General features: G+C 37.5%; 1 protein-coding gene across 18 annotated transcripts; it reads right to left on the reverse strand.

The window, feature by feature from the left end:
- Window positions 1–917: 917 nt before the first annotated feature.
- AFDN (afadin, adherens junction formation factor) lies at window positions 918–113,803 on the reverse strand. Of its 18 annotated transcripts, none has more exons than XM_079299291.1 (35): window positions 113,234–113,802; window positions 81,874–82,069; window positions 80,250–80,365; window positions 78,508–78,671; window positions 77,947–78,107; window positions 76,869–77,026; window positions 73,025–73,136; window positions 72,435–72,602; window positions 71,004–71,048; window positions 66,519–66,613; window positions 65,495–65,757; window positions 63,908–63,977; window positions 61,659–61,774; window positions 56,929–56,990; window positions 55,852–56,057; window positions 52,112–52,132; window positions 51,224–51,369; window positions 48,874–48,968; window positions 46,537–46,802; window positions 46,090–46,233; window positions 44,734–44,932; window positions 43,156–43,259; window positions 41,609–41,695; window positions 23,618–23,683; window positions 23,391–23,464; window positions 22,784–22,902; window positions 21,541–21,735; window positions 21,183–21,274; window positions 20,564–20,752; window positions 16,934–17,956; window positions 15,128–15,163; window positions 10,518–10,652; window positions 7,845–8,361; window positions 3,831–3,909; window positions 918–3,085 (listed from the first exon to the last, which is right to left on the reverse strand). In XM_079299291.1, the coding sequence occupies exons 1-35, from the start codon at window positions 113,345–113,347 to the stop codon at window positions 2,941–2,943; spliced, it is 5,778 nt and encodes a 1,925-aa protein (XP_079155417.1). In that variant the 5' UTR covers window positions 113,348–113,802; the 3' UTR covers window positions 918–2,940. The 18 variants fall into 18 exon arrangements, 17 of the variants coding, with proteins under 17 accessions (XP_079155417.1, XP_079155430.1, XP_079155421.1 ...); XM_079299304.1 differs by having other exon boundaries at window positions 8,070–8,361; window positions 113,234–113,800; XM_079299295.1 differs by having other exon boundaries at window positions 8,265–8,361; window positions 113,234–113,797.
- Window positions 113,804–144,179: the final 30,376 nt, after the last annotated feature.

Below are 144,179 nucleotides of genomic sequence, written 5' to 3' on the forward strand. Positions count from 1 at the left end.
TCTCAGTATGATGTGTAACTGATGATAACAGCAGTAAATCTCCTTATGGATCTTCTTTCTATTTCCAAAGCTTAGGAGAGGTTGCTTGATGGGCAGGGAACAAAACAGCCTGTTGGTGAGAACTGGGCAAGAAATAATCATAAAGTCCAGCTATCTTCTAGAAATGCTGCCAAACTGTACTGCAGCACACCCTTCTACACTGATTCTCTGCTTTGAAGAATCTCAAATAAACCATTTTTTGCTTGCACTGGCTCCTTTGTTTGGACTGAGGGACTCACATACAGAAGGGCAATGGATTGTTTCCATTTTCTTCTGGTCTACATTCAAAATTAAAAGCTGAGTTCTTCTGAGGTTACAAGTGGCTCTCAATCCCATCTTCAGCAGATGTACAGCATCTACAGCTGAAGGCATCTACAGCACTTCACTGGGGCCTGGCTCCCTCCCCAAGCAGAGTTTGAACTGCTGACTCCCATTAACCACAGCAATCCCTGTGGGAACTCTGCATACACTATTTACTTTCAAAGAGATGCCGTGTTCTAGGCTCCTCTTTGCTCTTAGAAAAACAACTTTGCACTTGAGGAAGATACAAATACTGTATGACTAGTGTGTAAATGGACACCATTGGTATTTACTATTTCGTAAATTGCTGGTTAAGCTGTAAAAATCACTTCCTTCAAGTCAGCACTATACCAAACATTAGGTTAAGAAATTCTCCTATCTGATTAGTGAAGGTCAGCCTCTGTTGATTCTCCATGTAAAATTAATTTGAGATTTTCATATGAGATACACTGACTTTGCTTGTAAATATATTTTAAGAGGACAGGCAAGGCAAAACACATTAAGAGCCCCTCTGGTTTATGATAATGTTGTTAGCAATACAGAACTAAATAAGAATACAAAAAACATTTAATGCAAAGTTAAATACAATACAAACTTTATTAAAAATAGGTTGCAAGTGAAATACAGTAGAAATGGGAAACTACAGCAGTTTTGATGTTTTTTTTCAAATAATGCACAGACAAATATGAAAAGCACTTTTACACATATTCACACTTGACCCGAATGCCCAATAGCGGCCAAATCCACTCAACTGAAGGTTATAGGTATTTTTTTTGCTAAGCTTTTTTCAGAGTCTAGCAGCAACAGTAATTCAGCCACAGCATAAGTTTTTTTCCTCAAGAAAAATTTGTCACTGTAAGGCTGCTAGTGTTCTCAAGATAAATTGGGAGAGGCTTGCTTTTGCTGATGAACAGACATAGCAAGCATGCAGATCCTTCATTAACACTTTGAACCAGTTTAATCTTCTACTTCATATTTAACAGGTGAAACGGTAAAAGCACACTTTCAAATAAGAAACCTGAATACGTAAAAAATATTTACACTCCAATTCATTAACTTGCATTTATTTATCATACAACTCTTATTAAAAGTGATTTCTTTCCTAAGGCAGTGAAAGTCTACCCCTTTGTATTTGGAAGTGTGCACAAATCCCTAAATATATATTTATAAGAGAACAATATGATACAGGAAAAAAAATCATCTAAAGCCAGTAAAGGGCTTTGTCAAATAGAAAATTTGTTTGGAATCACAATATATGTTGTCTTAACATCACACAATGAGAAAGACTCTGATGAGGTCCTTATTCCCAACATCATCAGCCACATAAGCATAGCTGAGGAAACAGTGGGAGGAAAAAGATTAACAATTTAAAATTAAATAAGGCTATAACAGTGTGTAAAAATAGCTTGAACTGCCAAAAGGCTTTCAGTACAACAGTAATAGGACGTCAGTAAAGCCAGCTAGATGGAAGAGGAGCTCGCTAGCACTGCTTCCTCATGTGAGCAGGGGTGGTGCCTTGCTAGCACATCAGCTCTATTAATGACCTTGTGAACGTTCCCACTTCCAGACTGCAGTATTGTATTTGATGCTTTACACTTCATCTTCTTTTCTAATATGTCAATTCACATCTCCATAGACAACAAAAATCTATTGCTGAACTGGCAATAACAGACTTATCAATACTGTTCCAGGCCCAACTGCCTAACTTCTAATCTGAATTTCTCAGAAAACATACCCATGTATTCTGCTCACCTTCTAACTGGAATCCTCGCCTTTAACACACTACTAACATTTTGGTCCTAGCTGATGAAGGGCCACTAAGTGTAGCCTGCTATCTATTGCTTATGTAGTTTTAAATGAAACAATTATCCAAACGTTGTTATCTTCACATTTGCAAAGTCTGAAGCACATATAGTACGGATGCATGAACAAAGACTTTTCCATAACTACAGATAAAATCTTAGGCATCCATTTTAGACCCAACAAATACATAGGAATAGAAACATTTTTATTCCAAGAGAATCTATCTAGAGAATGTGTGTTATGCCAGTACTAAGTAATGGTAAGATCTGTATTGATATGCTGCTCCTTCCATGAACACCATACAGCATGTCAAACTTGCATATGAAACTTTATTTAAGATGGCCCAGACATTGGCTTCTTGTCGAACAACCTAAAATATTAATTTCTAGTGCACAGCTTAGTTTAGGCAGTTCAAGCTATTCTCACTCTCTCTGCTCAGCAGCTAAAACAAAAGTGTGTCTGTAAAACACCAGGAAACAGAACTTATCTTTGACAAGTGCTACTTGGTCTGGTGCAAAAGAACTTAACCCCCAAAACAGAAAAAAGTTACCTTCACGTGATTCATATCTTTAAAAATTTACAGTGCTTTCATTGTATAAACCACAAGCTCCTGGCAAAGTAATCAGTTTTCTTGCTATTGCAACATCTCTAAGTCTTAATTAACAGTCTTAGATATAGAGGAATCAAAGTCACTCCTTTCAGAAAACATTCATTTTCTGTTCAAACTTAGTAGTGTGCCCCCAATCTCAATCCCTCAATTTGGAGATCATTCATTACATCTGATAAGGTGCTTTAATCTTATTTTGTGTTCAGCTCATTTTCCAGTTCCATTAGTTTCCTAGAAGCTTTTACTTTATTAGATACATCCTGACCCTGTGAAAAAAGTCGCTGGCGTTCCCTGAACGTCAAGTTTTCTGGTGCTCCAGGTAAATCTGCATCTTGACTGCAAAGGAAACAAAAAGTATTTTTTATAATTCTCCTCTACAAGATCCTTAAACATAATCATTCTTGATGACACATAATGACAGCTTCTTTGACTACAGCAAAGGAGTTTCCGTTCTGCATTCTGAAAGGTTTTGTTCCTCACACACTCTGACACTGTGCTATCACTTAAGAGAAATGTATGACTTGACCATTTATTGCATAAATAATGGAAACATAAATGGAAATGCTTGCCAGTTTTCAACATGAATGGCAGGTATAAACTAAGGCTCTGCCTGTATTAGCACAGCATTACTGCTTTGGCTAAACTAGCAAACTTTTCTGTGGTGGCACATTTCTAAGTAAAAGCACTGAAAACAAAGCTTTCATTGTCCTATCTTCAGTATGCTACATGGTAAAGCCTGTATGAGATATATATATACAGCTTATATTATTTATGCTTATTACAAATTTGGTAAGAATCCCACTGGAGAGGTACTGTTCAGACTTATAAAAACACCTAAACCACCCAAAGTTGCTCATTTACAGTGACCATTTTGTTTACTTAGTTGTAGTGACAAAACTCGTTGCTGTTCAGCAGAGCTTCAGATCATCTAAGGACTTGTGGAGAGAACTTAGTTGTGTTTTACAGTAACCCATAATAGAGCCAACAGCAGAATTCTTGAGTAGCCCCCAGAGATACAATGAAAATACTGCAGAAGTTAGCAAAGTCAGTTTATAAAAGTTTATGGACTTCTGTATATCACCTTTTAGATCTTTTGTCTCTTGGATCCCGATAAACTTCCCCAGCAGCTGCTCCTGTAGATCCAGTGTATGAATTTATTCCTTATGGAAAAAGAAGTAAGCGGTAAGTTTAAGGACTGCAGTTATAACACAGAAGTTTTATACTGTATTGCTTCAAAAAGGTGCAGTGCTTTCAAGAAACAATCTCAATGAGAATCATAAATAATAGAGGTCATCTGACCTCTAGAATATTTAATCCCAGTACTAAAAAATTCCAGCCCTCTTAAAATGGCCTAATTTTGAGTCAAAATTCATTTTGTTTGGATTATCCAGCACATGCCAAATCATGGTCTTTATCTTATTATGGCTTATTGTACAACAGACAGCTGCTCAAGGAGATCAACAGCTGCTCAAAGAGAGCAACACTCTTCATTATCCTGTGACAAACTCCACAGGAAATAAGTTAGTTGTAGCTCCTCTCTTTCTGAGGCTAAAAGTAAGCAAAGATTACTATATACCATCTTTGCAATTTGGCAGAATCAGAATTTTATTCTCTGTTAAGTCTTAGTATGCACATAGTATCACTCAGAAGATGGCCCCTTCTTCCCACCCCTGAATTTAAATTTCAGGAACTCTTGCAGCACTGCACCTTTAAGTTAATATAACACACAAGTTTTACGCATTATATTAATTCTTTGTAAAGGCCACAAGACAAAACCTTTTATTTTCAATCAGAAGTTTAATAATTTAGTTGATATTTAAGACCATATTCTCTTAATATCCGTGAGGATAAGAGTAAAAAGAAGTGTCAGCACACTACTCAGATTTGTGTTCAGACAGTTGTGGTCTCAGTATCATACATGTTATGTCTTGTGAACCTTCTTTGGTACAAAAGGAGATGTTTGCTTCTTCCACTGGTACATCTAACTTCCCAGAAATATTCAGAAAAAGTTCTGAATGAGGCTAGAATATACAAGCCAATTTAGCTAATGTGTTGTAGGCCAAATTTTTTCCACCAAAAATTTGCAGCAAACCACATTGTACTAGGTATGTCAGGCATATCAAATTTTTTTCCTCTCAACTGTGAGTCTTACATTCCTGTAAGTACTGCCTTCCCTACTTTGAAAAGCTTGTGGCTGGATCCACAAGCTGTAGTTTATAGTTTCATTAGGATAGTGGTTTTCATTTGGGTGTTGACTTTTTCCTTGGTGAGCTGAAAGACTCAATGGTCTTCAGACACCCAGTGGAAGAAGGCACGAGAGCAAAATTTGCAGAAGCATGGTTTACTAGAGTTAACACTCAGAACAGGAAAGAGCTGTAAAGGACAGGAATGTAACAGAGTCAGCGAGATGGGAGATGGTCAAACTGCACAGTGAATTCTGCATTTTGTGCAAACGGCTTTGTACGTTACGCAGGCAGTCTTCAGAGAAGCTTGAGCAATCAAGTGAAGTTAACCTGTTCTCATAGCTAGTTTAAAAATTATGAAATAAGAGTATTCAGAATTAGTTGTATGGTTTATGAATTAGGCTATTAAAGGCGAAGCATCATACTACAATACTTCTTAATTGTTACCAAAACCCTAACCAAATCTTTGTAAGTTGTCCTTTCAATTGTTTTCCAGGAAAAACAAATGTGCATACACAATACCACTGAACATTTCACTTTCCTGAGATTAATTTTTCAATTAAAATTAACAGAAAGCAGGATTAGAAATGCAATTATATACTAAATGGCATTCTGGATTGTGGGTGATGGGAGGCAGGAGAGTGGTGGTGACAACTAGTGACTGATGGCTCTAGGGTTGCTTAATTCATTACATGTACAGCTTTCAAAGTGCCAAACAGGGAAGGGAAGCAAGGGCTTCTGCAAGCCTATGTGCTGTGATGGAAGGCACATTTTATTACAGTCAGTTTCAAATAGGAATTTCTAGAAAAATAAAGTCCTTGAAAAAAGAATTCATTACAGGCATACACTACTAATGTTTCATGTCAGAAGCTTGCCATTTCAGGATATTCTTAATTCTTTGTGATATCTGGAGTTCAAAAGCTGAAGTCCTTCTGGTACAAAATTGGCTGTGTGTTTATCAGCGGCTTCACATACATGATGGTTAGGTACAATGGTAGTACACAGCAGGTAGTGTCCAGAACGTCTACTTATACTCCAGTCTAATGAAAATACACTTGAAAACCTAAAATCTTCCCTCACCTTCCTTTAAGATTCAGAACCTATTACAGAGCCAGACAGGAGTGACAGATGGGCTTGCAGAAGAGAGGCTATTACCACAGAGACTACTACATCCTGAGATCTCACAGGCAACACCAATGTAAATGACCAGGCTTCTCCTGCCTTTACAGGAGAATCACTGTGGATACTTTTTTATGCAACCTGGATGTTGTGCTGACCACAAACAGTGGAACTACTAATCATCAACTGCACCAGTGGGACAGTATTTGCAACTGAGCCTGTCCTTTCAGCAATATTAAGAACTATGTAATACTGTGCAGAGCTTCTTTTCAGCACTGGAAGCAGTTCAATGTAGCAGAAGCTAATTTGCCCTGCAAAGGAAAAGATGTTAATTTTCCTTGTAGGAAAACGATGACTTGAGCCTCAGCTGACAAGGATGTGGACAAGAAGCTCAGTGGCCTCGTATATATCCTAAATCAGATTCACATACTATAGCAGCTGGACTATAAGTGCTTCTAATAGATGGAACCAATTTGGAAGATTATATCCTCCCTATGCCCAGGGCACACTGCTGAATAAAGCAAGTGAGTGATTTTCCTAATTTGTTAGGTGGCCGAAAAAGTGATGAGAGATATAACATAATATAGGATTCCACCTGCGCCACTGAGACTTGAATCCAGCAAAAAAGTTAACCATTCAGCTAGAAGCCAGCATAAACAACTTTCCCTTGGGATCTCAGGTGACTTTTCATTTTAGAAAGATGAATTGATCACCTAGAGTTGATTGTCAGACACTTGTTAACCTCCAGTGTAAGTAAAAAGAATAAACTAGGAGATTGTCATGGTCTTCGAAAGAATATAAAAGAAAACAAATGCAGAAGTACCAGCAGAGGCTGCTGCTTAAAGACAAAGTATTGTATCAATAAAGTTCAATCTCATCAGAGCGAGACACACTCAAAGAGTCAAGTATAGAAGATTTCTCCGGTACAGCACCAGTTAAAAAAAAAATCCCAAAACTCTGCATTGAATTAGCTTTGAATTCAGGAGTATAGTTCAACTAGTATTCTGCAGGTAAAATATGCTGCTGAAGTTACTGGCAGCTAGAGCTCTAACTGAAATTAAACTTCATTATGGCTGGCCTTGGCATTATACAACAAGATGAGAAGTCAAAGAAACACAGAGGTGTAAAAGGGAAGGGAACGAGTAAAGCAAACAGTACTAAGATGAAATTTAGATTTTTGTCTCTCTGCAAGGACACTGCACTGTACAAACCAGAACTTCAGGAATGGTGCCTAATACATGAAGCTAACTGCAAGACCTGTGTTTCTCTTGGTGCTTGTGTATTTAAGAACTACATCTACAAATGTAATTTTCAAAGCCATTTGCACGCACTATTAAAAGAGAGAGAACCCTGGTACCAATAACAAAGCAGAAGATAAGTTCTGTCCATGAACCCATTAGGTGAGGTTTCCTGTGTTCAAGAAAGGTGCACTTCCAGATGCCCTGAGTAAACAGTGGTCAGTCATACAAAACAAATCACTTAGAGATACAGAGTGAAAGCCAAAACCAACAGTACTTCAAACTGATTGAGTAGCAGTTTAAATCACTTATGATTCATACATGAAAGATGGAATTTTTGCTTTTGAAAAGTTTGGGTAAAGAGCAAGAAAATTTGAGAGATCAAAATAATTAAAAATTGAAGGATTCATATTAAAATCAGAATTTAAGTTAGATCACCAGAGTGAAAAGTGATTAAGGGAGGGGAAAATCACAAAATAAGTGATTGCATCTAGAGCACTGGAGTTGAAAATATGAGGATAGTTTTGTAGAGATGACTAATTTCGTTGTTTCTACCTTTAGAGCTGCTGGCATGGATGAAACTTGGTTTGTTTGATGGGGGCGGGGGCTGGCTTTTTTTGACAGTAGTACTGTTGGCATTGACAGGAGATGACTGGAATGAGTTGGAAAGAAAGATGCCATCTGAAACTGGGCGAGGCTGGCGGGAGGGCTGCTGTGGCTTAAGGGTGGCGGGAGGAAAGTCACCATAAGATTTTCTTGTGCTGGAGTACTTATCCTGACCTGCTAGATTGGAATCCTCCTCCTCCTCATCATCATCATTGTATGCAACAAACTTGGCAGTATAAATCGTGTCAGGGGAGAGGACCTGTGTTTTGAGGTAAGAGGTGTTTCGCTGAGGTGGGGGAGGAGGAGCGTTAGATGAAGGGGTTGGGGATGGGAGTTCATATTCCCGTGGAAGTGGAGGTCTGTACAGACCAGGCTCGTCAGGTTCCAGCAATCTTCGTTCAGCTTCATCGTGCTGCCTGCGCCTTTCAGCCTCTAAGCGACTGTAATACTCCTCTTCCTGGCGCCTCTGAAAGCCCAGAGGAAACAGAAATACAGTGGTCAGACATTTCAACCCATGAGATTTAGGCTTTCCATCACTGAGCTACAAACACCTTCCCTCAATCATTTTTGTCTCCCTTTCTAGCAATTAGCAGGGCACCTATATGGACTCGTACAAAGAATATTTACTACTAAGAGTGAATGATTTTCATGGGTGCACTGGTATTTGGCCAGTGGCCAGACTGTCTCATTTGCAAAACACCAGCAGCCAGCCAATAACACAGTGTAGCTGTTATTTACAGATTTACCACTGCCTGTGGTCACTAAGGGAACTGCCTGTATAAACTAAGGGCATTTCAACATTTATTACTCAAACTGTAACTACAGTTAATAAGGTGCAGATTTACTAAAGCTGTAGAGAATCTGTGGGAGAAGAAAATAACTAAAATTAGCTACCATCTTAAAAAAGGAACTTGGTAATTTTGTTTCATGCTTATACAATGTAAATTAGCCAACAGAGCACTGGAATAGATGACTCGTAACAAACCTTCCAGTATAAACACCAGAAAAAACTACTTTCACACAAAAATCGATTACAAAGAACTTTTCCAAAACAGGCATCAAAAAGATGCTGTTAAAAAGCATTTAAAACAAAAACTAGGCTAATGATATTTATATGAGGTTACTGACCATTTAAAAGGTCATGAAATATCTTCTATGTATTCTTCCTCTTTAAAAGACTGTTCTGTTTTTAAATTACATAGCATTTAATTCTGTTCAGCTCTTGTCTCAGACACATTGTAAATTAATACAAGGCTTTATTCAGTAGTTTCATAACAAATGAGGTGGTATTTGGAAACTGTATGTGTGTTACTAAACTCTTCGGGTATAAGCATAGTATAACTTCTGCTGGGAATATACGACATTTGGAATGACCATAATTTCTGGTTTTAATCCACATATTTTAAAAAATCCACCTTATCTGCTTATCTGTCTAACACTGAGTCAGTCATCCTGAAAAAATAATAAATCGATCTGATCTTGTTCATCTACAGCAAAGATGTGAAACTCATCTCCTTTCACTACGCTCTAAAACCCTTTTACTGATGGTACTGATTTCTGAGTTGGTAGAAGTATCTCAGCCAACATCTGTCAGTGAAAACTCTTTCAAGTGTGATCCAAATGTCATTTGGCTGCATCACTGTCCAAAGTTAAGAAAGCCATAGTTGTTTTCTCTTGGATGCATTTTTTGAAGCTCCCTAGTATATTTTTAAATACTTTTCTCACTCCATATACACTTTCCTCACTTTTGTCTTATTACCACTTCTTGCACTCATCAACCTATATAGTTTATAGGAAACAATTTAACAAAGCTTGAAAAGTAAGGTTTGGGGGCTTTTTAAATGCATTTGTTCAATCTTCCAAGATGAACAACTTGAAAATCTAGCTTTCTTTCTTCTTTATGAAGTAATTGTTACTAACAAATGCTTTCTCTTGGAACAAAAAGGTCTTAAGAAACTTGCTGAGTCAAATAAGTTGCTTTGTCTTTTAGTTTTATCAGTAAAGCTTCTCATAGTAATGTATAATGTTTCAAAGAAACCTACAAGCCTGAATTTTTATAATTTGACTGCACACTTATCTGCTGAAATTATTTACTTGCTTTCCAGAAACCACTTCCCTCCCACAGTGCAAGAATAAAAACCAGTATGGAACATTCATCACTACTCTACTGTATTTCATTCTTCTGTCTGTATCTATATTAAAAATACTATGGAAATATCTAAGTGCCATCTCTGGGACACAGGAAAACCCAACAGCACTAAATGAGCCATGATAATGAAGAAGGTATGCAACTTATGTCAGGAGCTGAAGGCAAACAGGAAGTACCTGATTTTTCCATAATTTTCAGAAAGGCTCTGAAATAAGAGCCTTGCCACTGCTAAAAACCTTCAGGCTCTAAGCCCACAGTACTATTTCTGCAATACCAGTCAACTCCAACCAGCAGGAATGGGCTGTTTGTTTAATCACTTTTTGGTTTGGATTGGACAAACTGAAGCCTTGGGCCATGAGCCTTATCAGCAAGGCTACTGTGTTTAAACCCTGCTGACCCAACACTGAGCTGGTACTGGCCAGGCTGAAGAGGAAAGCCTGCAAGAACCCCTGTGGCACTCAGAAGACCACAACCTTTTCTTCAGCCTCTCTCCTGGACCGCTCCTCCTCTTGCTGTCGGCGCTCTTCTTCCTGCCTGGCCCTGTCTTCTGCTTCTCGTTTCCGCATTTCTTCCAACTGTTGCTGCCGTCTGCGTTCTTCATCCTGTAACTAACAGACACAATTTTAATTGGTCACTCACATGGGCAAGATGGCTAAAAAAGGTAACCAAATACTGGCATCTAAAAATAACTCATTCAGTAGAAAACGTTATGCTACAGATCCATCAATATAATTTCCACCCATTACGAGTATGCTTTGTTACATTGGATTACCTAAAATCCCTAAGGGAAAAAAAAAAACCAAAACAGGTGAACAGAACTACATACATAAAAGCACAAATTACACAGGGAGACATTTTTAGTAGTCATGTATGAACCCCAGCAGAAGACTAAGGTGACTCATGTTCCAAAGAGCTTCAACAACCCTAGTCTCATAGGTATAGTAAAGTGAAATTAAATACTTGGGAGCAACAGTCCACAGCTCCGGCAGTCAACTGTTTTTTTCAATCTGGATTAGAATTTAAGCACCGGAAAATCATGACTCATTAGTCAAAGGGTCAATCCATTTAAAGTAACAGGCTCATTCAGCAAATCTGCAAATAGTCTCAGGAGATAAATAAAGTCTCCCACTGTATCTGCAGCAGATGTGTTTTGGAAAAAGCAGAGAGCGAAGGAAAGAAAACTTTTGACTACTGGGATTAAACAGCTCATAAGAACAACTCATGTCCAAGAGACAATACTAGTTTATATATGCATATGATGCTGCACAGATAAGAAAACTGAGCACAATCCAAACTTTGCATGACTCTTTAGAACTAGTGGTATGTAAGCTCTTGATGGACAGGAATTTCCACTGGCACAATCATACAAATAGAAATTAGCTGGACTACAGGTTGTATTATTTCCTACTGTAGCATATGTTTCAAACTAATTTTTTTTCCTCCATGCAATTTTTTTAATTCTTATTAGTATAAATCAACAAATTATGTGATCTTGCTATAAACTGCATGTAACAGGGATACTTTTCTACTCCTGAATATTATTTTACAATCCAATTTCACTTACAGAAAAAGACCCCTAGGACACAAAGCAGTACAAGACAGAAAGAGATATTAAATCTTAATAGACTTTGTGAGGACAACCTTCATGTAAGTGTCTTCCTCCCCCAATTAATTAATAAAAAAGTCTAAACAGCTTGGCTAATTTCATTTTTGAGCAAGAAAGCTAAAGAACAAAATTAATTTAATTTAGGCATTAATTTAGTGAATGTATTCCAGAGGATGCTATGTCCATGTAAAGTCCCCTTATTAGAGCTAAAACTTTGTCATTCCTAACTGAAAATGACAAATACAAAGATCAAGCTCAGTTTGTATGGTAGAGCAAGGAACAGAGTAGCTAACCAACTCCCTGCTTGGATTAAGACTTCTTGTCTTTGTTATTAGAAAGACATTATTTTAGCAAAGGAGATAATATTGCTGTCAAAAGGAAAGACAGGCAGTAATTCACAAGAGTTTATACTAGAGAAGTCATTTCCTCTGAGTTAAAAAAAAAAAAAAAAAAAAAAAAAAAAAAAAAAAAAAAAAAAAAAAAAAAAAAGAGAAGAAAACACAAGCAAAATCTGCGTGGTGAGAAAATGCTGGAAAATTCCTGTCCCAACTAAATTTAGAAAAATACCTTGAACATGGCAGTTACTGCTCTCAGGTTATGGCATGGATGCCTTATTGCTTAGAAGTAAATATTTCTATTCAAAGCACTTAAACAAGAAAGAATTTTCAACTAAATTAAAGTAGGACTGTTTGTTGTTTTTTTTTTAAATAGTCTTCTGAACATAACTAAAGAAGGAAGGCGAAAGTCACCGAGCTGCCCACCTAGGAACTGCTGTAAACATCTGAGCCATAAGAATTGTGAAGACACCTATATGCAGGTCAGAGGCTATTCTAAATACCTAGAGGAAAATGGCTAAAAATTATATGGAAGGCAGAAGTGAGAATACAGCAACTATTAAGATATGCCATTTCATTTCTTTATGTTCAGTAACTAGTTGCTACTTTGGAGCATTCCCAGAGCGAGGCAGGGAGCAGTGGGATGATGAGGTATGCCAGACCACTCGCAGGCATTTGTGTCTGTTATTCTGTGTGTGCAACACTACCCAGTTCTAACTTCACCCCAAATGTTCAAGATGCAAAGGAAAATCAGCTTTACATCCCACTTCTAATGAGAAGGCTGTAAGATTCCCAGGTTGAGCATTTTGATTGGATGCTTCTGTATCCCAGTCACTTTTTCTCTTGTTTAAAAGACACATTTTCACCTGATTTACTGTACTTCCACATCTCCTCCAAAGCCACGTGTTTATATTTTAACAGGGAAGAACAGCTAATTCATACAGCCAGAGTGATGGAGAAGAGCATTCTCCCAGCTGTAATGGAGCAAAGCAGCTGAGCACAAAGCACCAATTCTTTTCTCCTGCTTTGACCCAGCAAAGTGCCAACCATTTGCTCAGCCACACAACTTTGTCTTCCTATTGCAAAAGAAGTCCATCTTTATTCTGAGCTATTGCTCCTGGTAAAGGGGCCAGTGGGCTGATCATATCAGGAATGTTAAGATATTCACAGGATTGGCAGGCCATTCTCAAATCCAAGAAGTCTCAAATTTCAGACAACATTCATTTCTCCAAGCACTGCTTAGAACACTCTAACAGATGTTCCAGGAGAACTTTAAATTTATACTCATTTATTCAATGGTAGCTAAAAAGCTGGGTCAGATCTCATAGTGGCCTGGGGAACTTAAAAAACAAACACTATCCAAGCTGACAATTCTTGTATTAACTGCTCATCACCTTCCTTCAGCTGTGTTAATTATCAAAACAGCTATCAACAATGCTCACCCTAGACACACAAAAAAAAGCACCAAACACGATAAAGTTTTGTTAGTTTTTTGTTTTGTTTTAAGAAAAAAAGTAGCAATTATGTGGGTATATGAAGTGGCATTGTTTAGATGTATTTATGTCTCAAAAGTCACATGAATGGGATAAAAATAATGAAATTATGAAAAAGTGGTATACACACTGGGTGTAGTGTTCAACTATTTCAGAATTAGCTTGCTGCCTTTTTTAAAGCTAAATTTATGAACATTATATATCATCGACTGATTCAGGCCATGCATCCATCTAGCCCAGTATTCAGCTGTCTCTGACCTTGGCAAGCAGAGCTGCACATGAGCCTGGCCTTTTCTTCTAGCATTCCCCTGGCATTTAGCTCACTGCTAGAGATGTCAGCTGGTACAGCCTCGTGTAATCCTCTAAGTAGCTGTTTGCAGGCATGATGTCTATGCATTTGTCTAATCCATTTTTCAAGCTGGTGATACCATCTGCTTTAACCAACCTCCTGTCGCTGAAAGATCCAGGTATCTGCAGTCTTCTTGGAAAAGTACTTTATCTACCTAGTTGCAGCTCCAGAAATCAAGGTTTGAGCACAAAAATATAGATGTAGTAATAAAAAAAATATTGATAAGATACTAAGTCTGAAAAATCCATTAGTCCTGGCTTAATTCAGAAAGGTGAAATGCTTCACTTGTAAACTGTTTAACATTCACATAACACACAGATACAAAATTGAACTCCTTAGATTTTATAAATTACCTGAAGTATGCATTCTAAAAGATGGTTTTCTTTTTCATACAGCAGTGCTGAATATTCAAATGAATATTTTGAACCAACACATTTACAGTTTTTTCAAGCAGCACAAATTAAACTTTACTAACAGGACTTGCAAGCATCACCTTTCTTCCAAACTGGTACACTAATTATACAGAAATTGACTTTGAGGGTGATGTATTTCGGCTTTGGAAGACTATTAAACTCCTCTTCCGTGTCCCCATGTCCAATGAGTGCAATAAAATACAGAATTAGCTGGAGTCATAGCAATTACTGCTCCAGTTTGAAAGCCTGTCATGTTTTAGATACAAGAGAATAGTATTAACCAATTGAAACTGAAATTGCACTGCAACTTAATGACTGCATGCTTATACAACCAACTTGGAAATATCACTTCAGAAGTACTTCCCAAGTTTACAATCCATTTTTGTGTTAATGCCATAACCAAACACCTGTAGCCCCTGCAAACAACAGGGTGCCAACATGTGCTGAAAAAGTACGCTGTATTATTAGCTCTCAGTACAATTTCCCTTCAAACTGGAAAGGAAGTGTTCTCAGAGCTCTTCTAAAACCTGCATGGGTGGGAAAGGGAAAGGAAGCAATCTTACCTCACAGCCTGTTCATATAAAGTTATTAGTAAGATTTTATAAACAAAATTGCACAGAACAGCAGATAGTTTTATGTTAGAGCACTGCTGCAAGAAACAAATCAAGTCTGCAAGCAGAACACAGCATCTAGGAGGAGGGAAACATAGGGAAAGGAGTTACAACTGGAAACATTCAAATGCATGCTTGCAGTTAACTTACTGTATCATAACGATCTTTGAACACCCAAAGATGCCAAATCATCATCCAAAGCACACGGGGTTGTTATTAACAACAATAAGGAATTGAAATGGGAAAGAGATATTGAAGAGAAAGAAACAAACATACCAAATCTAGAACAGAGATTGCTGGCACAGCAGTCTGCTGCAGGTAGTAAGAAAGGGGAAAAAAAGAAAGATGCACAGTGTAAATAAAGATAGGTTAGATTTGTGCTATTTCAAAAGCATTTTATTTGTTTAGCTGGCTGCTTTAGAATGGACATAAACGTGATATACAGAAATGAAAACAAATAATCCAAATTTTTAATCTGTATTGACTCAATGCACCACCTCAGTAGTTCTGCAGAGATGCTATTTAACTGCATCTCTGAAAGTGGAATGCAACCAAAATGCAAACATGGATTCAATTCAAGACAACTGTTACTTTTTAGCTTAAAAATGTTCCAAAAAGCTGGAAGAACTTCATGCACAAATAATATTTTAAAACCAGCACTTGCAGAGAATATGAATATTGTTATGCAACACAATTGGCTTTTGTTTGTAATGGCACATGTTTTTCTTAGCTTTGCCACAGTAAAATTTTTAAGACACACTTTGTTTAAGTGGCAGTTCTACATGAATTTTTAATAGCCATAGGTAACTGTCTATGTGCCACAAATTGCCTGTTAGTAATGCTGGACTTTAGGGCAACCTGTTTGCCAAATATATATTTAGTTTCCCTTTCTTAGGTTTCCAAGTTTGAGGTATCTATTGTTTTACACAGAAATAAAGTTAGGCACAAGAAAAAAAGGAAGGCAACGCAGACTGCAGCAAACATGAGAAGAGTAAGTTTAGGAAATGAAGCTGCCAAAACAATCCTGAACTCAAATTCTATTCAAGCCACTAGCTATTTCTGAATGTCAAAACAAGCATGTCCAAACATTTCTCAGGAATTAAACATTGCTTATCACAGAATTAAGTCAACTTTTTAAGACAAACACACAGAAGACACTGAACATATTACAGAGCTAGCTTTTAAGCCAGGAAAAGCATAGCTGTTGGTATATAACTTATGAATCCATGCTGTTATTCAGAAAAGAGCAGATTTTCCTATAAAAACCTTTTCTCAATAACAGTAAGTTTAGCAGTCTTGGGAGACAACAGCCACCAGCAAGAGTGGTTAAAATTTTCACTGTATTATTCAGTTGTTTTATCTCATTACCTATATTATGAGCTTTCACAAAACTGAAGCTAAGGTAAGCAAACCTGTGATGCTGACACCATGAAAAAATCCAGGCCTGTAGAAGCTGGAGCTCTAAACAGGGTATATTAGCTATTACACCACCCAAAAGCATGCAGCTCAAGCAATGCTCCCTCCACTGCTGAGGACAGCACTGAGGGGTGGTAAAGGTAGAGGTAGCAGCTGGATCAGGCCAGCAAGTTAAAATGCCTGTTCAGCTTACTATTCCCTGGAAACAGTATGCATTCAGTGTCTGTGTTCATGTCCCAAGACTAAAATAAAAACTTTCAGAGGTAAATACACTAGGAAGGGGAGGGAGAAATCACACGGTTTTTACTCCTGATTCTCCTACAAACTTTTGTTATTTCACATCTTTCTGCAAGCAAATTTCTGTCATTTTACCTTCTAACCATACTCTAGGTACACGGCAAAAACCCTTTATCCAAAGGGACCTTTTCTCTCCCCAAAACCAGAAAAGTAAATTCAATTGCTAAAGTGAATTCTATAAAAGGTAGCTTTGATACTTTTATAATACATTACTCAACTGATGAAACCACTCTAAGTTATTAATTTTAAAATTCAAGCCATCTAAGAAAGTGTCATTCTCCTTTACCCTCTAAGCACATCAAAATACTCAAAGCATGAAAACCCATCAAGCTAGAAATTGACAGTATTTCTTTCTAGAAAGGATTTTACCCTCGCTCTTCTTTCTGCCTCCAGTCGCTGCATGATGAGCATTGTATCCACCTCATCATCCTCCTCTTCGTCGTCATCTTCATCCTTTTGCTTTGATTCTTGCAGTCGCTTTTGGAACTGCCACTCAAGCATGAGTTTGCGGAGGCGGTCGTTTTCTTCCGCTGTACGATCAGGCTTGTTCTGAAGGTCCTGAATCTCTTTACTCAGCATGTCCACAATGTGCATCTGTTGCTGCTTCTCCAGTTTCTCCTTCGCATCCCGTTTCCATGGATCTGGAGACAGGCTATCACCAGAGGACAGTTCTTCCTTGCTGATAGTAATGTATTGCAGATCTCTTCGCTCAATAGTCCGTGGCTGCTGTTGGGGCTGCAGCTCTCGAATAACTGTTTCTTGAGGCCTCTGCAAAGTTGAGGGTTTTTCTGATTTCACTTGCTGAAGGGGGACAGGAGGAACCACAGGCTGAGCAGGAATTAGTGGCTGGGAACGCATTTGGCCCAGTTTTCTCTCCTGCTCACGACGTTTCCTTTCTCGTTCTTCTTCCAAACGTGCCTTTTCCTTTTCATACCACCTCTGATGCTCTTCTCTTTTTTTACGCTCAGCAGCAGCTACCTGGGAGGATGCTTGTGCTCCTATCTGATTTGGAGGAGGAGGGGGAGGCAGAGGCAAATCCATTTGTAGTTCATCAAATTCGGCAGCATAATGCACTGGAGGCGGTGGTGGTGGAGGGGGAAGATCTGTTCTGATGGGCTGGGAAATGGCCACTGGAGTTGGCTGGCTAGCGGCTGGAGTTTTCCAACGGCCAGGTCCACTTTTAGTTAAACAAGAACCAGGTGACACTGGTTTGGAGGAATGGTTCAGGTGCTCCTGGCTAGATGTGCTAGAATCCACAGATGAATTCATCCACTGATCGCTGTCCGACTTCCGATCAATGTACTCCACATCTTTCCGTATAACAACTTCCAAGCGATTCCTCTCTGGCTGGAAAGCTTTGTCTCTGAGCTCTTCCTGGGAACGAGCTACACGCTGAAAAATAATAACAAAGGCAAGTGTGTCACAGTCCATCCACATTAAAACATATTTGAAAATGGCTTACAAAACACATTACTGAAGGTAATTACTTTAAACGAATTTCAGCATTTCCATGCCCAGTAGGTTTTCCAAAACCAATGATAAAATATTAACTCAATCGTAACTCATTCAGGAGATGGAAGACTTAGCAAGCTCCTGGGAACTGCCAAGTAACTGGACTGGGAGGAAGGATGAATGCAAAAGGGAGTTTCAGCTGAAAACCTCCCCAGCTCAAACAGTTTCTCAGGAGTATCCCTGACACTCCCTCCCCCCCCTTGTGAGTACAATAGTCCTGGTAGCTCTGAGCAGTGGCTCAGTCACACCAGCTCTGCTATTCAGGCTTCAACTGGCTTCACTGAACATCTTTCCTATTGGGAAAGCAAAGAGAAAGGCTGCAGAGAGAGGGAAGAGCGCCTCTGCCCCTCCTCCATTAACAGGCAAGATGCCCTGCAGGAAACTCCCATTACTGACACAAGTCAGGCAGGCAGTCTAATTCTACCTGCTCCTGGAACATGAATATAATGGTCTGAGATTTTTGTCACTTAAGTGCATTAAATACCAAGTCTTTTTCTACAGAATCTCTGGGTCCCATTGCACTGAACAGCCACCTGAAAAGGAACACTGGACCATAAACCAGGATTATTAAATCTGTTAATGATTCTCTTCAAGCAAATATTCATACTTCGAATGTTAGGAACTGCTAAGCACTGAACACATAATGCACCAATTATCAACAACTGAGAGAAGACTAACAAAGCAAGCTCCCTTTATTTTCCTCCATCAGTGACCTTAACCATGACCTCTAAAGAATGCCCTCTTTGAGAGGAACAAGTGTATTTTTTATGCTCTATTAGTCCAACAGAGCTGAACACACAGTTATTTGTGTTAGATTTGCTGTAAAGATGCACCTAGCCAAAGTTTGCTAACGCCTTCATAACAGAAACAGGCATTTAGCAGCTTTTTTTTTTTCAAGCTCAGCTCTCTCTACAAAGATTAAAGTGTATTTTTTTATTTTTGTAAAGATTTTTCTTCTGTTTCCTTATAATTTTCAACTTAAAAGAAATATTGTCTGGCAAGGAACAACTATTAATGCTTTCAGTGCCTGTAAGGAGTTAAAGCTTCTATTTTGCTTTAGCAAAATCCTTTTCTGCCCTGCTTTCAGCCTTAAGGCTATAGCTCAAATTCAGTGTCTGTCAACAACTTTAATAGATGGGCTTCATCTTTACCAGTTTTAACCACCTCTTCTAAGCTACTCACTTAAGCTTGTTTTAAGCAGGGGAGAGATGCATGTTCAGGCAGCAATTATCATAGAATTCAGTTAAGACAATTGGGTAGGAACCATTCTCTGGAGACATCCATTTCCCCTTCTCCCATCACTGACTGGGAGTATGTAGATGTTAACCATGCAACTAAGATTAAGTGAGATGAAATCATGAAATGTGGAAGAGTTAAGCATGGAAATTCAATAAAACATTTCCGTATCTATTTGCCACAGTCATTCAACTTGCAGCACTCCCTTTCAAAAGTACCATCTTACTTGGGGAGTAAAACATCCGTTTTTTTTAACAGCCAAAATAATGAGAATTTAGTTTCTATAACTCTATCTCTGTAACTGAAAAAATACTAAAAAAGAGTGAATTTTTCCTGAATTCACTTGCCCCTACATGTGTGAGCAACCAATAAATAATTCTTTCTTTGCTTACTTAGACAGAATCTCAAGATAATTTACATGAAACTTTTTCAAAAGTAGAAGATAAACCTGGTGTAAGGCTCTGCTCTTATCACTAATTAGGAAATGGCAAAAAAGAAAAAAAAAATCTCTCTCTATATTTTAAAGTCTGGTGGATTAGAGAAAGAAGATCATCCATTAACTAGATTTAGTAGATCTAGGTTTAATTTCCTGTATGGATTTGAGTGAAGTTCTCACTAACAGGAGCAGAACAACACTGTGTTTGAATTTCTAGAATTCAATGGGTATAAATTCATTCCATGTCAAGGTGCATGTACACTTTGATAACAGATACAATTTGAAATTATATATTTCTTTTTTAACTAGGAGCAGAGAATGTGCTTGAGTGAACACCTTGGACAGATCTCAAAGTACTGTTTTACTTCAATTTTAATACTTTATCACTTAAATAACACACCCTTCAGGCAAATATTTTTCCATATAAAGATTCTTAGAAGAATGAAGATTTAGTTTGCTTTTCAGAAAACCACAAAACATTTTACAATACAAACCCTACTACCACTTACACCCCATTATCTCTAACAGGGGATTAAAACAACCTAGATAACATGTCTGCAAGAACATGGTAACAAATGGTAACAAATTCTGTGAAAGGAAAGGGGGAAAAAAGACAAAATGAGAAGGAAAAAAACCCCAAAAATCATAGGATTCCTGAACACAAGCCGACCTTGGCAGAAGCATAGTTGCTCCTATCTCGTGGTACAGTTATAGAGAGCTGACTATTCTGAAAAAAGTCTCCAGCAGACCAGGAATGGAAAGCAAGCAGTTTCTTTCTGGTTTGTTGCCTTTTACTGAAAAAAATTACTTCTCACCTGCATGGTAGAATTGATAGAATGATTACTTTCTGCCTGGAGCTGGGGCTTTTCTTCATAATTTGGCCATTGACTCTGAGCTGGACCCATTCGATCCTGGGACTTTGAAGCTGGGAATGTAAAATATTCTCTAGTATAGGTCTGTGTTGGGATGGGATAAGCTTCAGGTCGTGGTGGCAGAATCTGCTCCTGAAAAAGGCAGAAAAAAAATTAGGCAAAATTCACATAGATCTGTACACAAGTTTGCTCTGAACATGCATTTTCCAAATACTTTCTTTTGGCTCCTAAGAGCATTATACATCTGGGACAGGAGATAAAGATGTTGCCTAGTATCAAGTGTAACTGTGGATATGACTCATGTTTTTATGGTCTCAAAGCGAGTATGCAATATTGTACAAACCTAAGAAATCACAAGGACAACTTGATGAACAAAATTTAATGAAATCACTGAAAACTGTCTCAACCTTTCATTAGCTGTAGTAAGCAAAACCCCACCCAGTCACAAGCACCAGCACTATGGTTGAATAGTTCACTAAGACACTGGTTTAACTCAAGCACACTGACACTACTGATAGACAAAGAAAGTTTAATAGCCAGCATTTTGCTTGCCACTTCTGACCTCTGTACAAAGATTTCCAGTAGAGACTGAGGTTATTTTGGTGGTAGTTCCAGATGCGTAAGCATTCTTTCCCCCAGGGCTTGGAGGCTGATCTGTTGGAAAGTTAAAGGAAGCATTTACGTGACTGATAATAATAATTCACAGAACTTAAAAGACTTAATAAAGTAACAGTATTCATAAAATAACTATGATTTTGTCTTTAGGTATTCCTAGCAAAAGGCTTGCTCCAAATGTTACCACTACACTGGTATTTTAAACTCAATCCATTTTTAAAAACAATCACTCCCTTTTGAATACAACAGCCTCTAAAACTACTGGAGGAGGCATCTATCCCCAAAAGAAGGAGAATTTTCCTTACTTGCTACATTGGGACTGGAACGGTGATCGGCTCTGTTCTTCATCAATCTGTCATCCCCTGGCAGCTTCTTTGGTTCACTGTACTCCGTCCACGGCAGCTGAGGACTCTCGGGTGATCCATTTTGTGTGGAGTTGTTATACAGCTCAAAGCCTTCACTCTTTGGTCGGGGTTTACCTGAGCCACGGCGGTCAGAAACTGTAACAGTTGGATATGTAGTTTCTCTTTTCACTTAACTACTGCCTAGCATATTTTTTTTAAAACCAGAGCTACCTTGAGCTTATATATTGTAAAATTAACATCCCAGCAAAGTGAATGCTAGATTTAAAAACCTTTTATTTCCTGAAATATGCAATCCCAAACTTGTATCAAATATACAGAATTCCTTCAATATGTATTCTTCAAAAGAATTTCTGAAAAGGTACCCCAACAATTGGAAAAACTAAGTATGTTATACTGAAAGGTCTCTGGATAACTGAGGCATATGGCATCTGGGATGGTGTTGTGAACTGTGATAATAAGGATTTGTTCTTTTAACCCATTCTTTCCTATACTGTGGTACTATCCTGCATGTAGAAAATGTCTTCATTGACATAATTATTTCCTTTACAGCATTATTTTATATTGGACTTTTATATGTCTTTTTTTAGTACCCTGAAGTAGGATGATACAATAAAACACTGGAGAAGCATCCAAGAACTTTTTATGATCAGACACTGAAACTTAAGGAGATATATTTCAACAATTCTAGTTAAAAAAAGTAAATAAATAAAAATCAATGGCGAAATACATTCCAGGGCTTCTGTTTACATTCATTTCTCTCCTACTAATTACACTGCATTCTGTGGTTACAAGGAAGACATATTCTAAGAGGAGAGAAGCTTTTATGAAAGGAACAAAAAATTCTATTAAGTTTAATGCCCTTTCTATTCATTATATTCTATTTGTTAAAACAAAAATTAATTAAAAACAGAGCTGTGTTTAAATGCATAATCAAGTTTTGAAAGGTACATATGCAAAGGATTGGTTAATTACTAGACCAGGAAAATTTCAAGCAGTATTTAAAAACATACTAATTTCTGCTAAGAAAGGAGATTTCTCTTTCTGTGCCATTATATTTCTTTTCTGGTTTAATATTATTCTAATACTTGGTAAGATACTGTAAATTATTATATTTTGTGCATTCTTATAAATTCAGAAAGCATACTTACAAAACTGTTATCAATATCAATATTAGTATCTTTACCTCTTTGCATCATTGGGGATGGCTGATTAAGCAGGGTTGCCAGACCATGGTAAATTGCTCCTTGCTTTGCTACTTCTAGTGTTACTACAGAACCTGTCCTGGTCATAAGTTCTGCTGCCCTGCAAAAAAAGGCAGAGCAAATAAAAGAAAATTAAATTTGGCACTGTGTTACTTAGTAACTCTTATTGTCAGAAATCTGTTGCTTGACAAAGCACTTTTTTTCAGATTAATACTTAAAATCACTTTGAAAAAAAATACAAGATAATGACAAGAAGATAAGCTTATGCACCCAGACAATACCTACTGGCAAGTATTATTTATTCCCAGTTTCTGCTTCAAAGGTCAAAAGCCATAATACTTAAAATTAGAGCTAAAAAAAAAGACTGCTCAAGACCAAAATCCAAATGTGTATTACAATCTCTTCTATATAGATAACCCACATCATATGAAGAGAAAAATAGTACACAAACAATTGAACTTGTTGCTAAGATTATCCACAGGCAGTTATGAAATGCCAAGACAAAGCCTACAGTAAAATATGAGCTTTGTTACCTTATTAAGCTAACATTTTCTTCACATAAAAAAACCCAAGGAAAGCATTCTGTACCTCTCCTGGGACAGGCCCACCAAACTTCGACCGTCCACACTAAGCAACTGGTCCCCTGCGGCCAGACGACCATCCTAAACACATATCAAGAGAAGAAAATTCATACACCAATGCTAACATGATCTCCATTAAAACAATCAATCATTCACACAAACTAGTAAACAAAGGATTTTAAAGCATTTCCAAAGGCTCTACTTTTGAAATTGATGATTAAGAATATTACTAACCACATCTGCAGCTCCTCCTTTCACTACAGACTTGACATATATTCCAAGTTTGTCTTGACCAGCACCCTACAGAAAAAGAGGCATTAATTTAGTTAATTTATATTTGATCTCTTAAGCACTCAACCAACTTTAATTAAAATTTTATATGGCTAAGTAAACCTCCACTTTCTCATTAGTTTTATATATTTTCAAACTGGAGAAAAAACAATTATACAAAGAAGAGTTACATTCAATTAAAGTCATATAAAAAAATAATATTAGGCCTATTATAACTGCAAGCTTTGTTAGAAGCAAAGAATATTTGGTCTTAACGCATGTTTGAATAAGAAAAAAATACATTAACTAAAACTTATACTTTAGAAGTTTGCTCTAGATCCCTTCCAATAAGAAACACTTATTTGCACTTTTACACGTTATTTATACCTCTTTGTATCATGTTTTTAAAGAGAGCACTGTACCCCAGTGAAACAAGGTAAATTGCAGATTACATAAAAAAGGAATAGAAATGTTTTTTACATTCATTAGGACTGTAAAGGAGCCAGGGTAAAGGAATGAAGAGTGCCTCTAGCTTTACATAAACAAGTAAAGCAGACATAAGTAATTTAGAATTGACAGAGCCAATATTTAAGTCTACTGCAAAACCATGCAATTCTGTTCATAAAATATCTTTCTCAAAAGTGTTCTGCTACATTTTAAAAGGACTGTTAACAGTGAACTTATTGCAAGACAGATACCAACAGATACCAAGATACAAGAATGAAAGCATCTATTCAAGCCATGCTGTTGTGTCATCCACATGCTCCAATGTACAAGACGCCACACAAATCAGTCCAAATGTTAGTATCACAAACCTTTAAATTGTCTCTCAAAATGTAAGACTATTACTTGTCATTTATCTGCTACAGCAAACAGTGCCATTTGACTCTGCAAGTCACTTAGGAGGGTGCTAAGTACGTTTTTAACAGAGCACAGACAATTGTAACATAATTTTTCTAATGTAACCCCCCCCCCCACCAAGTTGCTTTGATATTGAACATACAGCTTCCTTCTTTTTTCCCTCCTCCTTTTCAACTCTTTTCTTTTGGCAGCAAAAGCATGCATTGCTCCCCTTGTTATAATACAGTAAAATAAGAATGAATGTGAAGATTATTTAAACCTAGTGTTACACAGACAGGATTTTCTACACAAGTGAAAGACTTATTTTCAGCAAATCTTAGGTTAATCCCAAATGCTGTAGAAAAATAACTCCAAGTCTTACGATTCCAGATTAACATTCTACGTGTCCATATTTTTAATAATTGCTTAAGCCATATTTATGGATACAAAAAGGAAAAAAAATGCAAAAAATAACTGAAATACAGATACTTTCTTTGTCTAGAAAGAATACAAAGACAATTAAAAGAATATAGTTCCTTTTTGGGTTTTTTTAAGAGCACTAAAGAAACATTGCTGTAACTACAGAATAACTTTAACTTTATACCAGAAAAATTGGCTAAAGTTATGAGAAACACAAGTCAGAAGAAAACTAGATAAATGTAATGAAAAATGAAATCATGCTTCACAAATCTTTTTTTCTCCCCCAAGCAACAAAGACGTACATGAGGAAGGATGATCTAGCTGAACACCTAGACTTCTAAGATGGACATCACAAGATCTTTTAGCAGGAGTTCTTCAAGATTTCAAGGTGACACATAATAAAAAAGAATTTGTCCTTGTGTATTAATAAGAGTTCAATAATGGATCAAAAGTTGTTAGTCTTCATAAGGAAGATTGCAGAGGAGCCCTAAATGAATGTGCTGCTCACCATGCTCATACACATTCCAAAATAAAGGCAAACAATAATGTAACTAAATGTACCAAATAGAAGATTCATCAAATAAGTCAAAACCAAGAGTTGGAGATGGATCACACGATGCTGAATACTGGAGCAGTGATGGAGTGAAGATGTACTTCACTGGTTCAAATGTGAAGTAATGTTTCAACCTTCTAACGTGCTGGTTCCCATCAGGGCACTGTTGGCAGAACCAGTTACCACCTTCCCTCGCTTGGAACTGAAAATTAAATGACAGCATTTATAAGTCCCTTCCTCTGCCTCCAGCCACTAAATATATTTGAAGGGAAGTTCCCTGAATTCCAAAGGGCAAAAGAATCAACAACAACTCACCCACCCACCCTTTCAGTTATAACCTGATGCATCACATCTGTCATTGCAGGAACCAAACAGCAGCTTTTCTTGGGTGACCAAGGATAACCTGCTTCCTATGAAGCCACCTGGAATTGACAGCATTTTTATTCAGTCCTATCATCCAAGGATGCTAGCAGGAATCTCTTCCCCTTAGGTCCAGAAATTCAGATAAAGATCTGTCTCATACAAAGACTAGGCGAAAATCAGCAAGCCTTTGGAAGAGCACTGCCACTTAAAACAGTGTGCACATTAAATATGCGACTTTGGTTGCATTAAGACATGTATTCATGTCTAATCATGTAATCATGTATTGCATTAGACACTATATCCATCTATATACATCACAGATTTCTCATGCTTGATTATGACTCTTAGTGCACATTAAACAAAGTTGAAAACTTCTGTATAAGCCCATGATATGTGACTTATATTGGTTTGCAGATAATGATGAAATAAACATTTTCAATTGCACAAATACCCATAAGAGTGGTTTCTAAACTGACTTTAGCTCCTAAAATTTAGTCACTGTTTTCAGAGACACATCAGCTCAGAAATGTGGAAACCAGCAGAACAGAAAAGAACAAAGCAGAAACACCATGGTCACTAAAAATCTGAAAGGGTCACATTTAGAAAACTTTGGAATTCTGATTACTCCCTTACAAAATGACACTAACAGAACATTAGGTTCAGAGCTAACATTAGGTTCAGGGGATAATAAGAATCATCAGAAACATGGAATACCTTTCTTGAGAAAACCAACTAAGCAAACATATGGGCTCCTCAACTCAGCAACAATCAAGGAACTGATGGCCAACGGGATTATGAGTTGCACTGATAAAATTATTTATCATCTCTCTGATCAGCCAGAAGAAAACATTTTCTTACTTCTCCTATCACATCTAGCATGTTTTAAATAGTAAAACACAAACAAAATGCAACAAACCTCCACCTTGTGTAACATTTTCCATAGGATTTCATAATTAAATTGGGAAACAGCCAGAAACATCACTGCTGAAAGATTCCAAAGTGTAAACACAATCTGAGATTCTCAGTAGGGCTCTTTGATGCTTTAGAGAAAAAACCAACCAACCAAACAGCATAAACCCCACCAAACAGATTTAATGCACTCTGAAATTACAGGAAGCTAGAAACCAGGATCAATCATAGTATAGTTTGGATTGAAAAGAACTTTAAAGACCATCTAGCTCTCTGCACAGACAGGGACACCTTTCATTAGACAGGGTTGCTCAGATCTCCATTCAGCTTGGCCTTGAATACTTCCAGGGATGGGACATCCACCACTTAGCTGAGTAACCAATTCCAATCCCCCACCATCCTCTCACAGTAAAGAACTTCTTTTAACCATCTAATCTAAACTTACTATTTTTCAGTTTAAAGCCATTCCCCCTTGTCCTGCCCTTCTAACAAGTCCCTCTGCAGCTGTCTGGCTGGCTCCCTTTAAGTAGTGGAAGGCCACAGTTAGGTGACTCTGGGGCTTTCTCTTCTGCTGAACAATCCTAATCCTCCCAGCCTTTCCTCACAGGAGAGAAAGATCTTACACTTGGTTTTGTTATGTTCTTTGGCTAAAGGCACCACAGCTGGAAGACACCCTATCAGGCAGATTTTTAACTGCACATATACTCTAACCCTGACAGTAATTCTTCATTATGACTCAAAGGAGATGACATTTTACTCCTCATTGCTTCTTTTCCAATACTTTTATGATGTCTATATTTTGTCAATCTCTTTCCTGTTTTTTTAAAGGAAGTTATTAGGAAATGTGTTAGCTCAAAGTCATCTCACCTAAATACAAAACTAATGCATTCTGAAAGCATAAAAGTTATTTTAAAATAAATCTTGGTTCAGATTACATTTAAAAAAAAAGTCTTTATCAGTTACAACATTTGCTTATATCTTATTAGGATCAGTGAACGTCTCCTCTAATTCACATTATTTAACATGTTTCTAATGGTACACATGTGCTTGCACAAGCTTGGGAAGACTTCTCACTAAATACCCTTAAAATCAACTCATCACCTTCCCTACAACTTTTACTCTAAGCTTTACAATAATTTCAATACAAATTCCTGATTTCTGTTGAAATAGACTTGATTTTGGTTTGGTTCTACTTTCCAGAAGACTGCATTAGAAAGAAATACACAATTATTAGAAACACAAAAATGTTCCTAATATATGTAGTCACCCATACTAAACTCCAAAGTGAATAAAATTCTCATACGTGTCCCATGGGTTTTCCTGTTTTCATTCAGTGACTTTAAAATAAAACAGATTTCTTTGTGAACTACTTATTACACTGCTTTTCATTCAAAGGAATGCGAAAGTCAGCATAATTAAAACTATTTCCCCACAAATAAAACAGAGCAATAAAATGTGTGTATCAATAACAAAAATATGATAAACCTTCCTTTCACTTTGTTTTCTCTGATCCTTAATACCAGAAGCATGTGTATCCATATGGCTTTTAGTCCAAACAGAAGAACACAACTGTAAAGGAGTCAGATGACTGTGGAAAGCAAGAATGCAGTAAGCATAAAGAGACGGCTTATTCCTTTTCCCTGGGATTAATAAACTGAAACCTACAGCATATTTTCTCAAATATACATAAACAATCTTGAAAACATTTATAAGTATTTTTTAAAAAATAATATAAGATATTCTATATTTTAAAAAGTCTCTCTAGAGCTACCAATCTACCTATTTTTTTTTAGTCTTGAAATTTTCTCCTGCAATCCTTGCAGAAAGTAAAAGAAACCCTTTGGAGGAAAAAATTTGGTAAATCCTCCCCTTTAAGTACTAATTTAAGGAAAAAAACCCACTAAACTATTTCTGCTGTTTCAGTTCACCTGGGTGACAATATTCCTGAAGTGAACTCTAACACTATTCTGAAGACCTCTAAATGATATCTACTTTTATAATACGTAGCCAAAACTGAACACTTGGGGGAAAAAAGTTCTATAATGAAGATATTAGCTGAACACAATTCAACAAATAATGGAGACTGAAGAAGGGAACATGGTACTTAAAAAAGCTGATGCCTGTAGTACATCAGACCTAAGCTTCAATACGAGAAACACTTCCATTCTGTGCTTTTACAGTCCAGTTAAGTAATCAGTACACATAAACCTTTATGCACAAATGAAGTGCACAACACAGAGAGAACTAGTTTGGAGGCCAGCAGTAAAGCACTATTCACACATTTCAGGATTTTTAAAATACTCCAGTAGTAAGTTAATTGCAGTGACAGCAGTAGTGCACTTACACAGAGCGTTGGGAAGAAACCCACCTGTCTGCTCCCATGTTGTCTCACTTGGAGCTGTGCAGGCACTACTGTGTTGTGGCAGGTCCCATAACAGACCTGGCTGGAGACTCAGCTGATCCCCGTCTCCAGCTCCTTTCCTCCCAAATACAAGCTTTGTTTTCAACTTAATCAGCTTCCCTAAATTGTTTACAGCACAGCATGACTGTTCATAAAAGTGCAGGAAAGCCTGGATCATTAAGGGAGGTTGATACCATTATTTGTTGAAAAATTTTATTTTCAACCCAACCACCTCAATCACTTGAAATTCTTAAATCCTACTATAGCTCACCTATTGACTTTTCAAGGAGCTATGTGTAATGTCTGCAAAACAACTGCATTCTAGTGGGAGCTGAGCCCCAGAACAATTGCAAAAACAGACACCCACATCCATGCAGGTTCCTGCATAGAGAAGTAAACTACACAGTGGAAAATATCTTCATTTCAAGCTTTTGAATGCCTGCATGGTAACTGCACTGAAAAGACACTTCCCAATTCTGCCAAGTCCCACCCATTCCCCTTCTAAGTGCAAAAAAAAATCCTAACTTTAGCAAGGGATGGAGATGAACGACACATGTAGAACTGATGAAAATGCATCTGGCTAAAAAATACATTGCACTTTTACTTGTGTAGTTGCACAATAGGATAAAAATGTTGTGTTCCTGCCCATCACCCCACCACTCCCTGCCTTTTATTCCAGAAAGCTTTATTAGGTCTCTGAGGAAGAACATGAAAAGATTCTAGAAAATAATCTCCTCCATGCTTGGGCTTATTCATCTTTAGCATGCACAAAGCCAACACATGGGGGAAACTGAGGCAAGCTATTAGATCCAGTACCCAAGATGAAGATTTGCATGAGATGCAATACCTGTATAAAGATCTTCTAATCATCTCGCACTTATCTTAAGAAGTAATTAAATGTTTTAAAACAGCACAAGTTGAAAGATGTTAACACATTGCACTTACAAGTTTGTCATGCACTTGGAGTTTAGTCAGAGTATGAGACTAATTAATTTAAACTTGCTGTGGTTTACAGGTTGGAATGCTATGACAAAGGACAACACTGGAATTTTAATAATTGGAATTTTAAAAGGTTTTCTAACCCTACTTGGGAGGTAAAAATAAACACAGGACGCTTCTGCATACTGAAGTCAGTTTAGAATGGTAACTTGGGTCTTTATTCTAAACCTGAATGAAGAAAAGAATATATGGGAAAATGTTTAAGTGACCAAACTACCTTGTAAAAAACTAAATAAACAAAGAGTTCTCCCTTATTGAGAGCTAGAGTAAAAGGAGCTACAAGGCAAGAGGATAAATGAAAAAATGAGGTATGAAACACTATCAATAAATCCAGAGATTAAAACTTACCAGGAGTTCTACTTTCCTTCTATCTACCTTTATTTCATCTGTGTGGCCCCATTAGGGTTTGACAATATTTAGAGTGCGACTGAAGGAAGATAGGAATGTTTTAGAAAAGAGGAGCAGTTTTATTTTTGACAAGGCAAGCTAGTTTGAAATAGCCCTTATCACAGAACAGAAACACGTTTAGAAAAATCTTACAAAATGGGAGTCTAATGCTACAGCAATGCTGCACAAAGATTTCATACCTGTTGTCAAAAACAATATTTGCCTCTTTGAAGCCCGGTACAATTTTCTGCTTAACTACAAAAATTCTGTCATGTTAAAGAAGCTAAAGGACCAAGCTGGATAATGTAATTTAACCTCAGTTTTTGAGATAGCCTAACAAGAAACAAGTCCTTTTCCATCATATCCACTTAAATTATATCAGTACAAAGTAGCCCATAATTCTTTTATTTAATTCATTTAGCATTATTTTGCAAGCCCTTTCTTGCTCTAAAAATATTATGCCCAAAATATTGCATTTGTTTAAAAAATCGCTATGAAAACTGTAGAAATAAGAGGCAACATTAAAAAAAACCCGATCAAAACAAACCACCACAGCTGCTTCTATAGAGTATTCAGACCAATGAAGAAAAGAACAAGATAAATACAGTGATCTAAAAAAAGAAACTGCTACTCCTACATCAGAGATTTAAAACTGAGGATGTACAAGAGCACCATAGTAACAAATTAATAAACATGACAGATTTTTAATGAGAGTAGTTAAGGAGAACAGATGTTATTGCTAGTGTTGCTCTGTCACAAGATGAGTTTTATAAAACTTCCTTCTCAGTAACAGACACAGGAAACTCTGGCTCACATAAATTCCATCGGCCATAAAATCAGAACACACCATATAGTGCAACTGTGTAGTGTATAAAATCACAGTTTGAGTAACAGGAATATCCAACAGACTTTTTAATGGCACCACTACAGCAATCCATGAGCTGGTGAGTCACCACAGAAGCACTAAAAGCAGGCAGAGAAATTCTGTTTGCTTCTCCTTCCCATTTGGTATTTGCCAGGACAAGCAGCTGTAAAGGCATGGTGAAAACAAGAGCCAGCTCCTTCTAGTGAGAGTCAACATGCAGCTCCATTCCCAGATGAGCCACCCATGCTGTGACATGCTCATGGGGATCTGCCATCTGCAGAAGGGTGGCTTGGAGGTGCTGACACACCACACAGCCCCACCACTACACCAGTGTAACGAATGAGAGGACATAATGGTCCATCTGTTGACCAGGTGCTAACCTCTTAACAGCTGAACTACTCCCCTCCCCACATATCCCACTCAACATAGGTGGAACACAAACCAGCTGCACTTTCTGTGAGGTTAGCAATATTCTTGCAGTTTTAGGAGACCTGAAAAATGACCTGGTTATTGCAATACCTATAAATGAGAACTACAAAAACTATTATAAAAACATTTTTACAGTTGTTAAAAATAACAGTAGAATTGTATTTAGTAATTAAGGAAAAACTATGCATCTGCAGAGCAGATCTGCAGTACAACACCTAACCAAACCTGATCCAGACAATCAACAGCAAGGTCTTGTCGTTACTTGCTCTGAAGCCTCTTTTGCCTACGCCCCTTGAGCTTCATATACCTTGTTTATCACTCCAAAAAAACTGGAGCAATGAACAGCTTCCAGTGAAGACTGACAAAATCATACCTGGTTTAAAAAAAATATCCTTCAAAAACATTTTTTTAAATGCTACATATATTAAAACCTAACTTTCATTTCCATAAAATGTCAGAGTGTCTTCCTAAGAATCTTTCGATATAGAAAAGTATATTTCTGTCATAAACACATATATATGTAAATGGTTTCACCTTTCACATAAATAGTAAAATTAATTAGTCCTGAACTGAAAGTATCTTCACTCTCCAATTATACTTTGAATCTACAGAAGTGTCATACAGTCACCAACCTTTTCAAGAATAATACTCCAATTTAAGTGGCTTCAGATACCAAGACTATAAGTCAAAACATTCCAGTATTTCACACAAACATAGATCAAAACAAGTATCTTGGATTTTTCTTATTTATGCAAACATGAAATAAGATTTCGTGTTAATAATGTAGGTATGACATATATGTGAGCACACATATACAAATGTACCTTACTAAATGTATCTGGGATGTCTCATAATACTTTACAGTCAACAGTTTTCCCAAGTCACTTAAGTTTCAGTGGTATTTTATAAAAAATTAAACAGTTTAATACAGGATGAATCAACTGCAAATAAAATGTGTTTAAAGAAATAGCATAGAAATGTAGTTTATCAAGCCTGACACCAGCCATCAGGCCTCAAATTTTTTATCTGCCTACACCCAGAGCAGATTTGACTGATTTTTATCAGCTAATTCCTGATTGGAGATTCTTAAACTTACACAGAAGATCTTTGCAAGTTGTAATAAACATCCTTGAAAGCAAGTTTATGGAACAGAATCAAGTCTCACTCTGACTGCCCTGGCAAGTAATTAGTCTAGAAGCAATTAAATAACCCAAGCTTGTAAGCATTTTTAAAAATAACAGTTTACTAAACTATGCAGCCAATTTACAAATTCACTCTGTAGGAGGCAAAAGCAAAGGCTTTTGACCACCCAAAACCTCACATTCCATAAAGCTTTGTGCATTCTTTAGGTTGCATCTGGATGAGTATATTTTATCTCTTTTAGGTACCAAACATACTAAGTCTAAGACTCACTGAACTACTTGCTGTGGGCCCAGAGGCAGGAGAAGGGCCAACTTTGTAGCTACTGGTCCCACCTCTAGCAAGGGCAAACTCTTCTGGGCTTGAAAATCAGAAAAATCCCACTTTGTCAGAGAATACTAAGGCCTGTGTTGCCTCAAGACCAATGCAAACACTTTGGAAATCTGTCATCCTTAGAGAAAATACTTTTCAAATATAAATGAGGTGAACCAGCCTACTGTATCTAAAAGTAATGTTAGCTGTGGCTACAGCTGCACTGAGTCATGCTGTACCCTGACTCAAAAAGAATTTTAAAACTGACCCATGCTCTACATATAACATACTTCTGCTTTCCCTTCTCACATATTCCTCCATGTCAGCAGCCAAAACCTAAATGCTTCTGGAGCTAGACAAAGTACAGTCACAAGTGGGCAAAATATTTCCAATTAAACAAAGCAAGCACTATAAATTCAAATTTTGGTGATAATCAAGATTATTCAACAGGTAAAGAAACCAAGCATTTAACTGCTATGACCAATTCCACAGCAGCTTTAAATTGCACTGAGTGGGAAAACCATGAAAAGTCTTATTACTTAGAGAAAAAAAAAATGCAGATTGGCAGCAGTACATCCAACCTCTGAAACATCCAACATCTAGAAACTTTATATCTGGTGTATCCAGATGCTCTATGTACAAGAAATCCCTAAAGGAGTGAAGAGAAAAGTCTGAAGAGTTTTGTTGCTGTTGTTAATGGAATAAGGGTTATGTGTTACTTTTTAATAAAACAATGTTTGCAATCTAGATTGACTTGCACACAAAGCAAGTAACTGAATATACTCTCATCTTCTAAATGTGCTTCTCACAGAACAACCCAGGATGTTCTGAAATGGACCTCATGAAATGGCATGAATAAGTAACACTCTACTGTACTCTTGTGCATATATAGTTGTTTGAGGAATTTAACAGGGTTCAGCATGGATAGCAGGTACACTGACAAAAAGAGCCCTAGCATTTTTTGTGCTAAACAAAAATACATACATTTGTAACAGCGTGATTTCTCTTGCACTCCAGGAGTGCAAGTGGCTTAATATTTAATTCTAAGACTGAAATTAGGTATGCAACAGTTTTTAACTTAATTTACTCTTACTCTCATGAAATGGGAAAAATGGTAAATGCAAAAGGTTTCATATACAACATTTGTAAAAGACTTAGCAAATTTTGTTCATTAGTCTTTCTTAACCTTTCTGAAAAAATAAGCCTTCTTTATTATTATAAATGCTGCAACTTAATGATATTGTACAAATACATTAAAAGACCTCTTAATTAAAAAAAAAAAAAAAGAGGTTAAATACATGAGCATGTTTGGTTCTACTTCTCTTTTGTTTCAAAGGAAAAATTGTTCACTGAGCTTAAGGAAACTATATTGCTTGAGCTCTATTTCACCAGAAAAGGGTTAATTTTTTAATGTACATATGCTATAAATACTCCACGAGCACTGACACACTACGGGCTACTCAGAGTTATGTACAAATCTACAAGTTGTACTGCAGGTTCTGTGACGCTCTTCCTTGGTAAGTTAATTCTGATGTTATGTTTCGCCTTAATTATGTCTGCACTGGGCTTCACAGTCAAGACATACTGGGCAGTTTATTTTGCAAAAAAAACAACCCTGTATCTCTGCACTTGCCTCTATAGCTAAGGATAAATTACAATCTAAAAATCCCACAGCATTAACTTCCACATAATGCAGGGTCTGCAGTTTCAAATGGATACAACATAATCCAGGATCAGTGTGTACACTAACACATACTATTAAGCTCCTAAATTTCTACGCCAACTGAGAGTATTACTCATGGAGTAAAAAAATCACAGATATCAAGTTCCAAAAGTCTTTTTCACTAATAAAAGTAACAAAAAAACAAAAAAAAAAAACCCAAAAAACAAACAAAACCCCAACAACAACAAAAAAGGAGCTGTATCAGTATGTATCTAAACAGAATTTTCGAAGTTATTAGAATGCTAGAATTTAATGAAATCTGTTACAGGAATTCTAGCTACAGTGTATGCACACTGCAATTTTTTTAGCAGGCATGCATACAAGGAGAAAATAGCATGTGAATATTAAAACTCACTTTCTTTCAGAATGCCTAAAATACATGTCTAGGTCACCTATTTGCTTTATCAATCTAAATATGAGCAAATAAATAAGATACAACACACACCACTTGAGCAGAGCTTAGGTCACACAGCTACTGAGAAAAACAATCACACTGTGATGGTGTAACCTTCAGATTTTACACACAAAAACAGTAACAAAATTTTGTACAACATCTACAGGGCACCAAAATTTAAGCAAAAACTGCTGGAAGGTAGGAATCAACAAAAACTGGGCAAATTGCTAACACACAGCTATTTATTTGCTAATGATGAAGACTAAACTGGCAGCCTACATACTATTTTTATTCTGTGAGACTGAGAAATCTGTTCTGGAAATAAGAATTATATACTGTCTTTTCCCCAAGGTCCTTTTCCCTAAGCCTATTAAAGTAACAGCAGTACTTTAGACTACTGAGGTGAATTAGTACTGAACACTGAAAAAAAAAAACCAAAAAAACAAAACCAACAAAAACATCTCCACAAAACAATTTTAAATCTTATTACTGAAGCATTTCAATTAATTCATGCTGGGAGGAAAGGTGAGAAAATTTCCTTAAATACGTAGAAAACACAGTCACAGGAAGACTTCAAATACTGAAGTATCTGAAATCTTAGAACCTGGAACACATGTAAAAAGCTAAAAAAGTTTTTAAAAAAATCCTATTGACTGTCTATATTTGCAAATACAGGTTAGAGAGATGCATATTTGTATATTGTTACCAGTATAATTAACTATAAGCATAATTTTCCATTTTGGGAAAAAATGAATAAAAGCTTAAACCTCTTCCCTCCACATGGCTCTCCTCCAAAATATTTGTAGGAAAAAACCTTAAGAAAAATTTTACATCAAAATTGATATTCCTGTAGTCTCAAACCCTCTTAAATTTAATACCTTGAACCGACTGCTAAATAGAAAATGACCAAGAATGGTTTAGAAATTAAAGCAACTTAGAATCATTTAACTTATCCTTAAGAAGAAACAAGGTTGACAAATAATGCAAATTATTTATGAGTAAGATGCTACATATTTGTTTTTAGAACAGAAAGTCCATTCCCTGGAGTACTTACTGCTGAACTGACATACTCATGTTTAAAATGCTTGTAGTAAAAAAGAAACACCTTATCACCTCTCATACTATTTCAGTAAGCACTACTTAGTCTGACTAGCTGTTAAAAAATCCTAGAAAATACACTCTGATTAACGTGTCAGTGGGGCCATACACATAGCTATTTTAAGGTCCTTGTATATATATTAATGTAACTTTTTCTGTTTATACTACTAAAAGATGACTGGACAAGAAGTAGAAGTGTGCCATACTTTAAAGAACTGAATCACAGTACACTTATGAGTATAACCAGCATGCAAAGATTAATCAACAAAACTTGTTCTATCATTCCTGCAGAACATGGGAATCCTTTCTTTTCTGAAGTAGTAACCTAAACAAAATTTAAATGCCTCTCCTCTGCAAATGTGTTGAATAAGACACCCTAACTGCAACAAATATGCAAGTTCTGGTCTTTTCAGAAGGGTCTAGATAGTATTAAAAATCTTACACTGTTTGGGACATCTATTTTAATCATTCTACTAAGATTTTATAAGAAGAAAACAGACTTTTAGAGGAACCTGGATGAAAGCCAACTAATATGACAAGTAAACAGATCACAGGTCATGCTATTCATGCTCTGGCACAGTAAAACAGTAGTTATTACACCTTAAACTTTAAACATTAATAGTCACTTCCGCAATTTCAGAAGTACATATGAAGAACAAGCTAAAAAATTAGTTTTTTCTTTCTAGATTTTAGGAAGTTAGCTACTAACATCTGACTATATTTAACTGCATGCTGTATTACATAGTTGCTACATGAACAAATAACTACTGGCAGGTTTAAACAGGCAAGAGAGCAGGAAAAAGTACAGGGATAGTAAAACTTCAGAGAAAAACAGTCCCAACAGAAACCTGAACGGACTTACCATGGATTCTGTTCTTCCAACAACAGAAAACCACATTTTGATCTCCGGGACTACAGATCCTTGAAAGAAAAAAAACAATTCTCCACTTCTCTTCCAGCCCTCAACAGCAACCACCAGCTCTAGTCTGCTGGATTTTCCAAGATACCCATCAAGATAACTCGGAGCCCGATGCTATGACACAGTGTAGCATTTATCAACACCAGCTATAACCAATACAATATTCAGACTCTTACGTAATCAGTTATGCTCTGACTTCCATTTACTTTAGAGGCTTTATTAAACTCTAAAAACTGCTAGAAAAAACAAAAAGGGAGCCCTTTTGTACTAAAGACAAAAAAACCTCCAAATTAAACAGGAAGTAATGTGCTGGCCCACAGATGGCTAAGAAGTCACATGCAAAAGCCCCCAAAAAAGTGATATATTTTTAAAGTAAACTGCATGCACACGCAGCTTCCAAATCATCTGGATTTCATAAAAACTTAACCACAATGTGGTTGGGAGTCTGGCAGCTTTTAACATCAAAACATCTTTCAGGGTTAGAGCAACCAAAGTCTGCACACAACCTCAAAAAGCAACACTGCTCCCTGTTCCCTATGCCCGACCACTCCTACCAACTGCATTTCCATATACCTATTACAAAAGCTATTGCTAATAAAGCTACAGAGTATCACTGTAAGAAAATATGCAATATCTACCAAAGGGCAAAACAACAAGTTATTCTTCTGGATCATGTATGAAGCTATACAGTTTAATTTTAAATAAAAATTAAAATTTGTTTAAAGCATTCAGTTTAAGAATTGCTGTTAGGTATTTTCCCAATTTATAAAAATACAAAACAAAACCCAAACAAGCACTACATTGTTTACACTGCTCTGGAAGCTAACAGCTGTTTCATAAGTAAACTTGTTTTCTCTGCTATGCTTGCATGTAGCATATGCACTTACTACATGTTTGCTCAGAGGGGCTGTCCTGCCTCAGATAACACCAAAGTGAGGAGAATTAGGGGATGCACTGAATATCTGCTCTCTCTGGCACTCCTGGCATGCCTTTAAAACTTCTAATTAAACAAAGTATGAGTAGCTGTGATTAGAAAGTGAAAGACGTAATGCACTTAAACATTTTACCTACCCTCCTAGGTGGGAGGAGGATCTAAGACAGGGTGCCCCAGGGACCTAACACTTTCATATACTCCTTGACTCACCTCTTCAGGTTTTGTTTTGGTTTTAATTACATTAAAGTATACATGTTTGCAATCACCTGGGATCCCAAGGTGATACTTCTATGATAAGAATAAGCAAGTGCATAGCATTTCAATGCAATTGCATCCCATCTTTGCTTGTACAATCTTTGCTTCAACTTCAATCCTTGTTTTTTAATTACAGAAGAGACTGCAACAATCACTTGATAATTAGGAACATTTGGTGTTAAGGTATTATATTAAGGTATGATTTCTAATTTTGTTATTAGAAACTCTTAACTGGCATAGAGGTTAAGCTAATGGAACCTCAAAACTAATAAAAACATAAACAGTTATTTGATTACTGACTTTTAGAGGTTTCCTCAGAGATGAACACAGATTTACTAGGAAAGCATGCATTTTTTGCAATGGGTAGAAGGAAGAAAAGCAGTCCATGTATTATTTTTCTTTATGATCCCCTGAGAATCTGCCCATTTTGCCCACCTCTAGAACAGCATCAAGCTGCAGGTTAACAAACTTCATCCAAAGCCTGTGACAAGTATGAGAAGCCCTGTAGCTCATAACAAGAAAGGCAGGTCAGCATTGACATGCAAAGATATTCTCACAACATGTTACTGAAAGCAAGTATTTTGTGCCATCACAGGAAAAGAACTGTTTTCCTAACAAAAGCTAAACATTCAGGGTTGTCCCTTCACTGGTTGGAGCAGGGCCTGTTGACCAGCTGCATTTTCTACTGCTGCAGCCCTTCTGAAGCACTGTAGAAACCAATCATCCAATAAACACAACTGGGTAAGCAATCAAACCAGGCTCCTGTGCAGGGGAGCAGCAATTCTGTGTTTCTGAAAGTATGAGCTTTCACTTCTTCAATTTTATGAGCACTTAATAGCCAACCATTTGCTATTAGAAAGTTTAGAAAATCTGCATCTAGTCTCATACTTGTCTCTCCCTCTCACTTCAGGTATTCCATCCAATTAATGTTTAGAAAATTTTAACAAATAGTCTATAGAAATTCCTCCTACATCTTCAAAGTTAAAATTGAGAATTTTAACTTTTATGCTGCTAAAAGATATACTACAGAGGACATGTAGAAAAAAAACTGCTAGTAAATAATAATATAAGGAATGGAAAGAAAAAATGCACCAACCCTTCCCAGCTTCTCAGTCACACTCACTCAATTCTCTAAGCTGTCCTGCTCTGACCATACTGAGACAATTAACGCTTGTGTATTCTTTGTATTCTTCTTTACTCTTTTTCAAAATGAAGCCTATTACAGGAAAAACATGCTGATATTAACTCACAGTAAGGAACGTGGAACCTCCTGAAAATAATCCTACTTAACTACTACAGCAACTTGTTTCAAACAGTGCATATGATCATTTATATGAAATGAACATTCTGATGACTTCATATTAAGCAGAAGTTTCTATTGTACATACACCAAAACTAAAATAATCTGTTTCTTGCTTGTTTCAGACAAAGATTTAGAACTGTTATTATATCAGAATTCCAATATTAGGGCAGCACACAGTAGTAAGACGAAATATGACTTCCTGAATCAGTGTTTCTGCAATTGTGCAAATGAAAACTCTTCCTTCCATGACTGATCATGATAAAGAAATCATGAAATGCATTAAATGACTTGTAGAAAACTTTTAGATTAAGCTTACAGTAGCACTGTTACATACTACTAATGGAAGCTAAATGTCAGTTGTTAAATCAACATCTAGAAGCCAGCCAGCTCCAATAAGAAAGGAAATCTTTTCCCCCTTCTAACATGCTGTTTCACTCTAGATGAAAACTTTGATTTCACAGAGGAAAGTGAAAAAAAAATTACTTCCATGGCACATTTTGAAACATTCAACAGAAATGCAGATGGCAGTCAAATCTGATATATATTTAATCCAGTGTCAAAATCAAGTATTTGCTTCTCAAATTATTAACCCACTACACTAAAATCAGAGCAGAATATTGAGTTACATTTTTCAGATCCTGAACTGTTTTCCTCTATGATTGTTGATTGTTTAGCACTACACACCTGACACATGTCAGAAATAATTCTTAAAAGCTGATACCACACAAGATCACCATTTCAAGAACAGACTATGAAATGAGAGGTTTTAAAAAAAAAAAAAAAAAAAAGAAAGAAAATAAAAGAAAATAAAAAAACCAGGGCTGTTTAGAAGCAATTAACTATGTGAGGTAACTTAAAACAATCATGTTTTAAGTTCATGCATTCAGTGCCAAGGAGTACCACAGTATTCAGAAGTTTCATGTGCTACACAGTGAAGAGACATTAGGAAAGACTTCTTCCATCTATTGTACACCACATAACCACAACAGAGACTTTTGAGTATCACTGCTGCATAATTTATGACAAGGTTTAAACTCAAAAGATTATGTCTACTACTTGATTCAGTTAATACAGCAAAACCAACCAACTAGTGGAGTCTTCCATCTGGTGGCTGGAGCTGTATGTGCATTCTATACATTACTATGTGGTTCTACTAGCTACAGCATACACCCACAATTTTGGCTATTATGCTGTAGGTCTCTACTGTAAAGAAACAAAACTGAAGCCATTCTTGCACCTCTACACTGTGCAAAAGAAAAAGTGATGTCTTCATGGCAGAAAGTATTCAAACTTTAATGTACATATTTTAATTGCTTTGCTTAGTCATCAATTGACCCACACACACATCCTTTGTGTTTACTTCTTTACTTTCAGCAGAAGCACTAAATACACCTGTTTATTAATTCCATTTAACACTACTGCTGATTTTTGGCTCTGAAAAAATGGAATAAACCTGTAGCAGAGGTCAATTGAAATGTCATAACTACATCCATATTATGTTTCCATGTGTATTGTCTACATATTTTTTATGTATTGTCCACATCTTTTCTGTATTTTACAGAAACATTCTTCAATCAGAATAAAAGCATGATCAACACAATGTGCACAACCAACTTAAGGGAAACAGACTTTTTTCATTAACATCTTCCACAGTATGCTGATAAAACCAGAAGTTTTTTTCAATAATATTTAAACAAACTGACTTCCATACCTTGGCAGCAACAATGCTCAGTCCCATTCCATTTTGTTTTTTTAGTGTTACAGTGATAATTTCAGGTTCTTTTCTCAAAGGCTGAGCCTATCAAACAACAAAGGGTAAAGAATAAAAAATTCAGAAGTTCATATTCACTTCCAGGCTAGGAAAGTAACTAAGCAAAATAGTTCATTACAAACAAAACTACTTTGATAGAGCAGCAGGTCTTACATCCAAACTAATATATCTGGTATCTATTTTACAAGTAGAATATCTAACATTTAATTAAGATGGATCCATATTAAGCACTACACCTGTGTTATACTACACTGCTGAAACTTTGAGGTCTACTCATTGTTTCTCCTCCTTTATTTCAGTAAAGATATTACTAATGAATCACAAATGGAAATTCAACAGGTCTATAAAATTGTAGTAACTTTTAATGAAAACTGAAGTTCAGACTCCATAGGCCTCTATTACAAAGGTGAGGGTGATCTACACAGAGAGCTCAATTTTTAGTGCTGCATCTAGAAGATATTATCTTTGCAGAATTATTAAGAACCCAATTAATTTCAAAGGCAGAGTTAAAGCTTTGAAATAAAGTTCCAAAAAATTTCACTTCTGAATACTCTTGGATACAGATGGAGTCCCTAGATATGTTCAGTAATTGTTGTTTAAATCTTTTAATACTGCCAGTTCCTCAACTCAAAAAGTTTTCATCATAATCTTCATTAGTTGAAGTATGTCAACTGGAGCACATTAGCTTGTATTCATACTGAAACATAACTGCAAGTTCCACAAGGCCCATGGCAAGTAAAAATATAAGCCAAGGAGAGTAAAAAAAATATTAGTACTTTCTGATTGAGTTAAAATATTAGAAATGCAAGTAGTTTTTAAGCTGAAAACACTGATTAAAAATATGACTATTTCTGTTTAGTTGGTCTAAAAATTATTTCACATAAAGCCACCATCTTTCCAAAACCAAGCCATTCTGTAACTTTGATACTCAAACAGACAAGCAGGGAAAACCCACCACAAAACAAACAAATAAACAAACCCTTACAACAAAAAAACAAAAAAAAACCCCTTACCTTGCACTGAACTGAGACCCTTTTTAATAAGCATAATGTAAAAGAAAACTAAAGTGGTTTTTTTTGGGTTTTTTTTAGGAAAAAGCACTAAAATAGAATTTAATACTGAATATTTGGCTGGTAACTGCCAACTTATAAATAAAAGCAGCCTGTAGTTCCATTCATAAGTTATTTATAGATCCCTGTCCATATATATTTTTGTCTGTGTTTAGAAGAAATTTATTCACTGTTTATTCTCAGACTGGGCCAATATGACAAAGTTTGCTTATGTGAAAATTATAACCATGCTACAGCCTAGAAAAATTGTGACTTTAAAAAAATCTCCAAAAAGTTCCTTAAATGCACCAATTCCCTGATGAACTACATATTTAACAATGAAGCCTATTTTTCCTAATAAGGACTAAAACTGATCATGTAAAACTCAATGTATTGCCAAGATTGCAGTTAGTAATTATTCACTGAATTAATACTTACCAGCTCAGCATTCTCATGGGACAGGTGACTTTCATAATCTGCACCTTCAAAGTATATTGTCCACGTGCCTGGTGACCGTGGATGAGGTGTTAGTCTACAAAAACCTAAAAGAAAAAGTACCATTAATAAAGTCATGGTATTTTCCCATGAAATTAATTATAGCATTCACCTTTTTTATAGCCATTAATGTCTCAAATCTTATATCTCATATGCCATTATGGGCTTTGCTGTAATTTTATGCTAGTACCTACAAATCCTATAGTTTTATAGCTGTTGCTTCTGAGAAACACTCTTATTTTAAAAAATACAGCAAGCTCATAGAAAACTCTGGGACTGCAAAACATCGCTTTTACCAACCAGATTCAGAAGAGAAATGAAATACCAGATCATCTTTTAGCATGCAAACTACTTGAAAAATTCCTAGAATTTTGAAAAAGAAGTCACAGCAGTTCAGAAATATCCAACATTTTCTCCTAAATCAGGGATAATGAGAACACACATCACACAGAAATTATTAATCACTCCATCCAAATATATGATATTCTCTTCCTCATAAAAATCATTCTTTAGCAATTCGGTTAACACTGTTTCACTCCAAAAAGTCCCTCAGTATAATTTAGGGGACACCCAAAAAGTAAAATTTTGAACATATGCATTAAAAAAGCCTTACTTATAATGAATATACAGCCACTTATATGGCAACAGAATTATACTGACTAATTAAAGAATTTATTCTGCTAGTCTCCTTTAGTCTTAAAACTACATCCTCTGTTACTCACTGGACTTTCAAGTCAGTTTCCTACTTTTCTTTTAAATGCAAGAATACAGCTTTCCTATAAACTAAGTTAGAAGCAACAATTGCAAAAGTTCACTGCAGTATACAGCGAGTCTGGTTTTTCAACAGCCTCTTTTGCTACAGCCTCTTATTTACCTTGACATTCCTGTACAAGTTTTTTAAGTGCTTTTAAGCAGAAAATTTAGAAATTCTAATAAAAATGAGTAGCACCAAATAAAGATTCTATCTTGTTCATTTACTGTGAATGCTCAGACAGACCCCCTGCTTTACTTTTGCAAGTTTAAGTCAGTTTCATGCAACCACAAGATCTATCATCTAGTTGTCTTCTGAAATTCTGTTGAACTACAAATGCCCAAACCACAAGTTCTTACATGATCGACAGTGAAAGAACTATTTTAAGCTCATGGGATTTTTTTAATGTTACATGGAAGCAGCTGATGAGTAAAAAAAAATAAATTAAAAAAAAAAAATTAACTATTCAATTCACATTAATTTTAAAAATCTAAAGAAGTTTTGGAGCAAAGGCAAAACAATGTTTCACCAGGCCTAGTAACTCAGCACTGCTTATGTAGAACCTTGAAAGTGAAAGAAAAGGACAGGGAAAAAGGGTAAGGATTAAAAAAGCCTTAATGATTTTAATGGCTTGCAAAAGAAAACACTTGAAGAACATAGTATAAAAAGACTGAATCATACACAAAGAAAATGTGGCTTACACTTAATTAAAATATATTTGCATTCTGTGTTTGCTGCACAGATCATTGTAAAACAACAAAAGAATTAACCTCTTTGACAAAGTGGATCTAAAAATTCTTGTAAACCACTTGGAACATTTCTGACAACATCACAGGAATAGCCATCTTCTGGTAAAAGAAAAGGTAGCTGTAAGTCAGGATCCTCTTCCAGCTGGACTTCTCGGCCATCACTGCGAGCAAGTTCATCAGCCGTATTTTCTGCAACAGTTACTACATTCTCTATCAATTCCTGGACAGAAGGCAGAAAGACATTGTTACTACAAAGGGATCATTTCAATAAGTTAAAAAAAACTTACATTAAGAAGATGTTAAAGATTGCAAGAAAAATCAATTTGAAAAATAAACTACCAGATACAAAACTTTGGCTCTGTTATGTACAGTCAGTACACTGCATTGCTTTATTTTATGAAATCCCACATATAATTGTATTAGAAATGACACAGAAGCTCTTATTTTAACTTCATTGTTCTCCAAACTTGTGGTGCATGTTTTTCATATAATGATAGTAATAATAAACCAAGCAGCTATGGAATTCCACCTATGCGTAAAGAAGCAATGTCAGTTATGTTCTTCAGCAAAAGACTTTTAAGTTTGGTAGCCAATCATAAATACATCTCCAAGGTACAAGTCCTTCCATTCCCCCAACACCTTTGGAGGTGTTGTATTAGTGCTTCTGACCTAATAAACAAATGTAGCCAAAGTTAAAAAAAGATGAACTTGGTAGACAATGCATTCAGCCATATATATATATTAGACTGACTACCTTTTTTTTTTGTTTTTTTGGTTTTTTTTGAGTTCAGTGAACTGTCAAGAGTTTGCCCAAAGAGTGTTTTTTACAATTTTGCAAGGAACATGGCTGTCTTTTGAATTCTGCCATGGATAGAACAGTCAGTCATCATAAATATCATAAATATCTCAGAAGCAGCATTATACATATATATACACATATGAATTCCAGATATCAATATGTTAATCAAAGGACAATGTGGCTACAGCTTGTATAAAGGGATCCCTGGATATTTACATCCTACATGTCAAAAAGTATAGTGTTTCTGATCCTTTTCGTTGATTGCTATAGATGATCAAACTCTGGACGTTCTGCTTACAAAGAAGCAGATTTTAGGGGTGCTCTGTTCTCTCTTCTAGTACCTTTCTGTATTACCTTTCTGTATTTCATGACATAGGCTGTAAGATGCAGTGACACCTCTCTGAATATGTGCAACATGGAATGGTACCTTCCTTTCCAAGTCAATGTAAGAGATTTTTGTTTACATCTTGCTTGAGTCAGTGAAGCATATCCACCAAAGATAAGATAGCTACTCATAGTGGGTGGTTTTTTATCTTAGGTATGTTAAAACTGCACAATGAATGATAGAAGAGACTTACTGTTGGGATTAGTGGTTCATCTGGAGCACAGTGATAATTCTGCAACAAAGCTTGTAGCTGCAGAGAATTTAGCTTAAAGCAAGTACTGTTAATATTTGGAACATCTGCATGTGAGTATTTGTCCATGGTGAGCAATGTGGTTGCCTAGAGGGGAGAAAAAAGTCCCAGATGACAAATTCAAACCAGAATAAAACTTAAGCCTTATGTCTAAATGCTCTTAAGAGGAAAAGAGAAAGGAAGAGCACAAGAGAAAGCAGATTTGTAAAAGAAGCAACATAAATAGCACCCCAAACAAACACTAAATGCTTCTCCTGTACCAAAAGATGAATTAATACTAATTCACATGACCTATACTCGTCCACATGCTATTTCCAGGAACACAACAGAGGCAAATATTCTCTTTGAATATATGAACATGTGAGAAGTGTTAATCACAAATACACCCACCTGTACTATTCTGCTCAGGTGGCAATCAGCAGCCAATTCTAAACCTTGTTTTTCTGCCCAGGCTTCAATGTGGCCGAGCTGCTGGCGAACGATAGCTCCCCAGTAATGTGAACATAACCCTGAATCTGGGGCTGTAACTAATCTGTTAAAAAGCCACATGTTGATAAAATGAAACAGCTGGGAGAAGAGCTGTATTGTCAGAGCAGCATTCACTCTACATCGTCGCAACAGGGACATGGCTCCAGTCAAGGTATGCAGCACATCATCTACAAAGATAAAACAGAAAGTCACACATGTTCACAAACTGCAGGGTACACCTGGATTAGGGGAAACAACACAAGGACACTCAAGTCAGGCTATGAAGAACCTACATGTATTTAAGTTACACAATCTTTCCGAAATACATTTACTGCTTCATGATTTTGAAGATAGTGCAACATTAAAATGCTAGGTGGAATGTAACCCTTGAAATAAAAATAAATTATTGGGGAAAATATTTATCATACATAAATAACAGTAAATAACTGGCTGTACCTGACATTTAAATCACATCCTCACTTTAATAAAGTAATTTTTCTATTAGTTTTTATAACAAGTTGCAACCTTCATATTATGCTGTTTCAAATGCATATTCCAACTATTCCACAGCTTCTTCTAAGTATCAAGTTGTACTCAAGAAATTTCAGCAGAAGTTATTTGCATTGTATGACGCATTTAAACTATAGAATGCACCTTCTGTTTACACATCGTATTTTTAAAACATAATTCAAAATATCATTTTCCAATTACTCCCTTGCAGTATTACCTAATAGACAACAGGGACGTCTATCAGCAAAAGCCAACACCCTCATATGATTCCTAGTGGAAGCAACACATTTATCTCCAGGTCTCCTATAAGCAATACTTTTAATCTGAAATCTCTTTTGAAGAGACCATTAGTTTTTTTAGAATTGAAACGCAGGATTGTGTCTGAAAAAAATGTCTGCAGGTTATAAGAAATCTATAAGGCAGCTCAAAAATAACTGAAATAAGAACAGCATCTACTTTGTATTCCAGTATTAGTTTGTTACATTTCCTAGGTTTGTCCCCCCCAGAAGTACTTTCACAATACAGGGCACTACAAACATAGCAGTGCATCTTCAGTCCTCCTTAAAGGTTCAATGTAGGAGAAGAAGCAAGAACAGAAAGCTTAATACCTAAATACCAGAAAGTGTTAAGAAAGTTGTATAAACACTGTTCATAGTTCAACAGAATGCTCTATTTAATTGATCTGCAGATCACTTTTCCTTCAATTATTGAGGCACTAGAAGTCTGAGCACAGTCACTGAGCCAGGATTACAGATGCAGGGTGATAGCACACATTGAGCAGGGTGCTCTGGTGGACAGGAACAGCCCAGAAAGGTTCATTGCTGTGAAGCAAGCATCGTGTTTCAAGTATCATGGCAAGGAGCCCTGGCAGGAATCTACATGGCCAGTCAGCCTGACCTTAGTAGCTGGGAGGTTCCTGCTCAGGCTCTCCCGTAACATCGCTACAGTGAAGCTGCCGAGGTGAGGGCTGGATAAACGGATGGCAAGACACAGAGAGAACTGGTGGGACCATAGGACTTGGTAAATTTGCAGATACAATATCCAGCTGGCAATCATGGATTAGTGGCTTCCCTCATGTTTTAAAGTGAGACTGATACTGTTTAATTAATTAATTACTTTAATTATTGATCTGAGCAATTTGATGGAGCACATTCTCAGCAAGTTCACAGATGATAACAAGAGGGGGCAAAATACTGATACACTAAAGAGTAGCAGTATTTTTCACAAGGGCCTCAGTAGACTAGAGAAATGGGCTGACAGGGACTTCATGCAGCCAAAGGCAACTGCCAAGTTCTGCATGTGGGACATAGTAAGTCTCTGCAACAGCACAGGCATCACCCGGACAGAAACAACCCTGATGAAAATTATGGAGAGATCCTAATAAACATCAAGTTAAATGTAACTGAACAGTGTGTCATTGCTTGAAAGGTATCCAGTTGCACACTAAGCTATTTAGTCAGCAGCAGTGCAGTTAGCTGGAGGGAGAGAGGGAAGCAATCCTTCCTATGCATTCAGCATTGTGAGACTGTGTCTGGAGCACAGCATCCTGCTTCAGAATCCTCAGCACAAGGAGGATACAGATTTAAGGGACTAAACTCAGCAGGGAGCTGAATCATCCGTACAAAATTGATCCAAATAATTCTCAGGGGTTAAGGTAACTTGTAAATGTAGTACCACTAGTAATAAATAGATTTTTTTCTTAACAATTAATGGTATGGTTTGGAAGACACAAAGATCAAGTAGTCTAACCTATTTTAGGCCTCTGAGGATTATTTTCTTCTGGATCATCAAGGAATGCTGGCATGTAGTTATTAAGCTCTGACTGCAGACAATGAACCAGGTACCTGGAAGGAAATGGGGACAAAAGTGAATTTTAAATCCTCTATATGTTCATTACAAAGAGTTCGAAAGAAAAGAGTTCTATCAAATTAAAATTTTCCTGAAATTTATGTCTTATGAATGTGAAACAAATAATACTTTTTAAAAGGCCTGAGAGACCAATTTTCCCAAAAAATTTCCTAGAAATGTTGGACAAAGAAATAGGTTGCCTGGGAACAAGCTAAACAGACATTTACATGCAATATTGCTACCACACTGGTAAGAGACTGTCACATGCAACACGAAGAGATTGCTGTCAGGCCAATTTTGGCTTTCATACATTTGCAAAAATATTTTATTCCAAACAGATATACATTTTTTTTGTTTTAAAATCCAGCAATAGTGATAAAAAATAGTAATAAAATTCATGTTGTGACCCAACACAGAAAAATCCTGAAATGGCCCTAGGGCTTTGTGTGAGAAATTTTTTGATTCTTTTATTTTTCTAATCTTTAACTACCCTGAAATGAAAATCTATTTTAGTATCCTTTCTCTTCAAATTATTAAACATTCTCTTTAACTCCACTTTTGCTAATTCATTTATACATTTTCTGTTAAGAATTGAAACTAAAAAAGAATCAGATTGTAAACACATGTATACAAGAAAATGTTTCATGGCTTTTTAAAACTCCCCCTTCATTTCACTGGAAACATTTTTAATGAAATACCCACAATTGCTAGAAATTAAATCCATGGCAATTTCAACCAGTCTTGGAGGATGCCAATTACTATCAAGTGACATCTTCACAGCAGACTTCTTTCAGTTCATGCTTCAGTTGTGCTTTTTTATTTGCCTTCTAAGTATATATTCCAGGGGGCTCCAGAAGTTTAATACATGCATTTGGAATCTGCCATGTTACACTATACTTAGGGAAAATCCACACAGCTAAAATTCAAGAATAATTTTTCCTCCAGACTGTTCATAATATAGAGAGAAATACAGCACTATTCCTTCCTAGCTGCAGCAATATTCTGTCTTTGTTGACTACCTTGCCAATTAAAGTAGCAGGCCATTATTTTAACCCATTAACTCAAGATACTGAGCTGTGGAAAAAGGCACAGCTTAAGTAACAAGTAGTGATTTAGAGATGCTATAAAAATATAAGACTTTGTCAAAATAGCTATTTGCTATACCCTACTTGCCCAAAATTTACCAACAGAGAAAAAAGAAAGAATCTGTGGGAATCCACTAGGACTCTGGTGCTCCCCTGAAACCTTTCGAAAGTACAGAAAGCAATGACAAGATTTCAGAAACGACACATACTGCTCTTCTGAGAAACAGCCCCTCAAAGCTAAACTGCTCAACCATGGTTAGGTCTTCCAGTCCTGTCACAGTATAAAAAGAGCATGCAATACAGTATTTCATATTATAGAAAAATAAAAATATTACACTTAAACCAGTCATCCAGCAAGTGGGAGTAGGCTGGGTCTAAGTCACCCAAGGTACACTGGGAGTTCTATAAACATTAGTTTCTGATTTGCAAATTTCCTGAGAAATACTTGTTCAGTAGTGGCTCAGAGAGGAGAAAATATTCTGAATATAAACAAAAATCAAGCCTTTCTTTTTGATTAATACTGTGCTCAACCAATATTGTTATCTTTATTCAAGGACATCTTCCTTTGAGGGTTTCCCTTCCCATTAGGATATTTAATTCAATTTTTCCTTTAATCAGTATTGTAATTGGCTGAGCTGACAAGCATAGCTTGATTTTTACTCCAAGCAAAAACCTGCCCTTCCTTTTCTAAGAAAAATCTGTGCAAAAAAACCACCGTGCAAATTGCTATTTATGAGAATTATGAAAGTAGATTATACTTAGAAGCTCTTAAAGAGCATGAGATTCAGTACTTTAAAGACCCAGGAATATTTAAGCCTATGTATCTACAAACTAACAGCAAAACTAACCTTTCTTCACAATTTCACATTTAATTAAGAGAAAGCAATCAACACAAATTTCCCTAAAATTTTCATTGGTAGCCTCAACTATCACAACATCATCTAACAGATGAAACTTGTGCACAACTCAGTGATCCATATTCACAAAACAGGGTGTCTGCCTGTAGAAGTAAGTGTAGGCCATTCTTCTGAGTTTACCTCTCAGATATTTAACAATATACAAAGGACATTACTGCAATATCTAAAATTCAGCAGAAATGTGAAGCTGTTCTATAAATCACAGAAACAGAGAAAATGGTAATTGAGACAGAAGTTTGATAGCCTTACTTGAATGCCATTTGAACCAAGTGCGCCAAAACATCTTGTGCATCCACAGTAATTCGACTAAGATCTCTGTCTTGCTTTATGAAATTGAGTAGTTCAGATGCATTTGCCATCCAAAAGGCAAGGGCCCCAGCAATATTCTTCTGTTTCTGCAAGTGGAAAGAAGCAAGAAATAATACAGGGAAATAATTTTCTGATAAAGCATGGCAGCTTAAAAGGGCTCCAAAAGATAGACCAGTACCTCTTCCCATTTCACCAAACATCTCTCAGATACCAGATATTTGCAAAATGTTTGTACGTAATACAGCAATTTCTGTAACTACTGAGGTCAATTTTAACAAGTTCACTGAACACATGAAATGCTAATAAATTGCCAATAGCCATATCAATGAAAGCCACAGTGTAAGCATCTAATTACACAGTGCTAAGAGCTTAGCAGATGCAGTATCTGGTAATCTGTGCACTTTTAAGCGCATATTCACTACCGCCCACTGCCACGCTGATACTGCGCTCACTGGCTTTGATACCATGTGATTCAGTATCAAGTACTGATCTATCTCACCATCTCCCGACCACAAATGCCAGGCCAGGCAACCTCAGATGAAATCCAAAGAATAGGAACCACAAACAACAAAAAAAGAAAATAAAGGGAAGAAAAAGAACTTTGGTCATTTCATATCCACATTGAAGTGCGTTAAGCAGAAATTATGGAATGCCGTAAAAGTTGCAAAGTCAAAAAAGGATTTTAGTACTGCATGTTCCAGTTGCTGAATGAGTGTTATGAACTGTTCAAGTCCAGTTGTTTGAGTATTGTATTTTGATATGGAAGCAGCATGAGAAACTGAGCTAAGCCAACATAGCTAGGATCAGTTCCCAGCAAATATATCCTACCTGATCAACCTGGTCTACCTCCTGGAGAAAAACGGACGAAGGAAATCGAACAGAATAGAAGAAAGAAACTTGTGAACAATCATGAAAGCTTTAGAAATCAAACACTAAATATGAAGGTACAACACATGTTCACAGTTATACACAGATGCATTAATCAGTAGCTATGAAACAACTGAGCTCCTTCTAAAAAATTAATTATTTTAATAAGACCAGTAGCACAACAGCTACAAACTGAAGTGCCTACATGTCACAATTAATTCAAGAATTAATGCCTTAAAATAGTTGCCATCCCAGACTGGTTATTCCATGCTCAGTGTGCCAGAGAATACACCTGTTTATTGCAGAAATTTTTGCAGGCAATGGGGTAACCAGCCATCTGAACAACAGATCCTGGGAACCATTTGCCCACACTGCTGCAATAGAGACAATATACAAACACACACAAAGAGGGAACAGAAACCCCCCCATACAAAAAGGAAAAAAAAAAAAACAACAACCAAACAACAACATTCAAAAGCAAACAAAATACACAGAACACCAAAGACAGATTTAATACATGACTTTTCAATTAAAGAACAAAAAGATTGTTTGAAACAACAGAAGAGTCAAATGAAATACACCACACTAAGTTTCTTAAATGTTAGTAAATACAAAGCTACGCTGAATTAAAAGAAAAAAAAAACACACCAGGTGTCTGTCTGATTATTTAGAACTGAGCTCTTATTTTTTGCTTTCTGTTCAGATCACTCTCCCCCACCTGCAACACAGTGAGCTTAGATGCAAATATTTGAGGTATTATTATTTTAATTTTAGTTTATGCTCAAAACACCAAATTGCTGCTTTTTTTCCCTCCCACTTTCCAACCCAAGTACTCGTAACTGAATGAAGATGTGTTGGCACAGAACAAAAGGAAATGCTTCTTCTGTAAACAAATGTTAAAATTTAAAAAGAATGAAAAATGCCACAGAATGATTTGGGGAAAAAAAATAAGGATACAAAAAAAAAAGGCTTTTTAATATGAACTAAATTTCTAATCCTTCTTTTTTATTGAAAGCACTGAGCCTTCTCATAGACCTCTCCTACTTCATACCTACCTCATATAAAGTCATCTGTAATATTTCGATACAAATATTACATAAGAAGTCACAGATTAAATTTGTTAGCAAGTATTTCTTGAGTAACTTCACAAAGAGACTTGACAGCTTTCTGATCTAGGCAAGTAAAATTAGGATCTCAGCCACTAACTTACTCCCACAATAAGCACAAGAGTTTGTGCACCTTTGCATTACTTCTGTTTTGGGTGCCTCTCTTCCCTTCCCTGTCATTTTTCTCTGTCTCTCACACCACAGATCCCCTTCAGTGCAGGAATGCTTTCCAATTGACACACACAAAAATCTATTGTGATACAACATATTATGTGGTAATTTGACTGTGATCATAAACATAACCATTTATGTTACACCTTAGATGAAGTAATTTGACTTAGCTTGTACTGTTTCTACTCCACTAAGACAGGTCCAAGCTAAAGACATTTTGCTGGTCATTAGAATTGCTGCATTTCTTTGCCTTCTGTCTATTAATCTTGAAATTCACTGAAATTTTATTCTTTTGTCACAGGTATATTTTCCCCCCTTGTCTGTGGTTCCATCACCATGACATTTTAATGAACCTCCTCCCAATTTTTATGCAACATCTGACTCCTTTCAGTTTATTTCTTGCAACAAGGCAAGATCTTTCACAAACCACAAACACTGCTTCTTTGCTGATGTGTTTCTTAAAATTTAAATTGGAGATTAGATTGCAGTTGAAGTTACAAGGCTGTAAAAAAGGCCTTTCACAAAGGACAGTCCAAACAAACTGTTGGGTTTAACAGTTTTGTAATGGTATTAGCAGGATTATAGAAAATACATTTGCTTACAATCATAAGGCTGCATGTGACTTGGGAAGCCCTTCTTAGTGTGGTTAATGAACATTTTCATAGGATAATCTACTTTATAGCTTTGATTTGTTTTCAAATCAAACTGATGTTTGGAGTCCACCCCCCTAGGATCTTCTAGAAGACACCTCACTAGCCATTCAAGACTAAGAATAGAAAACTTTCTCTGTTTTCCCACAGGACATACCTCTGTCACTACAAGTCTTTTTAGGTCCTTTATAACTAGTATATTTTAGTTATATAAAGTGAGTCACTTTCTTTGATTCAGACCTGAAACTTCCAGTTTAGCCTACCCTTGAAGCCTACCCTCTGCTTACTTTCCATTCCAGCCCCTGAATTGCTTATGTGCAGGCTCTTACCAGTTCATTTTCTCCCCTATATCCACAATCTCCTCTCTTCCACAGCCAGATTTTTAATTTTTTTTTTTAAATAAAAGAGCCTGGATATTAATTTTTTTATACCATTTCAATTTTACCAAATATCCATTGACTACTGACTGTGACATGAAGATTCAAATGACTGACATCAACATTCAAAGCAATACTCTAGTTCTTCACTTCAAAAACAAACTGCTGTTCAGTCTCTGATCAACTTTGGAATATATACAGAAGGCAAATCTTACTTTCTTACTGCAAAGTGTCCTCAACACCAGCATTTCCTCCCCATCCTTCTTATGAAAGGTGGGAGCCTGTTGTATAAGATTACTCAGATGTCTAGAGCTAACATTCTCCTGCTGAAAACTTCACTAAATCTTTCCAAAACCTGAACAGAAGCTGAACAATTTTGGTTTGCTTTGAGTTTCATACCACTCCTATTTATTTTCCTACTCTGCCTTAATCAAGCTGTGTGTAATACTAGTATTGTAAATTGTCTAAAGCAGGACTGACACATTTTTTATGTCTGTATAGCACTCAGTGTAGCAGGGTCCTTGCCACTAGTCTGGCAGAACTATTTGCAACAAATACATCTATTTTAATAAATACAGAAACAAATTTCAATTTTTCTTCTGAGAAAAACCTGCAGACAATGAAGTTTAATTAATTAATTACTGAGGATACATGAACTAGCACTCCTTTTTGAGAAAACAGCCAGTCTGTTTTATCAATGCAAGCTACTGTCTAATATCACAGACAACCCAGTGGATCTTATCCTTCTTTTCTCCACAAAATAGAATTCCCCCTGTGATTCTGTAGAAATCTTACAGATACAGTGGCAAGAGTGTCAGACTACATATAAAATATTGGAATATTTGAGAACTTGTATTTCGCTTTACAAAGCAGTTGTGTCAGCTTGGTTCAAGATGTCCAACCAAGTTTTATGTCCAGTTTTATGTTCAAGATGTCCAACCATTTTCGTGGTTACAAAAGTTGTAAAATAACAGGGTCAAAATTTAAGTCATGATCCTTTATAATATGTACAAGTATCAATCAGTGCAAACAAATGCTACCTCTTCAGTATTCTTTAATAAGCCAATCCAACTTGTTTTACAAGGGTTCACAGCCAGAAACGTTTGCAAAGATCTTACCTTGTAGAAAAGTCACCTCTTGTCAGAGAACAATCTTCAGAGCAACAGCCACTCCCCAACTTCCCTCATTGCTCAGGAGAGAGTTTCTTACCACTGACATTATTCACTGACATAAAAGCAGTGAATGCAGGTAAACCCCTCCATAAGGGCAGTAAAAGCAGGTATTACTGTTTAATCAACTACTGCTAAGGGTCAGACTAAGAAAAAGGCTAAGGAGTTTGCTAGTTTATCAACAAAATGTAGGTAATTCTCTTGACATATTTTGGCAGAGTAACTCACCTGTATTACTCCTTCCATCATGTTCACCATCTTGTTGACTATTGCAATGACTTTGTGAGTACGCTCAGCAGGAGTGATGTCAGGTCTGTATTGGCTGGACAATACATACCGACATGTCATATACAAAACATACGTTGGTGACAGCTTAAAGTGAACTGTTGAGCTATTTGTGTAATTTATAATGGCAGATAAGAAGGCATCTTCAGCTGTAGACAAAAAGGAGAAGAAACAGCATGTTGTAAATCCAAAGACAGAAAGAAAACAAAAGAAAACAATTTCATAACATAAGGCATAAAGGATTTTCTTTGGGAAAAGTAGACGAAGAGGGAGTAACTTACAGGAATTTGAACGCTGAGTTGCCTTTCATATACTACAGTTAGTTAGACACACTAACAAAACACTTTTATATAAAGCCAGAATAGATGATCACTGGGAAACATTTCTGTACTATTTCCTGTGTACTATGTATGAAAATTTATGTCTTCAAGGGAACGGGAAAAAGGATGATTTCTTTTGCACATTCTACAGCAACAAAGCTCTCATACTAATAAAAAATCTTTGCTTGCTCACAAATCTATTTAGTTTCTAATATCTGAAGTATGGACTATCTCTGGTATGTTATTTTTCTACTAGATCGGACGCTTTAAAAACCTGGGGACCAAGGTAATAAAAAATTAAACTCTAAGTAACAATGTAAATCTAATCAGATTTTATAAAAAACTGATTTTGAACATGATGCTATCTATTACACAAGGCATAGAGAACTATATAGAAGACAATGAACCCAAGATACTGTTGAAGAGATGGGATTAAAATTTTTTCATGTTTAATCTGAGTATCTGGAGATAAGGAGTTGAAATGCAATGAGAATTATGATATGCATGAACATGCCTCAATATCTACAGTATCTGTTCATCCTCCCAACAAAACAAGTTATACTACTAGACTGTCTAGCATCTATATAGTCATAGTTTCAATGTTTACTTAAATCACCCTTAAGTTTTTTAACTGACTGAAATATCACAGTATAGAAGAATGGATTAACAGGTTAGTATTGTAACTTCACAATTTACTCACAGCTTTCCCTGAATTCAATACTGGCAGGCAGTATCAGTTCTGGTCCATGATTATCCTGAGATCTAAAGAAAGATGAGAAAAATGGAAACAAAAAATCCACATGTTGTAAAATTACATATTTCTCCAAATACACTGGCTCCAAATATTGACACAACAGCCTTTCAGAGAACAACCCTTTTTTTACCTTTCCTTTAGAATCATTCAAGCTGTATATGCCAGGAATAAAACAGATAAAAATACAGACTTGAACTGTGGAGTCTGTGATATCAGTGAACACTCTCTTGTGCACTGCACAGCAGACTGATAGGATCAGTTTGACATCTGCCATTGACAGGATTCAAATTACAAATTATTCATGGTTACATGAAAGAAATTGAATGAAGTTTTGCCTGAAACATCAGCTTGGTTACAACAAATGTACTTTGCTGCCTTTTATGTCCTCAAAATTTATGAAGACTTAGTCAACCTATTTATTCTTTTTTGTGGTAAAGAGGGAAAGAAGGTCAAACCCAGGCCCTATCCCCACCTAGCTGTTGCTACACTTAAGAAACGGCAATCAGCCCCAGAACTGTCCTCACTGAAACTGACTGCAGAGCTGTTTCTTACCAGAACCCATCAGAGAAATCACAGAGTAGAAAACTGAAGAGAGATTTGACTTTCCTGGTGCCTGCTAAAGGTTACCTATGTATTTCACAGAATCACAGAATACCCTGAGTGGGAAGGGACCCATCAGAATAATTCAGTCCAACTCCTGGCCCTGCACAAGATTCCCCAAGACTCACAGCATATGTGTAAGAGCATTGTACAAATGCTTCTGGAACTCCATCAAGCTGGTGCCATGACCACTTCCCTGGGGAGACTGTTCTAGTGCCCAACCACACACTGGGTGAAAAGAGGTCTTTTCCTGATTTCCAGCCATCATTATTGCCTTAAGCAAAGGCATTACCTGTGCTGTTCTCTGCAGTTGGGCACCTATTTTTAGGAAATGTGTAAAAGCTTAAGATCTTCTGCATGCAATAACCATTTTAACCACATGTAACACAACAAAGAGCTTTCTACTTTGCCTGACAACTTTGATAAAGAAAGGAATGTAATATAATTATATTAACCTCATTCTCCTCAAGATTATTAGTTATGCCACAAGGAAGAGATAAGGGAATAAAGGCTTTCAGTATCTTATCTCCAGTAGTAAAAATCCACAATATAATTTTGATGGCTGATGTCAAAAAATCTAAAACTAAATTTTAGCATATGGAATCCGAACATCTGAGGTATCTTTGTACTTTGGTGGAGGTTTGTTTGGTTGCTTGCTTTTTTACAAACTTGCAAAACCTTAAACCAGCAGAGAACTCAGGTTATGCCACGCAGATAATGCTTTATTATAAGAAGTGCTGAGCAAATCCCATTTCTGGGGAGTTGATAGTTAAGGAACAGCAGGAACAGCATGTCAGTATGTACACAAATTTCTGTCATTTCAGTTACATTTTTAACATGACAGCATGCTGTCTTTATGAAAAGCACACAGCTGGTGTATAAATCGTAATATTTTGTGTCTTTTTATTGCTATAAATTTAAAATCAACTAATTTGTCACTACTTCCACACTGTGAAAAGTGTACCATCTTCACTGATGGAATTACTTTCATAGAAAAATTATTAATACACAGCACTTTAAAACTCAACTACAGAAACTTTTTATCTTTCATTATAGGAATGGTAGTAAGAGAAATCTTTTAGCAAACTGCTTAGTAAACCTGTGACAGATTTCAGCTGATGATTTGTTTTATTTTCCTTAGAACAAAATTATATTGATCAGTTTCATCACAAACAGATGAACTGGATTCCCAGCCAATGAGAGACAATGTGTCATGAATAATGAGACCTGATATTAATGCAAGATTATTACAGATTTCTGAAAATTTGCCATAAGAGACAAATTAAATGAAAATATTCTTTTAAAATTGTTAATTTAATCTGTAAATTAGTTGTTTAGGAACTGATGCAGTAATCAACTATTTAACTACCCTAATAGGAGTTCCCAACAAATCATGGATTCATAGGACAGTCTGGGTTGGAAAGGGCCCTTGAAGATCATCTAGCTCTATCCCCTGAAGAATCTTCCTCTTTCCCCAAAAAACACACAAAAGAAATACTCTCTAATTAAGCTTCGCACATTAGGAATCTAAGCTGAAGTAATTCTCTGTGTTTCTGATATGACAACACATTTTAATGGATACATTTTAAGTGTATATTTTCTTTATGCTATTGCTCTTATAGATAAAACCTCTCTGTGGTTATGAAATTCTTTGAGCTAAACCAGTCTGAAAGTCTAGTTAGGTTTAGAAGGGCCATAAAATATTGATAGGGGTTGCCTCCTTTCTTAGTATAGTGTAAGGTAATATAACACTTTAAAATCTCATTAAAAGCAATAATGCATTCTCCTGATATTTCTGTATTCTCCTAGATTGTCTCTGATAAACTGCATAAAAAAATGGAACACCCTTGTGTGATTGTTTTAGTCAGCATACTAGCTATGTATAAATTTTTAAGGCATGTTAAAGCAAGGAAAGCATCACTTATATATCCTCATAAATTTTTCCAGCCAAATACATCTTGAAGAACTCCTGAAAGGTATCCAAAGGCAAAAAATTATCTTTTCCCTTTTTTATTATATGTTTGCTCATGTTAATTGCAGGCAGTAATTTAAAGAGCACATATGACGAAACAGATTGCAATCAGAACAATCATACCTAGTAAGTAAACTGGAGTTACACTCTCAGATCTCTATTTTTCCTTCTAGAAATAAAAAAAATAAACCATGGCAGCCAAGTTCTAATCTTTGGTCTTCAACCCATTCAGTGAGTTACTGGAAGAAAGTCTTATTTGTCTTATTATTCACTCTTGTAGAGCAGTGATGAACACAGAGTATCCACAAGAACACTTAGTGTGGGCTAGAGGTTGAACAGTAACAACCTGAAACTTGCCAGTGAAGAAATTTTGATTTTTTAAACTAATGAAGAAGTTCACAATTACTGCCCTCAGCATTTACAAAATGAGAACAGGGTATCCCAGAGGAAACTTAACAGAAGGTCCACAAAATACATCCACAAAGGGGAAGAATTCCATGTATTCAGGCAACTCATTGCCCAATTTGTCAAGTCCTAATCTAACATTCTGACTTTGTTAATTTGTTATTCTCACAAACACAGAGAATGTAACTGAGAAAGATTATATGACAGAAGTGCTGTATTTAGATAAATAGGACTCATTACACAACACATACTACAGACATGTAAGACATATACAAAAATAAAATATTGGTGTCAGGCCTGGTGATGAAGATCTCTGAGACTGTACTTATCACAAATTTAAGTGTGATTTAGATGCCTCTAAAAATATTTTCTGTACAAAGGAACCATGGTAAAAAAACCTTTGTAAAAACTAGCAGTGAGTATTCTCTTTAGAAGGAATTTAAGAAGTTAAAAACACCCCAAGAAAATTAAGCCAAGATACAGCTCACAGATGGCTCTGTGTTTTTGAAATACAGAACTACAACACAAGATAATACTCTTCACAGAAATTTAATAAACTTCATACATATAAAGAGGCACAGATCAAAAAATATTAGCAGCAGAAGCCTCGAGAACTTCTGACAGGCTTTATAAAGTTCAGAAAGAAGTTTTGGTCATCTTTTATGAGGAAAATTGTCATTAAAATACTAGTAATTCAAGGAGTTAAATCTTCACAACCTTAATAAAATTCTAAAAAAGGATCTGAAGATTACCAGGCACTGTAACAAAACAGTGCAGAGTAGAACAGTTGTATTCTAGTCTAATTTCACTGAAGTATTTCAAAAATGCCCCTTCTACAGAACACTTGAACATTCAAGTGGAAGCACAATTTTCTGCCCTTTTTGGGCTGTATTTTATTCTCACCACTCACATCTCTGAATTTTCCTTTCTGTCTAGTGAATAATATATCAATTTAAAGATACAAACTTCATACTGCAAACTTTACAACTCAGATCACTTCACATTTTAACCCTGCAGCACATTTACCTTACCTTTCATCCATTTATCACAGCTGTTCACCTAAATTTTTAAGTTGATTTATGTAGACAGCAATGCAATATTGTATTTTTTGAAAGATTAGAAAAAAAAATTCCATTCACATTCTCACTGATTTGCTGAGATATGATAGGAGACTCTAGAGATCATCTGATCCAACTTCACTGCTCAAAACAGGGTCAACAAGAGCAAGTTGATCAGTACCCTGTCCAGTCAGGTTTTAAGTATCTTCAAGGACAGAGACTCCACACCTGCTGACAGCACCACAGCAGACATGCCAATGACCTGGTTATTTCATTCTCCAGAGTAAATCATCTTGCCACTGACAAATGAAAATTTTAAGTAATTGTTCTTTTCATTTCACATAACACGCCTAACCACAAATCACCAATGATGTGACGTGACTATCAGCCTGATTTTACAAAAAGAAAACCACAAATAACAGAATACTGAAGCAAAGGATTCATTTTTTGGGGTTTTTTTAAATAAAGTTTTTTTGATTTGGTTGTTAAACCTGGGGTTTATTTGGAGAGATATCTCAAAGGAAATCTCATTCTCCATACTGAAAACCAGATCATTTACTATAATTTAACGCAGCACATGGTCTACTGGAAAAACAAATCCATTTTTTCAATTCTGAGAAGCAATGGATGAGGTTTCCTACCTGCTGTCCTGTCTGCGGTAATCCTGCTGGTCTATTCTGATCATCGGCTTCACCATTCCGCGCTCGGCTGTGCTGGATGCAGATGATGCCCTGTCACCATCCAGCCTGCTGGTGCTCTAATTCAAAACAACAGGACAGGTGCTTAGCATGCAAGCACTGCATGAACCAGTATTTGTGCTAGCACCACTAACATTAAGCTGAGGGCTGAGGCTTGAAGAGAGATGGGGAAACAGAAAAAGGGAGTATGGCACAGAGAGTGACAGCTCAGCAGGTGTTTTCACCACAGTGAAGCACTGCAGAGCCTGCTTCCAATTCAACAGACAACAATGGCCAGCTAGGAGCAGCTCTGTTAATGCACTGCTAGAATTTATAATGCAGCTTTCAAACATCTTTAATCAAAAGTTGCATAGCTACAACACAAAATCATAATGAGTAGGGAATCAAAACTTTAGGTAAGAGACAAAGCTAAATATATTTACAAATTTAAAACTGGCCATGCTCCCCCATTCTGATTCTGCAATTGTTCCAAGTGTTTGCACGACTGATCTATCTAAACATAATTTATCCCAATTTTAAGAAAAGTCTGATCTGGAAGGCAGTACAAAATTTCCAAGACAAGAAGGAGCAATTCAAATTGTGTTTTGTTTTTTTTTTAATGTACCATTTCATTTGTTTTCTTTTGGTGTCTCATGCTTCTTAATAATTTATGTTTTCTAATTCAAGCAACCCTATCAGGAGTGGGACAAATACACTACTTTAAGCAGCAAAACAAGTAGCACTTTTTCCAGCATAAAGAATACAAAACAAGACATCAGTAAACTAGAAAGCATTTCAACTTTTCATAATAAATTTTTAGGACTAAATAATTTATTTCAACATAGAAAAACCTGCCAACAAGTGCATCTCAAAGCAGGAATTTGAACTAAATCACTTTTCACCACCACGTCTCAAGAGAACTTTCATTAAACTTACTGTTACCCCTTTTCCAAACAGAAAAGCAAACTTAGAAGAGAGTAAATGTTAGAAAATGAATGATTTTCTAGTGCTTTTTAAAACAGTGCTTTAACAAGATGTCATACACAGTCTCAAACAGTACAACTAAAAAGGAAACTAAACTTTCCCATCAATCCTTAAGTCCACTAGAACTATTTTTCTAGTGACTGAATAGCATATGAAGCATGCTGTATCATAAAGCCAAATATTCTTATTCTGAAAAATTTTAATGCATTTTATTAGTTTACAAAGTTTCTGTTCTTCCTTCTAAAATATCACTAAAATTCCTATTAGAAGTAGGTAAAGAGTATGTGTAAGATAAAAGAAAGCACTATCCAATGCTACAATCAAAGTAGAGAAACTAAATCAAAAGACTGTGGTAAGAAAACAAGTATGACTAAAAAGATATTCAAAAGCTATCAGTGTTATTTATACCTACACTGCTCCATTAATATCACTACATATTTACAAGCATTTCAGTTTTGCAATAGTAGAAATAAAACATAAAAGAGAATGCAGTTCTGGGAAGATTACTCCATTTCATACAGCTGAAATAATTAATTCTCTCATTTCATCTGAGGCATGTGATCATAGCAACTAAGGCATAAACCATTGTGTCATTTACTCTATTTGCTTGCTCTTGGAAAATGCAATTCTGACACAAATTCTATTAACAGAAAGTGCAGAAAGAAAGCAAGAAAATATTATAATCTCATAAAATGTTTATAATTATGACTGCACAGACAGTTTGTTTAGTCAATGTGTATACAGGAGCTCTATTGAAGTCTAAAGTCACATCCATTAAATTTTAAAAGCCTAGTTAAATTAAAACTGAAGAGTCTTTCACATTTTATATAAAACATTTATTTACTCCATCACAAATGACAACAGCCATATGCTGCACACACGAGGTAACAATATACCAGTTCTAACAAGAATCTGTACCTGCTTTCCATAAGTCAATTTGGGGAGAAACTACTTCAGGTGTGCAGAGTTTGTCTTTCTAAAAAATGTTACTATTCTTGACATGAGATGCATGCCCAATGCCAATACAAATTTAAGCAAAAGTGTTTTGGAGAAAAACAAACCAACAAATATAAAATAATAATGCATATATTATCTGAGCCCAACCTCATGGAAAAGCAGCTGGGGAGACTGATTAATTGGCCACACTTCCACAAATACTACTGATGTTGTAATTTTGATTTAACTTACACATGCTCTTTTTTATTGCTAACTTAGTTATAATACAATACCTTGCTTGCTGGCAATGCTGTTCCACTGTGAATATCACCCTCCAGATCAAATGTGGTTTCCTGGACAGCTCTATAAGCAAGATCACATTTCCAGTATGTTTAAGAAATTATATTGTCAAAAATTTAACAAACAAGGAACAGAGCAACTAAAATTAGTAAATTAAAATTCAAGGCTTATACCATGAGTCTAGTTAATATTAACTTTTTCTAATACTGTATTAATTCTTCACATTAATAAAGCCTAAAAATATTTATACAGATAATTTCATTTGGAAAAGCAGATTCTTAGCTAATTTCTTCCCAGTCAAGTGAGAAAATACAAATACACATAAACGTAATATACATAAAACATGCTCATGGCATTGCATTCACTACAGTAGACTAGATACAATTCTTTACTCAGCTCTTCAGTATTAAATGTAGAACATCACATAAATAATTCATAAATCATAGTCATGAATATCTCCTTATTCTAAAGATTTTTAAAAATATTTGATTGTTCAAGCTGCAACAGCCCTTTGCCATAGATTTTATTGTCCAGATAAAGCTCTGCAGTAATACAGTGCTTTCCAGTTGACTGTAAATCTGCAAGAGCACTTATTATTGATCTGCAGGCTAAAGGCAGAATGAACTCAAGACTTAACCAAGAATATTACATGACAGTTGCACAGCTGGAGATCTTCCTGCTAACAGGGCCTACAAAAAGCATAGTGTCCTTCCATAAGAAAATATAGTGGAGAAAAAATAAAAATGGCTAAAACATACATCTATATTAACTCAGGAGATAAGCTGTTTTCCCTCTCTCTCCCTCACTCATCTCCAAGTCAGTTTGTTACTTTTCTAAATTACATTATACAATAATGTATATATTAACAACAGTAGCCTCATTTGGACCCAGAGAGATGGAAAATAGGAGGCTAGTTTTTTTTCTCCTGCTACGCAAACTGATTTTAAGATTGTTTCTCCTGAATATTGTGATAGCCATTGAACAAAATACGTGAAGCTCTATGAGTCACAATATCTATGATCAGTATTTTTATTATGCATCTATCAAAGATATGAATGAGAAACAACAGGGTAGATTTCTGGACTGTCAGCCCTTGCAGCACAGAAATTAGTGGGTAAGTAATCACACTACAAAGAGTGGCTGTTATATTGAGACATATAGTTCCCTATCTTAACAGTCTCATTTCATGACCACTTCATTTCAAATCCTTTTAGTGGAATTTTGAAAGTTACTATCTGAGAAAAAACAAAAACCAAACACTGAAAATATTCAGCAACTTCTTGACTTTTCCTGGAGCTTGGATGAACTATGAAATACAGAAAAATAAGCCATTATAGTATTTTTCAAACAGAAGTGAGCATGAGGAAAACTTGTTTGAATACTTCACAGTGAAAAAGACACTTGCTAATCCTACATAAAATCACAAGGTGGAGCTCAAGTATTAAAATTAAATAATATATTTAAGACTTTAAATGAGTTCACACACTAGTGTCCCTGGCCATTTATAATGCTAACATTCTGTATTTTTTCCCAAGGGCTCCCTTTCTAACCTCAGTAGAATGAAAACAAATTTTACTCACCCAGTTTTGTGTCTTGGACCTTTGACCATAAGACTTGCATCAGTAGATCTTTTGGAAATAATATGGTCCTGAGTAGGATCCACAAACTTAAATACATGAGAAGACCCAAACTGAACCTTCATTCCACTTTGCAGCATGGTGGTTTCTGAAATACGCTGACCTTCCACATAGGTTTCAGCATCAATGCTTCTGGGGGTTACAGTAACAACTCCATCCATATTAGTGAGGTCACAGTGATGAGGCTGAATTCCTGGACCAAATAACTGGGAATAAAATTAATTAACATAGAATAAATTAAATTGTATTGAAAAAAAAAAACCACCACCAAAAAAACCCAAACAAACAAAAAAACCCCCAAAAACTAAGACGTAGCTTCCCCTATTTATAGATTAGTTATTTAACTTGGTTTGATTATGAATTTACAGAGATAAGAGGATGACGAGTACTAAAATCAGTGAGTTTCACTTCATTTTTCAATGCAACAAGAATAATAAAATACATGTCAGCAGACATCCCTTAATGAAAATTTTTTACTGTTTTACTCATATACTGTTTTCTTCCACTTGCAGTTTTATACAAAATCTCACAATGCAAATAATTATAAATCAACTAACTTCACTGACATGGACCCAGGGTACCGTAAGAGACTCCCTGGCATGAACTTCATACAAATATGTTTGTTTTATACTCTTAATACTATAGAGGTAGAATTTTTAAGACTAGGACTTGAAAACCATTAAGTAGTTGCAATAACACTGATATGCACTATTTGATCCAGTTATGAAAAAGAAAACCCCATTTTAAATAATAAAAACTTCACTTAAAATAATAAAACCCTTCTCTTAAATCAAGAGTGGAAGTAAATTAAAACTGATAGTTAAGACATTATTACAAAATTTCAGCAACATTTTATCCTTCAAGCTTTGAAGGGTATTTACAGCATATTTTATTAAGGTTCCACAATGACATATAACACACCAGAGATCAAATCAGTACTGTAATATGAGTCTGCTTTTTTCCATACCTGAATGGAATTGTCATCAAATTTTTCAGTTCCAACTTCAGTGACACTTAATTGTAGACGATAGAGCTTTGGCTTATCTCTGGAGTCAGAACCATCTACACAGCAAACCACAAATATTAATTTGCAAGTTAATAAAGTTCAAATATTCACACAGTATTTCTACATTTACTACAACTTAGTTCAGAATAGCAATATTCACAAAAAAGGAAAACCTGAGTGACATTCTTTCAAGATTGTTGGGAACTTGGTTGTTCCTCATATTGTAAGAGTGCTGAAAGTAGAGAAAGCCTACTTGGAGCAGCTGTTGATTACAAGTGCAAAGAATAAAGTAATCAAGAAAAACTACTCTGAACACACCATGAAGAAGCTTTTCTATTTCCTTAGTAGTTTAAGCAATACAACAGTTTTTATAAATCTCTAAGATTTTATATGGGTATACCAGTATAGGTTTAGAACAGAAAGAAAATAAAATACCTGCAGATTCCCACATTAATAGTATCTACTGATCTTACTAAAGTACACGTTATCAGCAATATCTGCTGTCAAGTGATCCACATACCAAACTGTTTCTAATTCATCAGATGCTGAATTAGAACAATATTAAAAGACAATCCTACAAAATGCTTACCTATGACAGTTTTAGTGTTAATATACAGGACTTTACACTTCTGACCTTATCTTCATAGTTCCATTGACCTATATTTTCATCTCACAGAAAATGAGGTAAAAAATGAAGTCAAATTTCCTACTTGCCTCAGAAATACGTATTGTCCAATAGAACAAAATTTCACAAGATCCACTGGACATACAAAGTGTACACAATTTAGCTGGTGCCTTCACAGGCTAGCACAAATGGCTTTTGGCACACATATAAATCCTCCCCACTCCTCAGAAAAGCCTACAAGTTTAAATATGAGTGGAAAATGAAGTAATACTGTCATTCTTAACTTCTCTCCAATCTATCCTCCAAGGCAAAGTTGTATAAAAGAGAGGCTGCAAGACAAAGAATGTCTTAGCTGTGGAAATGAACAATGATTTCAAGTCATCTCCAAAAAACATTAGAGAATATTATTAAAGCCATGCCACATACATTGATACAGTCTGCAGTAGGCTACTAGTTATCTTCAGATTTTTAAGTGGAAGTCAGTATAAACAGAAGCTCTGTAATCTAGTTGCAAAGCCCAGAATCTGTTTATTAAAATCAGAATTCAAACCACCTAATCATAAAATGGTAGTTATTAATAAGCTTCCCCTGGAGCTGTTGGGGTGTTATAGGGACAGAGAGACACCAGGCACGAATAGTCCATACACTGGTAGTGTAAATACTAAAGTTAAATGCTGATACTACAGTAATAAGCAGTTATTGAACAAGGAAACACTATCATAACATTAGTATGTCATCCATCACAAAAGAAGTACTGATCATAAGACCACTCATCCCTCTAAAGATCTTTCAGGTAGAGGAATAAACCTTTTAAGAAATCTCTGTATTTGAGTGTAGAGAAGCATTCATTTAATGTCATGATAACCCAGGAAAGATAATGCTAGTACAATGTCGTCAGCAACTTGAATTGTGTGCAATTTTAAATACTTAACAATGCTAAATCAGAAATTATATGGCTGCATCTTCAGTATCACTAAATGCAGACATGTAATAGATTACTGAATGCATCTGGCTACTTATACCAAATGCCATTATTTTTTATTGTATGTTCCCACAACTTGCACATCAAAACTTAAGAGTAGCTCCTTCATCTTTTTTTTTTTAATTTATTAATCCAAAAGTAAAGTATTTCCTCCTCCTACCCACATCCTAGTTTGCTAAAACTGGCACCCAGGTGTGCATGCTTTCAGGCAACAATTACTCAAGAAATATTTGTATCACAGTGCTTCTGCTGATGCAAATTAAGACCTTGGTTTCTCTGCAGCATCCACTGCAGCAAGGAACACACCTTGTACTAAAACCACAGCACTAGATATGTCATAAATGTCATAAAAGACCTGTAGTGAAGAGAAGTGAATAGTCACTGTAAGGACATCAAGTCAGTGTAGCAATGTATACTTTAAACAACAGAAAAAAAACAAGACAGGCCACCCTTCACGGATATATATTTTAAATGTGTTACTTCACCACTGAAAGGTGAATGCTACATCTCTCTGAAATTTGGTATCACTAGTCCAACATTCAAAAAAATGCTGGGAAATAGTACTGACTTAGTACAAGACCAAACCAAATGATGAGGATTAGTTCATTGAAAACAAGTAAACCCAAAGTTGAACAAAAATGGTCACACAATGGACTTTACCTATTGAGTTAAAATTATTTAAGTCTACACTTGAAAAGCGTATTTCCTGTACAAGTTCCTAACTACTAGGTGTTTAAACACTAATTATCTTAGGACATGGTTGGGAAGATCTGAAATACCACGTCAAATTCAGGAGAATTTACTATTAAATTTCAGAGAAGATTTGCACTTCCAGCAGAAGGAGCCAATAGTAAACTTTTTTTTTTTAAATTCTAACAGACAACAAAGCTCCATCAAACTCATGAGCAAAAGTGTTATACATGCCATACTGCAGTTCTGTTCTCAGAAAGAAAGTTGGCCACGAAAACACTCTGGCCAAGGCTTCCCACTTCTCCAACCTTCACCATTTCTTCTTTCCAAGTTGTTACACCTGCATGACCTCCACATCTTCCACTGCTATCTCCTCTACAGCTCAAGTTTGCTGTTTTTTGTGATGAAGCAAGGAAAAAAGCCTCATGGGTTTGCCTTTTCATTGTTTATTTATGCTTCGTAATTTTAATTTCAGGCTTGTAGGATCTGAGGCTCACATCTGAAATAATGGGGGTTTGCCATTTTTCTCAGGCTTCAAATATTAATACAATCCCTGAACTCATCAAAAGCCATATTCACAGATAATACAAACAATCAGCTATTCAAAATGCTGCTGATTGTCACTCCAGTCTATCCAGTCTATTTCTATTACTATCAGATTCATCTCAGTTTACTGGTTCATTCACATGACTTGGATACAGAGACAATTGCTGACTGCCACATGTATGGCCACAAGCTACTGAAGTGCATCCTCTACCATACAGAATCTAATCTTCAGTCAATGAAACAGTTGTACAAACAGCAACATCAGCAGCTGTGGAGAAGTGGAAAAACTGGACATATCTCGCTAGCAAACTTACTGAATTTATGCAATTGCACAGGGCATGAAAGTGAGTCTGCTAGGCTCTTCTGCAAAAATATAAACAGCCTCTGTTTTGACAGAAGGACATTTTCACTGCAGTTATTTCTATAATACATACAAGTATCCTAAAGTGTTTTTATTCCAAAGACACAGTCTGACATTAGAGTATAAAGACCCCTTTTTCACACACTGGGATAAAGATTTTAAGAACTCTTCTTTTTTTTCCTCCCCCAGTGGCATGTAACCAAACTTCAATTCATCCTAGCTAATGGTCAAGTGTTCCTGCAGAGCCCATCCATGATTTTATAGTTCAGCAAACTCTGAAACCTTTCTGCTCTCTGGCATAACAATGTTAACAAAATAGAAATCTGTTCACAATAATTGAGCACTGGACACAAGTTCAAATGCAGTCCTTTAAACACCAGTGTTGCACTCCAGAACCATATAGGAAAGGGCGAGCAACACTGACTAACACATGTAGTTCTTCCATAGCAGTCTAGAAAATAAAGTGAGGACACAGGAAAAAAAATAATAAAAAAAAAATAATTTTGGTAGACATTTCTCAATGAAAAGAAAATGGCTTTGTATTCTTGTCTATTTGATCAAATCAGAACGCATCGACACATTACTCTAAACTCTAAGGAGAATGAAAGATCTATAACCATTTGTACATTAGGCTATCAATTTCAAACGCTACCAAAAAAAACCTGAACAAGTCTCTACTGTCTAAACTGCTGTATCTTTGGCATACACCATTAATGTAGGACAAACCAGGCAGCAGAAATATCAAAGAATGCTATGGAACACCACAGAGTAGAAAGTGAGGTCTTTTTCCCAGGGGTCCAAACACTATTTCACATAACAATGATCACAGATTTCATCCACTGCATCAATACAGTCAAATACTGAAAAGGGCAGTTAAGTTCCATGCCATTTACTCAATGACTGTTTTAACTACAAATTCTGCAAGCAGAGGGATCAAAGAACTTTTAGTTGTACTACAACATTGCTTGTAAACCACCTTCTGAAATTTAGCTGTCAACCATAGCTGGAAGGCTGAACTCTTTGGATAACAGCACATTCACGATGTATTTGATGTTTGTTCACAGATAAATCATTAAATGGCAGCTGACAAAACAGATAACTACTTCACAGCAGCAGTCCCTTGGAAAAAAAAACCCTGAAGGTAAGTAAGATAGCCCTTCATTTGTCATAAAGAAACACAAGATTTACAGTTAGAGAAGCTTTTAGTGACTAATGAGAGAACAGTATCAAATACAGCGTTACCTTCGTAAGCGTGATAGTTGTAGTAGGCAAAGTGATTCCTTCTCCCTGGGGTTAGAAACACATGCAGAGGACCCAGGTGAAGGCAGCACCAGCAGGACAGATACCATGCAGAACATGCGCAGGAAGGCAAGAAAAGAAAAGACAGGAAAGGGTGAAACTGTAGCCAGATAACACCTATTCAATTTTTAAGGATGAAGTTCATTAAACTCTTTCAATTTTAGAAACTGTGTAGAATATAAAGACATCAGTACTACTAAGCTACTGAATGAAACAATCCTTATTATTTAGAGAAGTGGCAACAAGCTGTTAGAAGAAAAACACGAACAGCAGGTCAGTCTCACAGGCAATGTGCGAAGCTCAGCACACAGCACTGACACCTGCAGCACAGCAGGCTGGGTTTGCTCTCTCCATTATTGGGCATCTCGTGCCACTGCCCGAGAACATCTTAATGATAAAGCACAAAATCCCACGAAGAGCAAGAGAACAAGAAAAGAAGTCAACAATATTATTAAAAGAACCCAAAATATTAAGATGTAAACCAAAGCTCAACCTGTAGAACATGACAATACATTTCATATATTCTGTGTACTGATAATTTCATCTGGATTTAAAACATACAAAAAAATCCCTCACACTATTTGACCATAAACTTAACCTTTTTTTTTTCAGTTCTGATCCAGTAAAGATTTCAGCATCAATTTCCAGCCTTGCTTCCCAATAGGTACATAACCAGACTCAAACTAACATTTACTTGAATACCTGAGTGTACTGAAGTTCCACTTAATAGGAAAAAGAACTGTATATAACTCAATCACCAAAAATGAAAGTCCATATCCAAATCTATAAACATGAGGATTACAGAAATTAATAGTATAATTCGTGTATGCTTTATCAGTAGTTGTGCTATACACAATCAATCCCCCCAGTTTTTCCTAGATCATAAAACTACTTGCACATTACCACAAAGCTCAGAGAGTTCTAATTATGCCAAAATAAAATTAAGCCTTGCTAGAGATTTGAAAGTTTCATATAAGCTAAAAAATGTTTAACATCTAAGTTTGATTCAAAAATTCATGTTCTTGCCCTGTTAAAAAAACGTGATTTTTCCATGTATGGCACTGTCAAATACCAGGTTATGCTACAGTGTACTTGTGAATGTAAAGCAAATCAGATTCAAGCTTAGTAAATAATTTCTCCCCTTCTTTTCACTCCAAACATTTGCTGCTAAGATTTTGATATTACAGCAATATGCATCTCTACCTTTAGAATTGTTATCTCCTATCTGGAATCTGACATCAGAAGAGCAACTCATGTGCACAGACTTCCTGCCACACAGAGTTCCTCCTGCTTACAAAGTATGTATTATTTTGGAAAAATCCAAACGACCATATTATAATGCAATTTAGCTTATTAGATAACCAGAACTCTTACCTGGGCTTAATTCTACCAAGTATGGTAGTTTCTCAGGAGGAAGGCAAGAGCCATAGCCAGACCCGTCAACTCTTTCCTTCCCCTTGAATGGCTTTCCATCAGTTATCTTCCTGGTCTTCTTTGGGACATAATCAGGAGGCCTCCTTTTCAACTGAAAGACCAGTACTCCTAAAACACAGTATTATACATCCTTTGAGTCACACTACCAGTGAATAAGCACACAAGCAACATCTACTAATCTGCAAGTGTCCCATAGGATCACTTCCAGTTTACTAAGCTCCTGTCACTTCTTTAGAATAGTTTTAACTTAAAAATAACTACACAGAGATTAAAAGCCTACTTCAACACAGTGAATAATTTACAAACTTTAGGATAAAATGCAAAAGCTTTCTACTACCTAATCATGTAATACTACAAAGAGTAGCCTCATGAGCACAATGAAACAGTAAATAACTCTAATACCCCCTAGTACTTTAAGTGCCCAAAACCAAAACACACTAAAATGTATGTTAGAATTTCCTCCTTTACAGGGGCTTCATAACATGGCTTACACGTCAAGCACAAAATATCTTAAAGGTTTTTTGACATACCTTTATCACTAGGCCACTCCCTGAATATCTGCAGTGGACACTCATCATCATCAAGGATAGCTTCTTTAGCACCTTTATCATCAGAGTGCTGAGCACCAGGTGGCAACATGACCTAAAAAAGAATTACCAGTTTTCAGAGCTGTTAGTGGAATATTAAAAGAACACTCAGGGGTATATACTCTGATAACTTTTCTTTGCATGTGTTGTTTATAACAAGAGATAAGGCCAAAGAATTCAGTAACTAGGAATGAATTTTGTTTTCCAAGATTTTCTAACACTCCTCGCTCACCTCTTGCTACAGTTATATCACACTTTCCAGAACACCAAATAAGTCTAAAAAGCAATGAAAAGCAAGTTACATTTAAAGTAGGCAAGACCTTCTCTCAGTAAAAAAATAATAATAATAAAAAAAATTATTCCAATTTCTCATCAGCTAGACAGAAAAACAAACAAACAAACAAAAAACCCAAAAAAACAGCACCTCTAAAAAATAAAGCTGAACTTTCCATTATTATTTCACAAACTGGCATCATCCTTTCATTTTGCTAATGCCATTCTGCTACTGTAACATATATATATCTTCAGAAAAGACACAACAAGCTGGCAGAGATTATTACACCTGCTGCATCCTTGTCTTATCCAAAATTTACCTGGTGTACACAAGGGACTAAGGGCATAACTGCAGCATTTCACACAACCACTTCATGCTGCCTAGCTCTAAGGATGAAACAAAACCAAGTATAATTTTGGAACAGAACTACAGACTGTTCCTACCTGTTACAGCTATATCCTTACAAGGCAGAAGAAGGGGGAAACCTTGATTCATGAAATCTGATCTTGGAGGAGACACAGCCTGTAATTTCATGCATTACTGCTCCCCACAGCAACCAAGAACAAGTAACAATGACAGGCAGTATTACAATTATTAAAAACAGATCTTTCAAAGCTGAATCAAAAACTAAAATAAAATATATTGTACTCCCACATTTGTAATCCAAACAATGTTATTTAAATTCATAGACAGTTCTATTTTAAACAAACTACTCCAAATTATTCCCATCTCTGAACTGAATCATGACCAAGGTAAGACCTTCTGAAGTGTTGCAGCCATTGGCTACAGCACCCTACTACACTGTAGCCTTCTAGAGACTTTCCACTCTCATTTGTTCCCTCCTTTCCACACCCATTTCTGTGTTAACCAAGTTCTCACAGATCCACCTCAAACATCCTTTCATCTCCTTCCAAGCAGGAAACAACTACATTTAGGATCAAAAGTATGTAATTCCTAAACCATTTTCTATGCAAAACTTGGCTAAACATAGGCCTAATTAAATTATCTTTAATTAGATTTTCAAATAGACAAGATATTATAAAAGAAGGAAAACATTAAAATGTATAAACCAGAGGGAATCAGAAACACATCTACAATCAAATCTTATCTTGCTGAACTACTCTATTTCATATCTCAGATTTTAAAATCAATTCCACATTTGGGATAATTAAGGCAACACTGTGTTTCAAGCAATCATGTTCAACAAGCAACAATCTGAAAATTCCAAAGCCATCAAGACAGCAGGTAGCTAGTTACAAAGCACAAAATACACACAATACCAGGACCTGACCAAGATTGGACTGGGATAGAAACTAAAGAAAAGTCAAACACAGTGAAGCCAGAGGGACAGATGTGTTACAAATGCACAGGTGCTACTTTAACCTGATACTATTCTACCATGACACTTGGATAGGCATCCATATTCAGCATTAGGATTAAGGGCAGCAATGGTGAACTCAACAAGCTAGAGAAGAGGGGCCACAAAATGCACTGCTCCCCTCATCCTCCCAGTCAGCTGCCATTCCCCTCCTCTCTCAGGAAGTGAGCAGATAACTCAGATATCCCTCACTTTCCAAAGGTCTGTGACCTAACCTGTAGAAAGATACAGAACAAACATCACATATCCGAGTTTCTGCAGGCCAGGAGGCTTCTAATGATGCCATTTTAGAACACACCTCTGGTTTAGGCAAACCTCAGTGAATGCTGAATGCTGCATCAGTGCCACACACAAAACTGAAATTCCTACATTTCAAAATACGAAAGCATGTGAATGAGTCTGTATAAGTCTGATTGAGTTTTGGCTTATAGGTAAAGATTTGCTTGAGTTTTTCAAAACTGATGCACTTAAATGCACTTGTGCGAATTTTCATCTATACAGACTGCTGAGATCAAGCACAGACATTTCCCTGATTTCTGCAACAGCACAGGAAATAGAGATGGGTCAAACCAGCCTAATATCACAAGTTTTGGAAGCAGTCTATAAATGGAAACTAACACAAAACTGAGAATTAGGAAAAATACACTCTGCTTCATCATGAGTGTATGCATAAGCATATAAAAATTATCATAGTTATTCCATTCTATATTTATTAAATTAAAATGCAGTGAAACATGTAGAAAATACAAGCTCAGAAATTTAAATGAAGACCATAGCAACTTCAGACTTAACTTTCAAAACATTTGTTGGAAAACAGTAGTAAGTATTAAGCATTAAGCCCCCTGTGACAAGTATCATATAGAGATCAAGTTACCAGCCCCATCCTTAGTACAAGTCTCACACGAGAAAAGCCTATGTTGTAACAGGTCTTCAATAAGTGCTTCTGTCATTTTAATGTTTTTAGAGTAAAAACAGTCATATATCTACTTGAGTACATCTACTTATTGCAATTAATTAATCTAGAAATTTCCTTACAAGCTGGGAACACAGGCTCTGCTCATGCCCCTACTAGAACAGCAACAAAAAAAGTCCAACTAACAAAACAACTGCAATAACACCACAAAAAAACCCCACAAAACTCCCCCAATGGATCTTCTTAGAATACTTTATGTCTTATGTCTCTAACAACTACTTCTTAAAAAAAAACCAATAAAACCTAGTCATCATGAAATGCATTTTTTTGCCTGACATTACAAAAAGTTATTTATATCTTACCCTCAAGTAAAAAATAAGTGAATGCTAAAAACAAAAGTCTAATCAAGATTCTACTTTCAAGAGTTAACTGGTTTGCTGCATGCCTGAAGTCTAATGCCCTGAGTGAATATGCACAGGTAGCTTGGAAGACTGTCTAATTAATTTGACATCTTCAGAGATGTGCAGTGAACCCCACATTACTCAGGGAAACTCAAACCAAGCAAACTTAAAAAGACAAAACACACACATTGGAACAAACTGGTGTCTACTTGCTTATACAGAAAAGTACTTTAGAGCCAGGCATAAAGGCACAGCCTGATACAAAAAGCAAACAACCAATAGGAAAATACCACTTACAATAAAAGTTGTCAAAAATGTTATGAAAATGTCTTAAAATGTTTATCTTTCAACTGAAACTTTTATTGCAGGTACTTAGACAGCCTTATAATGGTCTTGTCCTGTAACTTAAAATTCATCTTAATAGTTAAGTAAACGTCAACTACTTAAATCTTCAAGACACTGAAAACAGTTTTGCACACAAATTTAGGTATCCACAGGACAGTTTAGTTTATACATGTGTGAATCATCAGCACATTTAGTGTTATAAAACCACAGTGCCCAATGGAGAAATGCCATTTTCAGTATTAATGTTTTTCTATACAGCAAGCAGTAATTTGGTACAATTGGAACATTAACATGTTAAAAACAAAAAACCTGACGTGTCACTTCACAATTCCTGACACTGTTAGATTTTGGGGGGAGGAGGGGGAACTTAGTCACAAAACTATCCAAGTCATTCTATTTTGGTTGGAGGCTACTTCAAGAAAAAAAAAAAACCAACCAAATATGCAATGTGAGAAGATTGTGTTTTAGTAACTTACACGAGCAATACAATAATCCTTGGGATTTTCTTTTTCCAGGCCATATTTTTCCAGTGCTTCAATAACTGCAAAGTCTGCAGTATCTGTAGTGGACAGCAGGATTGTCTTGTATGGTATATTTGGTTTTAAACTGTCTGCATAAATTCTTAGCGTTCCACCTTGGAAACAAAATGGAATCAACAATGCAATCAGAGAATAAAAGGACAGACATTAAGTAATTTATTACATTTCTAACAGAATATAAGAACAAACCCCTTGAGAAATCATCTCATAACTCTACTAATACAAAAAAAATTACATAACATCCTCAAAATAGATCTATCTTTGCCATTGGTAAAAATCTCCAATGATATTTCCGTAATTTATCTAATGAAGTTGCTTTCCCAGTGTTTCACCGTGCTTAGTATTACATAAAGTTGAAACAGTTGCAATGTCTGGTTGAAGAATAGACCTGCCCCTCAAGACAATGTTTTCTACACCTCTCACTCTTTCTTCACTACTCTTCCATGAACAGAATGCATCATTTGAGATTTTATCAGTTCTAACATTGCTTCACTTGTTCTTTTCTAATGGTGTTTTATACAAACACTGCTGTTATATCCCCATCCCATGAATGAGAATCACTATTATTCACAAGATCTACCAGAATCCTTTATGCAGAACAATCAGTCCTTTACATCCTTTATTTATGCTACTGATTAAATTTTCTCTTTTGGGTCATTCAGCTTGTTCTCAGTACAATGAACATCAGTTATTTCAGCCAGCCTGCTCAGTTTGTCAGTCAAAGTTCATCCCTCCTTCTTTCCCAGTTTAGCACTGATAGAAAGCTCAACGAGCACACATTCAAAAGTCTGCCCACTACTCAAAGCTTTGACTCACACTCATCATGGAACACCCTCCTGTGGAATCCTACCTTTACAAATCCTTCATTCAGTTACACCACAAATAAACTAGCCATGTGCAAAAAATCTTGGAGAAAGTAAAACTCAGGTCAAATTTACAGGAGTTGCTGGCCTTAAGAATATTGTCCCAGCAAAAAGTTTTTTGCTTATAACTTAACCAGAAGAACTTCAAGTACCTGAGTCTGGTCTGCCATCAGAACTGCGAAATTCCTGCATTCTCTTCTCTAGTTTTTGCTGTCGCCGCCGTTTCATAACCACCTCAGGATTGGATATTGTGCGAGTGAAGCTGGTCTCAGGCATATCTTTGTAAACCTCGGCTGCAAGGCGAAAATTCTCACTGCCAAGTTAGTTTAAATAAAAAGAATATCATTAGGACCATAAAATAGACACAGGAGAGCTCATTTAAATTATTGTAAGGTGGTTTCTACATGAATTGCACTTTTGCTAAGGTTAATGCTGTTCATATACCCATGCTCACGTGGTATAAAACACCAATTTAAGGACCACTAGTTGCTAGTTTTCAGAGAAAACGAGGTCTACTACCTCTTAAACAAGGGGACAGGGGGAAAGGCCTTAAAGAAACTTTACATCATATCCCTAACTTTATTATGATTTCCAATTCGGCAAAGCATGGGAAAGCTGAGTTAGCATACATTTGCAAGTCATAGCTTCAGTTTCCAAATGCACTTAAAAAAACCTATAATTAAAGTTTTAAAAATTAAATTTAAACCACTTACATATCATCCCCATGAAGAAGCCTATCATCTTTATCTGACGCTTGTCGCAATGCCTCTTTTTCACGCCTCTTTTTTTCTTTCTTTTCTTTTTTTGAGAGAGTCCGCTTGAAATTCTGAATTACTCCCTCTTTTTCTTGTTTTTCAGGCCCATTACTCTGAGCTTTCTGAAAATAATGAGTTTAAAATAGCTTCCATCAATTGCAGTCCGAAGAAAAGTTAGTATTGGTTTTAACTTTGCACATGAATCCATTTAAGATATGGTATCACTGACCCAAAACCAACACTCCAAGCAACAACACTGCATTACACAGCAATGGGAGTAATGCTCTCAAGGAAAACACAGAGAAGGCAAATATAATGTCATGTTCCAAAGAAGGCATGAACTGATTCTACTCAACAAAGGGAAGAAACTGTAGAATTTTACTTGAGTAATGCCTGCTATCCACTTGGCCTCAAAAGATTAACTGAAGGCTGCAAAACAAAGTTTTGCTTCTGAGTAAAAATACTCTGTAACAATGCTGTTCTTAAACTGTTTTCAAGACGACTGTGTTGGAGCAACAGATAAAAATAAACTGCAGAAGGAAAAACATTGCAGAGGAGATAAGAATAAACTGCAGAAAGAGAAACATTACAGAGGACTTTCCCCCAATGATGTATTTTTCCAAGTTGTCATTCCAGTGTTCTCTTCTTCAATTTCTACTCCTTACATACACAAGATACCTGCAATCCTAGGCTCATTTGCCTTCTCTAGAGAAGATTACAGAGCATGAGAGAAAGAAGATGAAGATTTTCTCACTTCTATCAGGAAGTGAAGAACAGAGAAAGAAGATTGCAAATCACTTAATTAAATTAATAGGAATAGCAGAGTTGGTACATGTAGTGCAAGACAACATTAACTTTCCCTTCCGCCCTGTAACATGGATATATCCTGTAGTCAAAACCCAGTACAAGCTCACGTAGCTATACCTAAAGCACTTCTGAAATTAACAAGCTCTAATTCCAAAAGCAAAGGAAATTTAATACTCAGTACATGATCAAAAACTTGCCTTAAGAGAGCCCATACTGAACAGCATGTTTCCCATAGCCAAAGGCAACCAAGCTACATACAATATATATCATTACACGACTTCAGTAGCCAAAGTCTAATCTAATTTAATGTTTAAATTGCTAATATTAAAGCAAAGTTTTGTACAGTTGATGTTGGGAGCTCATTCATTTTGAATCTGTATGAGAAAAAAAAAATCAACAACCAAAAAAGCAAAACCAGACCAAAACAAAAAACCCTGCACAAAAGGAAAGAGTCTTCCATCATTTTTTTTCAAGAAACAGAATGTTACCTAAGGAGATAGTAATTTTTAGCTCTCTAACTCCCCCTGGCATTCCCCTTTAAAAGCTTTGTAAGAGGCAGGATTACCTCCTGGTATTTGGCACCATATACTAGTTGAGAACATTTTCAAGCCATCATAATAGAACAAAGCAAGCTTTGAGCTCTCTAGGCATTACATGCTCTAGTACTAGACAGCTACATGGATCACAGCATCACCAGCCATAGAAAGGTAACAAAAATGTTGTGTTGCAAAGACGCACTTTAAGTACTGAAAAATACTTGCTCCAGATATTGAAGGTCATGAGAAGAAGTTGTTTCCAGGAATTAAAAAAGTAAAAGTTATGTTTTTCTATATAATCAAACCCTACAAATTTCAAAACTGCTGTTACCACTAGCATGATCTGTAAAGGCTCACCTTTGGAGGAACTGTATCATTTTCATTCTTGAGGACAAACCTTCCCTCACGATCATCTTTGTTCCAGTTTAACTGTACAACAAGAGGCTTCTCATCCACATCTAATCTTCTTTCTTCTTCAAAAAAATGAAAAGCAGAAATAATTTCTTGGTATCTCAAGAGCTAAGATATTCAGAAATAAGTTAAGCTTTTAAAAAAAAGGAAGGTTTGCTTAACAGTACACATCAGTTGATGTTTTCCTATTAAGCCTAGGGGCAGAAGAAAAGCTTGGGAATGTAGAATTAATTGCATGTCCCCTTTCCAGCAACAAACCCAGTGTATTCTATCTATCTATGTAAGCTAAAGGTACCATAAGGTAGTCTTTTGTAACTCCTTTGTCAGAACTAAGTCTCAGAACACATTACCACTCTGGAGGAGAAGTTAGATCTAGAGTTGAAATGTTTAGAACTTCATAACACCCTGGGACTTCCAAATACTCATTTTTCTTATTTTAAATTTACTTTAAAGTAGACAACAGTCTGGTTGCAGCCCGAGAAATACTATTCTAAAAAAACTGCACAAAAATAAACAAGATTACAAAATTTAAACAATAATGCAAATCACAAAACCTCACAATATTGTGCAGACCCAAGACAAAATTTCATTTAGTGCATTATATCTATTTTAAGTATATAGAAAAATAACTCAGAGAGCAGTTAAAAAACTTAAGCAAATTTTGCCACTTGATTTTCCCTTTGGAAAGAAGGAGACGGTAAATATGCCCAGGAAAACAACAAAATCTTTGTGGCTATTTTTATTTAGTAAGAAGCACTCTATTGACCTTGCATGCCTCAATAATCTTTTAAAAATCAGGAACTTGCTCTGCAAAGGAAACAATTTCATTTTGACTATAGGTACAGTGCTAGCAGATTTTTAAAGAAATCTAAAGCAGAAAAGATTAAATTATTTTCAGTCTTTCAAATGCAGAATTTAAGGTCATTCAAGCACTCGTGTAGAATTCTGAAGTACAAAAATAAAAGCACAACCAAAAGATAGTTTCTTCTATATCTGTCACTAGCACCACACATGCTATCACCTTCTAATCTGAAACAGACAAATTTTAGCAGTACCAAAGGCAATTTAGATATCTGAGTTCTTCACAGGTAACATTAGAGCATATGTTTAAGAAACACAGTGGCTTCAAACAATGTTAAGCTGAACTTCCCCCAATTTAGCAGTAAAAGAACAAGTTATGAGGCTACCACATCAAAGACCCACAATGTCAAAGAACGGAAGATGTACTCCTAACTGCCCTAATTTAACAATCCTAATCTCCCATAAATTTAGTCTTTAACTACTCATCCTAAAAATAGCAACTCTCTCACAAATGTCAACAAACTAACAAGATGTCAACTACAGCATTTAATAGATCATAATCAAATCTTACATAAACTACAGGCCTGGTGCATGCAATTAAGTTTTGAAAGCCACTTCCCAAAATTAATATTAATGTCAATTGATATCAACATATTTAGGAATAAAAAAACCCAAGGCTCACATGGTTCAGAAACCTAAAGATACTTTGGCTGGGAGTAGATATGATGGTGGTGTGGATGCAGGAAGGACTTAATGGATAAATACAAACCTCCACTAACATGAACTTCATAAAGTGAGTATTTAGGGGATGACAACATTCGCATGTCTGGTCGAAACTTCTCTGCAAGAGTTTCTATCACATCTTGAGTTGTGGCAGTACTAGAGACACGGATACATTTTGTTGCAAAATTTCCAGCTGCTTTGTCTTGAAAGTAGAATCTCATTACTCCATGAAACTCGAGATCCTGTAAAGAAAGAAAAATACAAATCTGAGTGCTGGCTCAGTTATAAGGTTCAGACTTCTTTTATTATTTGTTACAAATTTATTATTAAAATATCAGACCTTCAAATATTACACTGTTTTCTAAATTTTCATAACAGTAGAATTTAAAACCAGGACACTATAAACTAGAAACTAAAAAAAGAAGAAAAAAAAAAAAGGTTATCCAGCAAAAAGAAATTAAGGACTGTCTATTAATGAAGACTTAAGCTGAACTTTTAAGTATTCAAATTTAAACCCATTGTCAGAGAATTAATAAAAAGAATAAAACCTAGAGATACATCTTGAAGAATAACTTAGAACAGGCCCCTGCAGCCCAAGTCTGTAAAAGTGTATGCTCAAGGAACAGCAGCATGTTTTGAAGAGAACAGCTTGCTGTCACAGAAGTCACAGGATCATCTTTTCTCTCCTCTTTCCACCCCTTCACGCACTCTTCTCTCATGCTGGCAACTGTTTGTCCCAGAAACATCTTTTTAAGGAAGTTAAACCATTTGACTTGTTTGTATTTTTTATTTTAAGGAAGGTTAGTCTTTGGTACAGCTCCCTAAACACTCTGTGAGGGAAAAAAATCTCCAGCACCAACACAAGATGAAGAAAGCAACCACAGCCCTTAACTACAACTGCCACGGCAATTTGTTCAAACTCTTGTAAATTCACATCCTCAAGTGTTTTCATTAGACACTGGTGCTTGTGCTCTACTGCAGCACACCAAACTTCAGGAGAATACTGTCTGCTTATGCTACTCTACTACTGCTCTGAACAACAACTCCAAATTCAAATTTTAGTTCCCTGGTGGTCTGCACACGGCCAACTTTTGCCCCACACATAAATCGCAGCAATCATGGGGCTCTGCACTCAAGGGGAATCAAGGATATCCAAGTCTCCAGTTGACTTTACCAAGTTTACTCTAGCTCATTGTTTAATCTAATCATGGCTCCTGTCCACGCTCTCCAGGGGCTTTGAAATAAGCAAATCCTTCGGTGTTGAGCACAGTGATAGATTTTATGCTAAGCATAGCCCTTTCCAGTACTACATCTGATCACAGGACACACATCACAATTCTTCTTTGAAGAGCAAAGAACCGAAATATTTACTGAAACTACTCTATCATTCAGAAGACCTTTGCAAAAAGAAAGGAAAAAAGAAGAATATTTTAAAAAGTAATTAAAAATTCAAATAACCTACACTTAGACAAACATCTATGACACCTAGATACATGCAGAAGTAAGCACTGTTCTTCCCAGGACACTCCCAAGCCTACACCAATACAGCAGTGAATGAAATGCACCATGGACCTCAACAATGGCCAATTGTGTTTTATTCTCTGTTGTTATCCTAACAATTTAAAGAATTAATCTTTCTGAGTCTGCATTGCTATTCCCACAGAACTATCTATTGTACTTCCAAACCAGGGTTCCTTCCTGCAAGAAGTTACAGTTTCCACATTCCTCACTCCAGCTAACTCCCACCCCTGTATACACTCTGAACTTAACTGCAATTATACAACTGAGTATAATTCTTCAGACGTGAGCATTTTTGTAACAGCTACTACTCACTTCTGAAAAGCATCCTGACTACTTCATTTCTTGTCTTTAATTATATATACACTGAATTATTAACTAATTATCCGTACAAGGACTTATACTCTCATGCAGAAGGCTACCAAGTGACTTCTGGAAATCCTACCTACCCTAGAGAACTGTCACTTCCTTACATGTGCTCTTGCTAACTCCTGCAATGAGTTCCAAAAGGTCAGAAGCACAACGTCTTTTCTAAGACTTGCTGACCTTTCCACAGTCTATTATAACAGACACCACGTGTCCATGAATTCTGTAGGTTAATGCGGTTTCTTCTCACACAGATATCACAAGCATAATACGGGCTTCACACTGCATTTGCATCCAGCGACCTGAAGGTGTCCACCTAACAGAGCCATTGCAGACCACTCAGTAAAATTACTTCATCTCTCACTTCCTTATTGGATGAACATTCTCTGGTTCTAGTAATTTGCCTTCTTGCCTTTTTCTCCCTTAACAAATGCTGATTTGAAAGCAATTCAATTCCTTTTTTTTTTTTATGTCATGCTTTTATATTGTACTTGTCAGATTTTATAATTTTCCTCATTTGGATACTACTTCAGCTTTCTAGTAACAATCTTTGCCTGATGTTCAGTCATGCCAGCTTCCTCTCACACTTCCCTCAATAGCTGGCACACTTTGGTCTGTACCTCCAGCATAGAATCTTTAACTCTCAGCAGGAGTAGGTACTTGGCTACTTATTTGCCCCTTCTAGCTTTAACAAGCTTTTCTAGGGAGGGCATTCTGCATTTTCAACTGGGTTATGCTGTACGTTTTGCAAAAAAGAAAAAAGAAGAATCCAAGCATGTCATGATGTCCAGAAAGGAGAGCATTCTCACAGGTAATATTCTGAGCCATGTTCTACACACACTTTTGTGCAGATTTGATTTAAATCGTTGCCTCTTCTGCTAATACTCCGTAACCATCATGCTTTACAAAACAGACGCTGTATTTTCAATTCACTTGTTTGATCACTGCAAAAGCCTTCTGCAGAAGTATCATGAAACACAGTCATGTCCCATTTAGAACATTTATTTCCTCATTATACAAAGGTTTTCCCTACCACTATCTCAAGGTACTGCTGAAGCAAGAATTTTAAAAGAGAAAAATGAGCACACTGTTAATCTTTTCCATGCATTATGTATCATGCAAGTTCCTATACGAGAAGGTTCCAGTGGCCTTTTTTTTTTTTTTTTAGGTAGAGGAGATTATTTGCTGAGGACACATTCCACTGCCAACAGGTCATGCTTTCAACCTGCAGACTTGTTTTAACAACACAGCAGAGATTGAAGAAGGGAATGCAACACAGGTCCATTCAGAGAAGATGTAAAGAACAATCTATTAAGCTTTCTAAACTACCATGTTTTTTGTTGTTGTTGCTAATATTAGTAATATCAATTATAATAATAACAGGAGTTACAACTTATTTCTACTTCTGGGCACTACCAAAGCGGACAAGACAAAAGTACATTCTGAATTCTCAAGATACAACGTCTGTATAAGCAAGTTTTGCTTTCATTTTCCAAGAGAAGTAATGTGTTTTTCCAATACTGCCATTTGACAATCTGAATATAGAATCAATAGAATGCAGTGACCACTGTCCATTTTCCCTAACCTCTTCTACAGCAGCTTCTCAAACTGTCCCCAGAAACCATGTTCTACTCCCCTCCCCCATATTTTTTCCACAGTTTTCTGTTTAAAAAAAAATTTAAAGACTGAACAACAGCATCACAATTATCTATCACTTCCCCATATAAAACTCATTTTATTGTTTCATTTCTAGTATGTTCCAAACTATACCTTGGGGCATTGCTAGACTACTATAGATTTAAATACAAGTATTTGATGATATGGAAGTAATTGGTTTCACATTTCAAAAAATCAGGAAATAGAAAACTACAAAAACAAAACAAAGAAAAACTTTTACTCCTCTTTTTTTTTTTTTTTTTTTTTTAATATCACATGTGCATTTGTGTGTCTATAGATACAGTTCAAGCCATATTTACCTTTCCAGCCACATGCTGGATAAAGCCCAACTACACAGAGACAGATGCCACCACTCGCACTCAGACAGCAAGGTAGGCACTGCACTTACATGTCCCTTCTCCACCCTAACTCTGCATTAAAGTGTTTATTTTTCAGAGTTTTGTGTTGCATCCTTAAACTCCTTTACTACTGAATTTCCCTGTCAAGACTGCTAGGCACACTCACTGCAGTTTCCAGTATGAACTTGTGTCAAGAAAAGAGGCCAAAGAACAAAAAAAACCAAAACAAAACAAAACAAAAAACAAAAAACCACCCTTTGTCCTAAACCAGGTAGATACAGAAGTATCCATTATTCCCTGATACACTCTTGTAAGCGAAGGAATCTCCCCAAAACACTTACAAACCTCTTGAAACCATCTTTCCCTAAGGATAAGAACTGTCATTTATCAGTAAACAAAAAGAAATTAAAGGGTTTACTGGATTTCAAGAATGATTAACTACTTCAGTGTATGAGCACTCTTAAATTCCTCTCAGGCATTTATATGCATCGTAAGCAATTTTAGCTCTATCACTTGATCACATTTGATATTTTATGTATCTGCTGTGTAAGTTCATGGTTCATGCAGGAATGCAAGGATACAGACCAGTCTTCAGTCACACAAGTACAGTCAATTTTCACAAAACTTTAATCTGATAATCTAGGCTGCAAAACATATTTTGAAAAGCATATAGCAAAAGTCAGCTTTCTAGGCCCTTCAAATAATAAAGGCCATTTTCCTCAAAAAAAAAAAGCGTAATTATTCCTTTTTATCACTATCAAATTAAGTTATTGTAGTTTCCAAAAGGATATCCTACTCAAACTTACATAATAATTGCCAGTTAACCACTGTTTCCTGGTTTTACTAACAAAAGTAAGCTGCACCCCTCTTCATTAGGCACAAAGGAGTTTATAGAAGCATTTTAATTACCTATTATATAATACCTATATATTGACTTTTTTTATAAAGTCAATGACAGGCAGTAACTGCTTCAAAAGCAATAAGTTAAATGTTCCAAAAGTATGCCTTCAGAAAACAAAAATAAAAACACAAAGCATCAGAATGAAACACCTGAAATAACACTTTCACAAAGTGAAATTACTTCAGAATTCTACAAAATCTTGTGAAAAGCTTTGATTAAACATTCTTAGGAAACATCTGTATTCTCAGTGCTATCACCCTCCTCTGACATTCTCCTCAAGGACCTCAGTACATCATCAAATGAAAAAGAGCCCTACAAAAGCAGGAAGCAAGCAAACTTTGATACGTAATGAAGTCAGTCACACAAAACACCCAAGTCACACTTAAAACTGAAGATGTGAGATACAAGTTATCACATCCATTATCATCACTGTTTTCCATGAGGCTTCACAAAAGTAACTCCTGTTTCTCAAAACAGTTCAATCTTTAAATCTAGTGCCCAGTTACTTATTGTTAAGGGTGAATTTCTGCTTTAAAGCAGTAATCAGTAATAAGCAAAATCACTCATTTGAAGCTATGCTACAGAGAAATGCAAGTAAGTAAAAGATGAAGGGAAGAGCATCTCCAGCTCTCCTCTCCAATTACAAAGAGTGGCTATACATGCATATGAAAAGTGTTAATAATTACAGAAAGCAAAGGTGTTTTATACTTTGGCAAACCAAAACAAAATCACCATGAAAAAAATTGTCTCTCTTTCTGCCAATCATCCCACTCTTTTTGCACAAGAATGTAATAGTCAAGAAGGAATATGAAAAATAAGTAGAAAGAGATAAAAAGATTGTACTGCACATGAAGCTCATAAAAAATCTGCAATGGGATTTGCAGCAGGGAAACCTGGAAACCTGGACTTCCTGCAGAATCTGAGAAGTTTCCACAAACAAAGCAGGAATATCCAGGAGCCATAATCTACAGCCACGCTCACATATGAGAAAGGAAACCCCTCCTTTAGAGTGTCAGAGATAATGAGAGAATATTTATCACAATATGTAGGGCACAGCAATGAATGAGATCAAGACTACTATACTCACAAACCAGCAAGGAATAGCCATAGGCTTTTAAACTCCTATCCCACCTGTATCCATCACATAGCACTACATACTTCAATATTTAAGAATATCACACACACTACCCATTCTGTAAACTATTCAATCTCTGGAGCAGCAAAAAATACACAAGTTTCTCTTCAGAAATTCTCATCTGCACCCCCTCCAAGAGGCTTTGATCTCTTTCAGCTGCATTGATAACACTGTTTGCCTTGCAAGCACATTCTGCATGACTGCATCTAGAAAATACCAAAATCCAGCACTAAGAGCTAAGTCACATCTTTCTTCGTGCCCCATTCAAATTCTGCTGGCAAAAATCTACAGAGAACTAAGTTGCAATTACTATTCAGGTTCATGTCTTGTTGCTCAGGAGTTTTGCTAATAGAGTATAAATAACAATAAAACAAATCCACAGTGCAAAAATTAGAATAAAAGCAAATACAAGTTGCTTTCAAATGAATTCAGGTCACAATATTGATTTAACAGGTTAGCACAGCAACAGTATTATCACTGCAGGATATTCTGAAACATTCATATAACGCCTTTGTATCTGACCTGCTGTCAGTCTACACAGTAAAATGGAATTGCTTCCTCTGCCTCTCCAAAAGCCATACATACAACAAATCTGTGGAATTCTAATGAATACAAGAATGTTATGTTAGAAAATATTTCTTACAATATTTTAAAACCCACTTAAATCAGTAAGGGAATAAGCACTATGAAATTACATGAGGGTGAGGTTTCTAGTTCTCATTCCCAGCTCTAGCATTCAATTCCCATAATGAGTGCTCAACTTGAAACTCGAGGACAGTCAATACTAATAAAAAAAAAAATTCCAAATAGTTGGTTTTTTTTAAATCCTGGTAACTGTTATAAACTGTTTTCCATGTAGCAAAGAAAGTGTTCTTGTTAAGCTACAGTTTTTGAGTTAACTTCAAAAAGTGCAGCTTCATATAAAAGACTGTCTTTAATCTAACAGAAGAAAGGAAGAACAATACAGATGAAAAAACAGCTCCTATAAAAAACTAATTTTCAACAGCTTTACTTCCTCTTCCAAACCTTTGACACCTGGATCAACAAAGACTTTCTACTACAGAATGACTCATTCTGCCACAACAGTTTTGACACTGTAATGTTCACAGAAGCAGGACCACATCTGACCTTTCTGTCAGAGAGAATTACCAATAACCCACAACACAAAGATCATAACTAAGTGAAACCTCCTCTTTATTTTCCTAAGGAAAATAGAATCTTAGGAACCAGCCCCACTACAACATGAAACAAAACCTCAAGACCAAAAGACAAAAGGTACTACAAACATTTTCACAATATAAATGTAATGCAATGAAGTCAATGCAAAACCCACTGCAGCATATGACATATGGTACACAAAATCTTAAACTAAGGCCCAAATTCAAGTCCATAACTATCACATCCACTAGAAAAAGGATTAACTTTCATAAATGCAGTCTGAATGCCCATGTGAACACTGAATTATCATAGATGTACATATTTTACTGTATACTTTATAAGCATTGTCCCTGTTTCCTGTTGCCTATCTGTCCCCAACAGCAAGACTAATTAACATAAAAACTCTCAGGATGAAACAAACATTACAGTAATCTTCAATACTTTCCTGCTAACTTACACCTCACAGATCAAAAAATTAAGTTTCAAAAGAGACCCATCTACAGCAGGTAGATGAAGCAGCGTGTTTCCTACCGACTTCAAAAAGAAAAAAAACAAGTTCTTTTCAGAGTAGTCTTTTACCAAAGCTACCACATTCTGTGTGCAGCCATCAACCACGCTTCATTCTGAATACACCAAAGTTTTCATAACCTTTTGCAAAATATATTATTACATAAGCAACATGAAGTGTCTTCACCCAAGATTTACGAGTTGAAAAGCAGCTCCTATTAAAAATGAAAAGAAAAAAATTTGCCAAGGGCACTCCCCAAAAGCATGATAGGCATTACCTTCCAACTCTTAAGTTTCAAACCTACAGTATGTGATCAGCAAAATCAGCACAGCACTTGCAACACAGCTGCTGCCTGCCCCCTGCAGGGTGTGCTTTGTTAAGCTGGGATGGACAGCATTTAGACAATCATCCAGAGAACATGTAGATCTGTTCTTTGTGCAAAATGAAACCTGCAGTTAACTGAAGAAATCAAACAAAAATGTTCTCAACAATAAGCACTTCCACAGTTTGCTGACTGTTTAATCATTCATTAGATTGATTAAATTCAAAATAAAAATAAAGCTACAGATTAAATCATATCTCCAAGTTAAAACATACCACCCTTTATAAACTATATTGATGCTGGTATCATATAGAGACTTTACCAATACCCTTATACTGAGGACCTTGCAGCAACTGCCCACACATACTCTGATAAAAAATATACCCAGGAAAAGCTTGTTAAGAAAGTTGTTGTTGTTACTATGATTACGAAAATTGTTTGAAGGCAGTGATATGACAGTAATGAAACAGAAAAGTGATTGATATACATCTGGTGTATCAAAATACCCTGAAGGTCTCCAACAATAGGAAAGAGGTACAGGTAGAGCTCAATCATACCTGAAAAACAGGTAAAAAATTGAGTTAAAACCAAACAAAGCCTCCTTTGAATTAATAATGGCATCTTTAAAAGAGGAAAAATAACTAATAGCAACAGGCCTCAATAAAATATTGCTTACCTTTCTACTACTTATCTACAGCCTGTCACTGTTGTGCAACTAAGACAATTGCTAAGGAGCAACACCAGAAAATTTAGAGAAGAATTAAAAGTACAGACAATCCCCTGTAACATTTTTCAGCTCCATCTTAAAAACCCACAGAAATAAATCAAAGCTCTCCATTCTATTTACTGTGTTAAAGACTGTTCCTTCTGAACCAGTCCCACTTAGAGGAAAAGAAACAGCTTATTACATCCACCTCAAACAAAAATGCAACAGGAAAATTGAAGGGGGAGAATGAAAGTTCAGGCTCTGAACTTACACTGTCATTGCTACTTGCAGAGCTGCAATGCCTGTGTTTGAAGTATCTTCAGGCATCAATCAGGCCACAAAAAAGACTGCCCTTACTCACTTGAACATTAAAAGTGCAGACACAGTCAACAACAGAAACACTGGTGCTGCAGAAAGCACTTCCTCATACTCACACAATCATTCCCAACTCCTCTCTTATGCCAGGCACCAGCATCCTGCAGCTGTACAGCAACATGAATCAGGTTAACTTGGAAGGTATTTCCCTTCCCTTCATTTGGTGTGGAAGAAATTGTCAGTGCTAGCAGCTGGGGGAAACTGTCCTTCTGCTGGCACCCTGTATTAACTTGAAGGAACCATGAAACAACCATCTCTGCCAAGCTGGACACTTCATTCCCATTTCTGCACCAGCATCAGCACACAGCTGACTCCAGCACCCCCAGCCAAAAGGCACTTGATGTTTTTTGTCTCAGGCTATGCTGGCTTGGCTGTGAAGTCTTGACACAGGTCAGATAGGCACCAGACCAAAGAAGGCAGCAGAAATGCAGCAGCCTAGCAGAGATAGGCAGCCCTGATGAGCTAAGTGGAAACTGTAGTTTGTTACAGAAATGGCAAATCTCTCGGATATTTTTAAAACTTAGTTCACAAACACATGGCATTTAGATAAATTAATTTTCTACAGTCACAAACTAAAATTTAGAATACTGTAATCTTGAGGCTATTTCTATAACTGGCATACAAATTGTTAGATTCCAGAGTTACATGATAATTTCTCTACAACTTAAAAAGAATGGAGTTTTTTCCTCTATAATAAAACTCTGGTAGAGAAATATCTTAGAAACAGTCTTAATTTCATACAAAATTACAATACAAGTACTTTGCAAATTCATCTGTGAAACTACTAAAAGCTGAAAAGATACTTTTTTGGGGGTGAAAACTCAATATCTCTAACAGAAATGTCAAATCTACTTACAGCAGAAAGCTGCATTACTGAAAAAAGCATTTCCACCAGTAATCAAACTCATGAAGCCTGGTTTCTTGTAGCTGTCTCCCAAAGCTGATCATGGTTTTAACATGGATGGCACAAATAAAATTATTCTTAGCATTTCTCTCCCACTTGGATTCTCTAGTATCCAGAAGTGCATACACTACTTAGTACTAACTAAATCAAATATCTCCTCTCTTTCTGACCACTGAGAGTGGCAACTTCACATTCCTGACATAAGCTGAAGATTCAATCAAAGAACCAACAGAAAAATTAAAACTGAAATTTGACAAGCTGCTACCCATTGATAAGTTGTCACCAGAAAAATACATAGACCAGCTCAGAAATCACACCCACTTCAACCACCTGACATTCACATTGATTTGTTTTCAGTATAACCTCTATATTGGAAATAAGAGAAATAAACTCTCACTATATTACCAAAAAAAAGTGACACCAACAATCTTTTAAATGGACAGCTGTCTGGATTAATTTCTTGTAAGTAGCACTGTATTTTTACTATTTTATTGTCAGGCTTTAGTATGACAAGAGTATCAAAGAAAACCATAAAAACAGAGTCATTTTTACATAATACTATATGGGTCATGCCATGTATTTATGCTGACACAGCCAGTAAAGTTTGAGCCAATTTCTACTCTGTAATGATAAACTTGACTGTGTTACCCTGGTTTCTCAGTCCTGTGGATGAACTGGAATCAGCACCATACAGGGTTAAGGCATCCAGCTACACTGAAGGAGAGAAACGCTGGTGCTATCTGATACTCTGCATGCAGGAGCTTTGGCAACCGGGCTAATTAGTCAGGAGTTTGAACTAGGAATGCTAACAAGCCTAATAGGAAAACAAGCACCTGATTCTCCTGAAGTAGACAAACTTCAGCACGGAATCTACAATAAAAATACAAAAATTATTTACCCTAAACCTCAAAACTCAAGATTCTGATTTAAAACAACCTTTGACTAGATTTCAAAAAGTTATTTCCCAGATAAGTTAGGTTAGTCAAGCAGGCTTGAAGCAATAATATAAGGCAAAAACGTACCAAAAAATGCAATTTTATTGTAAAAAATTCTATAGAAATGGGACAAAGGACCTCTTTTTTAACTACTACTAGTTTTTTTTCCCTACCTGAAATACGTACTTTCCTCTTTCAAGGGCAAACCAGCCATACTTCAGCTATGGAATCATAAAAATCTACAAAAATAGTTCTGAAAAAACTTCCAAATTGAAAATCTGCACTGATGAATGAAATTTAGTGAGATGATCATAGCCAAAGACACAAAACCATGCTGCTTTTATAGGCAGCTTTGTCTAGAGTAAACACACACATACACAAGCTAAGACATCCTTCTGGTCACTTCTTCCACACGTTCAGCAAACACTATATTTGTTCACTACAGATACAACAAACATAGCCAAATTAACACATGAAATTGTGAGTTTTTGACATCAGAAAGCATTAACTTGAACACTTAAAAAGAAATACGGGGTTGACATTACAACTTCCAAACAGGAGCATGCCTAAAAAGAGTTGTGTTTTAGTTTGTTTGTTTGTTTTAATTCAGCCACTCAAAAAATCCTTCAGGAAGTCTCATTTTGAATTATTTGTTTTTATATTTAAAGAAATCGGGTCATTTCTTAAAACTTACAAGGCCGTTTATTAATGCCATTAGTTATCTTAATGTTGGACTAGCATGGCAACAGACAGCTTGTGAAAAATTTATACAGTAATTCTGATAGTTTGGTAAAATTCATCTGTTGATAGCCTTCTCTCCGCAAATCCTACTTAATCCTGCTGTATAATCTTTGGCAACAATTTCATCAAGCACTGTGCTTGGTGAATGACATTCAGCCTCAGTTAGTTGCATTTAAAAACAACTGCTGACAGCTAAAAAAGGGCTTTCTCTGCAGTAACACCACAAACAATATCTTCATACTGACAGTGGTTTTGCTCTCCCTGTTTTGTGATGTTTTTCTTTTGACTGTTCCCATACTACAAAGTCCTCCATTCTAACACAAAAGCTAGCTCAAAGAAGTCCCACGCATATAAAAAGGTTTCTTCCTATGGCACTTGCACAACCAAAACATTACTTTGCTTCTGATTTTACTCTGTTTACTTTTAGATTTGAAAGAAAAGATACCATGTAGCTATCAACATAACAATACACTTTAATGTTTTGTACTTGAGCTGGCGACCTTCTCACTGAAGAAGAAGCATTTTACATTCCAATTACCTACCAACTTCCTTTTCTCCACTGGGGTTCCACACTTGCTCCCAATCTACAACAGTGTCTGTTTCATCAGACTGAAAGCAAGTTCATTGGCTGAAAGGTCCTTCTCTCTTAAAGGGATTTTCTAACAAGAAAATCTTTATATCTGAATACTTTCTTCTTTTATGTATCTTCCACATTATTATTATCATTAGTAGTACAGAAAATGAGATGTACTAGTCAGACCTAGAAATAAATTCCGCACCAAGTCCCTAACTGTTGACAACTGGATGGCTATCTCAAGAGAAAAATTACTCCCTCTCTAAGTCCTGTTTGGGAAAACATTTCCAGCAAGAGAAAATATGACACTGGCATCACATAAAACCCAATGCCAGCATAAAGGAGGGATTTAAAAAACCTAAACAAACCTGTTCAACTGAAGAAGGGGTGAAGGAAGCATTCTTGGAGCTAAAAAGCCATTTTACCAGGTTAAGCTATAAATAAGAAATCTCATCCACATACTTTTCCTTTCCCAAAATAAAGCCAATAGCAGTAGTTTACAGAGATAAGGAATGCTTCTGAAGAATCCAGAAATCCAACCAATCAGCTGTATGATAGAGGCTGGCTCCAGACTGGAAATAAAATGGCTATCTGTGGGAATGCAGGAATTTCATCATCCCTGTCTAAACATCTATTTCACTTGCCTAAGGATGAACAAACAAAATATTATGAAAGTAACACAGTATTTGAATCTTAGTATAGTAGACTTAAAAAAGGTTATTAAAATAAAATCAGACTATAATTCAATTATTAAATCACTTAACTGAGGAGAACTAAAGTCATGTTTTTGTAGTACTAGAGGACATAGCAGCCCATACCTATACACAAATAAACAGTTTTCTACTGCTTCAACTAAAAGTAAAGGTATCAAATACCAAGGTGATATTATTTTCTATTGTAAATAGTGTTTTCTCCAAAACATCAGGAGCCACCGAGCGCAGAGTACATCAGAGCTCCTAATTCTAGGCTCCATTTTTTTTAAATGAGCATAAAAAGGCAAGGATTCATCTCAAGCAGGAATGACACAAATAGTACAGGAATTACTCAGCAGTGCCAAGAGATCTTCCACAAAACAATGCTGCATCAGATGTCTCAGATGTTGTCCACACACAAACACTGACAGTTTTACAGCCCTGAGAGTCTCCTAAATCCACAGACCACAGTAGCACCATTCCAACAAAACAAGCCAGAGGAGGAGAGTAAACAAAATTATTAAAAGACAATGAGATTTGAAAAAGCAGTCAATTAACAAAGCCAATCCAGAGACTGGGTGGGCTACACATGTTTAAAAAGCTAAATTAGATCTGCTAAAGGTAACATTTCATTGTGTCAGTAGTCATTAAAACAGAGAAGCACTCAAAAGCTTAACTATGCAGTAAAAAGCTACTTTCTTTCTGTAACTGAAGTATTTCAGCCATGACCACTCTATTTTCTTTTTTCCTCCTACTGCTTCAGTCTCTTATTCCATGCTCAGGACAACAATGCAAACGCAGCGACTGTGAATAATCGCCATCACTATTCCCGATAGAGGAAACAGCAGTTGACCAGTTGATTACATAGGAAGCTCCTCATTTCCTTTGCAGTTCTCTTCATAATAGCAGAAATAATCTAGAGAAAGGTATCATGTGGTAGTAGCATAAAGACCAATTCTAGTGACTTTTTGTCAGAAGGAATTCAGTTAGAAACCACCATTACTTTCTCAAACAACAGTCAAGATATACACACCCCACTTAGAAAAAAAAAAAAAACAAAAACAAACAACGTCTCAAATATTTTGGACTTGAGTCTCTCGTTACAGTAAGTGTTCTGTGCAAGACTACTCATGTTTCATGGAAAATTATGATTCTCAAACAGTAGCAAGGCAGCTCTATTCCCAGTCATAAACACTAATATATCATTACTTCTTTAAAATTATGTAAGACATCCTAAATTACCATTTTGTTGCAATATAAGGTAATGCAGAAATCTGGCTTCACTTTTAGACATGATGAGGGGTTGAAAGGCAAGTATGGGATTGATTCAGTTGATTAAGTGCTCAAAATTTGAAGTAGTCAAGAAACTCTTGCTCACTTCTCATCTTAGCATCAGAATAAATCCAGTCTGGTAGGTCAGCAACCCAACTAATACTGTCCCCTCACTTTGTAGTGCCCTGCTCTTTGTTTCACAAAGGGTTGCCACTGCCTGCTTACAGAAGAGTGAGGAAGTTTCAGAGAGCAGGTCAGTCAGATCATCAGTTACAAGACTGGGTGTGTGGAGTTGGGAGGAGGCAGGAACAACAAAAAGACAACTGAAAAGCTCAATACTTAATCATCTCATCGGCATCCTTCATATTACTACTTTCTTCCTCACCCTTCCTATACACCCTAGTCTGGAATAATGAATTTAAAAATAAACAATGAATTTCTGTATTTGTACACTGCTTAGTCAAGGCAGCAGCTTCATTCCTAGAACTGAGAGCAGATGATCACAGATCTTACAGAATACAACTCAACAGCTCCCTTCCAGAGTTTGCTCACCCAGCATTAAGATTTCATGTTGTCATAACTAAGGCAGCATCCCCCCACTCACTACTATGACTGTCTTCAGCTGAGCAGATGCCACTTATGAAAGGAGACTGTCAGAAGGATATTTTTTCTTGAGAAACTCACAATTCTAAACTCACAACTTCTAAGGCAAACCAGTCCTGATCTAATTACTTTCCAGGGTGCACAATAAACCTTAACCGCATTTTTTGGAAGGAAATCCTAGGACAAGCACCTGGGCATGGGGATTAACAGTCAAAGTAGTAGTTAGCTACTTAAGAATGGCCAGCAAGTTTGCACCAGAATAACATGCAGAAAAGGTGACTTAAAGCTTCTTTGAAACTAGTATCAACATATAAAATTTAATGCTGAGTTTCTGAGATTTTTCTTACTTGGTTTATTTCAGTTTAACATTCCTATTATATTAATACCAGCCTAAAACATTTGCAGAATTAACAGATTAATATTACCCAAGTTTCAAAACAGCAATTTAAATTTTAACAGTAAAAATGCTCCATTGACGTAACAAAGTAGTTACAAACATCTGTGGCTAGAGGAGATTATAGTCTAATTTCAAACTTGTACTTCAGCATGTCTTCCATTGAAAATGGTACACTATCAGCACAGACTATTTTTCAGCATCCCACAGAGACCCAAATCACAATAGCAGAATTCAAAACAAAGAACATGGAGGTGGAGTATGAGTAACTGAACTAGTCAACACACCATACTGTACAAATACAGTTTTATACACTAACAATAATCAGGAGTGAAAGCAAATCTTTATCCCCAATAAAGATGTATCAACAAAAATAATCCAGCACAGCTCATTCACTGCAACTATACATTCCAGTAACTAATACAGGTATGTGATCTGGAGAAGGAAGAAGCACAGAACAGAAAATCGGAGCAAAATTGTGTGCAATTTACACAACTTGCTTCCCATCCTAGGAAAGCACTAGGACCTCACCCTATCTCCCCTGGGCAAGATATCACACAGGATACACTGACAGAACATGGTTTGCTTAAGTCAAAGGATACATGAAGTGATCCTGAAACATTAAGGTATTTTCAGTCCTGAAGGTTGTGTAGGATGGGTAGAAGAATGCTGTGCTAAACTTCAAGAAGAATCTAAGCATTTCAAAATTCAAAGCTTTCAAATACATGCCTAAATTAAGTGGCAGCATAACATTTGTAAATTTCTCTACAGGTACAAGCCCAACTGGTAGACATTAGAGAGAGCAAACCCTATACAAGTGGCTCTACTACACATAAGAAGAGTCATTAATAATGCAATGCAATCCATCACAATTGGAAATAAACTGGAATGTATATATACACCATGGAACCACCTAAGATTACAAAATAATTCAGGAAGAAAGGACCTTCAGGAGTTTCCAAATAAACCTCCTGGTGAAAGAAAGATCATCTCTGAGGTCTTATCAGGCTCCTTTGCAGCTTTATCCAGCCTGCTCTTAGAAATCTCCATGGACAGAAACTGCTCAACCTCCCTGTGCAACTCGTTTCACTACTTGACTATTCACTGGCATCTGAGAAGTTTTCTTTTGCAGAACACTTTTGTAGTTAGTGAATTGCATAATGATTTCACTTTTAATACAGATAAAATGAATTGCATGCCTGAAATAATTCTTTTAACACAGAAGTTCAATCTTCAAGAAAGATTATGTAACCATAAAACAATGAAAAATCAGAAAACTCAAGAGAAACACAGAAATTTAAGGCAAAAAACTCTGAAGAAGTGGCTTTTAAAAAAAGAAATAAATTCAGCATTCCTCACCCTCCCTACATCCTCAAACCAGTGAGAATTCTATAGGTTCTACATCTTACTTTTGAAAGCAGTTCAGTCCTGAAGCTCCACATAAGCACCTGAGTGGAAGAAGCCAAGCGATTCACTACCATCCTATGTATTTGTGCTATCCTATAGTTGCTATAGGATGCATTTTCATTAAAGCAATGCAATCCTTTTTCTTCCTTAACTATAATTTGTTCACTATTTAAATTCCAATCCACTGGAATATACTTCAGCTTTATGAAAAAATGCTTGAAATGCTTTTCAATCTAACTCTTTCAATATATTGAAGTAAATTTTATACTGCAATTTTATACTTACAACTGAAGTTTTTTGTAATATGCCTCAGACATACAAAAATATACCTTTTTTATTTGTATGGAATATTATAATATACTTTTTTCAATACAAAATAAGAAAGAGGGAGGCATTTCCCAAGTTAGCAAGTAACTTTGCTCAGGGGAGTCTACTCATAAAAATGCTCATTTCACCTTCAAATAGCACATTTGGTTACCAAAGAGCTATGTTTTTAAAAGTGCTACCAGCTCTATTTTACAAATTTCTTCCAGAAGAGAACAAATTACTGGTTTTATCATGTAGCACTGGTTAACAAAACTGGTCTCTATAGCTCTGTTAATTAGGAGTTGACAGAAGAATGTTTGCCAGTGTACTGTGCATGAACTCTTACTTTCAAGAAGTCCTGCACTTCTGCCCAGTAGTTAGTTTTGCAGCCAATAGTTAACTTCACTTAAATTCCCATCTTTCATTTGTCATCTCTACATTTCAAGAAAGTACCAGAAAATTAAATGGTTGATTACTTTCAGGCATTTTCTTGCTCTAAAACACAATTCTATAAAAATACCTTTAATTTTATCCTTATCAAGGGACTGTCATTTGAGTGGCACACAGAGCAAGGACAAGTTATAATACAAACATTAACGCAGATGATTAACTGTGAACAGGACTATTTCGAGTTTAAACAGGTTCAGATTACAAAAGCATTCAGTAACTTGGTTTGGCTTAGTCAGATATTAAAACATAGTTAATGAAGGCATAAATGATACTACTGTACAAAATTTCAAGTATACTCTGACTCACAATGAAACAATTTAGTCTTTAACTAACTGCTGATATTAGCCAAACAATCTCTGTAGCAAATCAGAATTAACATAGCTGAAAAGTTAAGAGGTCTATCCTCTCATTAGTGAAGGAGTATGACACAAGCATATGAGAAGATGACCCCAAACAAAAATTGTCATGAAGCAAAGATAGCAGCATGCAGAAGTGGGAAGGAATTTAAAAATCTAAGGAGTCTCTAGCTTCTTTTCCTTTTAAGTAACAATAACAATGTCTCCCAGTGCAATATGTATGCTGACTACAGCATGTATGTTTCTCTACTACTGAGGACAGTAAACTTTTCTAGACTTATTCCTACAAATATGCTTTATTTGTGTAAAAATAAAAACAAATGAAACAAAAACCCAAACCCCAAACAAAAACACATGTACATTTCACATACTCTTAGTTAGCATCATATCATTTGTTCTGTGCATTTGTTATTACTCTCCACAGTGAAACACAAATTTTCCTTATGATTAGGTACTTAGAGTAACTCATTCAAAAAGATTTCATTTTTTAAATTACTATTGCAAACCATTTCCAGATTTTGATTTTTTTTTTGTATTCAATACTCGCTTCAAAAATCTTAATAAAACATATATGCTTGCCTTAATTAACAGCTTACAGAAAATTACATATGTGGAAAGAGGAAATTACTGGGAAAAAAGCTAGGGCTGTTCTGCCTGATTCTTCAGCCTGGAAGAGAATGTTGTGTGGAAATCTGAAGCAGCCTTCCAATATCTGAAGGTGGCCTACAGGGAAGCTGGAAAATGAGTCTGATAGGAACTCTGGAGGTGGAACAAGGAGTTTACAATGTGTACAAACTGAAAGAGGAGAAATATTGGGAAGAAGTTCTTTATTGTGATCATGGTGAGACACTGGAAAAGGATTGCAAGGGAGGCTGTGGATGCCCAGTCCCTGGCAGTGTTCAAGGCCAGACTGGATAAACCCTTGAGCAACCTGGTCTAGATGGAGGTGTCCCTGCCCATGGCAGGTGGGGTCGTAACCAGGTGATTCTTAAGGTCCATTCTAACTCCTTGGCAGTTTGATTCATCAAATCTGGAACTTAAGTTACCTATTTACTGAAATGATGCAGTCTCGTGTATATTTAATACAGCAGTGTTTCTGAAACAAACAAAATCCAAAATATGAAAATTATTCAAGTTTTCTATGAAGATATGTTACACTCTGCATGCTCCCCAGTGGAGAAAAGGGGTATTCTTTGCTATCCCATACAATTCACTTAACATTAAAACCAGAGACAGTGTGATGGTGCTGGAAGATGACACTCTGAGTGTGATTAACTCCCTTCCCCTATGTTTTATAAGGTGAAATATCAATTTAGGATAACCTAGAGAACTGCATACATTTATAAAAATCTGGCTTCTCTTTCTGGCTCTGTAGTAACTAAACTTACAACACTTTTCAACACTTTACTTCATGTATCTGCATCACTTTTTCCATCCTACTGTCCTGGAAACATTATAACAACATGAGAATGTTAGATGTTTTTTATACAAACCATGACAATTTAAGAAGATGATGCAGCTAGTCACAAGTACAAGCTACACATGACCTCAATAAATATCATCTTAGAATCACAGAACAGCTTGAGTTGCAAGGGACCTTAAAGATCATCTAGTCCCAACCTTCAATTTTGCTAATAGCAACAACTTGAAGAAGCACTCTAAGGGGGGGGGGGGGGGGGGGAGGGAAAAAAAAATCAAATCAAGTAATATAACTCAGTTCCAAACATACTTGAATGACCATTGCCCACTTTCAAGAACTGGACTCAAAATTGCTCATTACATAAACAAAATGTATCATTCTACCTATGAAACTGGTTTAGATAGATAGTCAACAGAAGGAAAAGTCAGATTACCACATTATTTTGTACTGGCACATACAAACAGGAAAGCTAAGTAATTAAAGGAAAAAGTCTCCTTGCATCTAGCAAGTAAGCAGCTTTTCCCCAAAACAAATTCAGTAAGCTTTAGCAAAACCTAAACTTGTTGAAGTTTTGTTGGTTCTTTTTTTTTTTTCATTTTACCTGGATTTCATGTATGTAAACACAGAGATAAATTTTTGAAATAGACTAAGCACCAATTTTAAAATGCTGTGAACATTTAACAATATTTAAGTCAGACAGACCTTGGAGGCGGAGAATAAGGCAGAGAAAGGGATGGCCAAAGCTCTTGAAAGCCACAGTAAAAAGCATCATACAAATTTAACTGCTAACATGTACTTGTGGTTGCTGTAAAAGTCAGTATGATCAACACCACAGAGCTGGAAAAGAACCAATGATGGACAGTTCTGCGTGGCAGAAGACAGAACCCCATGACAGCCATCAGATGGCAGTGATGGCAGGAAGAGGGTCAACACTGCCCACTTCCTTTCTGTGCCTCAGAAGTGCTGAGAGGTGGGTGAAGAAGTGGCTGCAGAACAGAGTGTGTGTACTTGTTAAAGTGTTCATCCTCTTTTACAGTTGCTGAGGTGGAAATAGCTTCAGATTACTCACACATCCATCAGCCATGACAAAGAACATTGCTATTCAACATTTCACTCCATAAATTGAGGATATAAAGGTATCAGAAATATGTTGGTATCTCACTCTGCTTGCAGGTTTCTACTACTACCAATAACATCATGATATTGCCACAGAAGGAGACAGCTGACACTAGGAAAAAGGCATGTCTATCAAGGATCAGAGAAATTGTCCAGACCCTTTTCAACAGAAACGTCCTGTTTATCCTCAGGATTTGGATAAATTAAGCTCTAAATGCTCTTAGAACCATCCTTATTACCTCTGAGGTGGTTAGGAAGGAATTTTTCCCCTTGGTGCAAGATTTCCTTCTCAGCAGCTAAGGAATTCAGTATAAACTTAATCCAGGAAACTCAGTCTCCCTCTACCTAGCAGATACCCAGAAGAGATGAGACAAGCCTAAAGCCTATTAAAAGGAATCCTTTCAAAATAAGGGGGAAAGTATCTATGGTTATAACAGTACAGCAAAGAAAAAAGCACTCCCTTAGAAGAAAACCCAGGTGTCACAGCCACCATCAGCACACAGACTAGCTGGTTACAAACAAGTCCAACTGCAAGGTCACTCCAAACTACAAAGTCCACATGGCAGGTGTAGAGGATTTAATGGCTGATCTGTAACCTCGGGAAACTTCTGACAGAGGCAGATAATCATAAGGCTGCTCTCTGAAGCCAGCATAGCAGGACAAACACATCTGAAGACTGCTCTAATTGGCATTTTCCCCTGAAAGCAGAATATTGGAGTGTCTGGTTTAAAGTTATGGATGTGAGATTTTTGATGCAGAGGAAAGGTCTCAACACAGGCAGGTTTACTGAGAGAACTAGAGAAGTGCATTTATAATTCTATACATGGGTATCTATGAGCATCCATACACACAAAAATGTTCAAAGACCTGGAGACAAATGTGGAACACTGAAGATAAGACAGACACTTAAGCGCTAAGTTTCAAAAGGTTTTTACAAACTACCAGTATCAGTATTGAGCTTCAGTACATGACTGTCTCAGGTTAGTACAATGCTACCAATTTTTGTGCTGCCACTTGACACTTATCACTAATCACTCAAAATGAATGAAGACTACTTTGAGAAGATAAACTGTTCAAATTCGTCTAATCTCTCAAAAATTTGATGCACCAATTTTTTGAGTTCAAGCTTAAACTTAATGCAGGTGAGAAAGCAAATTATGAAACAAAAGTATTCTGGAGCTTGTAGTAGATCACGAACAGTTTATTTTCAACAGTAAGAATTAGTAAGTCATCCAGAACTTCTAACACTCAAGATACTGAGCCAGTATCAGAATGTTAGGAGTTACTGTTGATTACTGCTTCAGAAAAATCTACTAGAATTTTGAACTGTAAAATTCAAACACTAATTTCATCACAGATCCTACCTTACAGGTCACCTTTGGTTAAAAGCTACTGACAGGCAGAAATCAGAAGGTAATAGAAAACTAGATGTTTTACTGTAAATCCTGACAAAGGCTTCAGGAGAGAGCTATGTCCTCTCTTCTTTCACTTTTATTTTTTTCCTATTAAATGGCTAGAACACCTGAGACAGACTGCAAATACTGAAATATTACTCATATATTGAAAACTTCCTAGAACTGCAATAATGTCATCATTTTGGGCTGGTTAGGTCTTTGGATGCTGGTAGATGGCTTTGGTGAATATACCAGCAGTCAGTGCATAAAATTACTTCATTGTTCTCTTTTTCTTTTTTTTTCAACCTACATATCAATCCTTATCTGTCTGAAAACAGTTTGCTATAGGCATAACAAGTGGATTTATTGAAATAGCCCTCCCTGTGCCATGGCGACAAGAACAACTCTCATGAAATACTAGATACAGTTTCAGTATTGCTGGAGACTTTATCAAAAGTATTACAATACATCTCACACAAAACAAAGAAGGGCCTTGTTAGAGCATTTCACTGATTTTTAAAGAAGGAAACAGTTGTTTTGCCTTTTATTTTTTTTAAAGGCTTCAAAAAGCTGAAGAATTAGATCACAAAATGCAGTAATCTTAAGTAATTCCAGGTTTTAACTTCTTCACTATACAGCAAACACTAGACCTAACAGGCAAATCCATCAAAATCAATTAGCAGGTTAGTAAACATTGTCTTTCCATCACAATTTTCACATCATTTTCCCTTTCCAGATATGAAAAGAAACTATCTCAGTCTTTCAACAGCCAGGATATGTACAATGAGTGTTAAGTCTTAAAACTTTTATTCTGTCTACATTGAAAATAAGTAGCAGTCGTGTCCAGTAAGGCTATCACTTTAAGTGGAAATAACTTACATGTTTCCCAATAAAATGCACAGCATTCTACAAGAAGTATGCAATGCTTGGATATGATCCGAATGCAGAAAATATTATCAAACTGTACATGGAAGATGAATGCAAACCAGATTTCTCAACATAAAAAAAGTGATATTATGAAAACCATTTTAGCAATGCAACGCTTTCTAAAACACAACCTGGTTCAGTTTTGTTTGTTTATTCCACGTAGACCTTTTCCCGTCCAGGAGGACACTATCACAAACAGCATTGTCCTGATGTTTTTTAAAAGTAAGAACAGGGCACAACTCTTTTACTAAAATGGAGAACAACAACAAAATATTTCAAGGGCCTGTTTCAATTTCAAGCTGATGTACTGCTCAAAGTAGAGCATTTTCTGCAGGGCAGAAGGAATGAGACCTTTTCTTGTTTTAGACATTTCTTTGTTCTTTCAACTCTTGCCCAACCACAGGCCATCCAACAGCCCCTAATTTTCATTAGGAAGTGAGATTCTGATCTTCCAGTGGGTTTTGTAAGCAATTGTATGTATCGTATATAAAAACAAATTATAAATACATGTAAAAGCATGACACTGACATCAAATTATGTATCTTGCCTCTAAGAAAACAGAGGAGTGTGGACTGACAAGTGAAGTCATCAAACAAAGAGAAAGCTCTACTAAATACATCATGGAGTGCTTGAAAAGTCTATGCACTGAAATCTTAGTTCATAAATACTGCTCTGAGGAACATACTTTGTTGGCCAAATAAATACTGTTGCCAGACAACTCATTCTTTTTCACTTTTTCACACTATAGAAGATACTCTTACTACACAGTAAAGCCAGATATTGAGCCATGCCCTGGAACACCAGTCACCACGAGGAAGCCTTAAACCAGGTCATAAAGAAACTATCATCTGTTACTAGGCAGTTTTTTGAGAGCTTTCATACTCCTGAGTTCTAGTTACAAGAGTGCAAATTATCAAAGTAGTAAGAAAAACACTGACCAAATAAAAAAACCACACCCTGCAGCCATTGTTTCAGACTGCCATCACTCTATAGCAACTAGTACTGCAGTGCATAAAACCCATTCCAAAATATTTACCCAAGAGTTGACCCAGCATTAGGAGTCATAGCCAAACACAGACTCAATTTCCAGTTCCATAACAAGCTAGTCAGTTTGCTAATGTCCATGAAAAGAGTAACAATAGTAACTCTTGTTTTTTAAAGTTAAATCTATGTTACACTCTTGGAATACATAAGTAAAATTAGAAATCAATTTATAATTATTCTTAAGATATATCAAGCACCACTTAATAAAAGCTTAAAACTTTCAAAACTGATGTGTAATTCCTGCTCTTCACTGGAAGAGTGACATGAACAAACTTAGAGGAGCATACACAATTTCATCAGTACAATCAAACTCTAACTGACTCTTTTTATTAATATGATTAAATTCAAAGACAAATTACAAATACATGTAACCAAGTAAAAATTAAGTTTACATTTAAGTGCAAATTTGCACTTAACACCCTGTACTGATCTTATGGATGACAGCCCTAGTCCTAGGATTTTTTCCAGTTCTTCCAGGATTCAAAATGAGTAATCTACAACGAAATTTTGCAAGACAGACCAGGACAATAAAGAGCCCTGTTCTACACAGTGCATAGAGGAATGAAGCAAGCAGTATCTAGACAGAGGGCGTCTCCATAGGAGACAAGAATGAACAAGAATCAGAGGAATGGCTCCCTAGTAAGAGCATCTGTGCTAGAAGATGATCTGAAGAGGAGCTGTCTAACTTACAAGTGAGCCCACAAGGGAAGAAGGCAGATCTAGAAAATGTAATTAAATACATAATAACAATCAGTTTATAACCTTGAGGGCAATGTCCATAACAGAAGGAGAGACCATTATCCTGAAGCATTACACAAAATGGCTTAAACAAGTTACATGTACCTAACACAAGAAAACATTAAATTCATGTAGAATAAGAAGGTATGAGAAAAATTGGTGACTGCTGGGAAAAAAAAACAAGTAACAAACATTGGATTTCATGTCAAAGCAGATTTCTTTAGTCTTACTAGAGAACCAAACTAGACAGTAGCAAAAGGCAGAATTGCAATTCAATGACTGAAGGCAACCAATCACGTGGGAAACTTATCCTTACCCTGCAAAAAGTTATATTACAATGTTATACATCTTCATTGTGCAAAAGCTCATGAGGCACAATACAGTCCAGGAAGATAATTTGACTGTTACTGCTAGGTCCAAACCATGTCTACAGAGTTTTACCTCTGTTGACTCAAGTTTTTATCTTAGATTTTCAAGCTTCCAGACAGAGACAATTACAGAGAAGCTGTAATTTTTACTTGCAATTAAAGACCTAAGGGGAAGGGGGAATCTCTGCAAAAGATTTAACAACAATGATGAGCTAAGTCATGCATGCATTCAGAACTACTATCAGTTGTCTTTGGTTTATCTACCTAGCAACCTTAACAGCAGAAATCAACAGGCTTTAGCCTTTTCACAAGAGGAAATGAACATCACGACGTATGTATCTATTCCACACGCAAATATTCTTCCTAGTCAAAAATCTTGAAAAACCAACAATTACCTAAATAGTGTTTTGCTCAAATACACATCAGAAGAGGCTCCCATTAGCATGAAGCTCACTTTGAAAGACAGAGTAAACACTCCATTACATACCTGCAATATCTGTTAAATTAGATTTCTCTTAAGCTTATCACAACATTTAGTTTACTAATTCACACTGTGATTCTTAATTCCACCTTCAGCAGAACCACTGGTCAAAAGAAAGAGTTATTTTCTTTATGCATATAATGAAATTCGCACATCTACAATTCATTTCCCTCCATTTATAACAAAGCAACTACTCCAACAGATATTGACACAAAGATAAAGTCAGAGTGATTTCTTATCTACAGCTTTACCACAAACACCAGTTCATCTCAACTTTTATAACTTTCCAGCTAAGTTTTAGGTTTTGTTACCCCCTTATATGACAAAAGCATCTAGACACAAGAGCAGAATTTCACTAACTATAAAGCTGGGTTTCCCCTCAAAAATCATAACAGTGTGTTCCATCCATCTTGGTTTAACCTCTCTGAAAGAGGAATTATTTTGACAGAAAAAAACACAATTGTACAAACAAAGTGAATCCCTTATGTGTCTAGAGGACTCGGGGGGGTTTCAGATGAAAAGTAATGCTTGTCAAAGGCATTTTAGGCAGGGAACAGATTCACACATCAGGAGGGAATTCTTAAAGCCAGTATTTCTGAATTGTATGGACCTAATCAGCCACTAGCTCAAAAAATAACTTTTATAAGCAATATTAAAAGCACAGCCTAAAACTTCTTCCTAGAATTATTTTCATTACATTATGTTGTCTGTAGACTGTGGTCAATATCTTAATTCAAACTTATAATTGGGACTCTCTAGCGAGTGCTAAGACTTAATTTGCAATGACTATTCACTTTGACTCAATTAAAGGAAAACTGGTCTTCAAATGCTCCTTTTGATGCACATGAGCAGGCCTGCATCCCTGACTTCCTTTCTCCAACCATTTTAATGCAGAACTAGAGCTCAGACCCAGTAAAGTACAATTAGTAATCCCGAACCTCTAACTAATGCCTCAGTGTTTTTATCTCTTGAACTGTGCCTGCTTAGTGGTAGCAACCATTGAAAAATATTCTGTTCACTAAAAAGCACAGGCATCAGTCTTCAGGATTCCATTTACCTTCCCAGACTGATTAAATATTAGTTTAAACATTAGTTACAGAGAGCGTTTGCTTTCCATACCATAGGTTTGGCAGACCTAAAAGGACAGTATTTTCAGATATATTACCAGCTTCTTGAGTTCTATAGAGTATGAAGAGTTGCACTTGCTTAAACTACTGAAAGTAGTAGAATCCAACTAGTAGAGGTAGCAGAAGCATTTCTACCATTTAGATAGTGTTTCCTTAGCTCCAGACTTACATTTCCACTACTATTATCACCCATAACACAATAGCTTACCAATTTTAAAAACAGGTCTTAAAAAAACCTCAGAGCCAGATTTTTAAAAGGGTGAGGTCTTTTTATGGGTGAGCAACCATGCAGATAAACACCAGGGGGTTAAAACCTAAAAATTCACATTTCATATTGCTTTAACTAGATTAAAATAACAAGCTTGCATAACTACCATTAAAAGACTGTAAGTTTATGTCATAGACCAGTCTTCCCTGTGACACTTAATGAACCAGAATCAAGATCTTAACCCAAAAATTCTATCAGCCCTAAAATATACTGCCATACAGTGTATTGTGCAACATTTTCTATTAATATTGCTTACTTGTACTTAGAGCCAAAGAAAACAATATAAAACACACTGAATAGACCAAACATATATAACACAACACATGGGAAGTCAATATTTAAAAACAAAAAAACAAAACAAAGCAACACAAAAAAAGCCCCACCCACATTCTGAAGGGTTATTTCAAATACCTCATTGCTAAGACTATATGTATATTTTCAAACAAAGAATAATCAAATAGCCATTAAGACTTTTGAAATTCTCTTTTTTTTTAATGATGGCCATTTAAAAGTCAAACTCTCAGGAGTTATTCTTTAATACTTTTTGATTAGACCTTTCTACTTTTACTAACACAGAGGTATATTTGCCTAGAACAACATTCTCCATCAGAAAACAAAACTACAACAGATCAATGTTTCTGACAACAATACCCCAGCCCTTGGGCAATTGTTATAAAAAAATCCCACTTGTTGTAAAGAGTGTCTGTCTCAATTAAATACAATTCACATTCCTAGCCCACAAACCATGTTTAGAAAAAACACAATACTTCTCTTCCTCTCATATACAGCTAGGAAAGCATACATTAAAGATGAAACCAACACCTAGTTGAAACATGGCATCTTATTAGATGCATTCAAACAGTGATAAATGCATAGCCTACAGTAGCTCTCCACTCCTCACCCAAAACATCCATGGGCAGTTGTTTTATCTAATAATCAACTCCAGTTAGCACTTTCATTAAAGGAGGAAGTTAAAAAAGCTAAACTACATAAATGATTTGCTACTACAAGTTTCCAAACAGCTCTATGCACTTATTACAAAATCATTTATTTAAACTTACTCCTTTTTGAAAACTTTGGGTGCAATAAGTACCCAAGATTTAAATCAAGATAAACTATCTTTTTATCTCCTACTGCAAAAGGTCTAAGTCTTTCCTAAGTCTCTTTACTGTGTTTCTGTGCCTAACAGAAAAAATTAAAAGAAAAAAAATTGAAAAAGCATCTACCAAACTTGGTGATACTTGGTACAAGGGCAAGGGGAAACAATTGAATAAAAGGGTTAACATTGTTTCATTTTGGATCTGTTAATTTATCTACAAACAAAAACATGATTCATCCCACCTTCCCCCAAAAAGTCCAGTACTTTTTCCAGACTTGCCAAAGTGAATAATTGCCTCATAAGTTAAAGAAGACACAGTAAAGTTTAATTAAGTTTAAATTATGACCAGTATTACACTCATCTTTAGCAAAGGTCTGTACCTAGAAGTAGTCCTGAAACATTACCATTTAAACTTCTGCTAATAAAAGCAGAGTTTTGGTTTTGTTCATTTGTAAGCTTCTCAAGCCACAGTGCTTCTCTGAGCTACTTTCTGAATAAAAAGAATTTTAAAATTTCAGAGTAAAATAATGCAAACAGATTTCTCAGAACAGCAACAATGGTTCAAAAAAGTAAACACAATAAATTTAAAATTACCACTTGGCTCTCAAGCATTAGTCCACAGATTACTCCAGTGAAAGCAAGTGAAGATATGAAATCCTCACTCCCAAGAAGTCTTCAGTTTTCCTAACACATGATACAGAGAGAGGAATACTCAACCTTGAGCATGCAACAGAAAGTTTTCTTTCTGTATTCCCAGGGTAAAGCAGCTCTGAATGACTTAGTTAACTACTAGAGTCAAAGAGAAGTTAAGAAAAAGTTAGTAACAATTCAACATGCCCTATCCAAGGCTTTTGCTGTTCAATGTCTTACACTGAAGTAAGTCTCACAAGAGGCAAGCAAACAAGTATATCTCTAATTCCTTAGGACTAGTCTACTCAATAAAATATTAACAGGAATTCAAACAGATTAATTTCATTAAGCACTTCTCTGAAAAAAAACCCCACACATTTGAACTTTTTTCAAAATACTGCCCAACCTTCAAAATGTCACAATTTACACGCTGCAGTAAAGAGAAGAGGGTCTAAGGGAGCTGGAACAACTGTATCTCACCAAAGAATTAGACCTTACAAACTAATACCAAGGCACATCAGTCACACACACACAAATTCCTTTCACTGTCATTGCACAATCAATACTGCCAAAATTCTAGTCAATTTACATTAGATTTCCCTTTTCCTTTGCTTTACTGAAAATATAAATCTCTCTGAACCCCACTATTACAGTTACTTTTACTATTTACTATTACTATTAACCCCTCTGGAAAATCCTACTCTATTACATAGGAAAGTTACAAGACAAGTCACTTAAAGCAGGTTATTTTCACTGAGGAAATGCCTGAAGAATCACTACAAGGCATCAGCTCTACATCCAACCAGCAGCTCCTGGATGACAGTCTGCAGTTTGGGCTACTAAGTTAACCCAGCAAGCCAACAACTATGTCTGGACAGTTTAAAATTATTCATCTTGATCCAGCTCAGGCACACAGGCAAAAGTCATATCCAGGTTACTGCATCTTCACAGATGCCACACTTGCTACAGTCTCTACAAAAAGCAGTATGTGCCTTATGGTCAAGCTGAGCCTGGAAAAACAGTGAAACAAGAGAGGATTGTCAGTTCTCAAGCAGTCTAGTAAAAGGGCTTTCATTTAAGCTGATAAATAGTATAGTGTGAATCACACCATCATCTGGGTTGAAAATATTGCCAAATTTGTGTCAGCTCAGGGTAAGAGTGAAAATAAATGTGAACATTCGTAAGTGTAATTATCTGGAAGGAAAATATACTTTATCTGTAAAATTGTTACCTGCTGCCAGTTTGATGTAAATGCACCTGCAGTCTTATCAAACGCTTTTAGAACCAGTAGGCTAAAGAGCTCATGCATTCAAGGATATTATGCATGCACTTCCATTTTTTACTTTCAGTAGTTCAATTGAAATGTGATCATGGGCAGTGGTGAGTGTGCCCCAGAGGCTCTGGAGGCTTAAATGCAAAAGTGTGAAATAAATGCAAGTAAAATTAATTTTTCTTTCAATAATAACTATAATGAAGCCGGTGACTTTTGTGCAAACTCTAGTTAACTATGCTAATAAATATGCATGGCTGACCTAAAGAAAGTATGATTTGTTAAACTACTTACTAACAAAACCACAGAAGCACAGTCTGCCATAAACACGAAGACGACAGGCTGGAGTTAGAAGCTACTGGGAATGGACAAACACATTAATAAGACAAGAAGTTCAGACACAGGCAGTTAGCAGCCAACCTGCAATTCCAAAGACAATGCTATGTCAAACACAATCATGAAGGCTTCCTGACACTGGCTTCAGCCCACTGTTTTTTTGCGACAGTGACTGTCAGCCAACAATGATACTCTTAAAATTTAAGCAATGCAATCAAGGAACTCTAATTACGATAAATCTTCCAAGATATAGGGATTAATCACAGAAAACTGTCACCTTTGTGTTCAAGAAACTGTCTGCAATGAGCAGAACTGAAAATACCCGAAGGTGTCGTAGTTCCTAATCTTAGAAGTGCTCTCAACACTTTTTCGTGGCTCTGCTAGCAATCAGCACCTAGGTGCAGGAACAGGAGCCAGCTCCAAGACCAAGCCAACGCGATTTCTCAGAGGCTTCTGTTAATAAACAACCAGGGCCAGGCCAAGAGCAAGTGTGAATTTCCTCCTTTTCCCCGGGAACGCGCACATGATCAGCCTCCACCCTCTCGCAGGGAGCCCGCTGTCACACACAAGCAGGGCTGTAACCTGCGTCCCCAGCCCTCCCCCTACCCCCCCGCCGCTTTCAAACCAGACGCGCAGCACGAACCAGCCAAAGGGAACATGACAAGGGGCAGCGGGAGGGTGTGGTTTGACTATTACATTTTTTTCTTTTTTTTGAAAAGGACAAAACCCAGCCTCTCTCGGCCATCAGAAACACCCACTTCATTAGGCAGGAATTACCCGCTGTGTTTTTCCAGTACAACATGTGAACTCGGGTCTACGAACCTGCTCCTGGTATTTACTTTAGGCGGCGGGCTGGCAGCCTGCAGGCTCGGAGAGCCAAGGCTCCGTCCGTCACGCCCTGGGAAAGCCACTCCAGGGATTGCAGCAGCAGCCCAGAGAGCCGCCGGACTACAATCGGCAGGTTGCTTTGCAAGAGGCGCCTTCTGCACAACGACGAATATTTAAAGAAACAAAAAAGCTAGCAACAAAAAAGCGCCCGGCACCGGCATTCTCAATCCTCCTCCACTAGCCGCCCGTCGGTACTGTTAAAGTCACAGACAGACAAAAAAAAAGAGAAAGCCCATGGAGGTACCCGGTGCCGGGCTCGGGACGGGGTCAGCTCCTGTATTCTCGCCCTTGCCCGCCCCTTTTCGCCACCTCCATCTCCCAGTGGATTTCTCCCCTGCCCCGGAGCCGCCTGTCCCGCAGGGTCAGGCCGGCATGTGCCTGCGGGAGGGAAGAGAGGGAGGAGGGGAGGGCTCCGGCCCTTCGCTCCCGTGCTCTCCCCGGCCCTGCAACCTGCCTTCACCCGGGCACGGCGGGGAGCCCGACGCACGCTCCGCAGCGAGGAGCGGAGCCCCGGCCGCGGCCAGCGCAGGGCAGCCCGTGCCCGAGCGTCCGGCCGGGGCGGGGGGCGGCGCGGGGGCCCGGCTGCCGCGGGGCGCGGCCTGGCCCGGGCGCGGCGGATCACCGGGCCGGCCGGGCGGGAGGCCCTCGCCGGGGTCGCTCACCTCGGTGGGGTCGCTGATCTCGAACAGGTCCAGCCGGTTCGCGTTCCAGTGGTTGATGATGTCGGCGAGTTTGCGCCGCTCCTCCTCCCGGCTGCCGCCGCCGCCGCCCGACATCCTCGCCGAGCCCGCCGCCGCCGGGGAGCCGAGCCGGGGCCGGGGCCAGGCCCTCTCAGCCGAGCCACGGACGGAGCGGGGGGTTCCTCAGTCCCGGCCGGGGAGGGGAAGGACCGGCTCTCCCCGCGGCCGGTGCCGGCTTGGGCGCCGCGGAAACGCCCCGGGATTGTGCCGCCGACTGCGATCAGCCCCGGCGGACAGTGGGGAAGGAGAGAAAGAGAAGGGGGAAGGGCGGGCAGGGGGCGGGGAGGAAGAGGAAGGATGCCCCGAGTCAGCAGCGGCCGCCGTATCTCCCGGCTCGGCAGCGCCTGTGGCCGCTCGCCTGCCCTGAGCCGAGCGAAGCCGCCGCTGCCGCCGCCTTTCTCCGCCCCGGGATCGCCCTCCCCTCGCTCTCTTCCTCACACACCGGCCGTGCGCGCCCCCGCCCGGCCGCCCTCCCTCCTCCTCCCCTTCCCGGCCGCGTGCGCGCCTGCGCGCGCTCCCGCCGCCCGTGGCCTCCCGCGGCGCGCGCCTCCGGAGAGTGCCCTCCGCGTCCCGCCTTTCCCGCCGCTTCCCCGCTCCCGCCGGCCCGGGGAGGCAGCCGGGGCGGGGCGCGGCCAGGTGCGGCGGGAGTGCCCGCACGGCGGCCGCGGACACGCGGCGGGGAGCGCGGTGCCGGGAGCCCCGGGTGCCGCCTCTGCGCGGGGTCCGCGGTCGGGCTGTGGCACCGACAAAGCGCCGCCGCGGCCGCGGGAACAAAGAGCCTGCGGGCGGGTCCCGGCGCGGCCCCGCCGTGGCTCTTCCTCGGGGAGGCGGGCGGGAGTGGATGTGGCCGCAGGCGGAGGTCAGGGCACGGCCCGGGCCGGGGGGTGGCTCCCGGTCAAGGCCGCCCCCTCGCATGCGGCCCCCGGGTCACCGCGGTGCTCGGCACCGCCGGGGGAGCCGCGCTCCGCCGCTGCCCCGCTCGCTGCTGCGCTCGATAATGGTTATGGAATGCTTTGGGAGCGCCGCGTGCGAGGAATTGTCTAAAAAGGCTGTATTGACAGAAATTGACACAGCTTGAAATGAACCTGATAAGAAGCTAAAGCATCAGATGCGTTTCAATGGATTATAGACACGATATTTTCCTGTGGTTTCTCACAAAACGTGTCAGTTATCCCTAAGAGGCATCGCCCATTGTGTAGACGTTGGAATTCAGTCCAGCTCTGGGCGTTTGGCTTTGTTTCTTAACCCACAGATGTAATGCATCCTGATCGTTCAGCGGTCATATTTGTAGTGCATTGGGCATCCTCTGAAACCTACTACTTGCACAATCCTATTTGAACTCGGTTGTTCAAGTGTGTATCTTTTTTTTGTTTCTTCAGGTGGTTAAAAAGTGGGAAACACTGTTTCCTTTTAGCACACCAGGCAAAGTATTTCAAGTTCTTTGCTGAGGGAGTTCAGAGGAGCGAGTTTTGCTGATGAAGTTTTGATTTGGCTGGGTTATTTAAAGAAGGAGATTCCTCAGAGGCCTTGTCTACATTAAGCAATTAAATTATTGTTTTTATCCAGTAGTACAGCACCTGTATAACTACCAGAAGTTCTGGTTTTACAGGTGAAGGTCAGTTATACTTTTGCCCTACATATGTAACTGTGCCATATTCAGGCTTTCCAGTTCCAAGGACGGAAGGGATTCTATTTCTTGGGTCCCAGACTTAGGGAGGTGTTGAAAGCTTGTCTGAGAGCTATTGGAGAACTTAGCAGGAGTGGAGGGGAAGCACAAAACCTCAAGTTTTGTGCCATCACACTAAAGCTATATTGTATTCCTTTTAGATGTAAAGTGTAGGGGAAAGGAAAAGTCAAACGTAACTCTTCTTACATAAAAGAAGGGGGGGAAATAGGCTAACTTTTTTTCCAAATCCAGAGTGTGCTACCAGGTAGCATTGGATGTTCTGCAATGCCTGCCAGAAACCATGTAAAATCTGTGATGTGATAGCTCACTACCCAAGGCAGATATCTGCGTGCTCTGTCACAGATGACATTTGCAGAATGTGCTGGTTTGTGTGCTTGGTTCTGTCTGCATATTGGTGGAATAGGTTGGTTCAACTCACAGGGTGAGAAACAGTGGCTGAATTGCTTCAGGATTAGAAGGGAGACTTAGGTACAGAGCGTGAATAGATCAACATTTTGTTGTTACAAGCTACACAGATAAAATTGGTTTTCCTGGGAAAAAGAGGTGGTTGTTCTGGGAACACTGGCTACTGAAAGTAATTGATTCAGCATTGCTGGCATGCTGGGGTTTTCAAATGCCAGGGAGCACCAGGAATGAAATTATCACTGTTCTGGACCCACACAGTGTGTATAATCAGCTGAGAATTTATTTCTATTTTAACTGTGTCTAGTCAGCATTTCTAAACCACAGCTAGACTCCAGCCTGGATACAAACAAATCCCTCAAACGGAGCAGAATTGGAGCGCTAATAATGTTTAGATGTCACTTGTCAGAAGCCCCAAGTGACTACAATGTATTTTTGTGTAGCGGCAGCAGTGGAAATGCTACTGATGGTCAGATACCAGCAGCAACCGTACTGCTGATGAGTTCTACCATCAGCTGGTCAGTGCTGAAGCAGCACTGAAAACACCAGGCCTGCTTGTACCTGCTGAACACGTTGTTGCCATCAACAGTCAAATAGTGATTTCTTTAGTACAGAATCAGGATTTAAGAAAAATGCCAGTATAGACAAAAGTTTAGATATCTGAGTGAACCAGCAGGACCAGCACACAGAGACTGTCTTGTGGAAGATAAAACATAAACTCTGATTTCCTTGGAAAAGCAAGTGTGCAGGGAACTAAAGCATAAAATTACAGTGTACCAGTTAGTTTACAGTGGAAAATGTGTGCTGTTTCACTTACAATCCCAATTTTTTTTTATAGGCCACTGCAATGAGAAGTAAAACAGCTGTTGTAAAGCCTGCTGAGTGGCATGATTCCTTTGAACAGTTGTAAAAAAAAATAGATATTTATGAAGGGAAAGCATTATATGTATAAAATGCATTATAAACATGATTGTGTGTTTGACTGTCCTCAAGGCATCTTCCATTTAAGGTAATGCATAAAGTTACTTGAAACCATTAAATTAAATTCTCTTCTCTATTCTTTGTAAGATTTTTATCATTTACGCAGTAAGAAGACAATCCTATTTGAGGCATTTCCAATTCAGGCTATCATACCTGCAGGTATTCCCACTGAAGCTGGTGGCAGAGTTAGATTTAGGTCTTTAGAAGATCACACACTTGATAAGAAATAATAGGGTAAGTGAAGCAAAAGAACGGGAAACAAAAACTGCTTTCCTTGCAAGTGATGGTAATTTTTTTTTAATTTCTTTTCTTGCTGAAGTGTTCTTTTTCAAGGTGCTTAAGATAACTAAGCTATTGTAAGCCATTATTCTGATTGTTTGTTCAGCACTCAATGTATAATACGCATTTTACAGAACAAATAAGATAAATGCCCTTCCCTGTAGAGCTTGCAAGCAAAATTTTGTCACAGGTGAGAGCACCAAGAAGAGAGAACTATAAAGAAGAAACATAGATATACAAGGAAGCCTTTGCAATCCTCTTGATTCCCTGGACATCACAAGTGCCCATGTGATTACCTGCCACAAGGGTCTGTCTGCTGTCTGTGCAGCTCCTCTCATTAATCACTTTGCCATACGTCGGTCCCTGTGGGATCTGATGGTTATGAGCAACAACAACGTACAGGATCCCTTTATTTCTGCTCCTTGCCTAGTGCAGTCCATGCAAGCAGTTCTCTTGCATAGGGAAGGTTTGCATGAAGGTAGGGTCATGCTCTGCTGGTCTCCTGGCTGGTTGCCAGCTGCCCATATGGTTGCCAGAATGCAGCATTAATTTTCTGAGGCGCCATGCATTTGTTGTATAGTGCCATGCTGTGTAAGTCCAAACAGCACTGAAAGTTATAAATTCATATGTAAGACTGAAATTATTGAAGTAACCCTTCCCATAGCTTACCAAGTGTGCATGTGTTTTGAGAGCAAAGGTACCAGAACTGTAATTTTGCATAATGCACTGCAAAAATTTATGTTAGAGCAACATTAACAAACCTAGGTCATCAAACTGTATGGATGACACACCCACTCAGGAAAATAAATTATCCACAAAAGTATTGCAGCTTGGGACACTATAGGCACACATAAACCAGGGAGAGACAAGAAGTTTTTTAATACACAACTATCTCACCTACAAGAATTGCATACACTGTGTACATAAAAGTATCAATTTCATATCTGAATTTGTAAATGTAGTATTTACAGGCTACATGAGAAATTCACATTACATTAAAAATCTTTACAATGTGTTTAGTTCCTGCTTTTCTTACTGTATTAAGGCAGAAGCCTATATTTAATAACCTTGACCTCTTTGAAATACAAGTAAGAGGGGAAAACAGAGGAAGTGTAGCAAGTTATGTAATTGGGTTTTGGAAATCTTTAGGTTTTTTAGTTCAATTATCCTCGCTCTATTTTTAGGGAGAGGGAAGCACAGAACGGTATAAAATGGCAGCTATCTTAATAAATGTGTCTTACTTTTTGGTTTATGTATGGATAAATTACAAACACTGTCAAGAAACTTCCCTTAAGGAAGATGCTTCACTTTTATTATGTACAGATCTTTCAAAGTTATTTATTAGTGAACACTTCCTGGATCAAAAACTCTAGAGTTGTGTTTGTACTAATAAAATAGGCCCTACAGCCAACAGCATCTGGCCTCAAGGCAGGGTCCTCTGCCAGATGGGGTGCTCAGGCATACCTGTTTGTAGGTTCAGAGCACAGACTTTATCCTATCTTTGCTGAGCTGTGCTGTGATCCTTGTTCAACACGGTGGATGAGGGTCTGACTGCCTTGTAGCATTGTCGTGGGCATTCAGGTTGACTTCAGCAAGATGTGTGTTTGTCCTCAGGTGAACAGCTCCTGGAAATCAGAAGCACGTGAGAAGAGAGTTGGGTCCCAGTAAGAGGTTAGCACTCAGTGTTATCCTAATATCTTGCAATATTTTTCAGTATTCAGATAAATACTGAATGTTTTTCTTGAAAACTCTTTGCATCCAGGGAGTGATTTTTTCACAGCAGAAATATAGAGGAGAAATTTAATGACTGGTATAGACATTAGATTATCAGATGGTATCTCCTAGCCTATCCAAAATAATTGAAAATAAAATGAGTTAAAGTGAAGTTCAGAGCTGCTGCAGGTATGAAAAAAGTTTTCTGATAGTTTTTATTTTTAATTACAGATATCTACTTTAAACTATATTCTTGCAATTTGCTGCATTGTGAAAGAAGATGAGAAATTGCCTGGCCATAAGAAATAGAGTCTATGTAAAATCCTCAAGTGGACCATGTAAATAAACTGACATCTTCTGTCCCCAGAAATTTAGCTAATCTCTCTGTAATATTGCAGTATTATTTTTTTGAATAATAATACAGCATTATTTTTTTTTAAATAATAAAGATTCTTAGGTAGAAGTTATGCATTTCTTTTAAGCTGAGGGTAGCCCTCCAACCAGCAGTCCAGACTAGGCTATTAGTTACAACAATGTGCAATCATTTCAGGGCTCTTTGAGCAAGATGTAGTGGGTGTTTGGTCATGTAATTAACCTCCTGCCATTGGCCTCACATTCTCTCCACCCTGTAATTACTTGACTGAAAAAATAACTCCTTTCAAAGCATACATTGTATAGAAAATTAGAAGAGCATTAATTTTAATCTTCCTTCACACTCACACAATGACTATAACTCCTATGTACATTTCACTTATTAGCAGAAGTTGTTTGGCCACATCTGAGCAGTTTTTGTTAGAAAAGTTTGATTCGGGAGCAAACTGGGTCAACATGCTCTTGGCTTTTTTGTTTTTATTTCACTTTTTTAGAACAAGTCCAAAAGCACCAAAAGGATTTTCATGGAGAAATATTCAGTGAGCTGAAAATACAATGGATATTAATTTCTTTGGTCCAGCAATAGCAGTTCTTTTAACTCATATAATATGCATTGAGTTCTGTATGTGGAGAGCTTCAGCTTTAAAACAAATACTTCAGGAAGCTTGTAGGTAAAAACATTAATGTAAACCTGTGAAATAAAAGAAAAAAAAAAAAAGTCAATCTTCCCCTCTACAAGTTTGCCATAGTAATGCTGCATCTTTGAGGTCTTCATCTTGAACGAGTACGGAATAGAAGTGGAGTTTATATGTACAAATAAAAAGTAACAGAAAGCACCAGAGCATTCCTGTGTGGAAACCTGGAGTGGTATTAATATTAGCTAACCTAAATTATCTAAAAGTTACAAGAGGGTAAGTATTGGCTCCTCTATAGGTAGTGCAGACAGCAATTGACACATATCTGGTCACAGGATTAAACTATAATTTTAGAAGGCTACAGAAAGGGGAGGTGAATCCTCCTTTGAGGGTAATTCTGTTATCCCCTATCTTCCTCAGAGCTTTAGCCTGTTGATTTTGGCATAGGCTTCACCTCCAAGCCCTGCATTGCTTTAGCCCATTATGCTATTTTTTTCTGTCAAATATGGTACAATTGGTGGTCTCATTTACATGAAGAGGAATCTTTCCATCTGTGTTAAACCAAATATCTCAAACTCAATGAAGGAGGTGGGTTTCAATTTACAGGTGTCACAGCTCAGCCCTGCCCATCTGGGTAAAGAAGGAAATAACCATAGGGGGCATATTAGGAAGTAGGTTTACATTTCAGAGATAGAACCCCTGGGCTACATTTTAAAGCATGTCCTTTACAGGTGGCTAAACTTATCCAGGTGAAATTCTTTTCTGTCTCACCTCCTAGACAGCTCTTTGTCATGTCTGTGCTCAATAACACATCTGCCAGTGCAGGAATACTCAATAATTACACTAAATAATGAAGCCTTAACTCTTCTCTGTGAGATGAACCTTTAATACCAGGTTTTGCTTTTTTTTTAATTGCTTTTTTTTTTCCCTCGGTCAGACACCCTCACCTTTATCTCATGCTACTCCTTTACTGTGGGAAGACACCCAGCCAAAATCACAAAGGTACTTCCTTCAGACCTTTCTAAATTCACTACAGTTGTGAAACTTGCCAAGTACTAGCATATGGATAATGCACTTGCTGTGATGTGGCCTTATATTTGCTATGTTAACTACAAACCTCACATTTTTACCATTTTTCTTATCTTTCCCCTTTCTGTTTGGTCATTATATTCCTTTATACATTACTGTGTTTCAGTATGTATTGCATATTACTTTGTGGCAGGGACCAATTTTTTGTGCACCTGTACAGCAGTTAGCACAGCTGGGGAAAGTTGCATCACCATGTGATTAATATTAAAGCTTTCTGGAAACCAAGTGGGACTACCAGACCCTAGTACAATAATCATCAGCATTTTGTATCCATGGCTCTCTATCCTATGAGTGCAATTTTATACAATAACGTGGAATGGAAAAATCATCTCCTGGCCAGTCAGTCAGGCTGACACAATAGCAGCTACACCTTGCTGTTAATAAGAAATGTGTAAAAGTGTCCTTACTTAATGTTATCCAGCAAGGCACTGTGGAATTTATTCACTTGAGGAAATCTTAAAGGAAGCATACTCTACCTTGTAAGCACCTTCAGGGTCAACACCTCCCAGACAAACATTCCCAAATGCAGTTTTTCTAAGTGCAAAACTTGTCCCTACATTGTTTTCAAATAGTAGAAGTGCATTTAGATGTTACCTGACAAAAAAGAAAACCAAACCATAAACAATTTGAAGTAGATCTGACACAAAGAAAGTACTGTTTCCAAGGCACACATCATACAGAAGTTTATTCAGATCCAACCCTGCAGGCCAATCAAATGAGAAACGAAGAATTCAAAGGTGATTGTAGACAGAGAGTATGGAGGAGTACAGCTCTGTAAGTGAAGGATCTCCTGAATTTCATTACTTCTACATTTCAAAATGGGAAGATACTACTTTCTTGCTTTCTGACTAAAGTTAGAAACACATGCACAGAAATAGGCACCTAGATTAATGACCTGTTTTCCAAAATGTCATAAATTCCCAGTCATCAAAGGCACCTTCAAGTCTTCATTTACAAATCTAGACCACAAGGCATGAAAAATGTGTCCTTTGCCTCTCAATAGCACATATCCAAATATGGGAATTCAACAAAAAGGCTCTGCAAAATTGCTTCACCTGACATGATTATGGCAGATGGATGTAAACTGCTTAGTGTGACAAATCGCCAGTTTCTGGAGGCACTGCTCTGAAGCAGGGGCATGCTGCCAGCCTGTGGGTTTTCCCTTTCAGGGGCTCTGCCTGCTCAGCCCTAGCCCCAGGGCACAGTGACCAGCTGCTCTGGGCCCACAGTGATGCTGTGCTCACTGCCATGTGTTCCTATGGGGCTGCACTGGTCACTCTGCCTATTGCTAGCAAGGATGCTGTGGCAGCAGGGAGCTCTGCAAACCTCACTGAGCATGATGCTGAGCCAGGGGTCAGTCTGGTAGACCTCCTTGCTGCCAGGGTCTGCTGCTAGCAGCATTTTATAGCTAAGGCATTGTAGTCATCCCAAGACATGGACAGTTCAGTTTTGACTAGGGTGTTTTGAAGTCCCAAACCTATGCTTTGGGACTTCAAAACACCCTACTCTCTCTGAGCTTTCCATGCAGTTATTGATCTTAATATGACATCATCTTTTGAGAAGACAGTATGAAGAGATCACAGGTCCTTCTCACTATAACTTCTGATTTACAGTGGACTAAGCTTCATCAGACATAATATAAAATGCTGTTCTGTAGGCATGGACTGTGGCATAAATGCCACTGTACAGAAGGAGCAAAAAACTTCTCTGTATGAGGGAGAATGAGCAGCAGATTTGTTCTGGCTTAGTGCAAATTGTTGAATTTAATTTAGCTGGTCTGTAGAGTAATTCAATGACTTACATTTGGTGAAGTCCCATCTTTCATTACAGCTTGAACTCAAGATGGCAAGAGACAGAGGATAAAGAACCTCTTGGGGTTTGTTTCAACCATTAATCATCCTTGCTGCTAAGAGATGTGTCGTATCCAATGTGCCCAAATCCAACTTCCAGGCACTAGTACTTGTCACACTTCTCTGTTTTGTTGAATAGCCTTTTGGTTCATTCTATTTTTTTTCTTTTAAGACACTCATATCTTACCTGCTGGTTTAAAGAGACATCAGTTTATCTTCTTCTTAACAAGCCAAACAAACAGCCTTCTCTCTCACTGTAACACACTTTTTCCAGCTTGGAAATAAGCGCTTAGGCTGCTCACTGCACTTGCAAGCACATTCTGACTTTTAAGAAGGGAGGTACTAGCATCCAACAGAACAAAAGTTTATATTTCTGGCTGTAGGAGTTGGAGCACAGAGCAAATTCACCAGGGCCTCCTGGCACAAAGGTTAACTCTGCATATATCAGGCTGTACTTCTCGTATCAAGTTCTTCCTGAACTTCCAGTATTGTATTGTTTCATTTGAGAGTACAAAGCATTACCAAATTAATTTTAAGAACTGCATATTAAGACAACATTCCTTCATATGCACAGTAGCATTCTTTCTATCCATAATCTTTAAAAAACATAAAATACCTTAAAAAGAAATAAATTCTGTCTGCAGTAATACTGTTTCATTTTTTAAAACCACTACTTTGATGTCTGAAAGTGCAAAAAAGCTTCTGATCACTCACAAATATCTCTAAAAGGAAATAAATATATATCTAATATTAGAATATTTTTTCCACATCAAGTTTTTAGGCCAAGAAGTGATGTGTTAAGGTATGTCAGGGATGGTCTAAAATTCAGTCCTAATCAGCTGGTGGGTTGCTTATGGAGGAAATGCTAAAACATCCTAAAGGGAAGCAGTAGTGCCTGTTGGCAGTGAAATACAGATTGCTCGCAATGGGTCTGAAGATTGTGTGTATATATATGATAACTCTTCTATTGTTAAGGATTATAGACTGTTCTATCATTGTCAAACACAATAGTGCAGGTCAGAGAGGACATGGTTAAAAATTCCTGTGATCCACAGCATTGCTCAGTGGCCAGTTTGGGGGTTTCTGTCTCGTAACAAGATACAACACATGCACTACAAAAGGGAGAAACATTATGTAGAGGTATTAGATGTGCTTTCAGAAATATTTACAAAATATGTTTCAAAGCCCCAGTTACTTGCGTTTTTCCCTGGGAAGCAGATATATCAATGTTGCAGCCTTCAGCATTTCATCAAGGGTAGGAAAGTAAAGCAGATTTTTTAAAAAGATATCAATTTCATACTGGCATATACAATAATGTCTAGAGCTCAAGGGGCTCCGTTAGACTGAACAGAGGAAAAAAAGTCTTCAGAAAGTATTATTCCTTTTAAATACAATTATTTTCCTTAAGAAACATCTTAAAGTGACTGCAACTGCCCAGCCTAGCTCTGATATCTGTACAGCAGCCTGTTGGATTAACTGTACAGGAGATTTAAAAGGGTTATTCTAGATTCCACATCACTGGTGGAAAAATAAAATTACACCAGACCCAAACTGAATTAAGTAGTTAAGAACCCAGCCTAACACATTATAATCACCTTCTTGCTAATGATGTAATGTTTCTCAAGAAAAGCCACTATGATCTTTAGCCCCTGCTATAAATGGATTTCCTAGTGACTGTAGCAAAATCAAAATTGAGGCTCATTTGTGGTTCACGACTTTTTTGCAAAGTGATTTGGCACACTTAATGCTCAGTGACAAAATAAAAGCAACATTGAACCTGTAATAGATATAGAGGGAAGGGATGAGAGTAGAATAAAATAAAACTTTGTCCATTGTAGAAGAAAGTTCCTTTTTCCACTCTCCTTTTCCCATTTTTTCTGTTCTGTGTTCCTCCTTCCTTCCCTCTTTCTTTCTTTTACCTGCTTTTCTTTGTGTAGCCTTGCCTAGTCTAGAAGACAGTTATAAATTTGCTGAGTTCCTCTTTATGAAGAGTGTAACTCAGCTCATGCTATGCTTACATATCTTTACTGACTCCAGATATTTAGGTGAAGTCAGACCTTAATTAGAATCTTCAAAGACTTCTCTAGCTGATAACAAGATGCTCACAAAGGCTGGGAAAGCCACACTCACTGCATCTTCTCTGTTGTTTGAGAGAGGCTTTCACTCACAGAGGGCACTTCAGGACAAGATCCTTCCTCACTGTTCAGAATCAACTCCTGAAAATTATTTTCTTCTTTAATTTAGAAGCAACAGTAGGAAATCATTTCCATGTCAGACACCTCAAGTCTCATCCCTTGCCAGACCCCACACCCTGTGTGTGTAAAGTCCCACACCATGGAGCAAGGTATTTCAGTCACTGTTTCTGCAGTTCATGGTGTGCTGTCTTTGTCCCCCATGGGGCTGGAGTGGGCAAAGGAGCCTAGTACAGGGCAGGGAGACAGATGATGTGCTTCAAGCTCACTGCTACCACATCCCTGGGAGATGAGGGACACCCAGTCCCTCAGAGTAATGTCAGCTGCTGCAAATATCCTTTTCCTGGCCCTTACTTGGGAGAGAATGCTGGGTAAAATCTCAGGTTGATCAATACACCACATTTATTATACTACATTTTCTTTAGGATGAGCACGGCACACACATATGTGAACAATGAGGAAGAAGAGAAGACACAGATACGTGTTCCAGAGTCTCATGTCATGTCATGGTGGATCCTCCCTTGCTTGACATTTTCACAACTGTTCCCCAGTCTACCTTGTTTTGGCACTCTTGTTCCTTCACATCACCTAATGAAGTCATGTTCTTGAACAAATGCCTGTGCTACTCCTTACACAGGACAGAAGGAAATTCGCCCACAGCAGAGGGTGATCCTGATCCTATCTGATCCAATTTGAATATCCAAGACTGGCAAACAAGTTCTCCTGTGGGAATACTACTCTTCTCTGACATGCCCAACCGGTGAGTTTGGCTGCATTGTTGAAACTATCATATCTCAGAGTGGGGGTATCAACCTGCCACATGAAAAGGTTCAGTGTCCACTGACTATGAGTCTTTACAGAGCTGGGGAAGGAGTCAGATCATGATCTCAGTTTGATTTTCTCTTTGACAGAGCTTTTCAAAACCATGAGCAAGCCTAATAGCTGCTTATGAAAATTAATCATAACATGCTTCACCTCTTTTCATCCAGCTATCAAAAGTGGGCGTGCACTTAGAAACTCCCATTGTACAGAGAAGGAAGCAGATGCTGAGTGACTCAATGAAGCAGAAAGAGGAAGCAGTCTCCTGACTCCTCCTATCCACTCACCCCCTACCTGTTTTGCTGCTCTTGGCTGTCATTTGGGAGAGGTGTTAGTAAACACAGCTATTCTTAGCTGTCCCTGGGCTGAATACTTGTCAAGTACCCTAGATATGTCCAGGGACATAGGCAACTGCTGATCCACATAGTTTCCATTCCTGTGGAGAGGGTAGATGGGAGGCAAAAGTGCCTTTCCCATATTCAGCAGCAGCCCCAGCACACCACTTGCCTTGTCAAATTCTCCCAAAAAGGGCTTCTTGAGCACCTCCCCACTCACATTCTGTTCCTGTGGTGTACTACTTGCAGGTGAAGAGCTTTGTTGCAGAGGGAAAGTACATTTGAATCTCAGCAGCAAAAGTTCTACATTCAAAGGCAGGACTCCACCACACTGTTGTGAGTTACTTGGTAAAACTTGAGTTACAATTAAAGTAAAAACCCTCAAATTTAGGCAATTCCTAGAGATCTTGCTGGAATATGTCTGGTAGATCAGCTAGCAGCAAAATCCACAATGCCAACGTGGAAGCCAGAATAGATTGCAGAGAGTCTTAAGGGTTACTGAGATTATGTGCTCATTTATGTCAGCAGTTCTGGCAATTTGCCTTCTGCATAGTGGCAGTGAGTATCAGCTTAAATCTACTTTGTAGCTCTCTAAAAAATGAATGCATTTTCTTGCAGAGTGTTAAAGGAAAAAACCAAACTAAATGCAAATTGACATTTCCCTTAGACAGGAAGAAATCAGCCAGTTATTTCATTATTATGTTCAATATAAATAATTCCTTTATCAATACATAATAGAACTCTGACTCTAGCTATCAGATAAACAGAACCTTAGTCATGTGGATGAGAACTGGAAGAAGTGATTAGCAGCAGAGAGGCAATTTTAACAGTTTTGTGTTTGATTCCCATGGAGAATTTCATGTCAGCTACATTTTCTGAACAAAAAATTTTTGGCAGTCCTGCAGAAAGTAGTATATATACAGATAGACTCATTGGCTTGCTTTCACCCAAGCCTGTTTCGATACAAAGAGACAAATGCATTAGTTGTTTTATGAGTGTCTTAAATTTAGACATTTAGCTGATACAAGTCTGTGGGCTTTCAGTGATTCAGGTCTGAATTAAATTCACCAAAGTCAAGGCAATGCACTGCAGTGAAGCTAAACTGATTTGCACTTGCTGAAAATCTGGTGAATTTTTTAAGCTTCTTTTGTAGTGATATAAATACAGTGCAAAGTCAGTGTGAAATCATGGATACATAAGAATTTTAATACTTGGCTGTAACACATATGTATGTGGCTATGTAGATAAAAATGTATGAATGTTTGTTTTACTCCTCACTGTTTGTCACAGGTTTAACATAGGGAAGTAAAACTGAGTGACCCAAAGTCCAATCATTCCCTACAAGTGACACTTCTGGTGCCTTTATCTGTAGATAAAGGCTGGCCCTTACATGGTACTTATGTTCCCTCTGTATTGCTGTGGGAATTGTAGCTCAGGCAGGTGTAGGAACTCACATAGATGTGACCATCAGCAGTTGTCCATCAACCTAGGCTGCCCTCTGTTCTGACTGTTATAACAGCCCTAGTCAGGAGCTCCTGGCATATCAAATATCCCATGTTCAAGCCTTCTGGTGGAGGAAGAAGAAAAATAAATACTAAGAGTAAAGACTAAAAATGAGGGACAGCAGGACAAGAATAAGTCCAGGCAAGAGATGGAAAGTAAAGCATGTAGACCAAGGAGTCATGGGCAGAGATAAAAATGACAAACTGTTTCAGGGCAGAGACTAAAGAAATAAGAATAGTTTTTTAGAAATTCTGGGGGAACACTTCCACCCAAATCTCAGAACCATAGCTTTGAAACTGTCTCTGAGTCATAGCTCCTGATGGTCTCTCTCTGTTAATCTACATCTGCAGCCTGCAGAGTCATTCCTTCTCAGCACTGGCAGTTTCTGAGCAGTTTTCTGTTTGCTCTTTTCTTATTGTCGGTAAATGACGAAATCTGCCTTGTAGACACTCTGTCATGGGACAATTTCCCTATAAGAGTATACTTATAGTACTAGTAGTTTTGCCAACAGGATGATTTAGCCCTGGTTTTCAGGACAGACAAAGAATTAGTTGGTATTTATGCTTCTATTCCCATCTAAGAGTCACCATGGCTGTAATGTTTTATGCCTTGTTAATCACATTCACCAGCACAATGTTTATTTTCTTCTGTTTGCTCTGACTTCAGACAAAAGGTGGCTTGCTGTGGGATTCAAGGAGAGAATGATGTAAATGTCTGTGTGGTTTCACGTAAATAATATTTTCTACTGCTGCTGGTATTGTGAGGTGGTAACATTCCCATGAATGCAGTTCCCAGTGAAAGTAACATTATGAAAGAAACTATTTGCTGTATTTTTCAACCATTCTCTGTTCTCAACAACACAGAGCTGTGAAGTCCAGATTTCCAGCACAGGAAGATGAACTAAGGACTGCTAATCTGTTATATACAGTTTATTCCTTTACGTGAATTTCACTCCTGAGAAGCTTTAAAATACTTTTCTGTTGCAAGAGGAAATTTCCAGTTGACAAATAGCTTGACTTGGAATCCATTTGAGTGCCAGTAAAGCATTATATATCAGCTGTTTCTGGTAAAAAAATCACCATAGTGAAACTTACCTTTAAAATAAACATGCTAATTATCTCTGATGGGCACATGCTTGGAGATGAATGTTTATCATAGTTCCTTTTTAAGTAGTGACTTCTATTTTTATGCTGAACTTTCTCTACATTGGTGACACAATGTTATCTCAAGACCTTGCAACTAGATAAGACCACACCAGTTTCCTCAACATGTCTTCTAAGGATTTTTTTCATAGTTGGGATAGGGAGGCACTGTGGGAAGCAAAGCATTGACTATATTTAAATTACCTTTCAAAGTAGAATTCTTAGAAGTTTATATTGGTTAGGGAGTTGACCTGAAAGTTTTTGGCAACTGACATGGATTCAAGATAGGCCTCATACCAGAGGCCAAATACACTTTGTTGGACAGATACTCTGGAAACCAAGAAGAGCCAGCCCCCAAAAAATAAGAAAAATGTAAAATCTCTGTGACCATCTACCTTGGGTAGAGAAAAGTCACAGCACCAAAAAGCACCCTTATCAACCTGTGATGAGGCATCTTGAATGGAGTTAAAGTCTGTTCAAGAGATGTTGCGACCAGCAGATCACCATCTGCCTTATTGGCTGCAATCCTAGGTTGTATGTTGTATGAATTCAGAAACCTGAAAGAGTTGATATCTTCTCAGACTTCAGCTATCTTCAGAAACTCATTATTCCCTTCCCCCTTCCCCTCTTATTCTTCTATGCTGTGAAATGCCATGGTCTTTTTATGTTCCCTAATCTGATGCATGAAAGCAGGCATACCAAATGCATGCATATGAGCAAGCATATCTAGGGAAGGTTTTGCTGTCCAAATAATATTTTATGAAGTTGGTTTTTAGAGTCTATTGTACATTTAAAACTCTGAAAAGAATCATTTATCTACAATTCTTGGTAAATAAAGTTTTTAAACTTCTTATCAAATTAATAAACATCTCTGATGGTAGAGGCAGGGAAAAGCAGCAACTAGATTTTCAAGGTTGCCAATATGATTTTTAAAAGCACAGAGAAGGCTGTCTGTTTAAGTACTCAACCATTCAGCAACATAATTCTAAGAAGAAAGCTTTAATCATGGCTCCTAAGACAATCAAATTGTCAGATGGCAGTTTCATTTCAGCATGCAGAAGACTAACATTTTCAATCACAATTTCACAGGTTTTGACAAAAATCTCTCGCTTTCTAAACAGAGGACATCCCTCTTCTTTGATTCTTTTTTAAATGCGTAAGGTAAGATCTGATTATTTTCAAATTTTACTAAATTACTATATAATATTGAGGCTCATCAGATTTTGGTATGTCAGTTGTAATTAGTTCTAAATTAATTATATTAGAGCCAAACCTGCCAGTGTTTGAAGGCAGTGACCTTAGCTGTCCATGTATCCACTGATGATGCAGTGAAATCACTATGTAGATGTTTGGGGGTCCTTTAGCCATTTACTTAGTCATTTGTGTGACTTAAAACTTCCTTACTGCCTCTGCTGTCCTGTTTGTCATGCAGATGCTGGAAATGCTTGTGCAACAGTCCCTCTGCTGCTGCCATTCACAGAGGGATGTCTTGAGCAAACCAAAATCTGCAAGGCTTTGCTTTCAACTGCTTGAGTGGAAATCACAGAAGCTCAGACCTGAATAATGAGCAGCACAGGGCCAGGTACAGCAGGCATGGGGAAGACACCTAGAGGATTATTGTCTCATGCATCATTCCCCTGGACAGTCCACTCTTAAAACAGAGGCTGAGGCTGTTGTTGTGACTCTGCTATAGGGACTGTGACAGCTGGCAGAGAGGTGGCAAGAAACAGAGGGTAAGAAAATCTTACAGTGAATTGTGAGGAAAACATGAACCAAAAACCTCAATGTGTTTTAACCTGAAGAAAGAGTCTGCAGATAAATCTGGAGCTGCTGGATTAAATGAGAAGAACCTGTAAGGAGGAAGAGCCTTGCTTCAGCCTGCCAGTCTCTAAAGCAAATGATTTTGGACAGCTGCCCCTTGCTTGCTCAGGCAGAGCCACGTGTGGGCAAAAGCACAGGTGTGTTTGGTGGCTCCCACAGTGTGTAGACATGAAGAGCTAGATCCAAGAGAGTTCAGGTGGTTTTAGAAAATCTTGCATCTAAACCAATGTTCAGAGGCTTGATTGCCTAGAGTGAGCACAGGGAAGGGTCAGTGACTCAGAGCAGGACACAGACCAGCCAGTGTCAGTGTGCTGCTGCCAACTGGTCCTGTGTAGAAACACTGAATGCAGCTGCCTTCACATATTCTTTAAAAAACATCACTGCTTGTAGCTAAATGATGATGAAGATCATCATTTGATTTCATTGATGAAGAGTGTGCATCTCCTATGTGTAAGATAAATCAGGGGCTAAGGAAACTATTTAAATACAGAAAGCTTCACACATTTAGGGGCTTGCAAGCACAAAAGCAATGCACTGCATTCTGCTTAAAGGAAAATTGCTCCGTACTTTTTCATTGGCATGCTGTTATGTCAGAAACTTGTAATTTGAAGCATAAGTATACAAGTATTCATTTTATTTTATATCTGTGTTGCTAATTTCTGGAATTAGTGCTTCTGGCCCGCTTTATGAATTCTGAATGCCATCTGCATTCCAAAATATCTAAATAATGACTGTTCATTAGATGCACAAAGAAAGTACTAGTATTTTACAGAAATTGTTGCATACATTTCACTGAAGTGACAGGCAGAGCACACTCCTATTTTTTTGTTCCTTATATGTCATCTGCTTTGAGCAGCAGAGGGGGGAACTAGAAGGTTCACAGAGGTTCCTTGCAGCCTCAACTGTTCAGTGATTCTATGGCTTGGTGACTTTGTGCATAAATTCCTGGTTGAGGAAAATGTTGTTTTCTATGTGTCATTTTAGGCTTAATCTGTTTGTACAACTGGATTTGCTTCTGAATCAACAGCAAAGTGAAGATGCTGATATTAAAAGACAGCTACTTTCACAATTTCTGAAGAGAGTGGAAATGAGAGAAATCACAGTTGCCTCACTTTCACCAAAAGGAGAAGTAAAAACCACAGGGGAAGCCATTAAAACCAATGGTGTCATGTCTTCCTGTATGTAATTGTTAGCTGTCTTACTGTTAGTTCTCAGTGAGTATCTGGTGGATATATTTACTCTGATTACCTGTTTGAAGACAGCTCTGTCAAATCCAAACTTCCATAAACCATCTTTTTATGGTGAAGACATTTTATGTCCTGCTCAAAGGCTAAATTCTACCAATTTGATTTTAAAAAGAAAAGGAAGAAAGAAAAAAATAGAAAAAGTAATGCTCTTTTTAATTTAAAAGAAGATAAAAATGGTGATAAAGGAGGAGTAATTTAAACTACCTTTGTATCACACCTGAACTCATCTATATATCCTTCGTCTGGAAAATTTTCCTTCTCCCACCTAAAGTTAAATAAGAATGCTGAATCAAATTTCGATAATTTTTAACTTGTCAGAACTATGATTTTGATTTCAAGATTTGTGCATCTGTATCTTCTGAGAACAATTTAAAAGGTAAGTTTTTGGTTTCTTTTTGACCTTTTGCCTGCTGCTTGCAGAGGGGTGACTGCCAAGTTCTTCAGTGGAGCACAGTGCCTGCTGGGTCCATAGTGCCAGCTGGCCACAGTGGTCCCCAGTCAGCAGATGTGGGGGTTGGTGTGGGGAGGCTTTGCTTTTCCCCTGCTCAGAGGTCTGAGGTTACCTGCCTGGGGATCTCTCACAGTTTTCCTTCCTGCACACCCTTCATTTCACCTGATCCATTGTGCCATTTCTTCATTAGGTATAATTCATCCAGCAAATGAACTGAAAGTAGCATTGCTCATTTGTGCTTATTCTGGCATGTGCTGGGCAGGAAGAAACAGCTTTAATTTTTTATGGCCAAAGTGCTGCCTTGTATGAGAAGTGAATATAGACCTGGTCTGTCCCCATCATGGGTCAAAAGCAGGAGTAAAACATGCGTGGACTTGAGCTAGGGACACCCCACCTGCTGTCTGCCCCTGTGCTGCACTGCACAGGTCAGGGACCAAAGATTTGACCTTGCTGCTTTGGGAAGGGCCCTCTGACCACAGAAGGTGAATAGGACTGTGCACTTCTGCTCAAAACACAGTCTTCCCTGAAAGTGCCATCACAGTCACAGGGATGGTACAGATGAAGAAGCACTGTGCTGGGAGATGAATTCAACCAGGAGGAACAGCTTAGACAGAAATCTGTCAGTCCTTTCAATGTGGCATCTATATAGCACTTCTTGTCGACACATCTCTTAGTGCTTCCCTGTCTTTGATTCCAGATCCTTGTCTGCTCTTTTCTTTTTTTTTTTTTTTCACACCTTGCTATCAACTTTCCAGTAAAGGAGGATCTGCACTGTGATGATTTCCAAACCCAAGACTATTTTTAAAGGTCGAGGAGCAATATAACTCCTTCTAAGATATACAGGAGTGCAATGCTTGGAGCTACTAAAATGAGCCCCTTTTTCCAGTATTTTTTTCTTTGTTTTTGTTTTTTGGTGGGGTTTGTTGTTGTTGTTGTTGTTTTGGTTTTGTTTTTTTCCTGAGCACTCTGGGTGTTCATGGTAGCCTTCCTTTGTTTTTTGTAGTGTCACTAGGACTGGACACCAGCCAAAGGGGAGTGCTGGGGGCCAGTTGCCTGTGCTCTTTCCTGACTGTGAAATAACATTCATGCAGTGCATTGCTGCAGTGACAGCCACCCCCTGGGAAGGGGACACAGTGGCTACCAAGCACATATGGGAGTGGGAAGGCAGGGGAGGAGATGCACAAACCTCCCTGGTGCTGATCCATGAAATGCATAAGGCTGTGGGTCATATCTGAACATGCTGTCCCCAGCGTCCCTCTCTTGGGCTTCAGCTCTCAGTAGCTGTACCCTGCTGTGCAGGGGTAGCTCTTTCTGCATGCTGATGAGCAGTGCTGAAGGCAGGTGTGCTTGTTTCTGGGCTGCATTCTGGCTGGGCTTGTGTCAAGTGCAGCAGGGCGTGCTGGAGGCTACAGCTCTCAGTGTGTGTCCACCAGCGTGCTGCTGCCCACAGTCCCACTGGCTGTCACCTCCTGAGGTCACACACATGCACCATTGCCATGTAGGAGACTGTTCACACACATCAGCCAGAGGCTCACTACCCAACAGACAATGCCCACTCGTTTTTAGGGTTTTTTTCACCAGGACTTGTGTCCCTATGTTGCAGCCACAGTGCAGGTCGGGAAAGGGATTGTGGAAAATGCTTCCACTCTAAAGCACAGACACTTGCTATCTTATTCCCTGCACTTGTAGGAAGGCCTGCTTTTAGCTCTTGCCTGTTCTCTCATCTGGTTCATCTGGTGCACCATGACTTGCAAACTGAGCAGCCCTGAGGAAGGGCTCAGCACTGCACATCACTCAGGTGTGGGCTCAGGTCCCTGCACTCCCATGGGCTGTGCTCAGTGCCAGCCCATCTGTGTCTCCTCCTGAGAGCTGCTCGGGCTTGAAGAGCAGGGGATGAGGCAAGGACCAGAACAGAGGACAGAGAGGCTGTAGTGTAGACAAGAGTCAGTAAGAAATGAGATTGTGGCAAGTGCAAGTTTCACCAAGATCATGGCAAAAAACACAGGTTCATAATGTAGTAGAATAGGGAAGTAACAGGAAGAAAAGAGCAAACAGAGATTTGGAAGCAGGAGTAAGAGGGGAGCAAAAAGGATAGAAGACAGAAAGAGAAAAGCTGATGAGAAGACAAATAGCAATAAATACTATTATTAAATAAATACATGTCAATAGCAATCTGCTCAGTCTACTGGGCAAAGAATGATGAACTTGCAATCAATTAGAGGTGGTGAATATGCTGTATATTAGAGTCAGCCAGCCAGCACACAATCAATCAATAGCAGTGCAGAATTGAAGAACGGGGAAAAATTCTAATAGCAGACAGGTGACACATACATTGTCCTCTTGGTAGGATACTGTTAGAAGGACCATAGACTTGCATGTCTGGAAGTCAAAAACAGGAGGAGAGGGAGTGTGCTATCCGAGTGCTCTTGCACATCAAAGAGGTGGCAAGCTGGAGTGGCTGTCAGGACACTCATACAGATTCTCTATCACATTTCAGATGTGCTTTGAATTCATGTCACACCTTGAGGAAGAATACAGAGAGCTCTCCATAGAGTTTTCTCTCCCTGGAAGATATTGGCAGGTAAGACTGGAGTGCTCAGTGGCAGAAGGTCAGCTCTGATAAATGATTGGATTGTGGCTGGGATTTTGAGGCTCTCCTCCACCCCTAGCCCCCCAATATATATGCAGAGAATTGCAACTACCTTTTCTACTAATCTTGCCTACAAAATAGTGTTCAGATGCTGCACAAAAAATGAATCTAACTGACAGCCTAGATGTCCCTATAACTGCATCATTCTTCCACTGTTCCCTAAAACTGCAGGCATGCATCCTCCAGGAGTTTTGATCTAATAATTCCTCATAGAACACAGGGAGGATATAATTAATCTGAGAAGAAATATCTGCTGATCAAGATAAAATACAGGTCATCATTAATACAAGAGAAATCACAAAATGTATGCAGATTTTTTTTAGTTGCAAATTTTAGCCATAGGGCCTGACCTGAGTGTCTAGTACACATCTCTGAAAAACATCCTATTCAATTTTAGCTTTAATCTGCAGCTCCACTGGATTGCTGCCATGCTCCCAGAAGTGTGCTAGGTGGCATATGCATGTCTGTTGCACTATCTCCCAAAATGTGTCAGAAAGACACATATTTTATAGAACATGCCAATAGCTACCCAACATCCTATGCCATTCTGTGCTTCCTCCCAGCCAGAGCTTTCAAGCTGTGGGGTTTGCCTTCAGGAGGCACCTGAGCACAGCACCCTCACCTCCTCCCATCCCTCTGCTCACCAAGCCTTGCCATATGTACCATGGCCCATAACTAATGCAGAAGGGATGGGATATATTATCCAAGGAGGGAAAGACAGCTCAATCCAATGAACATTTTGCCGTATGAGCATGTGGCAAACCTCTGCAGAAGGGAGCAGCAGTCACAGTTTCCTTGCAATGACCTATTCCAGCTCATCTAAATGATGGGGTGAGTGAAGGCTAGCTTGAGTTTTCTTGCATGCCATTCATGTTGCATGGCTCCTTTGCATCTTGTGCATGCTCACAGGAGTGCTTGTCGCTAGTTTGTGGACTTCCAAAATGCTGAGAAACGCTGTCTGAATACTGAGCTGTCAGTGGGAAAGAAGCTGTGCTGCCAAGCTCTAAGATGCCTTAATGCTCTTTGTCATGATGTGTCCTTGAAGCTGCACAAAACAGCTGCTGCTGAACAGCTTCTCAAGACCTCAGCTCACAGGAGTCACAGCATTTCTGCCTCACCACCTGCTCTGGCTGACTCTTTGGCATTTTACACTGAGCAACTTGAACGAAACAGAAAGCCTGGAATGAGGCTGTGGAAGTCGGCAGCATGGCTGCTGCTCCCAAAGGAAACAGCTGGATTCATACTAGGTGTACCTGGCAGGAAAAATGCAGCCACCTTTTTGTTTGAATCTACATAGGGTAAAGTTCACCTGGAAAGACATTGGTCCCACATTTCGTGGTTGACCTGGAGGCTCCCAGCCTAAGTACCAGTCAGCATCCTAAGAGAATGGCCCTGGAAGCTGTGAGAGCAAGGAAGATGTGGTCTCCACTTCTGTGCTCACAGGCTGCTGTAAACTTGATCCTGCCAAGCACTAAACAACATATGAGATCTATAGGGTACTCTTTAGTAATCTGTGTTTCACACTGACTGCATGTAATTAAGATCAAAATCAGTGAATCTTTTCTTCCTGCTCCATAGAGCTGATAACAAACATTTGTCTTACTCTTGGGGAAAGGTGAAAAATTCAAATTATCTTTGAATCCATTTTCTCTTGGTGACTAGCCATTTGAATGTGTGTCCAAGGAAAAAAGAAGTGGTGTTTTGTGTCTTGTTCCAGTGTGGAGCTGCATGATGGCATATTGCTTATGAGTTATGTCTAAGGTGAAGGAAAATACTTGTGTGTCAGTAAAGCAGACTGCCATCCTGGTTAGAGCTGCTCGATGGATGACAGGAGCACAGAAGAAAAGGAGAAGGCTGTGACCCAGGAATTAGGGGCTCCTTTCTAGTGGCAAAGAAGTCTAACAGAAAAGGGCAGTCAGTGGCCCTGCACAGTGAGTTGAACAGCCAGAGTATGGCCCAGAGTGGAAAGCATGGCCTTGCAGAGAGTTACCATTTTTCTGCTTATACTTTCTCCCACAGTCCCTCAGAACAGGGAGAGAAAGAGGATAAAATAAATCTTCTGTTTTCCCTATGAGAGCCTTGATACATCTCTGCAGACAGCATCGTCCTCCTTCTTGGCAGACAGATCTTTTTTCTCTCCCAATAAAACAGCCTCTGGAGAGCAACTAATGAGCAACTCACTGGAGCAGCTTAGGACAGCACGTGCCGCCCTACATGGCCAGATTGAAATCTGACCTTCTGCCCCTTCCATGCGCATGAGTTCATATTTTGGCAAGTCTGGAGAGTTTCTAAACAATTATATGTTTAGTTGACTGGTTCTGAAGGGGAAGCCACTCCAGACGAGTAAATAAGATACAGAGATAAGTTTCTTGAGAAATTAGGGTCTCAATGAATACACAAATATACAAAGGATGTATAAATAAATCACATTTATAAATAGTATACTTGTGCACCATTATTCATACTAATTTTCTTCTCCAGTTACTGTTAAAAAGAAAATCATTCTGTAAGCATATTTTCCTTAACTGTATTCAAGATGGCCAAAATGATGGCTTGAAGTCATTAGAACACACAATAAAAAGATACTGCCTCCCTACAGTAAAAAGAAACATCCCTGTGTAATGCCTCTCATTTTAATTTAATACATTCAGAGAAGTTATTAGTCTTGTTCATCATAAAACAAAAATTTGCCCTGTTTTCCTGTTACCAGTAGCAGGGAGCAAGCTCAGTTTCCAGTGTAGTTCACTAGAGCCTGTGGTTGCTGTGAGGACAAACAGGAAAGGAGCAATGAAAATAAGCTGCAGCCCCTCTGTACTTTTCAGCCACTCCATTAGAAAGCCCAGCTCAGAGACATTCTTGGGGTTTTTTGTCTGGTTGTTGAAATGCAATCTAGGAAAAAAAGAAATCTGTGTGTTATAATGCCCTGTAGACCTGCGTAGGTCTCACTTGTCAATTTTCCTTGGGGAAGGTGCCAAACTCACGCTCCTTGTGCTGACAGTGCTCCTCTGCAGTAGGAGGAAGTGCTGCAGATCCTTTCCAAGTGGGCTGTAATGCCCAAGGGACAGGCCAGCAGAGCACCTCTGAAACACCTAACACAGGTAACTTGCTCAAGGACACACAAGAAATTGGTAGCAGAACTGATCTTAAATGTTAGAGCATCAAACTCACATCCATCTTCCTAACTGGTCTTTTCCTGGCAAATATAAGGGAAGTATATAATTAACTGGAAGGTGATGGCTTGGGATTTTCAGAGTACACTGTTCATTACTATAATGTTTCATGGTTTGAGTTCCAGTTTGAGTCAAAAAGTCTAATTTTCAGAGCAAAATAAACTCACTTTCTGACAAACTGACTTTTTAGATTCTGTTAAAGTGGGTACTTCAAATATGAGGCAGCAAAAAATCATTAACCTGATTTGCAAATCTTTCTGCCTTTCAGCCCTCATTTGCCTTAGGAAAAAAAAAAAAAAAAAAAAAAAAAAAAAAAGCAAAGAAAAGAAACAGAATTTCATTCATTTTAAGAAGCTTATGATGTCACATGTGAAATGTCAACAGATAGCAACTTAGACTAATCCCTAAAAGATGACCTACTTGAAGGTGTTTGACATACCATGCAGTCTCTCTATTCTGCATCAATGAATGACATTTTTATGAAGCCAGATTTTAAATGCATCAGATTCTGTGTTAACCAGATGATTTACTGTTGGATCAAACTCTGATTTCCTAGTCTAACACTTAAGACAGAGACTGTTAAAAACACAATAATCTCACAATAAGCTACAGACCTGAAGCTTTCACATTCCTTTAATTCATTTCTATCTGATCTGTTCCTTTTTATTACCATGATATGAAATTAGAATTTTCTTATAATTGCTTTTCTTTCCACAGAGGTCTAACTCCCTTCAGGTTGATGACTTGCTTTTCCTACAATCAAGGTAGTGTTAGTTACAGACTCTGGTGGGAGCAGAAGAATGAGCTTAACAGATACAGATCAAAATTACAATGAAATAAATATCATGTGAATAATATTTATTAAAGGGAAAAAGAAAATTCCACCCAGTCTAGACCTTTCAAATAGTCAGGGAGGATTTTTTCTCCCAGCAGAGGTATTTTTCCATGTGACACCAAACCCAAGAGACTGGAGATTACCTCAAGATAATAAAAATGTTGGCTGAGCAAAATTCAGTCCAGCCCAGAAGGCCAGCCCAAGGTCTTAACAGATCTATAGGCTTTGTGCTGACCCCTGACTGTCTATGCAAATAAAATGGGTAGGCACGCCTGCACTGAGGCTGAGAAAGGGCAGGGGCCAAGTGAGGTTGTACAGGCCATTCATTTCATGCTCTTGTCTTCTTAATTTCCTTGTTTCATCAGTGCTTTTTGGGTTAAAGCTAATGACTCCTGGATATGCCTGAAGAGTCTGCCAAATAAGAGGTATTAGGTCAGGAATGATTGCATAGATCCGCTGGAGGTGCTGAGAGAGGGATTTTGACACCCGTAGCAGCTTGTGTGTGGCCAGATGGGATGCACTGGAAATCAAATCAAATCAAACATCACCACAGCCCCCTGATACACTCCCATGTCACAGGGATAGGCATAAGTGCATTAGCAAGTGAAGGAGATAATATTTTAGCTGCAGGTTATTGGGTATAGAAACCTGTTCCTCTGTGAGCTGCCTGTTGTGCAGAGACTTGGGATGGGCTGGTTCCAGGACCTGCCACTGATGGTTTAGAGAAAATGGAAAAGGTTGGTGAAAAGAAAAAGAATACTAACATAATGGAGTAAGCACTGCAGAATTAGTATCTTCCAAAAGGCAAGATCATTTTGGGAATGTTTATGTGACAGTGCTATATGCCTAGCATATTATATAGCATTAAAAAAAAAAAAAAAAAAAAAAAAAAAAAGAAACAATCCAGCAAGCAATCACAATAAAGATGATGCAGTAAATAAAACTTAATTAATATGTGCAAACCAGCTATATTGACAGTGACTACTACACAGACCAACTTTGTATGCAGGGACAGCTTCCAAACATAAGTGAGAAGCGGGGGACATAAACAAATCTTGCAATGCAGAATCAGATTTATGGAGGTTTAATTTCTTGCCTGTGTCTGTTGGTTTCAATCAAAACTGAAAAACAAGTGAGAATGGATGCAATTCTTCTTTAAAATGCAGAAGGAGTACAGAAAAGCCAGGCCTTCTGGAATGTTACTAGCTGTTCTCCACCTCCACAAAGGGAGAGTGCTTATTACACATCACTACTACATTTTTCAATAAAAGTAATAAAGCCTGGCACTTTTGTGAATGGCATGCATATTTTATTGATCTTATCCACCCACTGTGGATCTGACAGAAATAACTTTTTAACTTAAAAGAATATTAAAAGAGGAAAAGTAAAACTAAAACACCAGATAAGCAACTATCAGAAAAATTTGGACTTATGTGCTTATCACATTAAATGAAATTATACTGGGTCTTTACTATGATAAGCAGTTATCATGGTGGTCTTATCTGTACCTACTTGGATTTTGCCCATATTTTATAGGAAGTGTATTAATATTTTACAGGCATTTTTTTATGCATGCGAGGGAAAAAATCAAATGGAGGACAGTGGGATAGAAAATCTTGTAAGCCTGTAATAATGGAAAGCTCAACAAAGCTTGCAGTAGACAACAAGTATGGATGAGAAAACAAAGTAGCCTATTTATTATAGCACTACAATTATCCAGGCTGCAGATCAATTTTAGACAGACTAGCTGGTTGTTTTCCTTAGGTCTATAATCCTCTGTTTGACTTTCTGTGATATGAACTCCAACTGTTCAAGTGAACCAGGGAAAACCTGTTCCAGTCTCTGTGATGGTCTATTCTGGGTGACCACCACCTGTGGCACCCTTTTAGTATTGCCAGAACAATAAAGAAAAGGGCATGGATTATTTTCCCTCTTTTCAAATCATGGTTTAATTTCTGGAGGGAGAACTCCTTATGACCTTGTGTGAACTGGAATTTTACTGACAACTCACTTATTTTGGGAACAACAGAGAAAGCGTGTGCTGGAAATTTTGCTTGACTGCAGAATTGTGTTCACCTTTGAGTCTTCTTCAGAAGATGTGCCTTTTTGGTATTGTTGTGCCAATACTGCCTTATGGCTAACAAATATATAAAAATTCAGGTGTGGGAAGTGAAATACTGTGTTTAATCCTTTTTGTTAACAAAAATCTCTTATAAAAGATAGGAAGTAAATACAAATTTTAATTGCAGTCTATGATACAAATTGTTATGCAATCTTGGCTTTCTTATATATTAAATTTCTACTGTAGGAGGTAAGGTTGTACATACTCTCATACATGCTGCAACACTTACTATTTATTTTGCAAGTTTTTGTGTATGTGTATGCCTAGATATATATATATGTATGTACACACACATAGAAGACAGATAGGTGCATGTATATTTATACACAAAAGTAGAAGCACAGTGACAGTGTCAGTGTGATCTACTCTTTCTCAAAATATTTATGAACTTTTAAAGTTGTTAAATGAAGATGAAAAATAAATACTCTAAAAAAGGACATGAAGTGACTCAGACTTAGTGTTGTACTGAAGTTGGCTATTCAGCTTAGGGAAAAACAACAACATACTACCAAACTTCTATTTTTTTCATGAAGGGATTTTTTTTCCAAAATCATTACAAGTTCCATTACTGGGAACCAGTTAAATTAAACCTTCCTCTCAGTTTTCCTAGTGTCTGAAACCTAGGTCAAAAGAAAATGAAAAGTGAAAGTCATTACTCTTTGGGGTGCAGCCAAGATGGGAGATGTTACTCACATCTCTACTTGCTGCAAACTGCATGAGTTATGACCAGGAGTGAGCCCCTGAGGACATTCTGCATTTTTAAATTCTCTCATCCCCTGTCCTCTCTGAACAGGCAGAAGTTTTGCAGAGCCATGCTGCAAAATTTGTCAGTGACAAAATGACATTTTGTAGGAAGGAAAAAGAATGCTGAAATATGAACTTTTTATAAAATGTATGCTTATACATAGAAACACATATAATATATAAATAATATTTTTAAAATTTATTTATTCGCATTTTAAAAAATTATTTCAAAACCAGACTCTGAATGGAAACATTATAGACTTTCCAGGGGACATCATAGTGCAGTTGAACTGGCTACTAAGGTAACTTTTGAAGTATTTCTTGAAAGTTTTCTGCTTTTGTCAATTTAAAGTCTTTGTCCCCTGAATGGAATAATCACATAGATTTCTGAACACTGGGTTTTCTGGAGGATGGTTTGGTTTTGATTTTTGGTTATTTGATACCAGACTGTGAAGCTTGCTTAGTGGTTTTGGGGTTTAGATTGGTTAGGGTATTTTTTGGATTTTTTCAAAAGGCATGCTTCTTGTCCATCTGTTTTAGTTAATGCTACACAAGTTCCTGATAAACCCGTGCCAGGTATGCTGGTTGATTTTCTGCTCCCAAACTTTCTGCAGCTGGGAAATGAGCAGTCTCCCAGCAACAGCCTCACTCCATCTTTTGCCAAAGTGTGCCATCAATGCAGTCAAATGGAAGGGCTGTGATCAATTGAGGGTTCATAGCAAGGTAAAGACAACCTAAGTATTTGATGATGAGCTAAACAGCAAAGAATATTCAGAAATGAATGGGTGAATGTCCTTGTGAAATCCCACAAAGAGTGATTTATTCTAGACTAAGCTGGAAAATCCCACATTTCCAGATAGCCCAAATGTTCCTAATTTCTACCAGGTTTTCAGCCATTTGCAAGGCTGAAGGTTGTTTCAGAGACAACAAATGAAACTAGCACTTCTTAATAGGAAAAAGTTTATAGAAAATGCCTCAAATTGAAATTAATTAGTCTTCCTTGCTCCAGGAAGAGAAGAACAGCATCTCTGGACCAGACCAGAGGTCACCATAGCCCACTCCAGTGCCTTGAACAAGAAGTCCAGGTGCCTAGGGTCTTGCATACAGTTATTTTAATTTTATTTTTTTCTTTTTATAATTTCCCAGCTTCCAGTAATTTCTGGTCTTCCATGAAAAAGAGAAAGTGCATCTGTATGTAATTCACAATAGAAAGTCTGTGGAAGAAAAATCACTTCTTAAGCCCCCTTTCCCCCAGTCAAGGTACAGCATTATCCAAGGAGTTGGACATGAGCCTCTGCTGCTCACTTTCGTTCTTGCAGTGGTTGGAACATTTGCAGTTCTTGGCAAGGGCTGTTTACTTACCAGTGATTCAGTCTTCAGTATTCAGCACAATGGTGAAACTGTTTCATGGCAGCTCAGGGACAAACTTACAGCACCTATCAGCACCTATCAGCACCTCCCTTCCTTGTCCATTTTCTTCCTTTTTATGATGTGGGAGGAATGATGTGAAACCTTCTTTTGACATTTAAATACATGATCTGATGAATTATAAAAAGAATTGGTTCTTCCTACTAATCAGCTGTAGCAACTTTTTATCTTCTAGTCTTTTCTAAACTTCTGCATTAATATTAAATTTCCTGCTTGTAGCATTTAGACTAATTATGCATTTCACAGTTAACATTTATGTTTCTGAATTTTGCTTGTTTCAGATTTTTTTGGAATGTCTCTGCCTCTAAAGCAGAAGATAACTTATATGAAATGGCTTCAAATCAGTTGCTTTGGATTGCCCCCAGGCCATGCTTCTGTCAGTCCATAAATGAAATCTTGGGTACCTGGCATTGTGTCAGAAATAGGTATTAAATTAAAATATGTATTCTATTAATCTGTTTATCCGCCTAAAGAGACTGTATTGATTGGAGTGATCATGTTTTGTGGGAGCATCTCTTACCCTGTTTGTTTAGAGGCAGTAGATCTCTTCTGAAAAGGGAGGCAAGAGCATGAATGATGACTGACAGTACATGCACTGTTTCTCCATTTACCTCACTGCTCCAAACATGCTGGTTTTGCATGCTTTGGACAGCCAAGAGTTAGGGAAACGAAGGGGTTGTGCAGCTCAGCAGACCAAGCTCAATTGTTCTTGAAGGTGATCCACAAGGTCCTGATATGAGGTAGGCATCAGCCTCCCCCAAAACGTCCCAAGCCCTGGAGGCACCATGTAAACAAGCCCAGGCACACTGTCCACCTGTACTCATTCTCTGCAAAGAGTGTGATCAGACACTCTTCTGGGCTCCAAAATCTTCTTACTAGTAGTTCAATTTGTGCACCAAAGCAGAGTGGTAATGTGTAATACTAGATTGTATTCCCCAACAGGCAAGGAATGAGGAAATTTAGCTTAAACAACAGGATCTAAGTCAATCAGTTCTACCAAATGTAAGGATTGAGTTAGGTGTGGATTAATCCTACTGTGATTTGGAGATATTTTGCTGACAATAATGCTCAGCTTCCCCTGAACACCTTTTGCAGAACTACATTGGAAGCACACATGACCTGTCCTTGGAAATGGAAGGCTGGTCACTGGGGATGCCACCACCAAGCATCCTCTCAATGCAAGTGGGACAACATTCTTCAGTCATGTGAAGGCATGGGAAAAAGAGTGAACACAGCATCAGGGCTGCCAGGTGATGATGATGGTGCAAGCTGGCACAGACTCCCTAAAGTACACGATTGCTAAACTGATAGAAATGCAGCTGTGGGCTTGTTCCTGATCTGTATTAGACTTGTACAGTCAGATGATCTGGTAGATACAGAGCTGTTATTAATGAATTTTGA

This window comes from Erithacus rubecula (genome assembly GCF_903797595.1).
Source record: "Erithacus rubecula genome assembly, chromosome: 2".
Lineage (NCBI taxonomy): Eukaryota > Metazoa > Chordata > Aves > Passeriformes > Muscicapidae > Erithacus > Erithacus rubecula.

Coding starts and splice junctions, on each gene's coding strand:
- AFDN (XM_079299291.1), bottom strand. CDS start 113,347: ATGTCGGGCGGCGGCGGCGGCAGCCGGGAGGAGGAGCGGCGCAAACTC. Junction 51,370..52,111: donor AGGTAGACCAGGTTGATCAG/GTAGGATATATT, acceptor TTCCACTTGCAG/AAACAGAAGAATATTGCTGG. Junction 23,465..23,617: donor AAGGAGGAGCTGCAGATGTG/GTTAGTAATATT, acceptor ATATGTGTTTAG/GATGGTCGTCTGGCCGCAGG.